Here is a 114934-nt window from a genome sequence, read left to right on the forward strand (position 1 = left end):
CAAAATTCTCTGGATTCTGGGGCGTTCCCAGCGGATTGGAAATCTGCAAATGTAACGCCACTACTTAAAAAAGGAGGAAGACAAAAAGCAGAAAATTATAGACCAATTAGCCTAACATCCGCCGTTGGGAAAATGCTGGAGTCCATTATTAAGGAAGCAGTAGCGGGACATTTGGAAAAGCATAATTCAATCAAGCAGAGTCAGCATGGTTTTATGAAAGGGAAATCATGTTTGACAAATTTGCTAGAGTTCTTTGAGGATGTAATGAGCAGGATGGATAAGGGGGAACCAGTGGACGTGGTGTATTTGGATTTCCAGAAGGCATTCAATAAGGTGCCATATAAAAAGTTTCTGCATAAGATAAAAGTTCACGGGATTAGCATGGATAGAGGATTGGCTAACTAACAGAAAACAGAGAGTCGAGATAAATGGGCCATTTTCCAGTTGGCAAACAGTGACTAGTGGGGTGCCACAGGGATCAGTGCTGGGTCCTCAACTATTTACAATCTATATCAATGACTTGGATGAAGGGACTGAGTATAACGTAGCTAAGTTTGCTGATGATACAAAGATGGGTGGGAAAGCAAATTGTGAGGAGGACACAAAAAATCTGCAAAGGGATATAGACAAGCTAAGTGATTGGGCAAAAATTTGGCAGATGGAGTATAATGTGGGAAAATGTGAGTTTATCCACTTTGGCAGAAATAATAGAAAAACAAATTATAATTGAAATGGAGAAAAATTGCAAAGTGCTGCAGTACAGAGGGATCTGGGGGCCCTTGTGCATGAAACACAAAAAGTTAGTATGCAGGTACAGCAAGTAATCAGGAAGGCAAATGGAATGTTGGCCTTTATTGCAAGGGGGATAGAGTATAAAAGCAGCGAAGTCCTGCTACAACTGTATAAGATATTGGTGAGGCCACATCTAGAATACTGCGGACAGTTTTAGTCTCCATATTTAAGGAAGGACATACTTGCATTGGAGGCTGTTCAAAGAAGGTTCACTAGGTTGATTCTAGAGATGAAGGGGGTTTTCTTATGAAGAAAGGTTGAGCAGGTTGGGCTTATATTCATTGGAGTTTAGAAGAATGAGAGGTGATCTTATCGAAACATATGATAATGAGGGGGCTCGACAAGGTGGATGCAGAAAGGATATCTCCACTCATAGGGGAAACTAAAACTAGGGGACATAGAGCTCGATTTTCACCATGACTTGTTCCAATTTTTTTGGAGTAAGTTGTTTTTTCTGGCGTAAGCTAAAAAATTTCATTTTCCTCAACAAAATTTGCTCCAGAGTAAGTCACTTAGGTTAGAGTTTTTTTTACTTCAGTTTATTTTTCAAAGGGGGATGTTCCCAGACACTTTTGCCAGTTTTGGCCATTTATGCCATTTTGGCAAGCTAAAAGTTACTCCAAATCCACTTTGGTCAGCATATGTGGCCAGTTCTGAAAAACCTTGCGGGCAATTAACAAATCGGCACAGGTAGGACCTGCACCAAGCACCAAGCAGCAAACTTTCAATATAAAAGTTCAAATAACTACATAAAATAGGTAAACAATTGAACAATTAAAAAATGGTATTAAATCCTACCTTTAGTTGAAATCGGCCAGGGAAGGCAGTGGGCCAGGTTGGGAGGGGGGGGTGGGGGGGAGGGAGAGGCAAGGCTGGTCTCGGTGGCATCGGGAGGGGGGAGGGAGAGGAAAGGCTACAAAGTGCTTCACAATGCGCTGCTCGAAATCAAAGTCCTCCAGGTTGAGCGGGAAGATGATCTCACACACTGGACACTTTTGGCTGTCAATGCTCTCCTCTCCGGTGCCCTGTGAATTCTCCTTGCCATCCTGGCTCTGCACCAAGTCAATGCTCCGTCGAGCCCGTGCCTGCTCTCTGCAAGAGCACTTCAGCTAGTCCCGCTCCCCCGCCCTTGTCAAAAGGGCCACAGCCCATTTGCCACTAAAACTCACATGTCCCTTCATCACCTCCGGACTCCATTACTCCAATGCGATCCTTCGCTATCGGAGTGTGCGGCAGGCCACTCGGCCTGAAATAGGGAGGCATGCTTCGATCCCTCCCACACAACGTCGGGCTGCAATGAGCTATTGCACATGCGCGCACACTCTAGCGCGCATGTGCATAGGTGCCGGCAGTGGTTGCTGTGCAGGACTGTAGCTCTGCCCCCCACTCCACGAGAAATGCCACACCAGGACCCAGGACACACAGCAGAGCAGACAGAATAGGGGCACATTTTTTCAGAGCCGTTTCCAGTGCACGAAGTCGCCGCATTTATGGTAAGTGCGCCGTAAAAACTGCTTGGGGAAAATCTAGCCCATAGTCTCAGAATAAGGGGCCGCCCATTTAAAACTGAGATGAGGAGGAATTTCTTCTCTCAGAGGGTTATAAATCTGTGGAATTCTCTGCCCCAGAGAGCTGTGGAGGCTGGGTCATTGAATATATTTAAGGCGGAGGGAGTAAAGGCTTAAGGGGAGCGGGCAGGGAGGTGGAACTGAGTCCATGATCAGATCAGCCATGATCTTATTAAATGACGGAGCAGGCTCGAGGGGCCCTATTTTTTATGTTCTTATGTTCTTAGATCATAGAAAGGAGCCTGATTAAAAGTATGAAAAATAGCAAGATTATTAGGAGGCAGCTGTCATGGTCTTAAGTAGCCTGATGTACTCGCGAACAGATGTACAGAGTATACCTGATGCACAAGTGACGTTTGAGGGAGAATTGAAGGCAACCAAAGTAATATATTAGGGTTTCAAATGATGTCAGATGGCCTGAAGGTGACTAGATTGTGCACAACTTATTGAACAAGTTATTTACGAAATTGATTGAATCACTTCTGGCCCAATGCGGCAAACTCGTCATTGTAATTACTGAAGGTCATGCTGTGGCCCAGGGAAAATAACTTACTGTGATTTATTGAAGTCTATAAGAAGATTGCAGAAATTCATTACAAATGCAATTTTTTTTTTATTGGACTGTAATGTCCAAAGAATGCTGCATTAGGAAGGGAAATAAGGTTAGTTGTCCTACTAGGAGGCCCCCGAGGATCTAGACTGGGTAAAATCAGTTTGCTAACCAAAAACATTAGCAAAAGGTCTCTGAAACTGTGTTGAAGTTTGCATTGAGGAAAATAACTGCATGTTTGATGAGCAGCTGCTTTTTTACTGATGAGCCCTGAAATTCTAAGGGATTCTCCCGATCTTCCGGCAGAAGTCGGAGACAAATGGCCATTTTGTGCCTTCTCTCTGGCTGTTCTGCTGGACTCCCACCAGAGTTGTGGCAGGAGCCTGGCTGAAAGCCTGCAGAATTTCACATCCCTTTTATCCAGACTACGTTAGAGTGCTAGGCCCAGGTTAGACATTTAAATCAAGTATTGCTGAGTCCCAAGGTGTGACAGGATGTCAGGTGGTTATCACCACCCCAGAGGTAAGTTAGCAGGCCCAGGTAGGGAAGGGAGGGTGACGAGGGGCATTGCACCAAGGTGGATGGTACAAAGTCAACTCTAGGAGCCAAGGCTTGATAAGCGCTAGAATTCAGTCAGGAATTAAGGCAGTTGGAAGCATTGGCTGTAACCGAATCATGAGCGCACAAGAAGTGATTAGGTAAACAGGCAACAAACAGAGGAGGCTCTGGGCCACAATCGGCTGATAAGCAGTAAATGACAAGGCAGATAAATCCATTCAGGTCCTGATCTGAAGAGCGACCAAGAGTTAAGGAAAATGCAGCTAATACACCGGATGATTGTAAATGAAACTTCTCTGGTGCATTACCTTCCAATTGTGGCATGTTTAATTGCTGTGATAAATACGCACTGTGATGAAGGACCAATGTGAGATAAAAGAATGAAATTAAGTGTTCCTTTGTGTGTGCAATTCAAAGTCAAATAGACCCAGAGATGAAGGAGAATTATCTTGGAGCTCTACCAAGAAAGTCAAAGACTCCAGAATAAATTTTTGCAAAGCAAAGGAAGTGTGAGTCATAAATCGACTTGTTGTGGTAAATGTACTGCAACTTGTAAAAATCAAATAATCATCAATGTTTTAAAAATAATTATTAACCAATGATCAAAACTCACTTTCTTAGACCCGGTTGCTGAGTAAGAAGGTCTGTTAATAATGTAACCTGACCAAACCTGCCTTCCCTTAAGACCCATGTAGGTGAAGTGGTGGGTTTATCAGCACCTGTAAGTCACTAATCTGCCCTGTCTTTAGACTCCAGTAGATGGGGTGGAGAGTTTGTTATCTTCATCAGCTTTCAATGTCTGGAGGATGTTGCAGGCAAATCTCTGAATTTATAATCTTTATATTTGCTTCACTGATTTAAAATTAGAAATGTAACTAGGAACTCACTCTTAGGGCTGGATTTTTCGGTTCTTTGCGCTCCAGATTTTGCCCCGGAGCAGTGTGAAAGGTGGCGGTGAGGACTGCAGCGCCCGTCGCGATCCTCTGGTCAGGTTTTGCGGTGACGCTGAGCAGCACTGCCGGGAAGAGCTGCCCCTGATTGCGACACCGGCGAGAGTTTTGAGCTTTGCCCATCCCGTCCGCCTGGAAGTGCATCCGTAATGACCACCTGGGAAATCAGAGCGATCCAGCGATCCCGACGGCAGAGAGGGAGGTAAAGTATTCCAAAATAAGTGCGAGTATTTTTTGTTTAAATTTTTATGCGATTTGTGTTGCTGTGGCGTGAACAATGTTTTGGGAATGTTTTTATGAGGTTTTCTTTAGGTCCCCTCCTCTCCACCACCCGTCCCCACCTCCTCTCCACCGGTCCCCCCCTCCTCTCCACCGCCACCACCACCACCCCCGCCACCCCCCCCCAAAGGCCTCTCTCTGAGCGCTCCCTCACGAGCTGGCTCTTTAGCTTGGAAGTTTCCCATCCCAGTGCCCAGACAGATGTACAACGCCTCCCTTAACGCTGCACCCCCTGACACAGGGCCCAGATGCTCAAACTTAACAACTAAGACGCAAACTATTCCCGGTCGCTAACTTTCCTGCCCCACCGCCATTATCGCCCCAAAAACATGAAAGCCTAAAATCCAGCCCTTTGTTCCTTGTTCAAAAGGAGTGGAAATACAGTAGCAGATATTTCCTGGGCAATGTGAACTGGCATGTCTCCAGTCAAGCTGTTCAGTCCTCCCTTCCCCCTTCAAGTGCTAAAGATTGGTAATACATTCAGGAAGTCGAGACACTTCCCGATCCAGCCCCTCTCCATATAAGTAGTCTCCTTGTCCCCGGCTCAACGAGCCTATGTTCAGTCTGATTGCTTTCCCATCATGTGTTAGAAAGCCATTGATTTGTGTATTGCTCTGATTCAATAAAATTACATTATGCTCTTCAGAATCACCCCTTATACACGCACACACCATCTACAGCAAAGTCTAAATAGAATTTAAGGAGTAAGAAATAAAAACAGAATATACTGGAGATACAGTAACTCCATCAGCAGCTGTAAAAAGAAAAGACAGATTATCTTTTTATAGATGCCAACAAAGCTGCTGTATATTTCTAACATTTTCTGTTTTCATTTCAGATGCCCAGCATTTGTTTACTTGATTTATTTTAAGGGGTGAGATCGTTTAGTTGTACAATAAGATAGAGAACACTTATTCTGCCCGCCTCCATCCTTGTCTGGCAGTGCCAGTCCCTCTCCTGGTAGAATCACATCAGGTGACCAAAAGCTTGGTCAAAGAGGTAGGTTTTAAGGAGCATCTTAAAGGAGGAAAGAGAGGTAGAGAGGTGGAGAGGTTTAGGCGGGGAGTTCCAGAGCTTGGGGCCCAGGCAACAGAAGGCACGGCCACCAATGGTTGAGCGACTATAATCAGGGATGCTCAAGAGGGCAGAATTAGAGGAGCACAGACATCTCGGGGAGATTACAGAGAATGAGAGGGTTGAGGCATGGAGGGATTTGAAAATAAGGATGAGAATTTTGAAATTGACGCGTTGCTTAACCGGAAGCCAATGTAGGGCAGCGAGCACAGGGGTGATGTGTGAGCGGGACTTGGTGCGAGTTAGGACACAGGCAGAGGAGTTTTGGATTACCTCTAGTTAACATAGGGTAGAATGTGGGAGGCCAGCCAGGAGTGTGTTGGAAAAGTTAAGTCGAGAGGTAACAAAGGCATGGATGATGGCTTCAGCAGCAGATGAGCTGAGGCAAGGGCGGAGATAGGCGATGTTACAGAGATGGAAATAGACGGTGTTAATAATGCTGCAGATATATCGAAAGCTCATTTCATGGTCAAATATGATGCCAAGGTTGCAAACAGTCTGGTTCAGCCTCAGACAGAGGTTGGGGAGAGGGATGAAGTCAGTGGCGAAGGAACGGAGTTTGTGGCCGGGACCGAAAACAACTGCTTTGGTCTTCCCAATATTCAATTGGAGAAAATTTTTGCTCATCCAGAACTGGATGTCGGACGAGCAGTCTGACAACTTAGAGACCATGGAGGGGTTGAGAGAAGTCATGGTGAGGTAGAGCTGGGTGTCATCAATGTACATTTGGAAACTGGCGCTGTGTTTTCGGATAATGTCGCCAAAAGGCAAGATGTAAATGCGAAATAGGAGGGAGCCAAGGATAGATCCTTGGGAGACATCAGAGGTAACGATGCAAGGGTGAGACGAGAAGCTGTTGCAGGTAATTTTCTGGCTACAATTAGATGGATAAGAATGGAACCAGGCAAGTGCAGTCCCATCTAGCTGGACGATGGTGGAGAAGCGTTGGAGGAAAATGGAGTGGTCAACTGTGCCAAAGGCTGCAGACAGGTTAAGAAGGACGAGGAGGGATAGATTGCCTTTGTCACAGTCACAAAGGATGTCATTTGTGACTTTGATGAGAGCTGTTTCGGTACTGTGGCAGGCAACAAAACTGGATTGGAGGGGTTCAAACATGGAATTGCAGGTAAGATGGTCACGGATTTGGGAGTCAACAACATGTTCATGGACTTTGGAGAGGAAAGGGAGGTTGGAGTTGGGGCAGTAATTTGCAAGGATGGAGGGTTGTTTTTTTGAGCAGAGGGATGGTGACGGCAGATTTGTGGGAGAGAAGTGGGACAAAAATCCTTCATGTCTTTGAAATATTAAATTCAAACAAAACTTGCAAACACTTGTCAGATACCCAGGGGTTGCTCCTGAAGTCAAGCTACAACTGATATGCTAGCCAGGTGCCAAATGCAATGGAACCCCACCTAATTGTTTTGGTTCAGGTCATCGAGCTGAAACATTAACTCTGTTTCTCTCCACAGGTGCTGCCTGACCTGCTGAGTGTTATCAGCATTTTCTGGTTTTTAGCTTTTCTAGCATCCACTGTATTTTGCTTTTGTCATTGTTTGGGTTATGGGCTGTCCACACTCTATCTATCTGAAATTCATTAACATGATTGCCTGCCTAATGTACCTCTTTGATCTTGTATGCTGACTTGGAATACCAGAAGAATGGTACGGATGGTCTGGGCCTCCCTGTGCCTTCAGTGCCCTAATTTCCATAATACTGTTGTGGGAGGGTGGCCATGGAGCTGAAGTACGCATACGACATTTATCAAAAACTCAATTGAAAGATTCTGGGAAAAAAAGTGATTTTGAACAGTGGAGGCAATTCTAACCCCCAAAAAACAGGCTTCGGATAATCTCAGCAGCTGCAGCGAGGTGAAGATAGCCTCAGGAGCAATCCTTGTTTGGCAGAACAAGAGTGCTTCTTCCAGGTCTCCAAGTTCCCCACCATCAGCACATCCCCCACTCCGGGGATCGTGGATTGGACCCCCCGGGATTGGACTGTTAATTGTACTTAAGTGGTGTATAGCAATTCAGTGTTAATTGTATGCCGGTGCTAGTAATTAATTAGGGACTCTCTTGGGCCGGAATTTTCCATTACAGATTTGGGGAAGATAAAAATTCTGGAAATTACGAGAGAGTCGGGAACCGGCCTTCATCCTGCTGCCTCCTGCAACTGTGCAGGGGCAGACTTGGCCATTGGGATCCGAGGAAGCCTGTGGGGCTCTGACTGAGGGGGAGGCAACGGAGAAGTGGGAGCACTTTGAGAAGAGCCCCCACTGCCACGTCCCCGCTCATCCTTATCCCTCTCATGGGCTACCTGCAAACAAGGAAGTGGGGAGCACCTTGCTGCACAGCAGTGGGGCGATGAATGCCCAAGTCTACGTTTATATCCCTCCTGGAGATTAAATCTATGAGCGTCTTCCATCTGTTGTCCACAACTAGCAGGTGCTCATGTGAGTGGTGCATTAGCTGCTCCATGCAGGTGGCCATCCTTTCCATGGAACAGCACATCGACACCATTGCCTGCGACACAGCGGTGCTCATGTAGGAGGTGGACGCCTCCATTCACTGCACATTTTGCAGACATCACAGCTGCAAAAGCTGCCAGAGTCTCCCAGAATTGTTGCTGCCCCTCCAGGATCGTTCGCTTTCTGGATGGCCCGAGGCTCAGTGTCTGCATACAGCTGAGCAGAGCTGGGAGCATCCTGTGCCCTCCAGCGAGGAGTCTCCACTGCTGTCCCTGTCAACACCATCTCTTCTTGCTCACTTGTGAAGTGTGAGACACCAGGTGACAACACTACCCTATCTCGCTCAGAAACCACCGAGGTGTGTGTCTCTACGCTGTGCTGGGTGCGCTTGGGTCTGCTGACGGTGCACCCTCAGAGGCTGGAGGCTCCTCTGGGGTTGTCTTCCTCCTCCAGCTGGACCATGGGGTGGAGTTGCGGGGGGCACTTAATGAACCTGTGGGAGAATAAAGAGATGAATTAGAACTGTTATGATAAGAATGGGTAACGATACCATTATGCACATGAAGAATATTCACTGGCTGCTGACATCACTCCTATTATGAGTGACTGCTGTATGCTGTGTGACTGTATAATATGTAATTCTGTCACCAGGTTTCTGGGATGCCCCCCCCTCTCCATCTCCTACCTCCAGCTGCTCGGTGACTCCCGAATCTCCAGGGCCCCCTCCTCTGCTGGAATCATTTCATGAATACTGGAGGGCCACTTCCAGTTCTCTGCCTCTACCATGTGTTCTGGGTTCTTTTCTCCTGCAACAAGAGAAAGAAGAGAAGTTTTGAGTGAGAATGATGGCATGAGTGTAAGGAATGTATGGGTTACATCAGTCGAGGGTAACTATGAGGGAGTATGGTGCCAATGCCAAATGGCCTCCTTGGATGGTGTTACTTATTGCGACTGCATTAGGGTGAGTATGAGGGGTGGTTAGTCAGAGGGGGATGTGGGGATGTACATAGAGAGGGATGGGTTGAGGTGCAAGGTTTGTTGCTGTGAGGAATGATGTGCAGGAGTGGGCTTGGGAAGGTAGAGTGATGGGGATGTGGTGACAGGCACAGCAGGAGTGTGGCTTTGCACTCACCTTTCCTGATCTCATGAGATCATTGAATCGTTTCCTGCACTGGATCCAACTCCTACTCACCACATCCCTGATGCTGACCTCCTCTGCTATCTCCAACCAGGCCCTTTTGGTGTCTTTGAGAGCCCTCTTACACACAGCTGCAGGGAACAGGACCTGCTTGTGTGCTTTCACTGCCTCCGTCAGAATATACAGGGATACACCAGAAAATCAGGGTGCAGCCCTCTGCCTTTGAGTATCTGTCATTTAAAGTTTGGAACAGTACTCAGACCTTTCTATTTCACCTTCCACACTCCTCGAGCAACCGTCAATGAGATGTCTGCAAGGTTCTTTAAATATTGGCACTGGAAAAATCATCAGACCCACTCCATTTCATTGGGTCGGGAAACGGGCTTTAAATGGCACCATTAAGTTAAAGTCGCTCCCGACCCGCACGCGCCCGACCCAACCCCAAGGTAAAACCTCTGGTCTTGCTCTCATATACATGGGGGTAGGCTGGGGAATGGTTGCAAGCTTATCTTAGGGGTGCACAGTATGTATTGTGTGTCTCTGTGAATAAAGGCTTGTGAGCAGCTAAAGATTCGGCTCTAGCCTTTTATCCTTCACCAACTGGCTATCTGACTTTTACCTGGGCCCCCTACCCTCCCAGGTTACGGCCTCATTTCCAGCATTTCCCGTCTGACTGGAAGCCATGCTATCAATCAGGCTGAATTCCGACCCGTGAAGTCACACACACACCATGGACTTAAAACTGCACACTGTGCGGAGAAATCTGGGTTTCCCACACTCTCCCACCCAACCCCCCGCCCTTCCGCTCCCAATTAAAAATTCTGCTCATCGTTTTTGGGACAGTTTAACATAATGTGCAAGCTAAGCATTGTGTTGCTATTTATTTACGGTGTTGTTTTGCTTCCGTTGTTATATTTCTTGTACTGGTTTTAACCTGAACAATACAGTGTGAGTAAGGTATCTTCTGTCTTTCAGAGTAGGCAGAATGTATGACAGGCAACTCAAGTGAATGCCAGGGCTGGATTTTCGGCTTTTGAGATTTGTGGCGGCTGGGCAGTCCTGATACCGCCTGGAAAAAGTTTGCGCCCTCATCTGCAAAACTCAGCAAAAAATGAGATTCCATGATCGGTGGTGCAAAATCAGATGTTGCACAAGGAAGTTTTTGCAGCCCAGCCGAAAATCACGGCGTTAAAAAAGTTTTGCTGATTTTAGGAGACTCCATTGCTGCTCAGTGCCCTGCACCATAACGTTGTTTATTGTATGGGTTTATTTTGGTGGGGAGAGTTTTTGTGAATTTGTTGCAGTAAAATTTATGATTATCCTTTGCCATTGGTGTCTTGTGTATCATTCCAACGTTCACCAGAGATGTGCCTTTATGGGGGCATATAGCGTGTCCAGTATTAGCTTCATCCCTCAGTTTCCTCCATTTAGGAGAGCCGATCCATTACGAGCTGGCGGCGTGCGACTCTTAGTCCAGCAGCTGCCCCGTGGATAGGGTGACAATCCAATGGGGTCATCACCAGGCTCCTCTTCGTCGTCCTCCTCCTCCTGATGTGGGCCTGCAATCCCCACTGGCAATGCCTGGCCCCTCATGATGGCCAAACTTTGCAACATGCCGCACACCACAATGAATTCGGAAACCTGTTGAGGGGAGTGTTGAAGGCTGCCTCCAGAGCTGTCCAGGCATCGGTCTGCCTGTAGGAGATGGCATATCTCTGACAGCACTTCCTTTCAGAAGCGCAGCCTTCTCACACACTGCTCCTCAGAGAGCTGGAGGTATGAGCGTTGGTGCCTTTAAACCCGTGGGGGGGTGGTAAGCCCTCCTCCCCAGAAGTCTTTAGCCTCTCATCATCCGTGGGCCAACATGGCCAAAAGTCCTTCCTCTAGCTTGATGCCGCCTGGTAATAGAGTGGAGCATGATACGCTGGTGAACTCGTACTGCTCCCATTAAATTCACTCGCTGATGTTGTAAGGACACTGTAATGGCAGATAACACTGCCGCTTTCAAGTCGGAGTTTCATGCAGCGTGATGTGCGCAACCGTTGCAGTCAATGAGATCTGCGAGGTAGGATCCTCATCACTCCATTTAAAAATGCTGCCAATACCACCTGCTGCACCTTGGGAACGCCTGATTTATCAGACATTTCCTGGGGTGGGAGTTTAATGAGGCACTAGGGCCGAATTTTGGATCCGGGGCTCTAGCGGAGCGTTGCACTAGGATTGACGACATGATCTCAATGAAATTAGAGGGCGGGACGTTAAGTGTTTGCGCCGCCACAAATCATGAGCCGAATTTGCCAGCCGGGCAATAAATGCCGGATGCCTGTCGTAACGCCTACAAACATCCTTTACCACCTCTCCGGGCGCTAATTGAGGTGCAAGTGAGCCGAAAATCCAGCCCTAAGTGTTTAGCACCTTGGTAAAATGGTAATAGTTTGTCCTACAACATGCATGAGAATTTAAGGAGACATGGCCCTGCTTACGAATAGTGTATTTTGCTGTGAACCACAATTGCAATATATTGTTCATCCCACATTGCATTATAGATAAGAATGGTTGCTCATGTTGGTGTCGCGAATGTGCGGACATGTTGTGTCAATGTGCATCCTCACATTGCATGAAAGAAACCACTGACTAGTCACTGCAGAAGCAGGCAGTTTCATTTGTGGTATTTAATTGTAACACACGCCCAGCATGAACCAATTTAAAAAAGAACATCAGAAAATCTAAATACACAAAAAAGTTATTTGAAAAACAAAACCATACTTCTAACATTTGTTTCCAAATTGCATGATTTCTAGGAACGTTGAGTGACAGTGATTAACGCAGCGTAGCAATATTTGGATACCATTAATGTGGTGGGTGAACTAGACACGAGGTGCAGGAACCGGTATCAGACAGCAAAAGAGCTCAGAGGTAATGCTCCCAGATTTAGTTATTTGAATTTGTTTTGTAAATACCCGCAACACAAATCTAACATGTGTGATCTCCTGGCTGTGCAATGTACAATACAGACCATTAGCTGCGCAAATCACATTGTAATACCCTGGTGAAGTCACAGTTGGATACCTTCCTCAATACAAGTTAGCACCAAATTGAAAAGGTACCTTGAAATCACCACATCATCATGAACTGATGACAGGGCTATGCTACAGTGAAATAATTCTAATTGAGCATCACAGAATTGCGATTCTGAAAGTTTTGAATTTTGGGGCAGCTTTTGCACCCTGTAACAGTTAGGTTAGAATGAAGAGCACGACTAAGAAAGATTGTTAGATGCTCCCAGTTTTGATAAATGCTTAATATAAAGACAAATGCTGTGTGAGATGTAGACCCAGTGTCTTGTCTGAGAGACTAGTGGGGATTCCTGATCAGAATTGCCACCCATTTTGTCTTGGATCAGACAATCCAGTTTTTGAGTGGACTGTCTGGGCAATTCTAAAATGTTATCTGGATACGAAAAGGCTGCTACTTCAATTTAACCCTGCCTTTTAATCTTCTTTTGTGGAACTGTGGTATCTGTAATCCTGGGACTATCGTGGCATCTGGTTGTCATTCAGGAGATAGTGAAGTTCCTTTTGATCTCCCTACACCCTATGGTGGTGCTACATGTGACTGGCTGCCCCAGAATTGAAATGTGTGAGCTTTTATGAGATTACAAATGCATTACAGATAAGGAAGGCCATTTGCTACATCAAGCTCATCCATCCAGAAAAACCTACAGCCCCCAATCACAGCTTCCAACTATCTCCCAATGATTCCAACATTTTGCCTGCCATGCCTGGAAGTCCATTCCAAGTATCGATTATTCTAAAGAAGAACTTCCAGACATTAGTCCTAAATTTACCTTTCGCCAGATTGAACCTGTGTTCCCTTTTCGTATTGTCAGTTTAACTTGAAGTGAGGTTTTAAAGTTTACCTTTTTATTCTGTTTATCATTTTATACTCTCCACGAAGCTCACTTCTGAGTCATCTCCTGACAAGGCTGAAGAAGTCAAGTTTCTTGAGGCTTCCCTTATAACTCTGTTCTCTGGCATTAGAGATCAAGCTCGTGGCTCTTCTCTGCACTGCCCGTGGGGTTTGAATGTCTCCTTGACATTGGGGTAAAGTACAGGTTTAAACATTACTTTTTCTGACTTATACGCTGACTTTGGGATTTATAGCTCAGCATTCTATTTGCTTTGCAATGACTGGACTTGTTATGTTCTGTATCTACGAACAACCCGAGGTCTCTTTCAAATTTACCCGGGTATTTCAACACATTCTAGTACATCAGTGTATAGTGTATCACCCATTTTTCCATCCAATGTGCAATACTTTACTACACTTATCTGCTTAGAGTTTTAGCCAAGACTGTCCTGGCCACTTACAAATTGTATCTAGCTCATTTTGTAGTTCCTTAGCTGCCTCACCACACTTGATTGCATTGCCCGATTTAACATATTTTGCAAATTTGACAAATTAGCTTTTAGATTTTGAATCAAGATGCTGTGGTGTATTAGAGACAGAAGGGATTCCAATACTGATCCTATGTGGCCATACCACACAGTAATTCTTCTCCCAACCCTAAACCCAACACCAATCCCCTAACAGTGCCCACTGCTTCTTACCCATCAACACATTTCTTAACTATTTCCAGGTTTTACATTGAACTTACACCAGTTTGGAGTAGTTTTTTGTGCAGCACTTTGTCAAAGGCTTTCTGGAAATCTTGGTACACAACAACTATCATTTACATTTCTATAACACTCCTAAAGAACAGGAAGATGTCCCAAAGTAATATTGGATATAAAAATAATGAATAGTGAGAAGAAGGAAAAACAACAAGTTTTGGGGGGAAATCACATGTTCAAAGAGAAGAATGTTCGAAGCTTTTGAAAGGCAAGAAGGGATGTGGCAAGAAAGCAAGAAGGGAGTTTAGCAGCTGAAAGTGTAGCCACCAATGATGTACTAGAATGCCCAGGGAACTAGGAATAGCCCAGTGTCAGGGAAGTGAATAATGTGCTTGTGGATGAATGAATCAAGGACATTTGGGATGAGGGTATGAATTTGAATGCAAGGATTAGAATCTTGATGTAAATTTTCTTAGGGAATGGCAAGCCACTGGGGCTTGGAAAAGACTGGGGTGATGGGAATGCAGAACACTTGTATGGGGGAGAATGTAAGCCATAAAGTTCTGAATGAGTTGTACTTTGTAGAAGGTGGAAACAAGGATGCTGGCTAGAAGAGTACCACAGAGGATACAGTCATGGACTAGGGCTTCAGGAGAGGTCCGGAGAGGTAGGACAGAGGTGGGCAATGTTGCAGATGTGGACGTGGTCTGGCCTTAGTAATGAAACAGAAGTGGGAGAAGTTGTTCAATTGGGCAATGAGGAATATACTAAAGTTCTACCTGGCCTAACTTAGCCTGAAGTGCAACCAGAGAGGCTGATGGAGGTACTTATAGCCACTGAAGAGGAAGTTTTCAGTTTTGTTGAAAAAAAAAGTGGAGGAAATTTTGGGTTATCCAGATCTTAATGTTGCTCAGGTAGTTGGGAAGTGTATCAACAGCTTTTGGAGAGATGAAGAGGTGGAGTTCAATGTTGTTGGTGTACATGTGGAACCTGACCCCTATGCTTTTGCATAATATCATTGAGGGATTGTGTATAAATGATGAAGATACAACACATCATAAGACTTTCTACAGTTCCTAAAAAAATCAAGATGGAGGTTGATCATTGCTGAATTTTATGGCAGCCTTGATGACCTCTTTGAAGCATGTGTTGAAAGAAAGGCTGCAAATGCGAATTCTGTCAAAGTCGAGTTTTGAACTTGGCAAAAAGTGACAACCCTATTCTTGCTGCATCCACTGTACTTTTTTTTATATCAAAGTCAAAACCATCAGACTACAGAATATCCCCATGAGAAATCCATTAACCAATTAATTGATTATCTCCATTCAGTTAGATTTTTGCTTCCAATATGGAGGCAGGTCTATGATGTTAACAGCGTCACTGTGCTAACAAGGACATCTCCACTATTTATATACAATATATTCTTCTGAGGAAAAAGCAATCAGTATGTAAACTATCCACAAAGGGAATCCCTCCTTTAACAATGACCTCTATCCAGTTAGGACTCTGCCTCTAGCTTGATGAGAGGGACCGGCAGTCAGCAGGCTTCAGCTTCCAGCATGCAGCCCAGAGTTAGGCTACAGTCAGGGAGGCCCCTCTTTTAGCTTGTGGAGGTCTGCCAGAACTCCTGTTAACCTATTGCTGTGATGCTTTATGGCAGCAACAACCCAATCTGTAGGAAAGGCACGAATGCAAAGCTTTAAGAAAGAAATCAACAATCAATGAACAAAGTTCTTTGGTCCTGTACTAAAATCTGGTGAAACGGAATGATTTCCTTTCAGTAGAACAGGTCTAACCACAACAGAATCATAGTGTTGATAAGGACATCTCAGAGTCAGCTAGCTCCCAGAGTTACAGGAGAGCAAATGACAATCTCCTAGTGCCTTCAGTAAGTTACAGTAATTATATCTCAATGATACAATGGAATAGCAGCTATCTCCCAATGATACAGTGATTTTATTAAAGCTCCCTGGGTGTAATTGGTGTAACTGCAATAATTCTAAGGTATAGAGAAACAAGGCTATCTTTTGTGGCTGCTCCAATGAATGTCCAATTCTTCTATGACTTATTGTGGCTGTGAGCAGTTGTTCTGATTCCATTACATGCTGGTCCTAATGAATATTCAGAAAATCTTCAGCTCGGGAGTGGAAATCTTTCAGTGGACTAAAGGCAGTGCAGTTGGATAGAAATTATTTATGAATTATTCCCAATGAATGATGTGCTCAAACAACATTAATGATTTCAAGTGTTTTTTCATTGTGGTTCATCAGCTCTAGCCAATGAAACACCTTTTGGAAACCCAGAAAGTGGGAATCATTCCTCAGGCCTGGCTTCACTTGGTACCACCCCATTCAGTACAGTGAAGGGGAGGGAGGTACAGAGACACGGAAGCATTCCTTGGAACCACATCACAAATTCTTTCAGCCCGATTACACTGGGACCAACTCAAAATACCCCAAACTCTCTATGTTTCTTACGGTCAATGCCTCACTTAACATTATTGAGCAGGACCGTATAAAGCAAAACAAACAAAATTGAGAAGCACTGTCACCTGGACTCAATGTCTGTGGCCCAATGGTGAGTCACCTAGTAACAGCACCAACGTGAATGTCAAACCCATTCCTGCATGGAGCGTTTACAGTATAGCAGGAGTCTCGGCGTTCCTTTCTTCTGCAGTTGGAGGATGGCATAGATCAATCCCAGAATGCAGAGCAGCAGAATTAGTGGGACTATGACAATTACTATATTCATGGCTCTAGTATAGTCATCCACGGGGATGTTAATATGGATGTCCACCTCTTCTTCCCTTTCTTTATCCTTCTTTTCCTTTGTCCCACCTTCTTCATCGTCATCATCAATATCATTAGTATCATCAAAATCGTCAATATCCAAGTTAGGGTCCTTCTCAGTAAGATCAGGTTCAACATCCAGACGACATCCCATCCAGTCGCCGAGGATGGATTTTGGATAACCAGGCTCTGTCCTCAGCAGCTGGTTGTTAAACTTCCAGTATTTGGTACCTTTGTAAAAATGTGTGTAAGCTGCCAATCAAAATAGAATTAGTTTAGAGATGGCTTCTCGACAGATTTGAATATTAGACAACAGTAGTCAGAAATGCTGTACAATTAATTCCTTCAGCATTTTTATTGGACAGAATGAATTTTTCCATTGACCTAAATGTGAAACTGGGAATCAGCTGGTCCCTGAAACATAGTGTGTTCACTGCAGAAGAGGAGCTCTGTGTGTATTGGGCATGGATTTGAAACATAACTGTTATTGTAATGCAGTAATTATGTGACAATTTTTATTGTAGTGACACTGTAGTAGCATGTCATGCTATTGTTGCAACATCATCACACTCTCGTCTTTAAAATATGACGCCTTCATGCTTACATCATACAATGACATCTCAATTACTTGAAGTTAAATTAAGCTTATTTTCATTTAACAAACAGAAGCAGGTTCCCGCATTCAACATGCTCATCAGTTTCCGCCAAACCTGGATCGCTATTTTGTCTTAATATCCTATATGAACCCTTACTTACCTCCATCATCAGTGAGGAAGGCCCCCTTTGGTGAGGGTGGGATTCCTTTCCAAACGCTGATAGGCTTTGGATAGCCACTATCTACTGCTCGCCTCTCCTCACTGAAGCGCCAATAGCTGAAATCATCAGAAAGTCTGTTCAGTACTCAGTGTTATTGCAGCATCTTAGGAAGTGCTTTGAAACCAGCACACCCAACCTCACACTATTCTCTATACAGGGGGAATCAAGTCAGGGTAGGCAAATCAATATCAAACACCACTCAAGGGGAATGGAGGCAGGTCAGATAAATCAATACAAACCAGCATCAAACAAGCCAAATGAAATATGAGTAGATAGATCTATACAAAGCACTACTTGAAGTTCAGTGGGCAGGGGCAGGTAACTGAATACCTCTCGGTACATAAGATGCATAGGGCAGACTCTCTATCTGTGTTCTGTGAGCTTACCCTCAGTTTCAGGTCACAGTTACAGCTTAAGCATGGTTTCAGCGAGAACTGAAGATTGTTGTAGTCATGTATTTCTGATTCTGAGGCCACGTCTCGCCTCCACGATCCCAGCTGAATTATCAGAGGATCGCGACAGAGAATAAGGGAAGGTTCAGGTGGTGAGTCATACTGCCACACTCACCACTCTTACCAGGCGTCCCTTGCCCCACCCCCACCCGACCCCCTGCTGGCACCGCTGCTGGCTGCTTCTTCATTGCCCGTCGCATGCAAGGGAGGGGGGAGGAGGGCGGATCCCAGGTCCCCACAAGATTCCCCTCTGTCCACCACACTTATCATCCCTTCCCAGGCTGCTACACACAAGGTGACTCCGGCTCCAGGAAGCAGTGGTAAAGGCCCCAGGTTCCTCCAATGGTCCCTCGCCATCTCTTCTAGTGCTGAACCGGCATCTCCACTGTCGGACCATTGGAATTTTCCACCCTCAGGCTCTCCCTTGTTTTTATTGCATGATACCATGGATCTTTCTGTAGTATCTAACTTGAATAAGTACCATCTGTTGAGAACTCCATCTAGCGATGTCCATCAAACACAGAGATCCATTTTACACTGGCTGCAGATTTTCAAGGGACATGGGTAAAGATGCCCTCTGGTCCAGTACCGAGCCATACAGATCAGGAAGGGTACAGGTTTTACCTCTGGTACACAGATTCCAAATCGGTAAGAAACTAAAACCTAAGCTGTCCCACAATACTTAAAGATGGCAACATAACTCAAAGCAGACCTGTCCCCTCTGAAGAAGTATGTCTGACCAGTGATTTCCCACCAGATGGCTGCATCAATCCTGTCATGAGGCATTCCAGCACCAAGCGCCATCAGGTGACGAGGGTACCCTGGCTCCAACATCGCTTCATGGAACAGCCAGAATTTATCACCTGGAAATAAAGAAAGAATTCGATTCACCTTTGAACCTAAATCAAATTCTAGTGACCTTTGAAACCTGAAGATATTGCTCTTTGTTTCTTTCGGTACAAAGAATTTATTCTTAAGTTCAGAAAATCAATTCCACTGTGGGGAGATTTTGTGTCCTGAATATTCTGTGTGCCAGATTTTCACCCTGTTTGTGCAAGATGCACACCTGTGGCAAGATAGGCAGAGTGTGCTCCAGACCAAAACCCCAGCACGGGGAATTGCCTTTGGGCTTTTCCTGCTCCACAATCATAACATTGACGGCAATTCTGACTGAGCAGGAGAAACCCTGAGGAAATTCCCTGCACAAGTCTTCCCCGCTTCCAGAAGGATGTTCATGTAACTGGGTTTCTCGGCACTGAGGAGCGTGTAAGGGGCAAAAATGCAACAATTGCAAAGCAACCTGTGGCCCATTTGTTTCTTCTAGCACTTCGGTTTTCATGAACTTTTGTGCAAATTGTTTATTGTTTCCCCAACGCTATTACTGAAACTGACTGGTTTCCCAAAGGGACTCGCGTTTCTGGAGTGTTTGGGAGAAAATGAGGAGCGTGTCAGGCAAGTCATACTGCATGAAAGGTGCTCCATGTTCATCTGGTGACACCTGCACACTTGTAACTGTAGACAGAGGTGAAAGCGCCTTGCATAGCGGATTAACAGAGCCCGGGAAGATTCGAATTTTCCAGTTAGGTTGTGACATCATCATCATAGGCAGTCCCTCAGAATCAAGAAAGACTTGCTTCCACTCCTGAAGTGAGTTCTTTGGTGGCTGAACAGTCCAATACGAGAGCCACAGACTCTGTCACAGGTGGGGCAGACAGTCGGCGAGCGAATTTGCACAGAAGTTCATGGTTTGCCGCACACTCCTTCCGCTGCCTGCATTTGACCTCTTCACGCTCTTGGCGTTGAGACTCGAAGCGCTCAACGCCCTCCCGGATGCACTTTCTCCACTTCGGGCGGTCTTTGGCCAGGGATTCCCAGGTGTCAGTGGTGATGTCACACTTTATCAGGGAGGCTTTGAGAGTGTCCTTGTAACGTTTCCGCTGCCCACCTTTGGCTCGTTTGCCATGAAGGAGCTCCTCATAGAGCACTTGCTTTGGGAGTCTGGTGTCTGGCATGCAAACACTGCGAACAGCAGGCCTGATGGCAGAGATAGACCGAATAACCATTCTGCTGTATGGTTCTTGAGAAGCATGCCATGTTTTCAGGATACTACATGAAGGCATGCCAAGGTGATTATCAGCCAGAAATACCTGACTGGCTGCACTTGCCAAAATGGCAACAACCATATCTACAGTCAGTTCTGCACCAACCTGGTAACAATTCTGGGGATCTGTTTTAGTACAACATACAATCAGAAGTATTACATTCCTGCATCTTAAAGTTTATGGGTAAAACAATTGTTACAGTTTACCCCAGTGTGACTGCTCAGCCAATCAGGTACAGTATTCCACATTTTTCTCATTAATAGCAATGAGAACTCCGTATCTACAAGTTCTCATTGCTATTAGTGAGAATAAAAATCAAACACATTAAACACATATAATAAAAAAAAAACGCACCTCACTTAATTAAAATTAAAGTTAATAAATATCTTTGAGAAAAAAAAATTCACGAGTTTTTAAATTATGGTTAAAAATAAATGTAACGTTTTTAAAAATAATGTAATTTTTAAATTTAATTTTATTATATTTTTGTATGTTTTTAAACTCTTGCGCCTGTAAAAGTAGGCTACGCTCCTGCTTTTATCAGGCGCAATAGTTTTGAGGACATTTGCTGGGCAAGATAAGGGTAAATACCGCAATCTTGCCCTTGCAAATGTCCTCGCTCCCACGATATGGAAGATCTGTCAAGCTCTGGCTTGACAGATTGGAAAAGCCGGTTTTCAGCGCATGTGCATTGTGTGCTGAAAACCGGCTTTTGCGATGCCTTCCTGGGCCCGTAGACACTCAGTACGGACCCGGGAGGCCGGAATTTCCAGGCCATTAACCTGCCGGGTTCTGCAGGCAAATACCTAAAGCAGGCAGCCTTGTGAATTTATGCAAATCAGGGTCCTATTTCATCAGTGGGAACCCAAATACCCAAATGGCTGTTTAAACGGGGCCAGAGTAGGGATTTCCCCACCAGGCTGAAGTACATCGACAGATTGTGGGTAGAATGAAAAAGTCAAAAAATGTCCTTTGTGGGGCCAGGAAAGGCAGGCATACCCTCCCGAAACCCCCTCCCTGCCCGTTACCAGAAAGCTGGCAGGCGGCCAAGGACTAACCCCGCCGGCAGCCGCTCTGCACCTTCTTTCTGCCCATTCCAGACGGGAAGTGGACTGGCAGGATTTAAATAAGACCCGCCGCTTAAAATCGCTGTGGTCACCTGTTGCCTCTGACAGTTTCTTGCCGGAACATTGCTCTGTGTTAAAATCCACCCATGTTGATGCTACTGCTCAAACTTCACGTAAGTAAACCAATTCACATATAGAATGAGTCATCCACGTACGTCAAACAAGGTAACTATTTTCTGCTGAAAAATAATTGACCCCTGCCGAAAACGCGGCGCACCTAATGTGCTTCAACTGTTTTACCGCCGCGATAGAGGTGGTGGCCTCTTGCACAAAATTCCGCTCTTTGGCATTTTTTTGGAGCAGCTCGGAAGTCAGCCATAATGGGGGTGGAAGTGGGTAGTGGGCGGAAGTTCGCACACTAGAGGGGCGGAAGTGGGGGGTGGGCGGAGTTTCCAGCACTGTCAATGTAGCGCTGATGACGTCATCATGCTGGCGCGTCATCACTTAAAGGGAGGAGCCACTGCGATTCTTTAAGTTCAGTCCACTGGGCCACCAGGGAGGGTTTCGGCTGGGCCAGTGGCCTGGCACCCAAGACGGGGTGCCAGGTAGCCTGTTGGCAGCCCGGCCAAACCTGGGGGCATAATTGTCGGGCCGACCTGGCAGTTGGACGACAAAAAAAAAGGATTGCAACCGTGGCAGTGCGCCCTCCCCTTTAATAGCAGCCGCGGCAGTGCGCCCTCCCCTTTAATAGCAGCCGCACCGCCATTTTGCAAACACTGCAAAAAGCTGCCGGTGGCATCGAGCAGCGGGAGGAAGATTTTTATGGCAGAATTTTGCATTCGATGGGGGCGGGGGCACATTGGCGGCGTGCGCTCTGATGACACACTTAGGATGGATTGCCAGCAGCGGACCGGTAAAGGGGGTAAGCGGGTCACGCTGGGATACTGCAGTAGTAGAATTTTCAAAATGGCAGCCAATCCACAAAAAATTGGCAGCCATTCCACTCCGCTGCGTGGCCGCTGATTTCCGGCGGTAACAGGCCTTAAGGGAAGGGGCAATTTCGGCCCCTTACTGTTATGATTCTCTCTATAGTGAATACCATTCCAAACAATGATACTACAACTCCTGTCAGTTGTGAGTGTGTGAGCCTATTCCTTTCTAAGCACTTTGTACCCACACAAACCATATCAGACCGATATATTGGGGATGAAGTGTACCTGTCATGGCTAAATGTCCATTTTGTTTTTAGAGTACAGGATGAGCTAGCACAAAGATCGAATGAAGGTTACAGTATAACTGCTGTCCACTGCCAGATGGGTGACACAAAATGGCTAAATGATTTGAGATAGGTTCAGGACCAGGGCAGATGGAAGCTGGAAGTTCTGCTCTGCAGAACCTCTGTCACTAGAGCAGGACACCGGTAATTTCAGGTCGAAAATATTAATTTTAACATTGAATATTAAAAATGTGGTTGTGGAGAATGGGAACAGATATACAGGCAAAATACTTTGCTGCACAGGCACAGTCTTCCACATGAGCAGTGGGAACTCTTTAAATGACGTGAAAATAAATTGAATCCCATCCAGTCAGTATGTTACTTAAGACTTTCCCAAGCTAAGACGCAATGTACTGTTTGCTGAGCTTATATACAATTTCAAAGTAATATCTCATTATTGCTATTCTTTCAATGAAAACATTTACTATTGATCATTTTCAGTCATAGAGACTTTGCTAAAAGATTACTTCTGGAACTCTGAGACCGACCGCTAAGCCCTGCTCCCTTTCCACAGCTTGCCTCTGTCCAATTTTGGATTTGGCAAAGGGCGACAACCTTATCCACATGCTGTGTGGTTTCACTCACAGTATGTGTGCTTGTAAGGAAATGGAATCTGTAAACAGCCTTCTGGGAGTGCACATGTGATGCAGCCTGCATCACCCACAGCTGCTTTGTGCTTATGTCTGGGCAGTCTGTATGTTTAGTCCTGGCCATCTATGCAAAATGATGGCGTCTCATCCTGCCAGGAAACAATGGTAAATTATTCAACAAACACATATTTTCCTGCATTTTACACCTAAACCTTCTGAAATAGCAGATAAGGACACCTGCCAACCGCCCCCCCCACCCCCCACCAACCTAAGGAACAATCTGTTGTTGGACAAATATAGAAAACAGAAAAAGATTGAAGGTCAAAGGTTACGGTTAGGGCTTTTTAAAAGATTTTTTTATAGTTTGCATTGTCGGGTACTTCCATCACTGTCCTCTCAGCTGCCCTGCAGGGTGCAAGGAGGCAAGGGGATATAAGCATACAGAGGGGAAGTTTAATTCCCTCCTCCAGGCAGTTCAAATGGAGCGGATGAAATACCAACAACAACTTGTAGTTATATAGGAGTGATATCAAGCAAAATTTGAGACCGAGCCACATAAGGAGAAAATAGCCCTGAAATTCCGGCCTCTCCGGGAGGCCCCACAAGTTCCAGGTTTAGACGCATGAAGCGCATGAACCCGACACTTGCGATCTATCACAATGCCTTTTGACAGATCGCACGTATCCCCGGGAGAAGGGCATTCGTGGACGGAGATTTGGGCTATTTGCCCTATTCTTACCCAACAAATGTCCTTCAAACTCTTACGTCCTGCTTTTACCAGTGTAAGAGTTTTAATAGATAGAAAAAATGAATGTTATTACTTACTTTTATAAAGCCTTCGACTGCAATTTTTGGCCCATTAAGATAGGTGACCAAAATTTGGTCAAAGGTTTTAAGGAGCATCTCAAAGGAGGGCAGGGAGCTAGAGAGGCCATTTGGCCCATCGAGTCCGCGCCGGCTCTTTCGAAGAGCAATCCAGTTAGTCCCACTACCCTGCACTTTCCGCATATCCCTGCATTTTTTTCTCCTTCAAGTATTTATCCAATTCCCTTTTGAAAGCCACTATTGAATCTGTGTCCAGCACCCTATCAGGTAGTGAATCCCAAATCCTAACCACTCGTTGCTTCAAAAAGTTTTTCCTCATGTCGCCTCTGGTTCTTTTGCTAATCACCTTAAATCTGTCGCCTTAGAACGTGTCTGATCTTCACCAATCTGGCCCGCAGCAGAACGGTAGGAGTGATGTGGCACTGGCTCAGGAGAAGGATAATGGCGAAAGGGGACATAGAAGTGGGACCTCCACTCAATGCCCTCCCACTTCTCAGCTGTTGCCCATTCCACCCCTCCCCCCAGTTAGTACACGACATGTTATCTCATCTCTCGATGGCTGCTTCTGCTGCTGCACAGGTGAAGGTGGAGCAATTGTTGGCGGGGCTGTCGGAGGCTCCAAAACCCAAAGGTCGTTGGCCAAAAGCATTTCAGCAGTCAGGGCAGGGATCTGAGCAGCCTGACTCTACCTCTGCTGAAGCCACATGTGATGCACCATGTAGAAGCGGTAGGAAGCTTAAGTTGAAGAAATTGTAATTCACCAAGGGTATACACATGGGTGTTTAACAAAATGTTATGTTGTTAAGTTTCCTTTTTTTTTCTAATGTCACATAAAATGTAGTGATGTGCACCACTTTCACATCTTGCCCTTGTTGCTTCCCGAGGGCCAACTCTCCCTCTCACTTGTTTCATGATGACTGTCAGTACATGACGGCTTATGTGCAATGGGTGAAAAGACTGGTTAATGCAAAGGGAGGGATGGGGTGGTTGGTCCTGGTGCTGGGAGCAGATTGCGGGATTTACTTTTTATGTTTGACATTCTGTGAACCTTTGCGATATTAGGGCATCCCTGACTGGAAGCAGCTGGTCTGGTGACAGGTGTCCATCTTCTTCCTCCTGCTCCTCCTCCTCCTCCATGTTCTCCTCATCTGAAGATGCATGATGTGCCCTTTTGTCCTCCTCCACTCCACCCTCCTGCGCCCCTCTCTCCTGTTCACGTGCTGATCCCACCATAGCACATGTCGCTGCCGTGGATAGAGATGGTCTTCCACTTCTGATGTGCCGTCAAGCACATCCAAGGCACCTCCCATCCTGATCTTGTCAATTTGAAATCCTCCAAGGTTGAAAAAAGCTGTACCCACACCAGCACTCCCTGTCAGACAGTTGCCAGAGGGAACTGAAACAGCAGCTGCATTAAGTTAGGTTTTATTCAGCTGGGACGATGACAAGTTTAAATACCATCTGAACTGCTGCTCAACTCGCCTGTTTTCCTTGTCTGTTTCCAGAGCCCTGGGAAACCCATCCTGCTCAAGTAAAATTTGGAACCAAGTTAAAAACAATTTAAAAATATGTCATTAACATCTCCTAAGGACGTTAATTGCACCAATAAGTACCTGCCTGCTTCCAATTAGGAAATCCCCGACTTCAGCGAGTAGGTTTCTCACTGGCATTCAATTCTAATTTTTACCCCACCACCCATTCCGAACCCACTCATTCTTGAGGGTTAACATCCCCCCATCAGGACAAATGGAGGGCCAAAGACAAGGGAGCTGGAAGTTTGAAACTGCATTTGTAAGTAACAAGGGGGATAGGGAATGTGGGTAGTGAGGGATACAAGAAAGTGGTGGGATATAGAGTTATCAGTGATCAAGACCACCCTGCTACATCTCCAGCATAACAAACCTACTCTGTCACACCTCCACAGTAATAAACCTCCAATGCTGCATTTCCAGAGTAATACGCTTGTCTGAAACTCCTTCAGAGTAATAAACCAACCATGTTATACTTCCAAAGTATCACACTCACTCTGTCATTAATCCAGAGTAATAAAGCTACTTTAATTCACCTCCAGAATAATAAACCATTTCTCACCTCTAGTCTAAGAAGCGCAACCAGCCACACTTCCATATATAAACACATCCTGTTTGAATCGTGTTGACCAACTGGATCGAGTTTTTTGATGAGGTAACAGAGAGGGTTGATGAGGGTAATGCAGTTGACGTGGTGAACATGGATTTCTAAAAGGCGTTCGACCAAGTGCCACATAATAGGCTTGCTAGCAAAGTTGAAGCCCATGGAATAAAAGGGACAGTTGCAGCATGGATACGGAATTGGCTCAGTGACAGAAAACAGAGAGTAGTGGTGAACGGTTGTTTTTCGGACTGGAGGAAGATATACAGTGATGTTCCACGGGGTCGGTTCTAGGACCACTGCTTTTCTTGATATATATTAATGATTTGGATGTGGATGTACAGGGCACAATTTCAAAATTTGCAGAAAACACAAAACATGGAAGTATAGTGAACAGTGAGGAGATAGTGATAGACTTCAAGAGGACATAGACAGCCTGGTGGAATGGGCAGACATGTGACAGATGAAATTTAGCACAGAAAAGGGCAAAGTGATACATTTTGGTAGAAAGAATGAGGCTAGGAAATATACCAAACCACCACAGAAGTAAACCCAGCCTGTCAGAACTGCAGAGTAATAAACCCTTCCTGCCACACTCTATTTAGAATAATGCACATACCGGGGCCGATTTTAAAAACGTGTTGCAAAATGGGGGTCGGTGGGCAGAGTGCCCTTCAGTGCCAGTACCTCCTTCATTGGCAGGTGGAAGTCAGTACAGACAGTTGTAGCTAAATCATTGTCAATACAGAGACGGGCACTCAGCCCATAGCTGGTAAAAATTTTTGGCCAGTTCTGTGGCTGATGTTCCATCACATGTTTACACTAGAGACTAGAGGTAGTACCGCCATTGGAGGTGCTACAGAACCACCTGCTTTTATAGGGTGCCCCACCTCCAACAATAGCAGCACCTTGTACTGGTTCAATACTGATGGCTGCAAAACTAGAAGCAGTAACCTCCTAATATATACAGGATATTAGTCTGTACATCAAGCAATGGTGGTCCCACAAAGAATTATACACCTAATGTGTCGGCCAGAAGACTCCCCCTTCCCCAGCAGAAATAGTCAGTCTGAATTGATAAGCGGATCCTGCCCTTACCTTTAAAAAACACAAACTTCCCATCATGCCGTTCATATGCTGCATCAATATTGGCTGGCAGTCCTCTCCAGAAATGGCTGATAGGCATTGGGTAGTTGTCCAGTACTCGGTTATTGCGAACTCTCCAGAACCAGTTTCCCTATTTGGGCAGGAGATCAAGCTCAGGTCACACAGACAGAGAGAATTTTTGGATCTCACAAGCTCAAAATTCCTCATTAATATATAATTTCTAGATTGTTCTTTTTGATCTAGTCTGATTATCAAAACCATCCCTGATTGTAAGGAACAAATGAGCCTAAATGTTATCGTGCCGTTTATGTACAATAGGTCAGTGTGCGATGGTATGACTGTAATCCTGAGGGTCAGTACACTTTGGGTTAGTAATATCATCCTTACTGCTGGATCACTGTTAGTGTTGCAAGACGCTGTGGGCACAGAGCTGGCAATGCCCGTATTGCTGCTCCAGTTGCTGGCACTATTACAGGGCACTGTGGGTTTGGGTAGAAAAACACAACCCCCATCTCCTCTGCTGTAGTTACCGCCTCTCTGGTGCATTGTTAAGGAAAAAAGTTTTGTAAACAATTACTCCGCTCTGTCTTCGCATCACTTATAGGAAACAGTGACAGACAGATCCTGTGGAACACGATTATTGATTTTGCTGCTACCTCCTGCAATAAGGGTAGTGCCAAACTCTCCACTGATAAGACAACGTCAAGTTACTTAACATTCTCAACCTCACGGTCGATCTTAGGTTCTTTACAATATTGCTACACAGGCCGACTGAGGAATACTTGATTGATAATTAAATAGCAGAACCCAGTAACTCAACTTGCAATCCAGCTGTACCTTAAATACAAACATTTCTCCCCGCAACATAGCCATACAATCGAAATTGCCATCACATATATTTGGCCCATATTGAGTGGGTCCATCTGTGGTCCTGGGATTGTCTGGATCAGGGGCCCTGGGAGCTGGTTTTCTCTCGGTCGGTGTTTTGGGGGGCACACGCTCTGGTTTCTTTGGTCTCCGTGGTGTCAAAGTTGGCAGTGAATTTGTGGGTTTGGGTTTGCTGTCTGGTGGACCTAGAGACAAAGCCAGGAACAATCAGAAAAAAGCAGCAGTGAGCACAATACGCACTCCGAGAGAAGAACGGAGGGACGGTATGGACACTTACCCTGAGGGAGAGGTACAAGTACTCAGACTCACACACTTGGGGCGAGGCACACATCTATTATCTGTATGAAATGTAATTGACCTGAAACGTTAACTCTGTTTTTCTCTCCAGACGTTGCCGGGTCTGCTGGGTGTTTCCAGCATTTTCTGTTTTTATGTCAGATTTCCAGCATCGGCAATACTTTGAGTTTGATCGATTATTTGTACCGTATCTCATGGGGGTCACTTTATGACTCAATAAATGCTATGTTGTGGCACTCAGCCATGAAGACCAGCAAAGTCCTAGGTTTAATCACTGCTCTCTACTGAGCTGGCTAATTTCACCTAAGGTGTCTCTGAGAGCACTACATTTGGCCTCCGTGCTTCCAAGCTGGAAGAGGGAAAAACAGAAAATAACCAAGATTCCTGTTTCTGATTGCTAGCTATAGATTCCTGGTGGGAAATTCCATGGTATAAATGTCATGGAGATCAGCCATTTGGAAGAGTCCAGGAGGCTGTTAGTGACCATGTAACCACACCCCAGCATGATCCAAGCTTTCAGGAAAGTAAGTGACACCTCTGACTGAATCAAACATCATCCAATGTCATACCTCAATGAAAGTATAAACCAAGCACAAACTAGAACTGTTTCTATATTATGCCCTGTATTCACCCTTGCTGTCTGCTGCATTAGGAATGTGTCCCATGTCTACAACAACTTTTGTGTAGCTGTCAACACTTCTGTTGGCCTATAATACATTACAACTGGACGTTAGGGTTATCTGTATCTCCCATGGAAACCCTTCAGTACATGAACACAGCTTGGAATTACAAATGAACATCCCTTCAAAATAGAAATATACAGAATCAATAAAGTGATAGCCCTCAAGCTGGCTCACCATAAATCTGCTGGATCCCCTTTAGGTCATCTTCTGGAAGCTCAAACTTCTCTGTATCCATCCACTGGTAAAAGGGGGCCATGATGGCGTTTGGATTGTTGGAATGTTCCAGGCCCAGGGCGTGGCCCAGCTCGTGTACTGCCACCAGGAACAGGTCATTCCCTTTGGACACAAACAACAGATCATAACCAAAGCTAGTTAAACGGTAACCTACTATAGTAATCCCTAAAACCAGAGTAAAATAAGCCTTTCACTTGTCAGATAGATGCACATGGTTGAAGAACAGAAGACACTGGGGGAACCAAAGAGTAATATGGTGTTCGACCAAGCCATGATCATATTGAATGGTGGTGCAGGCTCGAAGGGCCGAATGGCCTACTCCTGCACCTATTTTCTATATTTCTATATTTCTATAGTACAGTACCAATGGTGGCATTGGGATCAGCACAATTTGTACTTCAAAAGCACAGTTAGAGCAATGCACTAATATTACTGGCCTATAAATGCACAACAAAATAAACATAGGACTGATGATTCAGAAAATTGCCAGTCTGCAGCAAGAGAATTGGAGCAACAGTAAATACACTCCAGAAGTCGCTATTTGTCAAAGATAATTAATTTATCTCGCACTCACGAACTTCTTAAAATGAATCTGATCAATGTTGCACATACTGTACAATGCTCTTTGACAAAATCACTCTCCTTTGAAGGGATGAGATCAAAGCAGACGGTGACTGTCATCTGAATGAAAGTGGTTACATATTAAATTAATGTCTGGCAACACAAGATTTCATTTCCTCTGTGCATTAGAGGTAGCGCAGGGACTGATTTTGTGTTAAGGTAATTTATCTTCTATATATAGATATATATTTCTAATGCAGAAATGGATGTTAATGCTTCATCAATTAATGTGGAACATGCAAATTTACTTATGATTTAGTTGTATTTACTCTCAAAGATGAACATGCCACCTCAGCAAGCCATGGCCAAAAGAAAGCTAAAGATATAAAAATAAAATATCACGGATTTTTCGGTCTTTTGTGTTCCGTTTTTCACCCCGGAGCGGCAGGAATGGCGGCGGTGAGGTGTTCTGGGCGGGCGGTCAGCCTCCAGCGGCCCACAGTGATCCCCGGGTCCGGTTTCGCAGCGGTGCGGAGTAGCACCACCCGGAAGAGATGCGCCCAGTGTGCAAAGCCCCTGGTTGCGATACCGACGCGCTTTTTGACTCCGACCTGATCTGTACGCCCTGCAGCATGCCCCGCAATAACCACTTGGGAAAACAGGCGGTCCAACCTATACCGACTGCAGAGAGGTAAGTAATGCCATCCTAAAGTAAGTGTGATTGTTTTTTCTCTTAATTTTTTTTGCGATTTATGTTGTGGTGGCATTGGCAATGTATTGGAAATGGTTTTGTGGGGTTTTATTCAGTTTTTTTTTCTCCCCAGGCGTCTCTCGGAGCGCTCCCGGGTTGGCTTTTTAGCTCGGGATTTTCCCATGCTAACGCCCCAAGAGAGGTGTACAATGCCTTCTTAGCGCTGTGCCCCAAATTCAGGGCACAGCTGCCCAATTTTGATAACCGAGGCACAAACTGTTCCCGGGCGCAAACCTTACTGCCCTGCCGCCATTACCGCCCCGAAATCATCAAAGCCAAAAATCCAGCACACAACTTTCTGCCACAGCTTCAGTATTTTAAAATTAGGTGTCTCCAATCCTGTCACAAGCAATGGAGGTGGTTCGCATTTTGGGAGTCAAGCTTGCTCTGTGATGGAGAGATGAGATGTGGGTTTGCAGCCACGATCCTCCACACGGTGAATTCCTATTCTCAGCTGCACAGATACTCCCAAACTATCTGCCAAACCTGTACATTGTCAGGCATGGGCTGTTCACTAGGATAATGAAAGTGTCTTTAGGTCGGACATCAAGGCCCTTAATGTGCATGAGCAATGCCCCAGCAATGATCCTAGGACTGCAGCCACCAGTGGGCTCCAGCACTGACACGGCCAGTGTACGTGGACCCGGTCTTCCTCGAATGGGGGCTGATTTTTTTTAATTCACCAGCTCCTTGGAGTCCCAAGTGGACCCATCCACCTTGTTGCAATATGTCAAACCAGAGTTGGCAACCCCAGTTAGAGGGTGGTAAGGGATACAAGGAAGTGGTTGGAGATGGCCATGTCCGTGATCAAAACCATGGGAGGAGTGCGGCTACGGGAGATTGCAATGTTGATGGGCTGGCCATGAACACGGATAGGAGAGTTTATACAGAAAGGAAGATTTTGGGAGGGCAGTTAATTCAGACGAGAGCGGGCCAGGGGAGCTGAAATAGAGATTGCAATCACCAAGGGCAATGAGTCGCTCGGTGCAGAGGCTGAGGGAAGAAAGGATGATATAAACCCGAGCAGATACCTGCTCATTCTTTTCATTCACGTCCCAGAGAGAAACAAAACAAATATAATTTCTTACCCTGAAGGTCCATGTTTTCCAGTGTCCATGGCTCATCTAAATCAAAATGCGTGTCGCCACCCATTCCAGGGCCAGGGAAGTAGGCATGAGCCAGGAAGCCACCCTCGCCATCAAATGGGGAACTGTCTCCATGGAAACCCGAAGCAAAGAAGACCATGATGTCTGCGTTCTTCCTGCGGCCATATCGAATATCGTAATAAGGAATCTCCTCAAAGTTTAACGGGGTAGCTTTCTGCCAGACTCCAAAAGCCTTACGAATGGCCTGGAGTGACCTGTATTCCCCCACTTTGGGTGTATAGTTCTGGATGCTGCAAGAAGATATAGTAATGGCACACCTCAGATCTTATCATAAATTTTGGAGATGGTTATTGTACTCATGTCAAACTTTATACTGCGATGCTTCCTATTCAGAGGAAGCACACAAGATTTTAGACAGGGAAAGGGTGAGCATACACACTAGACACACACACACACAGGCACACACACACACATATACACAGACACACACACTTACACAGACACACACAGACATATACACATACACACACAGGCACAGACACATACACACATACACACATACACAGACACATACACACAGACACACAGAATTATAACATTTGATTGAGGTTTGAAGGTTTGGTATGAGTTCCTTACCTGAATGTGATACGATCTCGATTCCACTTTTGTCCTGTGAGGGCATACCGCTTGCGACGCAGATTTGTCTTGATTTCTGTACCAAAATTATCAGGAACGCCACAGCGGGGTTTCTTCATCCACCTGGCAGAGGTTAACAAGCAAAAATCTGAAGTGAACCCTTCATCCTGCTCTCATTATCTACCATGCTGCTTGTTTGCTCAGATCACCCTGACTGCAGAGCCTGGTCTGGTTTTACTCACACTGAAAAGATTAAAGCTTTCTAGAAAAACTGACAGCAACTGGATTTTCTGCCAGTTGGTGCTTAAACATATTGGATTAGATTTCCTACTGGGCTAGATTCACCGCTGAAACCTCCGATGGGCTGAATTCACTACTGGAAAGGGTAGGGACGCGACCTCCTGCCGATGGCCTGACCCATTTGCCTGGGTTGGGGCTCATAAAGCACGCAGAGCAGTGTTCTGTCAAGGTACCTCCCACAAAGAGGTAGCCTGTAGCTGAGTGGGTGCAAAAGTCGGTGATACTGTCCGGGAGACCTGCTGCAGTACGAGGCGGAGGAGCGACCTTAAAGGGATGCAAGACAGATTGTCCATGCGCCAAGGGACCTTTGACAAAAGTGAAGGGGGCCTGAATTGAAGACAATAATTGCAATACTAAGTCCTCTCCCTCCAATATTCTCCAAATCAGGCTGGCTGCTGGTTATATATGTAAACCTGTAAATACCTTGTTTAACCACCAGATGGCTCATCCCCTGGAGTCCCAAGGGACCCCACAATCCCTTGGGAGCACCGATACTTAAGGAGGCCTCACAGGCTGGAGAGGCACTCTGGAGACCTGTAATAAAAGACTAATGTCACACTTTACTTTGAGCTTACAGTATTTGGTCAGGCTCTTTATTCATACATAACGACTGGCGATGAGATACAGATGACGAACTCCACCGCAACAATGCAGAGAACAGTGGGCATCCGAGAGAAATTTTCGGAGGGAAATGGTTGGGAAACCTTCATGGAGCGACTCGAGCAATACTTCGTGGCCAACAAGCTGGAAGGAGAAGCAAACGCTGCCAAATGAAGGGAGATCCTCCTCACCGTTTGCGGGGCACCAACTTATGGCCTCATGAAAAATCTGCTTGCTCCAGCAAAACCCACAGAGAAATTGTATAATGATTTGTGCACACTGGTCCGGTAGCATCTAAACCCAAAGGAAAGCGTTCTGATGGCAAGGTACCGGTTCTACACGTACAAAAGGTCTGAAGGCCAGGAAGTGGCGAGCTATGTCACCGAACTAAGACATAGAAACATAGAAAATAGGTGCAGGAGTAGGCCATTCGGCCCTTCTAGCCTTCACCGCCATTCAATGAGTTCATGGCTGAACATGCAACTTCAGTACCCCATTCCTGCTTTCTCGCCATACCCCTCGATCCCCCTAGTAGTAAGGACTTCATCTAACTCCTTTTTGAATATATTTAGTGAATTGGCCTCAACAACATTCTGTGGTAGAGAATTCCACAGGTTCACCACTCTCTGGGTGAAGAAGTTTCTCCTCATCTCGGTCCTAAATGGCTTACCCCTTATCCTTAGACTGTGATCCCTGGTTCTGGACTTCCCCAACATTGGGAACATTCTTCCTGCATCTAACCTGTCTAAACCCATCAGAATTTTAAATGTTTCTATGAGGTCCCCTCTCATTCTTCTGAACTCCAATGAATACAAGCCCAGTTGATCCAGTCTTTCTTGATAGGTCAGTCCCGCCATCCCGGGAATCAGTCTGGTGAACCTTCGCTGCACTCCCTCAATAGCAAGAATGTCCTTCCTCAGGTTAGGAGACCAAAACTGTACACAATACTCCAGGTGTGGCCTCACCAAGGCCCTGTACAACTGTAGCAACACCTCCCTGCCCCTGTACTCAAATCCCCTCGCTATGAAGGCCAACATGCCATTTGCTTTCTTAACCGCCTGCTGTACCTGCATGCCAACCTTCAATGACTGATGTACCATGACACCCAGGTCTCGTTGCACCTCCCCTTTTCCTAATCTGTCACCATTCAGATAATAGTCTGTCTCTCTGTTTTTACCACCAAAGTGGATAACCTCACATTTATTCACATTATACTTCATCTGCCATGCATTTGCCCACTCATCTAACCTATCCAAGTCGCTCTGCAGCCTCATAGCATCCTCCTCGCAGCTCACACTGCCATCCAACTTAGTGTCATCCGCAAATTTGGAGATACTACATTTAATCCCCTCGTCTAAATCATTAATGTACATTGTAAACAGCTGGGGCCCCAGCACAGAACCTTGCGTTACCCCACTAGTCACTGACTGCCATTTTGAAAAGTCCCCATTTACTCCTACTCTTTGCTTCCTGTCTGACAACCAGTTCTCAATCCATGTAGCACACTACCCCCAATCCCATGTGCTTTAACTTTGCACATTAATCTCTCGTGTGGGACCTTGTCGAAAGCCTTCGGAAAGTCCAAATGTACCACATCAACTGGTTCTCCCTTGTCCACTCTACTGGAAACATCCTCAAAAAATTCCAGAAGATTTGTCAAGCATGATTTCCCTTTCACAAATCCATGCTGACTTGGACCTATCATGTCACCTCTTTCCAAATGTGCTGCTATGATATCCTTAATAATTGATTCCATCATTTTACCCACTACCGATGTCAGGCTGACCGGTCTATAATTCCCTGTTTTCTCTCTCCCTCCTTTTTTTAAAAGTGGGTTACATTGGCAACCCTCCAGTCAATAGGAACTGATCCAGAGTCAATGGGATGTTGGAAAATGACTGTCAATGCATCCACTATTTCCAAGGCCACCTCCTTAAGTACTCTGGGATGCAGTCCATCAGGCCCTGGGGATTTATCGGCCTTCAATCCCATCAATTTCCCCAACACAATTTCCCGACTAATAAGGATTTCCCTCAGTTCCTCCTCCTTACTAGACCCTCTGACCTCTTTTATATCCGGAAGGTTGTTTGTGTCCTCCTCAGTGAATACCGAACCAAAGTACTTGTTCAATTGGTCCGCCATTTCTTTGTTCCCCGTTATGACTTCCCCTGATTCTGACTGCAGGGGACCTACGTTTGTCTTTACTAACCTTTTTCTCTTTACATATCTATAGAAACTTTTGCAATCCGTCTTAATGTTCCCTGCAAGCTTCTTCTCGTACTCCATTTTCCCTGCCCTAATCAAACCCTTTGTCCTCCTCTGCTGAGTTCTAAATTTCTCCCAGTCCCCGGGTTCGCTGCTATTTCTGGCCAATTTGTATGCCACTTCCTTGGCTTTAATGCTATCCCTGATTTCCCTTGATAGCCACGGTTGAGCCACCTTCCCTTTTTTATTTTTATGCCAGACAGGAATGTACAATTGTTGTAGTTCATCCATGCGGTCTCTAAATTGCCCATCCACTGTCAACCCCTTAAGTATCATTCGCCAATCTATCCTAGCCAATTCATGCCTCATACCTTCAAAGTTACCCTTCTTTAAGTTCTGGACCATGGTCTCTGAATTAACTGTTTCATTCTCCATCCTAATGCAGAATTCCACCTTATTATGGTCACTCTTCCCCAAGGGGCCTCGCACAACGAGATTGCTAATTAATCCTCTCTCATTACACAACACCCAGTCTAAGATGGCCTCCCCCCTAGTTGGTTCCTCGACATATTGGTCTAAAAAACCATCCCTTATGCACTCCAGGAAATCCTCCTCCACCGTATTGCTTCCAGTTTGGTTAGCCCAATCTATGTTCATATTAAAGTCACCCATTATAACTGCTGCACCTTTATTGCATGCACCCCTAATTTCCTGTTTGATGCCCTCCCCAACATCACTACTACTGTTTGGAGGTCTGTACACAACTCCCACTAACGTTTTTTGCCCTTTGGTGTTCTGCAGCTCTACCCATATAGATTCCACATCATCCAAGCTAATGTCCTTCCTAACTATTGCATTAATTTCCTCCTTAACCAGCAATGCTACCCCACCTCCTTTTCCTTTTATTTTATCCTTCCTGAATGTTGAATACCCCTGGATGTTGAGTTCCCAGCCCTGATCATCCTGGACATTGTAAATTTGAAGGACATTTGAAGCACATGCTCAGGGACTTCTTTATACTTGGCATTGGCCATGAAGTGATACTTCACAAACTTTTGACTGTAGAGACCCCAACCTTGAGTAAAGCCATAGCGATAGCCCAGGCGTTCATTGCCACCAGTGACAATAACAAGCAAATCTCTCAGCACACGAGTGCTGCTACAAGTACTGTGAACAAAGTAATGTTGTTTTTGAATTGCAACATACAGGGCAGGCCTCACATGCCTGCAGCTGCACGTCGCAGATGTCTCAGAGATCACCATCAAGGGTGATGAATGCTAGGCCATTAACACCTTGTTGGCGCTGCGAGGGTGATCATCATTTCCATTCATGCCGCTTCAAAGGATACGTTTGCAAGGGCTGTGGAACAATGGGACATCTCCAACGTGAGCTGCAAACCTTGCTAATCCTGCAAACCACCATGTTGCAGAGGAGAACAGATCCACGGTGGATCACGATGAACCAGAGCCTCAGACCGAGGAGGCAGAGATATATGGGGTGCACACATTTACCACAAAATGTCCCCCCAATAATATTGAAGGTTGAATTAAATGGATTCCCGGTGTCAATGGAGCTGGACACGGGCGCGAGCCAATCCATTGTGATAAATTGTGGTTCAGCAAGGCCTCAAGGCCAGTCCTGACTCCCATTCGCACTAAACTGAGAACTTACACAAAGCAACTGATTCCTGTAATCGCAGTGCTACTGTAAAGGTCTCCTACGATGGAGCGGTGCACAACTTACCACTCTGGGTGGTACCGGGCGATGGCCCCCACGCTGCTTGGCAGGAGCTGGCTGGGGAAGATACGCTGGAACTGGGATGACGTCCAAGCACTCTCGTCCGTCGATGACACTTCGTGTGCCCAGGTCTTAAACAAGTTCCTCTCGCTGTTCGAACCAGGCATCGGGAAGTTCCAAGGAGCAAAAGTGCAGATCCACCTAATTCCCGGGGCACGACCCATCCATCACAAGGCGAGAGCAGTACCGTACATGATGAGAGGGTGGAGATCAATCTGGACCGGCTGCAACGAGAGGGCATCATTTCGCCGATCGAATTCAACGAGTGGGCCAGTCTGATTGTTCCAGTCCACAAGTTAGACGGCACCGTCAGAATCATTTCTCCCTGCAGGATCAATACCCACTACCAAATGCAGACGACCTTTTTGCGACGCTGGTGGGTGGAAAGATGTTCACGAAGCTGGACGTGACCTCGGCCTACATGACGCAGGAGCTGGAGGAATCATCGAAGGGCCTCACCTGCATCAACACACACAAAGGTCTCTTCATTTACAACAGATGCCCATTTGGGATTCGATCAGCCGCTGCGATATTCCAAAGAAACATGGAAAGCTTATTGAAGTCGGTCCCGTGCACCGTGGTCTTCCAGGATTACAGGTCGGGACACAGGTCGAGCATCTGCAGAACCTGGAGGGGGTTCTTAGTCGGCTTAACCGCATGGGGCTCAGGTTAAAACGCTCGAAGTGCATTTTCATGGTGCGTGAAGTGGAGTTCCTGGGGAGAAGAATCGCGGCGGACGGCATCAGGCCCACCGATTCGAAGATGGAGGCAATGAAGAACGCACCGAAGCCACAGAACGTGACGGAGCTGCGGTCGTTTCTAGGACTCCTGAACTACTTTGGTAACTTCTTACAGGGTCTCAGCACAATGTTAGAACCACTGCACGCCTTACTGTGTAAAGGAGACGAATGGGTATGGGGTAAAAGCAAAGAAAATGCCTTTGTAAAAGCTAGAAAACTGTTATGCTCAAACAAATTGCTTGTGTTGTATGATCGATGTAAGTGTTTGGTACTAGCATGTGATGCGTCATCATACGGTGTCGGGTGTATATTGCAACAAGCTAATGAATCTGGGAAATTGCAACTGGTTGCTTATGTATCCAGAAGTCTGTCCAAGGTTGCAAGGCCTATAGCATGATTGAAAAAGAAGCGTTAGTGTGTGTTTATGGGTTAAAGAAAATGCATCATTATCTGTTTGGGCTCAAATTTGAATTGGAAACTGACCATAAGCCACTGATATCCCTCTTTTCTGAAAGTAAGAGGATAAATTCGAATGCATCGGCCGGCATCCAGAGATTGTCCACATGCAACTACGCTGTCCGCCACAGGCCAGGCACAGAAAACTGCCAATGCTCTCCGTAGGCTACCATTGCCCACCACGAGGGTGGAAATGGCACAGCCCGCAGATTTAGTTATGGTAATGGAAGCATTCGAGAGTGAGCAATCACCCGTTACCGCCCGATAGATTAGAACCTGGACGAGCCAGGACCCCTTACTGTCCTTAGTAAAAAAAACTGTGTGCTTCACGCCAGCTGGTCCCACCCACGTCCCATTCGAAATGCAGGAAAAGATAAAGTCATACCAGTGGCGCAAAGATGGAATGTCTATATAGGCAGACTGCCTTCTGTGGGGTAATCAGGTTGTGGTACCCAAAAAGGGCAGGGACACGTTCATTAGTGACCTCCACAGTACCCACCCAGACATTGTAATGATGAAAGCGATAGCCAGATCCCACGTGTGGTGGCCTGGTATCGATGCGGACTTAGAGTCCTGCATGCACAAATGTAATACATGTTCACAGTTAAGAAATGCACCCAGGGAGGCGCCACTAACTTTATGGTCTTGGCCCTCCAAACCGTGGTCTCGGGTCAATGTCGACTATGCATGCCCGTTCTTGGGTAAAATGTTCCTAGTGGTTGTAGATGTGTACTCCAAATGGATTGAATGTGAGATAATGTCGGCAAGCACGTCCGCTGCCAGCACTGAAAGCCTGCGGGCCATGTTTGCCACGCACGGCCTGCCTGATGCCCTTGTGAGCGACAACGGGTCATGTTTCACCAGTGCCGAGTTCAAAGAGTTCATGACCCGCAATGGGATCCAACATGTTACATCTGCCCCGTTCAAACCAGCAACCAATGGTCAGGCAGAGAGAGTAGTGCAAACAATCAAGCAGAGCTTGAAGAGGGTAACTGAAGGCTCACTGCAGACTCGCCTATCCCGAGTCCTGCTTATTAACCGCATGAGACCCCATTCACTCACTGGAATTCCACCCGCTGAACTGCTCATGAAAAGGGTACTTAAGACAAGGCTCTCGTTAGTCCACCCTGATCTACACGAGCAGGCAGCTTCAACAAAGTGCATATCATGATAGCGCAAATGTGTCACGCGAAATTAAAATGAATGATCCTGAATTTGTGTTGAACTATGGACAAGGTCCCAAATGGCTTCCCGACACTGTCGTGGCCAAAGAGGGGAGTAGGGTGTTTTTGGTGAAACTTTCGAATGGACTCATCGACAGGAAACATTTGGACCAAACCAAACTCAGATTCACGGACTATCCAGAGCAACCCATATTAGACCCTACCTTTTTTGACCCCCCAACACACACACCAGTGGCAACCGACACAGCGGTTGACCACGAAGCAGAACCCATCACCCGCAGCAGTCCAGCAGGACTCACCGTATCAGGCAACCCAGCAAGGCCAGTTGAACAGCAGCCCAGCGAGGGCCCAACAAACGACTCACCAAAACCAGCATTTGCACCAAGACGATCAAGCAGAGAAAGAAAGGGCCTAGATCGACTCACCTTGTAAATAGTTACACTATTGATTGTGAGGGGGGGTGTTGTTATATATGTAAAGCTGTAAATACCTTATTTAACCACCAGAGGACTCATCCCCTGGAGTCCCAAGGGATCCCACAATCCCTTGGGAGCATCTGTACTTAAGGAGGCCTCATGGCTGGAGAGGCACTCTGGAGACCTGTAATAAAAGACCAAGGTCACACTTTACTTTGAGCTCACAGTATCTGGTCAGACTCTTTATTCATACATAACACTGCTGATGCCCCAGGGCCCATTCTCCCACTGGCATTTAAATATCGTGAAACAGGCAAGAATTGGACAGCCAAGATTCTTGTGACGGGGGGGGGGAAGTGGAAGAAAATCCATGGCAACACTAACAGAGGTGGAGATGCAGTGATAAGCGTTCCTGCCTGACGTACCTATTTTTTTGCCATGGTCGTGCATGATTTTGTTGGGAAATTTATCTCACAACCTGCACAGAGTAGGCTGGCTACTCTCAAAAGAAATGTTCAGATTATTGACTGAGGGAACAGGGTGATATCGTAGTTAGCACACTATCTTTGCATCTCAAGGGGCTGGTTTTGTACGTCACTGGACTGGTAAGATGAAAGGATCCTCTGTCTGCGAATTGAATCCCGGCAGTACCAGTGCGTGTGAGTGTTGCTGACACAGCTGAAAACTTCCTCAAATTGAACATGAATCGACAATCACACACAAGAGGATTAATTAGCAATCTCGTTGTGTGAGGCCCCTTGGGGAAGAGTGACCATAATATGGTGGAATTCTGCATTAGGATGGAGAATGAAACAGTTAATTCAGAGACCATGGTCCAGAACTTAAAGAAGGGTAACTTTGAAGGTATGAGGCGTGAATTGGCTAGGATAGATTGGCGAATGATACTGAAGGGGTTGACTGTGGATGGGCAGTGGCAGACATTTAGAGACCGCATGGATGAACTACAACAATTGTACATTCCTGTCTGGCGTAAAAATAAAAAAGGGAAGGTGGCTCAACCGTGGCTATCAAGGAAAATCAGGGATAGCATTAAAGCCAAGGAAGTGGCATACAAATTGGCCAGAAATAGCAGCGAACCCGGGGACTGGGAGAAATTTAGAACTCAGCAGAGGAGGACAAAGGGTTTGATTAGGGCAGGGAAAATGGAGTACGAGAAGAAGCTTGCAGGGAACATTAAGACGGATTGCAAAAGTTTCTATAGATATGTAAAGAGAAAAAGGTTAGTAAAGACAAACGTAGGTCCCCTGCAGTCAGAATCAGGGGAAGTCATAACGGGGAACAAAGAAATGGCAGACCAATTGAACAAGTACTTTGGTTCGGTATTTACTGAGGAGGACACAAACAACCTTCCGGATATAAAAGGGGTCGGAGGGTCTAGTAAGGAGGAGGAACTGAGGGAAATCCTTATTAGTCGGGAAATTGTGTTGGGGAAATTGATGGGATTGAAGGCCGATAAATCCCCAGGGCCTGATGGACTGCATCCCAGAGTACTTAAGGAGGTGGCCTTGGAAATAGTGGATGCATTGACAGTCATTTTCCAACATCCCATTGACTCTGGATCAGTTCCTATTGACTGGAGGGTTGCCAATGTAACCCACTTTTTAAAAAAGGAGGGAGAGAGAAAACAGGGAATTATAGACCGGTCAGCCTGACATCGGTAGTGGGTAAAATGATGGAATCAATTATTAAGGATGTCATAGCAGTGCATTTGGAAAGAGGTAATATGATAGGTCCAAGTCAGCATGGATTTGTGAAAGGGAAATCATGCTTGACAAATCTTCTGGAATTTTTTGAGGATGTTTCCAGTCGAGTGGACAAGGAAGAACCAGTTGATGTGGTATATTTGGACTTTCAGAAGGCTTTCGACAAGGTCCCACACAAGAGATTAATGTGCAAAGTTAAAGCACATGGGATTGGGGGTAGTGTGCTGACATGGATTGAGAACTGGTTGTCAGACAGGAAGTAAAGAGTAGGAGTAAATGGGGACTTTTCAGAATGGCAGGCAGTGACTAGTGGGGTACCGCAAGGTTCTGTGCTGGGGCCCCAGCTGTTTACACTGTACATTAATGATTTAGACGAGGGGATTAAATGTAGTATCTCCAAATTTGCGGATGACATTAAGTTGGGTGGCAGTGTGAGCTGCGAGGAGGATGCTATGAGGCTGCAGAGCGACTTGGATAGATTAGGTGAGTGGGCAAATGCATGGCAGATGAAGTATAATGTGGATAAATGTGAGGTTATCCACTTTGGTGGTAAAAACAGAGAGACAGACTATTATCTGAATGGTGACAGATTAGGAAAATGGGAGATGCAAAGAGACCTGGGTGTCATGGTACATCAGTCATTGAAGGTTGGCATGCAGGTACAGCAGGCGGTTAAGAAAGCAAATGGCATGTTGGCCTTCATAGCGAGGGGATTTGAGTACAGGGGCAGGGAGGTGTTGTTACAATTGTACAGGGCCTTGGTGAGGCCACACCTGGAGTATTGTGTACAGTTTTGGTCTCCTAACCTGAGGAAGGACATTCTTGCTATTGAGGGAGTGCAGCGAAGGTTCACCAGACTGATTCCCGGGATGGCGGGACTGACCTATCAAGAAAGACTGGATCAACTGGGCTTGTATTCACTGGAGTTCAGAAGAATGAGAGGGGACCTCATAAAAACATTTAAAATTCTGACGGGGTTAGATAGGTTAGATGCAGGAAGAATGTTCCCAATGTTGGGGAAGTCCAGAACCAGGGGACACAGTCTAAGGATAAGGGGGAAGCCATTTCGGACTGAGATGAGGAGGAATTTCTTCACCCAGAGAGTGGTGAACCTGTGGAATTCTCTACCACAGAAAGTTGTTGAGGCCAATTCACTAAATATATTCAAAAAGGAGTTAGATGAAGTCCTTACTACTAGGGGAATCAAGGGGTATGGTGAGAAAGCAGGAATGGGGTACTGAAGTTGCATGTTCAGCCATGAACTCATTGAATGGCGGTGCAGGCTCGAAGGGCCGAATGGCCTACTCCTGCACCTATTTTCTATGTTTCTATGTTTCTATAACGACCATTTATCAGAGGAAAAGAAAAAGCCCACACTGGTTCAGCGGGGGTGATCTTGTGACGTCGGGAACAGAAATCACTTTACACTGTATCCAAGCTGTGTTACGCTTTGACCTGGGAGTGCTTGATGCTAATGTTGGGTAATATTGGATCGTGTTTCATTCCTAAGTGTTGACATTTCTAGTCTTGGTTAGCTCATAGCGCTCAAGTTTTGGACACCCGCTAGAACAGCGCACATTGGAGAGACCCGGCTAATTTATAGAACAAAAATTGCACCAAATACTTACCTCGCAATTCTCCGATAGCTGTAGGCCCATTTCCACCTCGGCGCGGCACAGCAAGAGCAGCTGGGGGCGGAGCTACAGCCCATGCCAAAAATACTGATGGCAGCTGCGCGCATGCACAGTGCAGGCTGCGCGCGGGTACAGTAGCTCCCGGCCCTCCCAGCACGTCCTGTCTCAGGGGCGATGACCCTATCCCAGGCCAAGGGGGACGTCGTCCCTATCCCGGGCCGAGTGGCCTGATGCATCTTACCTCGGCAGCGACCCCGCCCGAAGTTCTCCTGGGAGCCCAGCGGCGGAATTCTCGGCGGCGGGGCCCGCCAGCCCGGCCTCTCGCTAGGGTCAGGCCCTGCCCTAAGTCCCCCGAAGTCCCTGTTGAAGCCAGCGCGTCATCGGCGGGGTCCGTGGCCTCTCACTGGGGGCGGGCCCCGCCCGAAGAGTCGGCAGCGGCCGACTTCGGCGGTGGCGGCGGGGCCCGCCCGTCCCGTATCTCGCTGGGGGCGCACACCGCCCAAAGAGTCGTCTGCGTCGCCGACCCGGCATTGGCTGCATGTGGACCCCGCTCGAAGTCCTTGGCGGGGCCCAGCTTCGTCATCTTCTTCTTCCCCCCCCATCTTCTTCTCCCCCCCCTCTCTTCTCCCCCCCCATCTTCTTCTCTCCCCCCGTTCATCTTCTTCCCCCCCCCCATCTTATTCTCCTCCCCCCCTCTTCTCCCCCGCCCCCCACCTCTCTTCTCCCCGGTGCTGCAGTAGGTGAGTAGAAATAATTTTTTATTTATTGAGTGATTTTTTAAATTTATTTTTAATTGTTTTATTTTTTTTGATTGATTTATTGGTTTATTTATTGATTTATTTATCATTTTTATTGATGATAGCTCTTTATTTGTAAAAGTGAAGTGTTTAATGTTTGTAAACCCCCCTTCCCCGCCCCCCCCCCATATCTCTCGTTCCCTACGCCTGATTTCTAAGTGTAGGCAAGGTTTTTCTGAGCGTACAAAAACTACACTTACTCCATTCTAAGTTAGTTTGGAGTAAGTTTTCGCTGCCTAAACTTGCAAAACAGGCGTAAGTGGCTGGACATGCCCCCTTTTGAAAAAAAAATCTGTTCTAAAATGGAACTATTCTAACTCACTAGAACTGGAGCAAAATAAATGCCGAGAATTAAATTTCTAAGATGCTCCATTCTAAACTAGTTGCTCCAAAAAAAAGGAGCAACTCAGTCCGAAACTTGAGCCAATAAATTCACCTAAAATGTAAAGTTTAAAATAAAAACTAACTAGATATAGACCGAACCACTGATATGAACAGAATAAGGATCACTCACAATATTTCAGCAAATAATTGCACTGTCTGTAGTCTTTCATGCTAAATATACAAGGCCAAAGCAGACACTTTTCAACACTAAATTGTTCTGGCAAAACACTTGTGACATGTCGATGCACAGCAAGTAAAGATTAGCAAATCAAATTAATTCAGAGCATGCGTGGAGAATAGGACTACTAGAAGACGTCAAGAATTCTACCAAAGTTATTTTGTGTTTCAATCACCAAAACAATATCCAGAAGCATCTCCCGATCAGTCTTTTCCCGTGTAGAAATTAGGTCTTTGTGATGACATTTCAGACAAGAGCTCTGTGTTACCACAGAAACACACTGTATCATGGCAACAGCCACCATCCACCGTGATCTGTCTACATACAATCTGAGTAAAATAACTATACGGCCATTCAGCATTCCCATCCCACTTCATCTCATTTAGTCACTGTTGGATCAGGGAATATCTTCAATAAGAGAACTGCAGCACCCGATTCGATAATAACAGCAACAATATCCTACAGAAAGGTAGCAAGGGCAGAGGACATTGGCTTTGTCATAAACTAGTGTACAGAAGGGACAGGAAATGCTGAATACAGCGAGGATGGAATACAGCAGTGAATCCTGCTTCAAAAGGGCATTGATGCATTGGAGAGGGCCCAAAGAGTGGCAAAGACGATTCCAGGACATAAGGCTCTAATTTATGAGTGACGTACAGAATTTTAACATATTTACTAGAGAAAAGATTGAGCAGGGTACAATCTAAGTTGTTAAACTGCTGAGAGGCAGGAATAATGTAGGTGTAAGCAGGCTATTTGACTTGAGCTGTAAAGACAGAACTCGAGGACACAGGTTTAAAATGACCAAAGTTTAAGTAAGATGGGAAGAAACTTTTTCCCCACAGAATAGTGGATATGTGCAATGGGAAATTGAGGCTGTGACAATTAATTAATTTAAAACAAAGCTGGAAAAATATCTGCTGGATAATGTGATTGGAAGTTATAGGGAAAGCTATAGATTGAGATGATCAAATACCTAATGGGATTCAATGGTTCCTGTAATGATGGGGCAAGGGGCTGCAATGTTATCCGTAAAACAGAAGGCTGGGTTTGAATAGTGGAAAGGTGAAAGTAGATGAACATTTGGGCCTGGAAAATTCCTTGGGTTCAGCTCACTCACCGTCAGTGCAGTGTTGCAGCACCCTCGCCCAAAGCTCCCGTTCTAAGTTCCAGGATGTATAGCAATGGTCGCCCAGACACAAGCTGATCTGTCCTTACAAGTCAAAATTCACTGCATTTTTTGTTTTTTTAAAACTCCTCAGCTCCCAATAGAGCAACTCCAACTAGAGAAAGTAATTGATCATTTCTGGGATCAATTAACTTACACTAGTGAGGGTTTGAAGCTTTTAGAAGTCCCCAAATAGTCTCATGCAAGGTTTCAACTGGGTACAGTTCCACTGAGACACTTCAAGGGTGTAAAGGGAGGAATTTCCTCGGAAGCCCTCTATACTACCTACACTCTTGCTGTAGGGGAACATGTGTAAGCTCTGCCCACAGCCTGATTCCAGAGTGGGATTTAAAGGTCTGGTCCAAAAGAGGCAGAACCCAGGCAGCTCCGGGATCAGGCCCACATTCTGCCCTCCCGTCCCCTCTTGTGTAACTGTGACATACCCTCTCCAGCTCCAGGAATTTTGTGCCCTGAAATTTTGCTTGATTGGCTTTGAGGATTCGGAAGTATTTATCCAGAATTTTCTTTGAGGAGACTGAATGGGTAGCGCAGTGTCCATGTAAGGGCAAAATGGATACAGCCCGTTGACGGAGTTGGCTTGATAGGTCAAATGGCATTTTCTTATGTCATTCTTTCTTATGTTCTTATCTTACTGATGTCATGTGATGCTGGAGAATGTCAAGTGTGCCACACAGTAAGGGGAGGGTGCTGTACTGAGATACTCGTCAAATCTTTAGCACTGTTCAAATCTCTTGTCTGTAATGTTTTGTTGAGGCTATGTGCATCTGAGTGTTGTGCGGAGTCTGCTCTGAGACTGAGGGGGAGAAATTGGCCTGGTTTGCACCTGCTGGGGGCGATAATGGGGCGCTGAGGGGTTACCGACCGGACGTGACGAATTCACTGATGCTCACGAACTCCCCTGGCAGTTTTGCGCTGGTTCCAACACTTACCGCCTCGCTCTCTTGTGTCCAGTTGATCTTGATGTCATCCGGTGTGGAGCACCCCATTAGCTCCTGCCTCGGATGTGATATTCGCTCCCGTTCCCTGCAGCATCGCCGGGCGTCAACAACGGCAGCTACAGGAGGCGTTGTCACCTCGGCTGGCCCCTTGGAGAACGCGACTAAAAGGCAGTGGTGGTCAGGTAGGGCAAAATGTATTTCTCTCTCCAGTCTGGTGCCTCCTGATTTGGTTTGACTCCACGATTCCTCAGCCCTGCACTCTCTTAAGAGTGCTTTGGGCTGTTATGCACGTAGCGCAGTTCCCATGGCCCCACAGAGATAGGATGAATATTGAATCACACCAACACTGGCCCTTCCCTTTAAGCGAGGGCAGGGGCCTCCTGTAATGTCCTTACTCAATGGCACAAAACCCACACGAGGCACATTCTATGGACAAGGTCACTCTACCTGAACCTTTATTCACAGGACCATGACGTGATGACCCTGTGTGGGACCTCCCTTTATATACCTCGATGACCAGGTAAGGAGTGTCTCCCACAAGTTCACCACCTGTGGTCAAGGTGTGCATTGCTTAAGTATATACAGTATTGTAGTGGTGTTACATAGAGGTTGCATACATGACATCACCTCCCCCCAAAATCTTATTGGGATCATAGGTTAAGTCTTTCAGGTGGTCTACACTCCCTCGTGGAGCGCCGCAGTTGGGGCTCTGGTTGTTGAGCCTTGGCGTGAGTGCCTGTCACCTGTGGTGATTCCGGCCTGTCCGGGCTGACCGCAGGGACTGTGCATGCTGCTGAATGTTCTTGTTGCTCGTTCACTGGCGATAGTGTGAGCACCAGCTCATGATCTTCCTCGGGTTCCTCAGTGTCTATGCTGAACCTTTTTTTTACTTGGTCCAGATGCTTACGGCATATCTGCCCATTGTTAAGTTTAACCACGATGACCCTGTTCCCCTCTTTGTCTATTACAGTACCCTCAAGCCATTTGGTCCCCACGGCATGATTGAGGACAAATACGGGGTCATTTATTTCTATACATCTCCCCCTTGAATTTCGGTCATGGAACTCGTTTTGGAACTGGCGCTTGCCCTCAACTATGTCGGTCAAGACTGGGTGAATGAGGGACAACTGAGTTTTGAGTGTTCATTTCATAAGTAGCTCAGTGGGCGGGACCCCTGTGAGCGAGTGCGGTCAGGACCTATAGGCCAGCAGGAGGCGCGATAGGCGGCATTAAAGGGAGGGTACTTGAATCCTGAGCATGCCTTGTTTAATGATTTGGACCGCACGTTCCGCCTGGCCATTGGAGGCCGGCTTGAACGGTGCTGTCCTGACATGGTTGATGCCATTGCCCAACATGAACTCCCGGAATTCGTAGCTTGTGAAACATAGGCCATTATCGCTAACAAGGATGTCCGGCAAGCCGCGGGTTGCAAAGACCGCACATAGACTCTCCACAGTGATGGATGTCATGCACAAATTCAAAATGATGCACTTGATCCATTTCAAGCACGCATTTACCACAATGAGAAACATTTTTCACATGAACGGGCCCGCGTAGTCTTCATGGCCAGGGCCACGGGCTGAGCGAGGCCTCCCTGGGGCCTTACCCAGCTGGGCACACTTCGTGCACCTGCGAACACAGTGTTCCAGGTCTGAATCAATTCCCAGCCACCAAACATGTGACCGGGCAGTGGCCTTCATCAGAACGATGCCTGGATGCTCGCTGTGGAGTTCCCTGATGAATGCCTCCCTGCCCCTCTGGGGCATGACTACCCGGCTGCCCCATAGTAGGCAGTCAGCTTGGATGGAGAGCTCATCCATCCGCCTGTGAAACAGTCTGACCTCCTCAGGGCATGCTCCGTGTGCGGGCGCCCAATCCCCAGTCAGGACACATTTCTTAATCAGAAATAGGAGGGGATCTCTGTTTAAACTGATTTTGATCTGGCGGGCTGTGATGGGGGAGCCTGCGCTGTCAAAGGCATCAACAGCCATGACCATCTCAGCGCTTTGTTCCGCTGCCCCCTCGGTGGTGGCCAGTGGAAGCCTGCTGAGTGCGTCAGCGCAATTTTCGGTGCCAGGCCGGTGCCGGATGGAGTAGTCATAAGCAGCCAGCGTGAGAGCCCATCGCTGTATGCGGGCTGACGAATTGGCATTGACAGCCTTGCTGTCTGATAACAGGGATGTTAATGACTTATGGGACCGTTTCTAATTCGAACCTTCTGCCAAAAAGGTACTGATGCATTTTTTTTACACCATAGACACATGCGAGTGCCTCCTTCTCAACCATCCCATATCCCCGTTCTGCTTGAGAGAGCGACCTGGAAGCATAAGGCACAGCTTGTAGTTGGCCCTCAGCATTACTCTGCTGCAACACGCACCCAACCCCATAGGACGATGCATCACATGTCAGAACCAATTTCTTACAGGGGTCGTTCAGGGTCAATAACTTATTTGAACAAAGTAGGTTCCGCGCCCGATTGAAAGCCCATTCTTGACAGTACCCCCAAAACTAATCACAATCCTTACGCAGGAGTACGTGAAGCGGCTCCAACAATGTGCTTAAGTTCGGCAGAAAGTTCCCGAAATAGTTCAAGAGTCCCAGAAATGAACGCAACTCCGATGTGTTGCCAGGCCTGGGTGCTCGTCGAATCGCCTCTGATTTGGATTTGGTGGGCCGAATCCCATCTGCAGTAACCCTCCTGCCCAGGAACTCAACCTCAGGAGCCAAAAACACATACTTGGACTTCTTTAGTCGCAGGTCTACCCGGTCCAGTCGGTGTAGCACCTCCTCCAGGTTGTGGAGGCATTCCTCGGTTTCTCAACCCGTGATGAGGATGTCATCCTGCAATACGATCGTTCCAGGAATGGATTTAAGCAGGCTTTCCATGTTTCTTTGAAAAATCGCGGCCGCTGATCAAATGCCAAACGGGCACCTGTTGTAAACGAACAACGTAGTGATGGTGGTCAGTAGTTTAGACTCGTCGGCCAGTTCTTCGGTCATGTAGGCTGAAGTGAGATCCAACTTGGTAAACAGCTTGCCGCCTGCCAGCGTGGCGAAAAGATCCTCCGCTCTCGGGAGCGGGTATTGGTCTTGTAGGGACACCCGATTGATCGTGGCCTTGTAGTCGCCACAGATCCTGACAGAACCATCCGCTTTTAGGATGGGAACGATGGGGCTCGCCCAGTCGCTGAATTCAATGGGCAAGATGATACCCTCTCTCAGCAAACGGTTCAATTCGCTATCAATTTTCTCCCGCATCACATACGGCACCACTCTGGCTTTGTGGTGCACTGGTCTGGCATCCGGGGTAATGCGTATCACTACTTTGGTACCTTTGAATAGTGAATCAAATTGTTGTCGGACTTGTGAGCACGAACTTCGCTCCACAGACGACATTGCGTGCACATCCCCCCATTTCCAGTTCATCTCAGCTAACCAGCTCCATCCCAACAGTGCGGGACCATTGCCCGGGACAATCCAGAGCGGCAGCCGGTTCAATGATCCATTGTGTGTGACCGCCAACATAGCACTGCCTAGTACTGGAATGATTTCTTTGGTATACATCCGTAGTTGTGTCTCAATGCGTTCTAGTTTGGGTCTACTGGCTTTGAGTGGCCATAGCTTTTCGAACTGTTGAACGCTCATGAGTGACTGCCTGGCCCCCGTGTCCAGCTCCATGCGTACAGGGATGCCGTTTAATAAAACCTTCATCATCATTGGTGGCGTTTTGGTATATGAGCTGTGAATGTTTGCCACATGAACCCGCTGAACTTCAGCTTCCATTGATTTGCCCCAAGAGTCATCCTGCCTCACAGACCCCTTTTCTGGTCCATCCGCCTTGTAAATTAACCTGGTTACAGGCTTCCTGCACATTCGAGCTAAATGGCCACCGAGGTTGCAATTTCTGCAGACAAATTGTTGAAACCTGCAAGTCCTGGCAGAGTGTTTGCCCCCACACCTCCAGTATGAGCTGAGATTCCCATTGTTGTGAACAAAGGAGCTATGACCCGGCATTCCTCGCTGATTGTCCCTTTGCCTGCCCTTGAGTACCCTGTTAGTGGATGTCAATGGCCCCGTCCCGGACCGCATTGTCCACTGTGATGGGGTAATGTATGTTCAGCCTGCCATTGTCTCTGTTGGAAACCTACTCTGGGGTCTATTGCTGCCTGGGGTGTGTCGAACTGCCCTTGCTTGCCTGTGGCGCTCTGAGTCACGTTTATGATATTGACTCCCTGATCCCCCGCCGCGTTGGAGGCAGAATTGCACGCGTATATTATTTTGGTTTCCTCCTCCCCTGCCATGAAAGTCTGAGCCATCAACGCCGCCGCTTCCAAAGTCAAGTCCTTGGTCTCAATTAACTTTCGGGAAATCCCCGCATGACCGATGCCCTCAATAAAGAAGTCCCTTAACATCTCCCCCCTGCAGGCATCTGTGAACTCAAAGAGGCTGATCAAACGCCAGAGGTCCGCAACAAAGTCCGGTGTGCTCTGTCCTTCATGACATCGGTGGGTATAGAATCTGTGTCGGGCCATGTGTATGCTGCTTGCCAGTTTGAGGTGCTCACCGATTAGTTTGCTCAGCTCTTCAAAGGTTTTGTTCGCCAGCTTTCGGGTGCTAGTAGGTCCTTCATGAGCACGTAAGTCTTAGGTCCGCAGCTGGTCAGCAGATGGGCCCTACGCTTGTCGGCCGCTGCATCTCACAGCCATTCATTCATGACAAAGCTTTGCTGGAGCCTCTCAATGAAATCGTCCCAGTCCTCACCAACACAGTACCGTTCCTCTGTGCTACCGGTGGCCATTCTCGTGGGTCGTTGATTCCCGTTTCTCGTCGCCAATGTAATATCCTTACTCAATGGCACAAAACCCACACGAGGCACATTCTATGGAAAAGGTCACTCTATAACTTGAACATTTATTCACAGGACCAAGAAGTGATGACCCTGCATGGGACCTCCCTTTATATACCTGGATGACCAGGTAAGGAATGTCTCCCACAAGTTCACCCCCTGTGGTCAAGGTGTGCATTGCTTAAGTATATACAGTATTACAGTGGTGTTACATAGAGGTTACATACATGACACCTCCAAAGACGGCTGCGCGGCACGGAACATTGCTCAGTGCTCAGCCACGACTGCCCCTCTCACTGACGTTAGCCTCTAGGGGAAGTGATAGCACTTGATTTAGCGCTCCACTTCCTCTTGGAGTGTTAAAGCAAAAGTTCCCAGGGGTAAACATTCTTGTTTGCCTGCCGATACTTTCATACTCTCTGAAAAGTTATCAGCCCAAACAGGATGCTCCGCAATTTTTAGCCCTGAATAATTTTCAAACAAGCTCTTACACTTTTGTGTTTTCATCAAGTTCCCCAGTTACTTGGATTCCATAGAACCTCTGCATGTTGGCGATGGCATTGGAAAGTGTCTGCGCTGATCTCATCGTGGACATTCGTAAACCACCTTGAGGGATGTATCCATACGACTGAAGCCAGGACTGAAACATAAACAAAGACCAAGAGAGTGCAATCAAATTATTCACTCATGTATGTATCTGTAACACAACTAGCAATAAAAATCAGTTTGCCAAGTTAGACTGGTGGATTGATCATATTTGAATCCTACTATCATCTCTAAAGACGCTCATAATGATCAACACAATAGCAGTGCCGACCATGAGCCTTACAGCAGTGTGCCCACCAATATCGTCATGATCAGTGTCAATCATGTCTCACAAAAATATGTCCAGCTGCTGATGCTGTAGTTCAGGTCTGCCTGTGTCTCTCATGCTCACTATTCATTCACAGACCACAGATATCTGCAAATCACCACAAAAAAACATTTCAGAGTAAAATCATAATATCCTGGAAAGGGAAAAAATAACATTACAGCAACAGTGCAGAAAAAACAAATATGATCTCAACTGAGAACCACCAGGTGTGTGGGAGGGAGAGAGAGGAGGAAATGGGATGTTATGAGACAAAACAGATAAATTTGACACCAAGCCAGATAAAAAGAAATTACGGCAGATGACCAAAAGCTTGGTTAAAGAGGTAGGTTTTAAGGAGAGTCTTAAAGAAGGAAAGTGTTGTGTATGTAATAGCTCGAACGACTGAATACTGTAAACTCCGAACAGGTGCAAACCTGGCTCTACTTTATTCGGGCCCGAAGTGATCACATTACAAGATGGCTGGCCTTTTATACCTGGGCCGCTCACACGTGCGCACAGCCCAATGACCTCTGACAGTGGCGCCACTTGGTGGCTAGTAAAGCCAAGCATACACACATGACAATATCCCCCTTTAAGATATTAGTAACGGTCTTTTTACAAATTGAGACGGTCCGGGGCTTTCCGTTCCCAAGTTGAACGTCTCAGTTCAACTCCAGCTTTACGCGAGCGATCTGAGTCTGTTATGACTGGGGGCTGGGTAGCCGATCTGATGGGAGTTGCAATGACCATGTCAGGGATTGAAAGTCTAGATTCATTGACCATATCAGTGATTGAAAGCCCAGATTCATTGATAAGAGCGGAGTCATCTGATGACTGAGGGTAGAAACATAGAAACATAGAAAATAGGTGCAGGAATAGGCCATTCGGCCCTTCGAGCCTGCACCACCATTCAATGAGTTCATGGCTGAACATGCAACTTCAGTACCCCATTCCTGCTTTCTCGCCATACCCCTTGATCCCCCTAGTAGTAAGGACTACATCTAACTCCTTTTGAATATATTTAGTGAATTGGCCTCAACAACTTTCTGTGGTAGAGAATTCCACAGGTTCACCACTCTCTGGGTGAAGAAGTTTCTCCTCATCTCGGTCCTAAATGGCTTACCCCTTATCCTTAGACTGTGACCCCTGGTTCTGGACTTCCCCAACATTGGGAACATTCTTCCTGCATCTAACCTGTCTAAACCCGTCAGAATTTTAAACGTTTCTATGAGATCCCCTCTCATTCTTCTGAACTCCAGTGAATACAAGCCCAGTTGATCCAGTCTTTCTTGATATGTCAGTCCCGCCATTCCGGGAATCCATCTGGTGAACCTTCGCTGCACTCCCTCAATAGAAAGAATGTCCTTCCTCAAGTTAGGAGACCAAAACTGTACACAATACTCCAGGTGTGGCCTCACCAAGGCCCTGTACAACTGTACACCTCCCTGCCCCTGTACTCAAATCCCCTCGCTATGAAGGCCAACATGCCATTTGCTTTCTTAACCGCCTGCTGTATCTGTAACACAACTAGCAATAAAAATCAGTTTGCCAAGTTAGACTGGTGGATTGATCATATTTGAATCCTACTATCATCTCTAAAGACGCTCATAATGATCAACACAATAGCAGTGCCGACCATGAGCCTTACAGCAGTGTGCCCACCAATATCGTCATGATCAGTGTCAATCATGTCTCACAAAAATATGTCCAACTGCTGATGCTGTAGTTCAGGTCCGCCTGTGTCTCTCATGCTCACTATTCATTCACAGACCACAGATATCTGCAAATCGCCACAAAAAAACCATTTCAGAGTAAAATCATAATATCCTGGAAAGGGAAAAAACAACCTTCAATGACTGATGTACCATGACACCCAGGTCTCGTTGCACCTCCCCTTTTCCTAATCTGTCACCATTCAGATAATAGTCTGTCTCTCTGTTTTTACCACCAAAGTGGATAACCTCACATTTATCCACAATGTACTTCATCTGCCATGCATTTTCCCACTCATCTAACCTATCTAAGTCACTCTGCAGCCTCATAGCATCCTCCTCGCAGCTCACACTGCCACCCAACTTAGTGTCATCCGCGAATTTGGAGATACTACATTTAATCCCCTCGTCTAAATCATTAATGTACAATGTAAACAGCTGGGGCCCCAGCACAGAACCTTGCGGTACCCCACTAATCACTGCCTGCCATTCTGAAAAGTACCCATTTACTCCTACTCTTTGCTTCCTGTCTGACAACCAGTTCTCAATCCACGTCAGCACACTACCCCCAATCCCATGTGCTTTAACTTTGCACATTAATCTCTTGTGTGGGACCTTGTCAAAAGCCTTCTGAAAGTCCAAATAAACCACATCAACTGGTTCCCCCTTGTCCACTCTACTGGAAATATCCTCAAAAAATTCCAGAAGATTTGTCAAGCCTGATTTCCCTTTTACAAATCCATGCTGACTTGGACCTATCATGTCACCTCTTTCCAAATGCGCTGCTATGACATCCTTAATAATTGCTTGCATCATTTTACCACTACCGATGTCATGCTGACCGGTCTATAATTCCCTGTTTTGTCTCTCCCTCCTGTTTTAAAAAGTGGGGTTACATTGGCTACCCTCCACTCCATAGGAACTGATCCAGAGTCTATGGGATGTTGGAAAATGACTGTCAATGCATCCGCTATTTCCAAGGCCACCTCCTTAAGTACTCTGGGATGCAGACTATCAGGCCCTGGGGATTTATCGGCCTTCAATCCCATCAATTTCCCCAACACAATTTCCCGACTAATAAGGATTTCCCTCAGTTCCTCCTTCTTACTAGACCCTCTGACCCCTTTTATATCCGATTGGGTGGTCACTGATTGTGTCTTCTTCAGAGTGTTCCGGTTCATCCATGTGCCGCAGCTTTATCTGATCGATATGTTTCCTGCATGTCTGCCCATTCTTGAGCTTAACGATAAACACTCTGTTACCCTCCTTGGCCGTAACAGTAGCGGTGAACCTTGACCATAATTCAGTACACACACAGGATCATTGATAGAAATGTCGCGTGACACAGTAGTGCGATCATGATACCCTTGCTGACTTTGATGTCTGTGTTCGACATGATTATTCAAGTCGGGGTGGACAAGACAGAGCCTGGTCTTGAGACCACTCTTCATCAATAGTTCAGCAGGGGAGACCCCGGTATGCATATGGGGTCTTGTCCTGTAACTAAGCAATATGCGTGACAAGCAAGTTTGCAGTGAACCTTGAGTTACATGTTTCATACTCTGCTTGATGGTTTGAACCACACGATATGCTTGTCCATTAGATGTGGGTTTGAATGGTGCTGACCTCACATGTTTGATACCATTGAGTTTCATGAACTCTTGAAACTCCATACTGGTGAAGCAAGATCCGTTGTCGCTTACAATGGTGTCAGGCAGACCATGCGTAGCAAACATGACACAAGGCTCTCAATGGTAGCTGTGGATGTACTGGATGACATGATTGTACACTCTATCCACTTGGAATAAGCATCCACCACAACTAAGAATATCATTCCCAGGAAGGGACCTGCAAAGTCGATGTGGATCCTGGACCATGGTTTAGATGGCCATGACCACAGACTCAGCAACAATTCCGCTGGTGCTTTACTATGCTGCATGCAAGTGTTGCACTGATACACACGTGATTCCAAATCAGAGTCAATTCCAGGCCATCATACATGAGACCTGGCAATGGCTTTCATCATGACAATACCGGGATGCGTGCTGTGTAGATCATGCACAAATTTCTCTCTGGCTTTCTTGAGCATAACAACACGATTACCCCACAGTATAAAATCTGATTGAATGAATAGTTCGTCTTTGCGATCGATGTAAGGTTTGGTCTCCTCACAGATTTGCTTGGATATGGCAGACTAATAACCACAAAGGATACAGCGTTTCACAATTGATAATATCGGGTCTTAGCTGATCCAGGTCTTAACTTGTTGGGCCGTGACAGAGGTTCCTTCACTTTCAAAAGCATCCATGACTAACAGTAAGTCTGCAGGTTATGGCGTTTCCACCTCCGGTGTGGGCAATGGCAGATGGCTCAATGAATCGGCACAATTCTCAGTGCCAGGTCGATGGCGAATGACATAATCATAGGCAGATAATGTCAGCGCCCACTCTGGATACAGGAAGATGCATTGGTATTGATACCTTTGTTTTCCGAAAACAACGAAATGAGTGGCTTGTGATCTGTTTCCAGTTCAAACCGAAGACCAAACAGGTACTGATGCATCTTTTTAACCCCATACACACTGGCTAATGCTTCTTTCTCTTCCATGCTGTAGGCTCTTTCCGCCTTTGACAAACTTTTTGAAGCATATGCAACAGGTTGTAATTTGCCCGAATCATTAGCTTGTTGAAGCACGCAACCAACTCCATATGACGAAGCATCACAGGCCAATACTAGATGCTTACATGGATCATAATGTACCAGCAGCTTGTTAGAGCAAAGCAGATTAGTAGCTTTCTCAAAAGCTCTATCTTGAGACGCACCCCAAACCCAGTTGTCGCCTTTGCTTAGCAACATGTCCAGTGGCTCTAATAAGGTGCTCAATCTAGGTAAGAAATTACCGAAGTAGTTGAGTAGACCAAGGAATAAATGCAACTCCGTCACATTTTGAGGCTTGAGTGCATTTTTGATGGCCTTGGTTTTCGAGTCCATAGGCCTGAGACCATCAGCAGCAATTTTCCTGCCCAGGAATTTGACTTTCAGTGCCATGAAGACGCACTTCACGTGTTTCAGTCTGAGTCCCACTTTGTCCAGACGATGTAGAACCTCTTCCAGTTTGTTCAGATGTTCAGCAGAATCATGACCTGTGACCAGTATGTCATCTTGGAACACTGGGGACGGACTTCAGTAGACTCTCCATGTTCCTCTGAAATATGGCTGTAGCGAATTCCAAAAGGGCATCTGTTGTAGATAAACAGTCCTTTATGAGTGTTGATGCACGTAAGTTTCTTCAACATGTCGACCAGCTCCTGTGTCATGTACGCTGACGTCAGATCCAGTTTTGTGAATGACTTCCCCCCGGCTAGCGTTGCAAACAGGTCATCAGCCTTCAGTAATGGATATTGATCCTGTTTCGAAACTCAGTTGATTCTCCACAAATCCTGACAGTGCCATCACTTTTCAACACGGGAACAATGGGGTTGGCCCAATCGTTAAATTCGACCAGTCATGTGATCCCTTCACACTGGAGTCTGTCCAGTTCGATTTCGACCTTCTCCCTAATCATGTACGGAACTGCCCGAGCTATATGATGGACGGGTCTTGCATCCGAGTCCACGTGGGTCTGCACGTTAGTTCCCATGAAATTGCCAATGCCTGGTTCAAATAGCAAGGCAAACTTGCCCAGCACTTGAGCACATAGAATATCCTCCTCCGATGAAAATGCTTTGATCTCGTTCCAGTTCCATTTGATTTTTTCTAACCAGTTCCTGCCAAACAGCGTTGGACCATTGCCTGGAACAATCCATAACGGTAAATCGTAAACCGCACTATCATACGACACCTTGATTACTGCACTGCCAATTACCGTTATGAGTTCTTTAATGTACGTACACAATTTGGCATTGACTGGACTCAGCTTAGGCCTCACAGCCTTAGTATCCCACAGCCTGTCGAATGTCCTCTGGCTCATTATTGATTGACTCACACCCATGTCCAATTCCATCGATACCGGCACACCATTAAGTTTTATATTAATCATTATCGGTTGGCTCTTTGTTAGGAACGAATACAGTCCATGCGCTGGAGTTGCCCCACTCTCGAACAGCCTTTACAAATATACTGTTTAAACCGACACTGATGATGCCGATGATTTCCCCCACAACGCCAACACGGTGATATCGAATTAATTTCCGTTGGCGGACTTTGAGCAGCCACAGGTTTCGCGTACGCAGTCAGGTAGGCATATGCAGCTCTGTCAAACGACGATAGTATCTTGTTTACAGTAGTTGCCGAGTTCCGAATTTTCAATGATATCTGCTTTAAGCTTTTGCCCTTCGTCATGCATGATTGGGCAATCATGACGGCCTTGCTCAAATCCAGCATCTCTGCCACCAGTAGCTCATGCAGGATCACCTCGTGGGAGATGCTGATTACAAAGAAGTCCCGCAGCAAGTCTGCCAACGCAGTTTAGAACTTACATGGTCCAGCTAGATGTCTTAGGTCAGCAACAAATTCTGATACATCCTGGTCCTCAGAACGATATCTTGAGATGATAATGTCTTCATCTGGTTTGAGATGGTCACATACCAGAGCATACAATGTTTCATAGTCCTTGTCCGTTGGACTTAAGGACGAGAGGAGATTCTTTATGAGTCCATAGATTTTCGGACCGCAAACCGTGAGGAGGATCGCCCGGTGCCGAACTACGTCTGCTTCTTCCACCATTTTGTTGGCCATGAAGTACTGGTTCAAGCGGGCTACAAAGTCTGCCCAATCTTCTCCCTCCATGAATCACTCCAGAATTCCAATTATTCTCATTTTTGCATGCGAAGGTTCTTGTTACCTCATCGCCAAATGTTGTATATGCAATAACTCAAACGACTGAACACTGTAAACTCCGAACAGGTACAAACCTGGCTCTACTTTATTAGGGCCCGAAGTGATCACATTACAAGATGGCTGGCCTTTTATATCTGGGCCGCACACTCGTGCGCACAGCCCAATGACCTCCGACAGTGGCGCCACCTGGTGGCTAGTAAACCCAAACATACATACATGACAGAAAGAGGTAGAAAGACAGAGAGGTTTAGGGAGGGAGTTCCAGAGCTTAGGGCCCAGGCTGCTGAAGGCACTAATACCGATGATTGAGCAGTTATAATCAGGGATGTTCAAGAGGGTAGATTTTGAGGAGCGCAGATATCTCGGGGGGTTGTGAGGCTGAAATAGATTAGAGATAGGGAGGGGTGAGGCCATGGAGGGATTTGTAAACAAGGACAGTAGTTGCTGTGGTTATCTAACAAGGACATACTTTGAGAGGGAGAAGATCCTTCAGCAAGGGTGGCAACTTTGACATGTAGGTCTGATCATCTCTTTGAGCTGAAAACTCTCAATTTCATTATCTGCCATTATAGCAACGATTGCTCCTGACAGGGTCTTTGCCCATACTTCACAGCCTGTTTCCTATTTTGATTGAGCCCACATTTTGGTGCAAGTGGCTCTTAAAGGAGACAGCAATCCTGGGGTCAGAGCTGCAAATGTGAGCTGCTTCCCTGTGGATCACCTACAAGTGAGGGAAAAGTTAAAATGACAGGAAAACACAAGGGCATGTACTTACATGTCTGTAAATACTACTGCAAATTGAAGCCTTGGTAATCACATCCTCAAAACATCCAGCTACCCTCTCTGCCACTCTACTGGGATGAACCGCACCATTTTATATAGTCAGGCGTCAGAATTTATTTTTTATCACATGTCTCTACCTGTATCACTAATAGTTCCCCCAGAAAATGTTGGTCCAGAAGGAGCATTAAAATCTCTTCATTAAAATGTCAAACTCGCTGGTATTTGAGGGAGTGATATAACGGATTTGCTTGGTAAAAAATACTTTAACAAATTCAATTAAAAGTGGTAAATGTAACACAAGAGCTTTGTGGATGAATTTAAATCTGGAGAGATAAGTATTGGGCACCAACAAATCTATTCTGGTCTTCAGAAGAGAAACATTTTCTAACCTCTGGGATGCTCCCAGATACGATTTATTGGTAGTATCTGAAGTCTGGACTTGTTCAAATAAGTATATATTTGTTTCCTTTTTATGTTATTTAGCATAAATAATACTTTATTCCTTTCACAAAATGTCTGAGATCCATTACATTGACTGCGCCATCAAGTCAGCCAGCTGTGCTCCTTGTGGAGGGGTTGGTGCCTGTGGGATTACTTTTTCCCCCCTTATGGTCGGCAACTAGCTCAGCATTTATTATTGTTGCAGATTATAATTGTAGTCCACAGGAATTTCAGCCAAATTCTGAGATCATTCGCAACCTTCAACAACCCCACCCCCACCCCACCCCACCCAACTCCAAATACAGCCCATCAAAGAGATCAAATCCTTCTCATACTAACTTATTGGAAGACTGGCTCTTGGCCATTATTCCTTGCCAAAATAATGAAGCACATAACTGTCTGCAACCATGAAATTGAGAAGTCGGAGAATGCTGCAGCGAAAAAAGCTAATAAAATCAACTTGCTCGCTTTCCCCCATAAATCTGAGAACTTGTAACAACTGAACTGAGATTTTTCTTTGTTAAAAAAAAATGTATGTATCAGAAAAATTCATACTTTTTATTTTTACAGCTATTCCAGCTGATTAGAATTGTGAATTCTCAAACGTTTTGTATCAGCTGGGGACAGATGTAATGGATGTCAACCTCTCCATTATTTACTTCCATTTCCCATTTTGCAACAAAAAGAAATTGCAGCATCAGGGGAACAGAGCAGAGGAGGGTGGTCAGTAATCACAAGGAGAGTGCAGAGATGGGTCAGCAGTCACCATGAATGATGCATTCAGCAGTTATTATTAAGAAGGGAGAGAAGAGAGATCGCTAATTACTGCAAGAGAAGAGCCCATTAAAGTGTTTAATTATGAATGCTAAAGGCATTTGCAACAAGATGACCGAATACAACGCTGGTGTGACAGTTAGGAACTGTGGTGTATAGGAATCTCAGCAAGATGGGTTAAACCCCTAGTGAAGGGAGGAGTATAACAAACATGGTCTACAGGGCAGTAGTGATAACCGCCCTCCTGTACGGCTCAGAGACGTGGACTATATACAGCAGACACCTCAAAGCGCTGGAGAAGTACCACCAGCACTGCCTCCACAAGATCCTGCAAATCTACTGGGAGGATAGACGCACCAACGTCAGTGTTCTTGCTCAAGCCAACATCCCCAGCATCGAACCATTGACTACACTCGATCAGCTCCATTGGGCGAGCCACATCGTCCCCATGCCCGAAACGAGACTCCCAAAGCAAGCGCTCTACGTGGAGCTTTGACACGGCAAGCAAGCTCCAGGTGGGCAGAAAAAATGCTTCAAGGATACCCTCAAAGCCTCCTTGACAAAGTGCAACATCCGCATCGACCCCTGGGAATCCCTGGCCCAAGACCACCCAAAGTGGAGGAAGAGCATCCGGGACGGCGCTGAGCACCTTGAGTCCCACCGCCGAAAACAAGCAGAAACCAAGCATAGACAGCATGCAGCAAACCAGACTCCCCACCCACCCTTTTCTTTAACCACTGTCTGCCCCACGGTGACAGAAACTGTAATTCCCGTATTGGACTGTTCAGTCACCTGAGAACTCACTTTTAGAGCGGAAGCAAGTGTTCCTCGACTCCAAGGGACTGCCTATGATGATGATGATATAACAAACAGTATCATCAGAAAGGGCAGACTAGACAGGAAAGGAGGTGGAGTAGGTCAAAATGTCAGGTACACCTGGGAAGTAAAGTATACCCATCTTGTAAGATAGGTTTTCCAATGAGATAGTGTGTATCTGTACTGCAAAGGATGCAGAGGTAATTTTGGAGTTTTCTATAGACCATCAGGTCTACATAAAAATGGGCAGAATATTCTATAAAAAGATAAGCAAAGTATGTGCAAACAGAAAAGGTCATACTAATGAGGAATTTTAACCAGCCTAATATAATTTGGGAATGCTCAAGCTATCTAGCATCTGAATGTAATGGGCCTCAAGTCCTCGAAATACCTTCTATAACAGTTCATGTTCAATATGTTAGCCATTAGCCACATGTGGTTAATTGGGAATCCAGATGTGGCTAAATGCATTTCTAATTAGCAAATAAAAAAGGATTAACAGACGCTGCCATCGGGCATGTGATCTCACCACTCATATTCACATGGTGTATGCATGTGTGCTTTAATCTTTTTGTGAGTTTGATGGTAAAATTGTAAGATGCAAAGCAGAGTGTGCAAATGTTTTATGATCGTTGCGAGTCCTGTACTTCCTGGGTTGCTGAATAGTGGTAGATGTTTGTTAAGTAAATATACATAAATTAAATATACTTATCTGGAGGTGTTTTCTACAAATATTAGTGCATATGGCTCAAACAATGTTGTTGTAGCCACACCTGTGACTAGTTGGCAATTTCTATTGATGAACACTTCTAGAATATTCTACGACAGAAATAAACAGCTAAAAGCAGACTTTACCAAAATAGTATTTACCAGTTCTATAATGAGAGTAAATGAAAGATATAGGAGAGGAGCTGTAAGATATGGGTTAGATCCTGTGAATGGGTTCATCTGATAACTCAAATAAAATCATAAATGAGTTATGGTCAGCACTACAAGTGAGCTACGAGTTATAACCCACAGATCTTCATTCAACACCCCCTGTTTGTATCAGAAGTTAAAACACTAATGAAGTAAAGTGGTAATGGGGAAGGTTTAATGGTTTGCTCTGTTCCTTTGTGGTTCAGTTTGAGTACACCATGGACTGGTGACTGCATGGTTTTGGGATGTGGGTTTAGCCTGAAGAGAATGTTTCAAGCATGGACAAGGAAAAAGTAATTCAAATGACATAATCCTGATTGGTATAAGACCTGGTAACACACAGTTCAATTCCATACAAAACTCACATGTGGGAATGAAAGTTTTAGGGTCTTGTCACTTTGGACAAATACTCCAATGACCTTTTTCTGAATGTTTATGGGAAATATATCAGACAGCGGGTATTTAATTTAAGTACTAAAAGGAATTAAACACTCTCTTGCTGACCTCCTGAGCAGGTCATCATCTTCATGGCATTTCCAAGGCTGGAGCCTGAAACGTGACAGGGGGTAGTCTGCACCCACAGCCTGAAGTGTGGGTCTGAGATCGGGCTACAACATTGCAATGACAATTTTCCAAATCACCATCCTTGGTATAGATCTTCACTTTGTACAATTGTGTGAAATGGGGGATAGCGAATTAGCAGCTCGTTTTACATCTCTCCCAATTTTTATTTTAGATTGCAGTGCTGCCGACTTTTTATCATCGATTGTATACTATCGCACAGAGTCAAGATCTAGCCCCTTGTGTGTAGAGCTATTCACTGGGAGTGCGGGATTATAGAATCAGCCTTGATCTGTCTATGCTCAGCCTAAAAGCGTAAGGAGCATTGAAGACAATGATTGGTGGAGGGCCCTGGGAACGAAGGCCAATCTGTCTCTAAATCTTACTGCGTACGTAGTTGTTTTGCTGCTATTTCTGTAACGTTTCCTTAATCATAAAATAAGAAACAAAGGCTTGAGCACTGCATTGCCATGTCTCACTTGCCATGACCTGAAAAGACTCTGGTGAAATGGTGATCCGTCTTGACACATTTATATTGAGAAAGCTAAGATAGGGACTAAGACCTACAATACAGAACCACTAAGCTTGAAAAGAGAAACAAAGGTGTGATAAATCAGGAAGTAGTAATTAGATGATGTCAAGCTTGACTTTTAAAAGCTTGTACAGCGTAGAAAGGAAAGAATGAGGCCATTCTGTACCCAAGTCCGATGACAGTCATCATTATGATGAAATTTCATGCAGTGGTATATCTGGTTGTAAACATTTAAGAATTCAGACAATTGAATGTCAAACTATTTTGGGCTGGATTCTTTCATCTTCTTCTTAGGCGGACCCTCGAATCGAGGATGACTTGCTTCCACGCCAAAAAGGGATGTGTTCAATGAGTTCATAGGTGTTTCAATGAAGTACCTAATATCCCAGGTCCCGAACTGCATGTTGAAGGGTGGAAGATGCCTGTGCGTGGATTTTTTTAACGTGTGGTGGCCGCTGCACACCAGCCACCACACGGGCTTGACAGAGCTAGGTCTTGTCCAGTGGCAAGGATTAGCCAAGACATATCGCAGTGTGTTAAAAGGTGAGCAGCCCCTGGGCATTCTGTCATCAGATACAACAGCTTGCAGATTCAAAATGGGAATCTACATATGCAAAAGGTCTTGTCCAGTCTCTCCACAGATACTGGCTGACCTATTGAGTGCTTCCAGCATTCTCTGTTTTTGTTTCTCTTTATGACATAACCTGATTAGTTAACTTGAATCCTTCACTTGGACATGAGCAGCTAACTCATACAGTGGCTCTGTGTATAGCTGATTAAATATAACCTCTCTGACTGAATTTCCTCTGTACTATTGTTTCACTCACTTTTTGCTTTTCCTGTCAAAGCAGTCTGTGCAGTGTCTCAATTGCTCTCAGGGTTACACGGAAGCATAAAGAAATCTTTAAACAACAGCAGCTTTTCTAATCAGCAGCACTTTACGCAGAGGGTGTTCGCCATCGCCATCACAAAGCTGACGCTGTATACATACAGAGCCCTTTGTCATCCACATCCTCACCAAAGCCTGCAATCAGGGTTTATAACTGCCCACCTCCAGCATCAGAGCAGCCAACTCAAGAGAAAAAAGTTGCATTCAATAGGCACATATTGATCATCACTAAAAGCTTCTCGGCCTTTTGGCTAAGATCAATTGTTCTTATGCTAATTGACCTGAATTGCGACACTTGCTTTTCCAGTTTGTCTGGCTCCGGCCTTATGCACTCTGAAAAGCACTCTCTCTGCTATTGGTGGATCACAATGCTGGCTGCGGCCTAATGCCAATCAGATAAGAGAGATTTGCATACAGGATGGCAGCTAACCGAGGAGAACATAAGAACTTAAGAAATAGGAGCAAGAGTAGGCCACCTGTCCCCTTGAGCCTGCTCCGCCATTTAATAAGATCATGGCTGATCTGATCATGGATTCAGCTTCACTTCCCTGCCCGGTCTCCATACCCTTTACTCCCTTATCACTCAAAAATCTGTCTATCTCCACCTTAAATATATTCAATGACCCAGCCTCCACAGCTCTCTGGGACAGAGAATTCCACAGATTTACCACAGAGAAGAAATTCCTCCTCATTTCAGTTCTAAATGGGAGACTCCTTATTCTGAAACTATGGTCCCTAGTTCTAGATTCCCCCACAAGTGGAAACATCCTCTCTGCATCTACCTTGTCGAGCCCCCTCAGTATCTTTCATGTTTCAATAAGATCACCTCTCATTCTTCTAAACGCCAATGAGTATAGGTCCAACCTGCTCAACCTTTCTTCATAAGTCAACCCCTTCATCTCAGGAATCAACCTAGTGAACATTCTCTGAACTGCCTCCAATGCAAGTATATCCCTCTTTAAATAAGGAGACCAAAACTGTATGCAGTACTCTAGCTGTGGTCTCACCAATATCCTATACAGTTGTAGCAGGACTTCTCTGCTTTTATACTCTATTCCCCTTGCAATAAAGGCCAACATTCCATTTGCCTTCCTGATCACTTGCTGTACCTGCATACTAACTTTTTGTGTTTCATGCACAAGAACCCCCAGGTCCCTCTGCACTGCCATCAGTAGCGCAGTTCTAATAAACTTCCCGATCAAATCTGGAGTCAGGCAAGGCTGTCCTCTCTCCTCTGTCTTGTTCGTGTGTTGTATCGAACCTTTTGCTGAGTCCATCAGAAAGGATGTGGGCATTAGAGGAGTGACGAGCCCAGGCAGCGGAGGCGCTCAGGCCAAGGCCTCCCTGTATGTCGCCATATTTGCTCGGATCTGCCATTGGTTCTCAGATTGCTGAGCATCTGCGACCAGTTTAAACTGACCTCGGGAGCGAAAGCCAGTTCTCTTTGGGAGCTGGTCCGACCGATCTTTTGTCTTCTCCACGGTCAGTCAGATTACGTGAAGGTGCTGGGAATATGGTTCGGAATGGCCGGGGCGTGCACCAACAACTGGGAGGAGCGTGTCGCAAAGGTGAAGCAGAAACTGGGATTGTGGGAGCAGCACTCGCTATCGATTGCGGGCAAGAAACTGGTCATCAGGTGCGATGCGCTCTCGGTATTGCTGTACGTGGCGCAATTCTGGCCCATACGCCGCCCTGCACTGCCACAGCCACCCGAGCTGTCACCCACTTTATGTGGAGATTGAAAATGGACAGTGTCCGCAGGAATACGATGTACAAATCTCCGGATAAAGGGGGAAAGGACGTACCCAACGTCACCCTCAGCCTGATGGCCACCTTTGTGTGCGGCTGCATCAAGCTGTGCATAGAACCTCAATATGCAAACACCAAGTGTCACGACGTGCTGAGGTTCAATCTGTCCCCGGTGTTGCGAAGGATGGGTCTGGCCACGCTGGCATGGAACACTCCATTCAGTTTGACCGTGCCGGACAACCTGTCCTTCGTAGAAAAGTTTGTGCAGAAAAATACCTTTGACCACAAGGCCATAAAGGAGTGGTCGGCACATAAGGTCCTTGAGACCCTACGGAAAAAGGAGATGGTGGATCCTGTCGGGTGGTTTCACCAGCAGACTGTCAAAGTCATTTGACAGAATGCCTCATCGCCAGAGCCTTCAAACAAGCACCAACACGTAGCTTGGCTGGTGGTGAAAAGGCCCCTCCCCATCAGATCCTTCCTGCATAGCAGGCGTCTCAGCACCACCGCACACTGTCCTCGAGTCGGCTACGCTGGGGACGAGACCCTCATCCATCTCCTTCTGGAATGCGCTTTTGCAAAAAAGGTCTGGAAAGAGATGCAGTGGTTGCTGTCGAGGTTCATCCCGAGCAGTTCGGTAACACAGGACTCTGTGCTCTATGGACTGTTCCCAGGGACACACACCGAGACAGACATCAACTGCTGCTGGAGGACCATCAACTCTGGGAAAGATAGAAACATAGAAAATAGGTGCAGGAGTAGGCCATTCGGCCCTTCTAGCTTGCACCGCCATTCAATAAGTTCATGGCTGAACATGCAACTTCAGTATCCCATTCCTGCTTTCTCGCCATACCCCTTGATCCCCCTAGTAGTAAGGACTTCATCTAACTCTTTTTTGAATATATTTAGTGAATTGGCCTCAACAACTTTCTGTGGTAGAGAATTCCACAGGTTCACCACTCTCTGAGTGAAGAAGTTTCTCCTCATCTCGGTCCTAAATGGCTTACCCCTTATCCTTAGACTGTGACCCCTGGTTCTGGACTTCCCCAACATTAGGAACATTCTTCCTGCATCTAACCTGTCTGAACCCATCAGAATTTTAAACGTTTCTATGAGGTCCCCTCTCATTCTTCTGAACTCCAGTGAATACAAGCCCAGTTGATCCAGTCTTTCTTGATAGGTCAGTCCCGCCATCCCGGGAATCAGTCTGGTGAACCTTCGCTGCACTCCCCCAATAGCAAGAATGTCCTTCCTCAAGTCAGGAGACCAAAACTGTACACAATACTCCAGGTGTGGCCTCACCAAGGCCCTGTACAACTGTAGCAACACCTCCCTGCCCCTGTACTCAAATCCCCTCGCTATGAAGGCCAACATGCCATTTGCTTTCTTAACCGCCTGCTGTACCTGCATGCCAACTTTCAATGACTGATGTACCATGACACCCAGGTCTCGTTGCACCTCCCCTTTTCCTAATCTGTCACCATTCAGATAATAGTCTATCTCTCTGTTTTTACCACCAAAGTGAATAACCTCACATTTATCCACATTATACTTCATCTGCCATGCATTTGCCCACTCATCTAACCTATCCAAGTCGCTCTGCAGCCTCATAGCATCCTCCACGCAGCTCACACTGCCACCCAACTTAGTGTCATCCGCAAATTTGGAGATACTACATTTAATCCCCTCGTCTAAATCATTAATGTACAATGTAAACAGCTGGGGCCCCAGCACAGAACCTTGCGGTACCCCACGAGTCACTGCCTGCCATTCTGAAAAGTACCCATTTACTCCTACTCTTTGCTTCCTGTCTGACAACCAGTTCTCAATCCATGTCAGCACACTACCCCCAATCCCAAGTGCTTTAACTTTGCACAAGATGCCTTTGGTCTGCCCGAAACTTGCTGGTCTTCCAGAGCAAAGAGCTGTCCACGACCGAGTGTTGCAGACTGGTACATTCCAAGGTCCAGGACTACGTGCTGAGGGACGCACTGAAGCTTGGTGCAGCTGGCGCAAAGGCACAATGGCGAAGGCCACAGTCTCAGACCCTCCCGCCAGTGTACACTGAGGGGGGGGGGCTGGAACCAGTGTAAAAATCCCCCTTCTATGATGTAGAAAATGCTTTTAATGTAAATGTACTTGCAATCTATTTCTGTAAATAGAGTACCATGTACTGCATTCATCTGTATAGTGCTATATGTAACATGATTTGTGGATTGTATTGTAATGTACCTTGAAAAGTAATGTAATGTATTTTGACAACATTCTATGAATAACGTATATTATTGAAGTAAAATTTAAAAATCACTAAAAGCTACCCTATTGCTGAGGTCACTTGCTAATCAAGGATATGGTGCTGTCACCATTTCTGCCTGTTCCCCAGAATATCTTTCCAGATTGGAAATGTATTCCCCATTGTGGATGTCAAATGTCTTGTGTAAAATTTAGAATTCTATTATTTTGCAAGGACTCACAATGCTAAGGTCTTTCAACAGACACCTCTTGTGCAGAAACTGGCTGAGGACCTGGAATAGCAGCCAGCTTGCTGGGTGGCAGCTTGCCATTGGATTTCCACTTCAAAGATGTTCCCTGTACAGGACCTTCACAAAGAGCTGCTAAGACTAGCAACGATAAGCTCTTTGACAGGAAGTGAAACCATTAGCTTCAGTAAACTCTCACTCACAATGCATCACTGCAAATTCATCTGAACAATGGAGACCATAGTTTGCTTTAAAAGCGGTGCAACGAAGGTTCACTCGATTGATGCCAGGGATGAGAGATCGAGTAGAATGGGCCTATAATCTCTGGTGTTAGAAGCATGAGAGGTGATCTCATTGAAACATATAAGATTCTGAGAGGGCTTGACAAGGTAGATGCTGAGAGGTTGTTTCCCCTGACTGGAGAGTCTAGAACTAGAGTGCATAGACTCAGGATAAGGGGTCGGCCATTTAAGACTGAGATAAGGAAAAATTTCTTAACTCAGTTGTGAATCTTTGGAATTCACTGCCCCAGAAGACTGTGGATGCTCAGTCATTGAGTATATTCAAGGCTGTGATCAATTGATTTTTGGGCTCTAAGGAAATCAAGGGATATGGAGATCGGGTGGGTAAGTGGAATTGAGGTCAACGATCAGCCATGATCTCATTGAATGGCAGAGCAGGCTCGAGGGGCCGTATGGTCTACTCCTGCTCCTATTACTTGTGTTCTTATGTTCAACTGTTCTAATTTAATATTCTCCTTGCGTCTTCTCTTGCAAATATACAGGACAGAGCTAGACTGCATCCACCACTGCCCAGGCACATTAAGAGATAGAAACACAGACACCTCACTTCTGCAATGCAATATATTGATAAATACAAATACAGGTTAGTAATCTGCTAAATATTCACACTATTAACCCTAGATTTTCTGATCAGTGTTATTTGCTCATCAACATTAACCCATTTATTTTAAGCGGATAAATGCTGGCATTGAAATAATACCCGTCACAAAATCTGGACTTCAGTGTCCAGACTATTCTCTCCGTACTTTAAGTGTTGAGACCAGATCAATCAGCCTGCTGTGTCCAGAGGACCAGCCTTGCGAAACCAGAGGTACTGCTGATACTTTGGTGCATTTTTGTGCTCATCAAGCTGAGGATGTCAGGCTTAAAGGAAGGAATATTAAAAGAAAGGAATATTTTTCCACTTCAATGGTCTGGTGTCAGCATGGGTTAGATGCTGAGTAAAGCTCCCTCTATTCTGTCCACCACTGTTCCTGAATCCCAATGGCAGAAGAGAATCTCCTACTTGCACAGTCACTGAAGAGGAAAATCTCAGCCAAAGTATTCAAAATTGAATATGGAATAGTGACATGGATTCTGACTCAATAAAGTTTGTATACACCACTGCAAAATATGGGAGCAGCATGGTGGCCTGGCCCAGCAGGCTGAGCAGCTCCCGGCCTACGAGCACCATCGGAGCAGGCCAGGGAGCGGGAGGAACAGCGTGTCAGTATACCACTCCAGGGAGCAGCACGTTCTGGAGCAGGAGAGCAATGGCAGTGAAAAGGGACGTCATCAAGGTCCAGGTCGGTGATTGGAGCGTGGGCAGGAACTGCAGGAGCGGCGAGGTCGGGCGAAGGAGCGGCGAAAGATTGTAGAGAGACGTGATCGGGGCCCAGGAGAGGCATGAGTTTGGGGCCCAGAAGTGGCGAGGGCCAGGGGCAGCACGGGCCAGCCCACACTGCTATATGTGCGCGCACTAGGTCCGTGCAGCAGAGCTGGTCTCCAGTTGTCTTGGTTAATCCTTGACACTGGACCAAGACCTAGCTCTGTCAAGCCCGTGTGGTGGCTGGTGTGCAACGGCCACCACACGTTAAAAAAAATCCAAGCACAGGCATCTTCCACCCTTCAAGGTTTAGTTCGTACCTGGAATTTTAGGTCCTTCATTGAAACACCTGTGAACTTTTTGACATGGAAGCAAGTCATCCTCGATTCGAGGGACTGTCTAAGATCATAATACTAGACTTGTACCAGGAGCCCTTCATCAGTTTCCGGACTATTGCACAACCCTTAGTGTACATCCTAATTTGGGACCCTCGTCTTATTGTTAGCCTTTCTGCTATCTCTTTCCATCTAGAAGGCTTTCATGTCAGATGACTGGATATGTTCCAGACACATTCCACTGGGTCATGAGGCTCACTGAGTTAGTGAAACCAAAGATTATATTAGGTCATCAGGTTCACCTAGTGAGTGAGTAACTGCAGCATAAGGTCTGCCAGTCCAACATCACAGCTATTGTGTACCTTGACTACCAAATGGCCTTTGATAATGTACAACATGATAGAGATATTTAAAAACTAAAGTCAGTATATATCAAGCGAAGTCCCAGACATGGATGAATAACTATCTAGAGGGAAGGAAGCAGAGGGTAATAATAAGTGAAACTAGGTTGAGAGATATTGGGGCCGATATTCATCAACTCACTGCCCACTACCGCTGACATTCCTCTGGAAGATCCGCCCAGTGCCACTTTCGAGGTGGCCTGGAGCGGGCGGGAGGGGAGAGCCACCGGGGAACCGCTCGCTGACGTCAGTGGACGGCCGAGTGGCGCAACTGACCTCCCGCCCGCCGAGCTCCCATATTGATGTGGGCGGGAGTCGGCGGGAGAACGGGTGTGGACCGCTGGCTGGAGGCTGGTCTCTCCCCGACGATAAATATGAAGAACCTGAAAAAAAGGTTAGTGAATATTTTATAGACTTTTTTCCACGGCGACTTACCTGGATGGGATCCCCTGAAGGTCTTCCGATAGTTGTTTTATTTTTTACTGATGAATTTTTTTCAGCTGCTTGACTCTCCGTGGGCCCAACTCCATCCTCGACGGCACTTGGGCAGCAAGAGCCTCTGCTGCCGAGAATGAGACCTCCTGCTCGCTGCTGCCTAGATTGGCGGCGTACATCATCCATTTGTCGCCCGCCGACCTTTGAGGGACCTCGGCGATAAATATCCCGCCCAAAGTATCATCCGGTACCTCGGCGGCCATCTGGGTGGCACTTGGGTGGGTGGAGGCCTTGATCAAAATTGGCCCCATAAAGTGGTATGCCACAGTGACCATGCCGGGGCATCTTCTGTTCCTAGTATACATAAATGACCTGGATTCATATAGTCTTAGTGAAAGGTACTTAAATTTGGAGCCAGAGAGGGGTGCGGAATCAAAGGAGGCTGCCAAGATCTTATAAAAAAGACTTCAACAGGATATTGATATGAGCTGACCAGTGGCAAATTAAGTTCAATTATAAAAATGCAAGGTACTGCATACTAGAAGTAAAAACAGAGGCACGCCGATTTCATGCGTGGGATAGAACCTGCCAAAGAGGAAGCTGAATGGGACCGGGGGTGTTAGTCAACTCGTCATTCATTGTGTCCAGACACTGTGAGAAACCAATAAACAAAGCGAACAGGATACTGAGTTGTATTGCCAAACTAGCTGAGTTCAAATCTCCAGAAATCACATTAAAGCTGTACAGTATTCTGGTCAGGCCACGCCTGAACTATGTAAAAGGGTATGGGGAAAGGGAGGGAGATTGGGAGTAAGCCAATATATCTTTCATAGACCTGGCACAGGCAAATATGCTGAATGGCCTTGTTCTGTGCTAAGCAATTCTATAATTCTATGTACAAATCTGATCATCTCAACATAAGAGAACCATGCAGGCCCTAAAGGCAATGCGGAGAACTGCAACAAGTTGATCACCGGTGCCAGAGCAAAGATCCAGGAGAAATGACTTGCAAAGCGAGGGTTCTTCAGTTTCCCAGAAAGGCCTTTATAGAGGTATATCAGATACTTAATGAAATAGAAAGGACAAACCTGGAACAATACTTTCAGATGTGCCAAGCTAGCAGTACAAGACAGCATGTTAAGAGCACACAGCACAAAGTATTTATTTTTATAGAGGATGATTAACAGCTTGAATGGGTTGCCAGGAAAAATGGTTGAGGCCAGGACACCAGACTTATTTAAGAAACACCTAATTGCTGTCATGAGAAAAAGAGAGTTGGTTTTATGCAAGGATGAGATCAAATGGGCTGAAAGTCCAAACCTTCTTTCTGATCTTGTTCACAGCCCAAAATAGAAACCTGGATTTCAGCTTCTACACTGACATTCTGCAGAAACTCTGAGGGCTGGATGTTGCCAGCGTTCAGAGGGTGGGTTCAGAGGTGGTATCCAGCTCTGAACCCGCCTCCATGTCAGTTTCCCAAGTGCCGGTCTGCCTGCGCTTTACAGACCCGGCACTAAGCAACGGGTGAGCCAATTGAAATAGTTAAGAGGGTGCTTAAAGGTAGTTGAACAGCATTTTAGAAACATAGAAACATAGAAACACAGAAAATAGGTGCAGGAGTAGGCCATTCGGCCCTTCTAGCCTGCACCGCCATTCAATGAGTTCATGGCTGAACATGCAACTTCAGTACCCCATTCCTGCTTTCTCACCATACCCCTTGATTCCCCTAGTAGTAAGGACTTCATCTAACCCCTTTTTGAATATATTTAGTGAATTGGCCTCAACAACTTTCTGTGGTAGAGAATTCCACAGGTTCACCACTCTCTGGGTGAAGAAATTCCTCCTCATCTCGGTCCTAAATGGCTTCTCCCTTATCCTTAGACTGTGTGCCCTGGTTCTGGACTTCCCCAACATTGGGAACATTCTTCCTGCATCTAACCTGTCTAACCCCGTCAGAATTTTAAACGTTTCTATGAGGTCCCCTCTCATTCTTCTGAACTCCAGTGAATACAAGCCCAGTTGATCCAGTCTTTCTTGATAGGTCAGTCCCGCCATCCCGGGAATCAGTCTGGTGAACCTTCGCTGCACTCTCTCAATAGCAAGAATGTCCTTCCTCAGGTTCGGAGACCAAAACTGTACACAATACTCCAGGTGTGGCCTCACCAAGGTCCTGTACAATTGTAGCAACACCTCCCTGCCCCTGTACTCAAATCCCCTCGCTATGAAGGCCAACATGCCATTTGCTTTCTTAACCGCCTGCTGTACCTGCATGCCAACCTTCAATGACTGATGTACCATGACACCCAGGTCTCTTTGCACCTCCCCTTTTCCTAATCTGTCACCATTCAGATAATAGTCTGTCTCTCTGTTTTTACCACCAAAGTGGATAACCTCACATTTATCCACATTATACTTCATCTGCCATGCATTTGCCCACTCACCTAATCTATCCAAGTCGCTCTACAGCCTCATAGCATCCTCCTCGCAGCTCACACTGCCACCCAACTTAGTGTCATCCGCAAATTTGGAGATTCTACATTTAATCCCCTCGTCTAAATCATTAATGTACAGTGTAAACAGCTGGGGCCCCAGCACAGAACCTTGCGGTACCTCACTAGTCACTGACTGCCATTCTGAAAAGTCCCCATTTACTCCTACTCTTTGCTTCCTGTCTGACAACCAGTTCTCAATCCATGTCAGCACACTACCCCCAATCCCATGTGCTTTAACTTTGCACATTAATCTCTTGTGTGGGACCTTGTCGAAAGCCTTCTGAAAGTCCAAATATACCACATCAACTGGTTCTCCCTTGTCCACTCTACTGGAAACATCCTCAAAAAATTCCAGAAGATTTTACCACCTACTTACCATTTCTTCAACTTTTTCACAAAGTTCACGTCGCTCGGGGATCACATCAGGTAAGTAGATCGCGTTTTCAACAACTCTCCATTGCTTTGAATAGGTGACAGCTGCAAAAGTGGTATAAAAGCTGCCATTTCACAGCTTTTCACTTTCCAATGTTAGAAGCTGGAGCCTTCAGGATTTGGAATACACTTTTCAGCTTTAGGGAGGTTGGAAGTGTTTGGAGTAAACTCTCTATCCAGTGTCACTTCCTTGGAGCAACCTCTCTCACCATTGACAGATCACTTCTGTCCTCTCAACTTCAGCTACCATCTATTTCAGCAGCATCGGTGCCCTTGAAAAAATCTCACCTTGGTCCTCAGAATCCCACCATGATCATCCCTAACACCAACATCACTAAACACACCATCATCACCAACAACAACACCAACCTTCTCCGCAATCACCTGATGCTGCACAGGACACAGGGCATCAGCACTCGATCACATTGCTGCCGGGATGCCAGGAATGGCCTCACCATGGCCAGATTTACTTCATTTGATGCTGTACACTGTACCATATGACATGTCAGGTTGGCACCACCCCACTCAAACACTATAAAGCATCTCTACAATGCCCAAGCCATTCCTTTCACACTCATCGCCATTGAGGGGGATACCGTTATGTCTCACCATTCACTACAACTCACTAAGCCACTTCCAAAAGAGCACACGGATCTGTCCAAGAAGGCAAAGTATTGAAAATAAAGATTTCAATGTTTGACAACACATTAACAGAAACGTTATATGAACATTGGCTAAAAGATCCAAGTACCTACCCTTGTGTGTTGGTAGTTGGTATGATTGGATAAGGATGAGGGTGAGTGTGAGAGGTGGCTAGTGAGATAGGGAAGTGATAATATAGATAGAGAGGGAGGGATGGGTGGAGGCGCAAGGTAAGTTGGTGTGAGTAAGGATGTGCAGGAGTAGGGTAGGGAAGGTAGCGTGATGGGGATGTGATGAGTGGCACAGTAGGATGAGGTTGAGTTTGCCTTTGCAGTAAAGTTTCGTGATCTATTGAGATCATTGAAAGGTTTGCACCACTGCAGTCAGGTCCTCCTGATGACAATGTGCAACCAGGCTGCGTTGGTGTTAACAGAGTTAATGTTTTAGATAGAGAACCTTTTCATCAGTATGAATCATTAACTCTGTTTCTTGTTCCACAAATGCTACTCTGTTGAATATTTCCAGCATTTTCTGTTTTTATGTCAATGACTCCAATGGTCTCCTGACCTGCCTCTCATCCTCCATAAACATCAACGTACCCAGAGCTCTGCTGTCCGTATCTTCTCCTCCACCAAGTCATGCTTGCCCATCGCCCTGTCTTCACCAACCTAAACTGGCTTTCGTTCCCCCAACAATTCAAAATTTAAATTTCCATGCTGTGTTTAAATCTCTCCATCGCCTCCCCCCTCTCTGTAACTTCCTCCAGTCCTACAGGCACACTCGCCCCACCCCCACCCCGCAACTCTCGTTCAACTGACTCATCTGTAATGTATCTTCTGTGCCTTCACCCTGCCACTGGCAGCCATGCTGTTAGATACCTAGGTTTCAATCTCCAGAATTCTCTCTCAAAATCCCCTCCTTTGCTTTAAGACCTTCCTTAAAAACCCATTTCTTTGACCAAGCTATTGATCACTATTCCTAATCTCCTCTTTGGCTCGCAATCTGTTTATCCTCATATTTCTACTGCTTAGTCCCATGCTCTGTAATCCCCTCCCTATGTCCCTCCGAGTCTCAATCTTCCACTTCTCTTTTAAGATCCTTCTTAAAGTTCACCTCTTTAATTTCTTCTTCTTTGGCTCAGTGCCCAATTTCCTTACCCCTATGTGAAACGCTCTGCGTTAAGGGTACTATGGAAATGCAAGGTGTTGCATAAAACATCCGAGACAATTTTCAACTTTATCTGAAGTAACTTTCTTGAAACAACAATTTAGGTTACAATGTTTAAGGATTGTCTATAATATGTTACATATGTGACAAATAAAACTTAAAACAATACCACATTTTGAAGCTCAATTTTTACATTTTGTTATGTATTCTAAATGGTTACAGCAGCTGGACTTGAAAACAATGCATGTTCTTATAAACATAAACGACTGTATCACGAATTGACTTTGGGGAGAAATACTGAACCAAAGTTCTGAATTTCACATATTTTACCAAAATGCTCTGATTATGTATACTAAGAACTGTTGCAGAAGTAAAGATGACAGTAAAGTTTATTTCGTGGCAATCACTATCAAAGCCGCACCCTGAACAGTAACTATGGTATTTATTTATCTACCGACAATGTGCACAGAAAACATTATGGCACCAAAAATCAATGGGCTGCAATCCCGGTGTAATCGTTGGGATCATGTCTCCCGGTGCCCTGTAGCTCTGACCCTTCCATCTTTAAAGGGGCTGTACACTTAGACCGTAAATTAGAGGGAATGTTGGGGTGGTACCCAATCTCCCCCCTCTCCCAAGACACCATCCACCTCCCCATTGGTCCCCTAGGTAAAGGGCCAGCACAGATTTATTTGCAAAAGTTTATTTTTCTAGGGAGGTTCAGGCAACTCCCCTCACCTGAAACCCTATGCTGGGGTCCATCTGTGCCTCATCTCTCTCTGCGTATCGGCTCAATGAATATGCTGGGTTCCTTCTGAGCAAGGTAACTAGGAACTCCCAACCCCTTGGTGCCACTGTATAGTAGTGGGTGAGCAGAGGCTCTGCCTTTTACAAGGTCAACTGGGATCTCCCTCAGTCAGTGGGCACCTGGTATAACTTGTCCCTGTCATTTTCCAAAGGGTTGCGCTGGAACTATGGCAGGAGTCCAGCAGAGCTTTTGGATAAATTTGGGGCCATGGTTTATTTTCCAGGAACCATTTGAAAACACTTCACAGACCACCTTTTGTAAACTTGTTAAAATGTTCTCATTGGAGATGTGGATCACCCACTTCTCGACCCCAGTAATATACTCCTTCCTCCCACAATACCCTCTGAATTACAGTGAGAAACACTGCAGGTCATCTAAAAATATATATCCATATTTATCTTTTCTGCAAAAGGTGCTGCAGAAGAGGCCTGTTACAAAAACTAAGGCACAAGGACCGAACGGACAGAGAGATAGCTAGGGTCACAAAGCAAAGACTATGCGTAAATGGATGTTTTCGGATTGGTGTGATGTGCTCCGGCGATTCGCGCAAGGACCTCTTTTGCTTTTAATTTATACAAATGATTGGAACATAGGCACAAGATGAAAGATATCAAAGATTACTGAATTAGGGAACGTGGCAAACTGTGAAGAATGCAGAAGGCTGTAGGAAGGCATACAGAGGTTAGCTAACAGGGCAGATTGGTGGCAGATGCAGTTACACGTAGAGAAATATGAAGCAGTACATTTTGGAATAAGAACAGTGAAATAGTTAAGATTCTTAATCGAGGGAGGAACAGAGATCTAACGGTGAAGATATATAAATCTTTAAAGGCGGGAGTATAGCTGTAAAAGTACTACAGTATAAAAGAAGCAAATGGGTTTCTGAGTTTTACACAAAAGAGCATAGAACATTAAAGAAAGTTATGTTGAATTTGTACAAGACATTGTATGGCAACAGTTGAAGTACTGCGCACAGTTCTGTGCATCACATTATAAGAGATGATATTTGAATCATGGAAAGACTACAGCAAAGAGTCACAAAAATGCTATCAGGAATGAAAGGTTATGGGGGAGAAATTCGGTTGTATAGCACCCCTCGCAAGGGGCGCTAAAGGATTTGCAGCTGTGAGCGCCGACATTCGTGCCGCTCGGCAAATTCAGTGTGCCGGTACCAGTGACGCGGAGGAGTATCTCCCGAGAGCATAGCGCCGGTGTGCAACGCTCCTGGTATTGACACGGATGCAAAATGTGGTTTGTGCTGCACCCGTAGCATCCCGTAGTGACCCCGCCAGAGAAAGCTGGCGTGCAGAGCTGTCCCAGGGCACTAAGGGAAGGAATGACTGTGTGAGGTAAGCGCAATTAATATATTTTTTTTGTGATTCAACTTTATTTGGGGTGAGTAATGTATAGGGAATATTTTTTGTGTTTTTTGTTCCGATTCTTTTTTTTGCAGGGAGGCTTCTCTGAGGGTACTACAAAGCCGGCTCTTTAGCACGGGATATTCAGTTACTCACCCGGCCTAGCACCCTGAGCGAAGTGTGGAACGCTTCACTTAGCGCTCCACTCCATTGTCAGGCCACAACCATTGAATTTTGTGGCTCACGTCGCTAACCACTTTCCGGCGCTAAATTTAGTGACTGCGACATTAGCGGCTTAAGAACCCTCCAAACAAATTTCTAGCCCTATAGGTTTTACAAAAGGCTTTAAAATTGGAGCTTTTTGCATTAGAACAAAGAGTGATATAGAAGAATCTAACAGAGGCTTCCAAAATTATGACTCAGGATTATCACTAGAAGGATAAAACTGAAGTTAGAAGAATTTTTTTCCACATAGGGTCATTCGCACATGGAAATACTTTACTACAAGTGGCTATCAAGTCAGACACAACAATATAAAAGGATACGAGTAAAGGGTAAGGAAATAAGATTAGAGTAGATAGCCGCTGATGAAAACCTAACAACAGCACAGGCACGATGGGCTGAACGGCCTCCTTCTATGCTATAATTTCTATGATGCTAACCATAATATATTAAATGACTTGCATATGGCACACATTTCCTGTTCACGTGAAGCTTACTTCCTTTATCACAATTTTTGAGTCGTGCTTCCTCTGTCAATATTTATAATGACAAAACCTTATATCAACATTTTATACTGGCAAAATCGTATGTTTACATTTGCTGTCATGCTGCAGTTGCCAGCCTTTGGACACTAGGTGCCACTTATGCCGTGACGCTTTAGCCACAGGCCTCTGGACATGAAGTGGTACTGTGACACAAGGTGTCCAGGTCTGCCCAGTTTTGGAGTGTTTTTAAAACTGTTTTTGCGTGTTTTACATCGGATTTTCAGCTTTTACATCAGATTGTCTGGGTACCAGGACCCCCTCCACCCATCCAATCCATTTGTAGCTGCTCAAAAATAGGCCTTAGGTGGCAGCCTACCTGCTTTGCACTTGCTCCATGTAGTCTGGCTTCGAACCTAGCACTTGGACTGAGCCACCCAACCTGTTTGCATTGGGGTTACCACCACTCCCTGTTTCATATTCTTGTTACTAGTGGTCGGCTTTCAATCCTACCATCTCAAAACTCGCACCATCCCCATCATGACCCATGAAGTCATGACTCCTGACCCTCACATCTTGACCACTTCACCTGCCCCCAGATTTACTCATACTCACTCTTTCCCCTCAGAGTTTTCTTCCAAGTATCCATCTGACCTTTGTGTTGACTAACTGAAATTTTTATTAGTTGAATCCTTTACAAGAGCTTAAAATGATAACACTATACAAATATATAGCATTAATTCCGTAATTGTCTTAGCAACCTAATAGCTCCTCTTTTTACTTCAGTAACTTTAAAAATGCTTTTAGTTTTTTTTATCATTCCCCTCAAAAACAATGGCGATCATACATTCGCTGAAATAATGTCACTTCAATCACCACTGCCCCTTACGCCATTACAGAATGGTGCTGGTGGGCTCAGAATTCGATACCTCATTCATGGTTTATGGCATCTCCAGAATATTAGAGGGTGGTATCATTTGTTAGTACTATTTGGAAGGAAAAATAGAAAAGCAGAGTATTTTTTTAATGGTGAGAGATTGGGAAATATTAGTGTTCAGAAGGACCTGGATGTCCTTGTACACAAATCCCTGAAAGTTAACATGCAGGTACAGCAAGCAATTAAGAAAGCAAATGGTATGCTGGCCTTTATTACAAGAGGATTTGAGTATAAGAGTAAAGACATCTTATTGCAATTATATAGGACCCTGGTGAGACTGCACCTGGAGTGTTGTGTACAGTTTTGGGCTCCTTACCTAAGGAAGAATATACTTGCCATTGAGGGAATGCAATGAAGGTTCACCAGACTGATTCCTGGGATGGGGGGGGGGATTCTCCTATGAGGAGACATTGAGTAGACTAGGCCTATATTCTCTAGAATTTAGAAGAATGAAAGGTGATCTCATTGAAACATACAAAATTCTTACAGGGCTTGACAGGGTAGATGCAGGGAGGATGTTTCCTCTGGCTGGGGAGTCTAGAAGCAGGGATCACAGTCTCAGAATAAGGGGTCGGCCATTTAGGACTGAGATGAGGAGACACTTTTTCACTCAGAGGGTGGTGAATCTTTGGAATTCTCTACCCCAGAGGGCTGTGGAGGCTCAGTCTTCTGAGTATATTCAAGACAGAAATTGATAGATTTTTGGATATTAAGGGAATCAAGGGATATGGGGATAGTGCAGGAAAGTGGAGTTGAGCTAAATCAGCCATGATCTCATTGAATGGAGGATCTGGCTCGTCGGGCCGAATGGCCAACTCCTGCTCCTAATTCTTGTGTTCTTTTGTTCTGCAGGATTTACAACAACAACTTTTATTTATTATAGCACTTTTAACATAGTAAAACGTCCCAAGATGCTTCATAGTTGCATTATAAGACAATAAATTTGACACCTAGCCACATAAGGAGAAATTAGGTCAGATGATGAAAAGCTTGGTCAAAGAGGTAGGTTTTAATGATCGTCTTAAAGGAAGAAAGAGAGGTAGCGAGGTTTAGGCAGGGAATTTCGGAACTTAGGGCTAGGCAGCAGAAGGCACGGCCTCCAATGGTTGAGCAATTATAATCAGGGATGCTCAAGAGGGCAGAATTAGAGGAGCACAGATACCTCGGGGAGTTGAGGGGCTGCAGGAGATTACAGAGATAGGGCGGGGTGAGGCCATGGAGGGATTTGAAAACAAGGATGAGAATTTTGAAATCAAGGCGTTGCTTAACCGGGAGCCAATGTAGGTCAGCGAGCAGAGGGGTGATAGGTGAACGGGACTTGGTGTGAGTTAGGACATGGGCAGCCAAGGTTTGGATGACCTCAAGTTTACGTAAGGTAAAACGTGGGAGGCCAGACAGGAGTGCGTTGGAATAGTCAAGTCAAAAGGTAACAAAGACATGGATGAGGGTTTCAGCAGCAGATGAGCTGAGGCAAGGGCAGAGGTGAGCAATGTTACGGAGGTGGAAATAGGCGGTCATTTAGAAACAGATGAGAAATGAACACAGCCAGACAGCACAGCAAAATGCTCAAAAACCAGAATGATCAGATTATCGATCGATTATTTTGGGGTCAAAAGTCAGTCATTTCCGCTTTCTCCCCTTTCAAAAGTACCAATTTAGTTGCAGAGAATAAATTTTTCTCAATTACATGTAAAGGGTATTGTGTACTCGGTACAATGACAATCCTGTGCTGCACTGATCCACTCTTGATCAGTTTGATGTATCTTGCTTTTAAGAAACTTTTACTTGGCGGCAGTAGTTTTGAAACTAATGGGTGTAAAATTGCGGTCGGAGGCTTCTTGCAGGTCAACGCCTCCGGCTGAAACTTTTTTAACATAAATACCTGGTGGTCCCGGAGGAACGTAGGATTGAGCTCTGATTCGCAGTGCAGCATATGGGGACATGTCTTCCAGGATCGTATGTATATCCTGGGCTCACATGGGCCTGGACCACCAATCACAATGTAGTATTCTCATTCACAGAAATGGGAGTTCCGAGCTCCAAACTCCCATTACTATCAATGAGAATACCCCTAAAATCAAATAAAACACAAACTTAAATTAAAAAAAACACCACTTTTAAAAAAATTAATAGAAATTGCATTAAATTAAATGTTTTAGAGAAAAAATATTAAAAATGTTTTAATAGTATTAAAAATAAACTTACCTTCATAGACATGGTTTTTAATATAAAAATAAGTAGTAACATAAAATTTTTTTATGTTTTAAAAGTCTTACGCTGGTAAAAAGTAAACTATATGCCTACTTTTACCAGGCATAAGAGTTTGAAGGACATTCACTGGGCAAGAGTTGGGCAAATAGCCCAAATCTCCGCCCACGAAAGTCCTTCTCCCGGGGATGCATTGGAACTGTGGAAATAAATTTTGACAGATTGCTAAAGCCGGTTCTCGGAGCATGCGCATCGAGCGCTGAGAACCGGCACTTGCGCGGCTTCGCTGGGTGCGTGCCCACATCGTATGCACCCGGAGAGACCGCAATTTTCGGGCCAACGTTTTGTGTCAATTTCACAAAATCCAGGGTCAGGATGTATCCTCAGCATTTGATTCCGAGAGTAATTACATCACACTGTGCGACAATGACATTCATCTCATTACTTACTAACAAACTAAAGGCCAACAATAGTTATGGAAAGAAAGCCAAAGGAAAGCTGGTACTAGAAAAAGAAGACTGATGTCACTTTCACTGAACTAATTCAGTGGAACTGCAATTGCGCAGAATGGGTTCTGAACGTGGAAACTAGATTTGATCTCGACCAGGTTCACTTACTGACAAGACACCCAGTCAGAAGTGAAATTAACCACAGAACATCCTGAATTGGAAAGATATTGCCGCTCCTTCATTGTCGTTGGGTCAAAAGCCTGCAACTGCCCACCTAATAGCACTGTGGGAATGCCTTCACCTCACAGACTGCAGCGGTTCAAGAAGAAGGCCCTCCACCACCTTCTCAAGGGCAACTAGGGATGGGAAATAAATGCTGGTTTTGCCCATGAAGCCCACACCCTAAGAATTAAAAAAAAATGTGCAACAATAATGAACGGCTCTCGTTTTCGCACCGTGCAAATTATAAGCAACGAGAATTAATTACAAAATAAGAAAAGCCTAACTCTATTTATAATCAACTCAGGTAAAGGTAAAGAATTTGAACATATAAAAATGTGAAGCCTGATTGAATGGTTTTACTTTTAGGAAAGCGTTAAATAACCTGTTCAGTTCTGTGTCAGGACCTGGCAGCTTAGATGAGTATTGGACGTTGCCTTTCCAGGTGCAGGCTCTTCGCTATGCTCGCTGCGGCATATTCTGTTCAATCTCCAGCAAATTTTAGGGCAAATTTGCCACTGGAGGATCAGAAGCACAATGGTCTAACCTATGGCATTCGTCACTAATATCACTGTTGCAGTGAATTCCAGGCCACTGAAACCGCATTATCTGCACCTCTTAATTGACCTTCCCACAAACAAAGCCAGGTTTGTAATTTCCTGCTTGAACACCAATTGCCCTTTGAATGAACTGACCTACTGTTTGTTTAACATTTATTCGATTTTGTATCCTTAAAGGAACACACATCCACTTGAGCTGAAGTATAACACACTAGTCTAGATTTCCTACCCATCTCAATGATTTTTAGCTGATTCGAAGCGGTCATGGCAGAAAGATACATGAAGACGCACTCTGCCGCATCCCTACCACTTGCCACTTCCCAGTGGGCCGACCCCAAGATCTAAAATATGTCTGTTTATCATCATCATAGGCAGTCCCTTGGAATCGAGGAAGACTTGCTTCCACTCTTAGCATGAGTTCTTAGGTGGCTGTACAGTCCAATACGAGAACCACAGTCTCTGTCACAGGTGGGACAGACAGTGGTTGAAAGGAAGGGTAGGCAGGGAGCCTGGTTTGCCGTATGCTCCTTCCGCTGATTGTGTTTGATTTCTGCATGCTCTCGTCGACGATACTCACGGAGCTCAGTGCCCTACCGGATGCACTTCCTCCACTTAGGGCGGTCTTTGGCCAGGGACTCCCAGGTGTCTGTGGGGATGTCGCATTTTATCAGGGAGGCTTTGAAGGTGTCCTTGTAACATTTCATCTGCACACCTTTGGTTCGTTTGCCATGGACGAGTTCCGAGAAGTGTGCTTTCTTTGGGAGTCTCTGGCATGCGAACTATGTGGCATGCCCAGCGGAGCTGATCAAGTGTGGTCAGTGCTTCAATGCTGGGGATATTGGCCTGGACGAAAACGCTAATCCCTGACAGACGCAAAAGGGGATTTGCAGGATCTTGTGGAGACATCGTTGGTGGTATTTCTCCAGCGACTTGAGGTGTCTACTGTACATGGTCCACGTCTCTGAGCCATACAGGAGGGTGGGTATTACTATGGCCCTGTAGACCATGAGCTTGGTGACAGTTTTGAGGGCCTGGTCTTCAAACACTCTTTTTCTCAGGCGGCCGAAGGCTGCACTGGCGCACTGGAGGCGGTGTTGGATCTCGTAGTCAATGCCTGCTCTTGTTGATAGGAGGCTCCAGAGATAAGGGAAGTGGTCCATGTTGTCTAGGGCTGCATCGTAGATCTTGATATCTGGGGGTCAGTGCTGTGCGGCGAGGACAAGCTGGTGGAGGACCTTTATCTTACTGATGTTTAGCGTATTGCCCATGCTTTCATACGCCTTGATAAATATGTTGACTATGTCCTGGAGCTCAGCCTCTGTGTGTGCACAGACGCAGGTGTCGTCCGCACACTGTAGCTCGACAACAGAGGTTGGGGTGGTCTTGGACCTGGCCTGGAGACTTAGGTTAAACAGCTTCACACTGGTTCTGTAGTTTAGTTCCACTCCAGCGGGGAGCTTGTCAACTGTGAGGTGGAGCATGGCAGCGAGGAAGATTGAAAAGAGGGTTGGGGCGATGACACAGCCCTGCTTGACCCCAGTCCAGATGTTAATTGGGTCTGTGATGGATCTGTTGGTAAGGATCACGGCCTGCATGTCGTCGTGGAGCAGGCGGAGGATGGTGACGTAATTTTGGTGGCATCTGAAATGGAAGCGGACGCTCCAAAGACCTCGCGGTTGACAGTATCAAAGGCCTTTGTAAGGTCGAAGAAGGCCATGTATAAGGCTGGCGCTGTTCCCTGCATTTTTCCTGCAGCTGTCACGCTGCAAAAATCATGTCTGTTGTGCCCCCGAGAGAACGAAATCCGCACTGTGACTCCGGGAGGAACTCCTCGGCCACGGGAGAAGACGGTCGAGGAGGACTCTAGCGACGACTTTCCCAGTGGCTGATAGCTGGGAGATTCCTCTGTAGTTGCCTCAGTCGGACTTATCCCCTTTTTTAAAGATGGTCATGATCACTGCACCTCTAGGATCTCCCGGCATGCTCTCCTCCCTCCAGATGAGAGAGATGAGGTCGTGTATTCGCGCCAGCAGTGCTTCTCCGCCATACTTCAGTGCCTCAGCAGGGATTCCATCCGCTCCCGTAGCCTTGTTGTTTTTTAGCTGTCTTATGGTTTTTTCTACCTCGTGCAGTGTTGGGGTCTCACTGAGGTGGTAGCGTGTAGCATGCTGCGGAATGGAGTCAAGAACACTATATATGCGCAGGCACATGCAAATTAAATAAAAATGGGGGAAATATGGCCACTGGCATTTGGCCCGATTAAACTGGGGCCATCTCTCAGTCCCTGGCGTTCAGAGCTGGAAGTCAATGGAGGAGGAGATGAGAGTTCTTTGGAACAAGCCTGTGCAAACACTCATATTATGGGCATGCACAGGCCTCCTCAGTGGAGTTTGGAGGCTGCCTCTTGCTCACACTGCAGTAGGACCAACATGGCCTTCCACAGCATGTCTCTGAGCCAATCTTGCAAAACTCTCTTCAGAAATAGGCCTCCCACACGCAAATATGGACTGGCAATATGACTTGGATCATAGGGCTTCTGTGGGCAGGCAAAAACCCCCACTGGCGATGTGACCCTCATTAGTAAGTCTAGTCAACTGTCCCCATAAAGCAGCACATCCTATGACATACCATGAGCAGTGCCTTGGAGATCCATGTTTATAATAAACTGTACATATGTTCACGTTTCCTGGCCACCGGACTTTGCAAATAACAATCAACATTCAGAATGAAAATAACCAATTAGGAATGTCGAAGTATTTCACGCAATAACAGTTGAATAATCACCAACCTACATCCTGCCGATTAAAGAAAGGAGAAACACAACCATGCAAATCACTCCAAATACGTCTTTCAAAATCCTTTCAGCCGCCATTTCTTCACTGTACCTAAAATTCATTGGCGCTGAACTTGCGATGGGAGGCTTCCCGTGGGGAAATGCCTCCGATCCGCAAAGAAGATCCCGCCCACCTGGGGTCTTGGGATCCATGGCAGATTGCGGTCCTGGGCCTCTCCATATATGTGCGTGTAGAGGCCCAAATATTTAAAACAAAAATTACATTTTTTGAAAAATAAATCTAATTGTTTTAAAGGGCCTAAAAATAACCGTACCTTATGTTACAGGTGTTTTAATGTTTAAATAATTGAAAGAGTTATTTTTATATTCATTTAACCTCTTATGCTGGTAAAAGCAGGCCGTACGCTTTTTGTGATCTTGACAGGTTACAAGTTCCGGGTTTTCGCGTAGCACATTGCGCTCGAAAATGCAGAACTTGTGTGGCCCTTACACGTACACACCTGGTACGCATCCTTAGAGGCTGTAAATACAGACCATAATCTTCAAAATCAACTTTGTAACATAATAAACATACAAAACATATACATCAGAAAACTATCACTAATTAAACCTTTGGAATTCTATTTTCTACCTTTGAATCGCTTAATGCACATTTTTTCCTGAGAGGCCTCCACATTTCCAATAAACCTGGAGCTATAATATAAGACTCAATCTGCTCTCACTTTTCTTAGTGGTGGATATTTTTGCTCATTTTCCCATTGTGGACATTGCACAAATTTGAAATTACTGTTAGCACAAGCAATGAGATCCACAGCAGGAATTTTCTGTGGTCTACGCGGGCGCGATTGGAGGCGGATCAGATGGGAAATTTGAAGAATTTTGCAGTGGGACAGAAACCCACCATCATCCTGCCCCCACGCACCTTTCCCTCAGGGGCATTTGCTGGCACAGCAGCGACCCGAACGTCAGAGGCAGGCGAACTAATTTAAATCATTATTAGATACTTGTCTAAGAGTCTTTTTAACCCTACCATTCAAATTTCATTGATGACCACGGGAATCACGCAGCTCAGGAACCACGTCTGTCAACCTGAGGTAGGAGGTAAGTGGCCATTGCTCCAGCTGATTGGTGGACAGCATTGAAAGTACAATTTAAACTCCCACCTCACAGCTGATCATTTTCCTCAGGCAAAAGCTGTTACTGATTCCATTTCCAGCACAGATTTAGCTTTCTATAGACGACAAGCGTTTCCAGCAAAGTCGGCATCCAGTGTCACCTCATTGTTGGAACCTATCGCCTCATTGACAGATTGCTTCTGTCATCTCTACTTGACCTGCCATCTATTCCATCAGCATGGGTGCCATCTATACTGTCTCACCTTGGTCCTCAGAATCGGACCACGATGAGCCCCAACACCAGCAGCACCAGGCACACCAGCAGCACCAACACCACCACTAACTTTCTCCTCAACCACCAGATGCTGCACAGGACAGAGGATATCAGCGTAGGGCTGCACCACGCTGGAGGCGATACCCCCAACACAGGGTAGGCAGGCAGAGGATGAGCTTCTTCAACATGACTGAGCAGCAGTGCCAAAGGAGGCTCAGGCTATCGCGCCAAGTCATCACAGATATTTGCACATTGCTGGAGCAAGACCTGCAGCCCAGGGGACCGGGTGGACAAGCCTTACCAGTGGCTGTCAAGGTCACTAACGCTTTCAACTTCTTCACCTCAGGCTCCTTCCAGGGATCTGCAGCCATCATTTGCGGCATCTCGCAGTCGGTTGTCCACAGACGCATCACACAGGTCACCAATGCTCCCTTTGACAAGTCAGCTAATTATATCAACTTGCCCACTGATGACGCCAGTGTTAGTAAGCGTGCACTAGGCTTTGCCGCTCTGGCTGGGCGTCATCGACTGCACATCGTGTCCATCGGGGCACCTCATCATCATCAAGAGGCTTGTATTCAATGGAATTTAGAAGAATGAGAGGGGATCTTATAGAAACATATAAAATTCTGACGGGATTGGGCAGATTAGATGCAGGAAGAATGTTCCCGATGTTGGGGAAGTCCAGAACCAGGGGTCACAGTCTAAGGATAAAGGGTAAGCCATTTAGGACCGAGATGAGGAGAAACTTCTTCACTCAGAGAGTTGTGGGCATGTGGAATTCAAGTTGTTGGGGCCAGTTCATTAGATATATACAAAGTGAGTTAGATGTGGCCCTCACGGCTAAAGGGATCAAGGGGTATGGAGAGAAAGCAGGAATGGGGTACTGAAATGCATGATCAGCCATGATCATATTGAATGGTGGTGCAGGCTCGAAGGGCCGAATGGCCTACTCCTGCATCTATTTTCTATGTTTCTAAGTTTCTATGTAAGAGTGTTTGTCAACTGCAAGGGCTTCCACTCCCTCAATGTGCAGCTTGTCTGCAAACAATAGAAGATCATCATGCATGTGTGAACCAAATTCACTGGCAGCTGCCATGAATCTTTCGTCCTGCGCCAGTCCACCCTCCCTCAGCTCTTCACACCTTCAAACAGACTTTCCGATTGGCTGCTTGGAGAAAAGGGCTATTCACTGAAGACGTGGCTCATGACACCCTTGAGGGGGCCAAGTACTGAGGCCCAGGAGCGATATAATGAAAGCCACATTTCCACCGGATGTGGCAAAGAGCAGACAATAAGCATGATAAAAATGCGCTTCAGGTGCCTTGACAGATCTGGAGGAGCCTTTCAGTACGCACCAGCCAGGGTCTCCAAAATTGCTGCGGTCTGCTGCACCCTGCACAACTTAGGGCAGCAACGAGGATTTGCGCTACATGAGGAGCAAGGCTCTGAGCGCACAGCCTTTTCAGAGGAGGGGTTGGAGGAGGAGGAGGAGGAACAGGAGGACCCTACAGTCCAGATCCCAGCTGCAGCCGAGCAGATTGCTGCCCGGGAGGCCAAGGAAGGGCTCATTATGGCCAGATTTACTTAACTTCAGGCATTAGCCGCATATGGCTGCCATATGCTGCACCTGGTTCCCACCACCCCACGGCAACACCATAAAGCATCCCGACAATGACCAAGCCATTCCTTCCACACTGATCACCATTGCTGGAAGTAACGTTATATCTCACCATACACTCCAACTCACTAAGCCACTTCCAAAGGTGCACACAAATTTGTCCATGACCGGAAAGTGGTGAAAATAAAGATTTTTATATGTGACTTTACATTAACAGAAACTTTACACAATCATTTAACAAAACACCCAAGTGGCTACCCTCACGAATCTACCCTGTGGCTTCAGCAGAGGTAGAGGCAGCCTGCTCACTTCCTTGCTCCGACTACTTAGACGTTTACTGGGTATTGGAGCCTCTGATGGCCCCGCCAAAGGCTGCTCCTCCTGCGACTGTGCAGGGGCAGACTTGGCCATCGCGATCCAAGGAGGCATCTGGGGATCTGATTGAAGGGGTGGCAATGGGGAAGATGTGTGAGCGCTTTGAAAGGAGTCCACACTGCCATATCCCCTCTCACCATCATCTCTCTCATAAGCCACCTGCACTTCCCTGCTAGCAAGGAGCTGGACAGTACCTTGCTGTACATCAGTGGGGCCATGAGGAACCAAGTCTATGTTTACATCTCTCCTGGACAGGAGGTCTATGAGCGTCTGCCATCTATTCTCCATAGAGACCATGTGCTCCTTTGACTGGGCACATTAGCTGCTCCATGCAGGTTACCATCCTTTCCATGGAAGAGCATACAGTCGGCATCGCCTGCGACGTAGTGGTGCTCATGTTGGAGATGGACTCCTCCATTCTCGGCACATTTGGAGACATCGCGCTCAGAAAACCTGCACTTCTTCCTGCATCTCCAGGATCGCCCTCTTTCTGGATGGCCCCCGAGGCTCAGCGTCTGCATGCAGCCGAGCAGAGCTGGGAGTGTCCCGCACCCTCCGGCGAGGAGTCTCCACTGCTGTCCCTGTCAACACCATCTGCTCTTGCTCACTTGTGAATTTTGAGACACCAGGTGACAACATTACCCTATGTCGCGTGGGATCCACCGAGGTGTGCGTATCTACGCTGGTGCTGGATGCGCTTATATCAGCTGACGGTGCACCTTCAGAGGCTGGAGGCTCCTCTGAGAAATCGTCTTTCTTTTCTTCCTGGACAGTGGGGTGGGGGGGCTCTTAATGGATCTCAGGGAGAGTAAAGAGATGAGTTAGATATGTCATATGAAGAATGGGTACAGATACTACTATGCACATGGTGGCCATTCACTGGCTGTTGACATCAAGACATATGAGTGACTGCTGTATGCCACGTGGCAGTATGATATGTAATTCTGTCACCAGGTTACAGAGAGCCCCCCTCTCTCCATCTCCCACCTCCAGCTGCTCGGTGACTCCAGAGACTTCCAAGGCAGCCTCCTCTGCTGATGTTAGGGTGGTAATAATGGAGTGCCACCTCTGGTTCTCTCCCTCTCCCTCATTGTGGGCTCTCCTTTCCTGCAAGGAGGGAAAGAAGAGAAGGTTGTGTGAGAGTGATGGAATGAGTATACAGAATGGATGGGTAACATCTTTAAAAGGTGAGTATGATGGAGTAGGGTGCCAAAGCCAAGTGGCGTGCTTATGTGTTGTTAGTTAGTATGATTGCATTAGGATGAAGGTGAGTGTGGTGGGTGGCAAGTCAGATGGGGATGTGATAATGTAGATAGAGGGAGAGGGATGAGTGGACGTGCAAGGTATGTTGGTGTAATGATGTGCAGGAGCAGGCTTGGGAAGGCAGTGTGATGGGGATGTGATGAGAGGCACAGCAGGATGAAGCTGAGTGTGGCTTTGCACTCACCTTTCCTGATCTAATGAGATCATTGAGCGTTTCTGGCACTGCACCTAGGTCCTCCTGACCACATCCCTGCTGTTCACCTCCTCTACTATTTGGAGCCAGGCTCTTTTGGTCTCCTGGGAAGGTCTCTCTGCACATTAGAAGGGAAAAGGACCTCCCTGCGTGCTCTCGGAGAACCAGGGTGCAGTCTTCTGTCTCAGTGCAGTCATATTTGTGACTCCTTCCAGCAGTCCAATGATGTAGTGTGCTGGCTGCACACTCCAAGATGAACCTTCAACTGCAATGTGGCCATGGCTCCTTTAAATACCCCCGGCAAAAATGCGGCATTGCTGATGTCATCAGACCTGCACCGTTTAATTGGGCCATGTAACGCACGGGGGGGCCTTAATAGATCCCATTAATGCAAAGTTGCTGTGAGGAGTGGCATGGAATCAGGAATGGGGTCACGACCAGCCACAGCAACCGCCATGGCACCCGACCCGCCCAGGGATAGAAAATTATGGCCCACATCTCTGTGGCCTCTACACATCAACAATGCATGCACATTATTTCTACCTTATGCTCAGACAGTGCAACCTCTAACAGCCTGTTCACTTCCAAATTGCATGTGTGACTTGCACCCTAATGATCTACACCATCAGTTTGGATTCCGCCAGGACCACCCAGTGCAAGACCTTATTGCAGTCTTGGTCCAAACATGGATTAAAAGAGTTGAATTTCAGAGGTGAGGTGAGAGTGACTGTCCTTGACATCAAGGCATCATTTGACCGAGTGTGACAAACTGAAGTAAATGGGCAACAGGGGGGAAATTTTCCAGTGGCTGGAGTCATACCTAGCACAAAGGAAGATGGTTGTGGTTGTTGAGGCCAATCACCACAGCCCCAGGACATCGCTGCAGAAGTTTCTCAGGGCAGTGTCCTAGGCCCAACCATCTTCAGCTGCTTCATCAATTATCTTTCCTCTATCATAAAGTCAGATGTGGGGATGTTTGCTGATAATTGCACAGTGTTCAGTTCCATTCGCAACTCCTCAGACAATGAAGCAGTCCATGCCTGCATGCAGCAAGACCTGGATGACATTCAGGCTTGGGCTGATAAGTGACAAGTAATATTCGTGCCACACAAGTGCCAGACAATGACAATCTCTAACAAGCGAGAGTCTAACCACTGCTTCTTAACATTCAACAACGTTACCATCACCAAATACCCCACCATCAACATCCTGGGGGTCACCATTGACCAGCCACATAAATACTATGGCAACAAGAGCGGGTCAGAGGCTCGGTATTCTGCAGCAAGCGTCTCACCTCCTGACTCCCCAAACCTTTCCACCATCTACAAAGCACAAGTCAGGAATGTGATGGAATACTCTCCACTTGCCTGGATGAGTGTAGCTCCAACAATACTCAAGAAGCTCAACACCATCCAGGACAAAGCAGCCCGCTTGATTGGCACCCCATTCACCATCTTCAACATTCACTCCCTCCATCACCGGCACACCGTATCTGCAGTGTGTACCATCTACAAGGTGCACTGTAGCAACTTGCCAAGGCTTCTTCGACAGCACCTCCCAAACCCGTGACCTCTATCTCCTAGACGGACAAGGGCAGCAGGCACATGGTAACACCATCATTTCCAAGTTTCCCTACAAGTCACACACCATCCTGACTTGGAAATATATCGCCGTTCCTTCATCGTCGCTGCGTCAAAAATCCTGGAACTCTCTCCCTAACAGCACTGTGTGAGTACCTTCACCAGAAGAACTGCAGCAGTTCAAGAAGGCAGCTCACCACCATCTTTTCAAGGGCAGTTTGGGATGGACACTAAATGTTGGCCTTGCCTGAAACGCCCACGTCCCACGCACAAGTAAACAAAAACATGCATGATTGAACCTACCTTCATTGTTTTCCTTCTAGTCTCAATTGCTCTGTGATGTGCACATGGACTGTAGGGATATAGGTCACATATCTTTGAATGCTCCCATATCTCAGGACCACTCCTCATTGCTATCAGACCATAGGAATCACCCCACAGGCATTTCTGTAACCCTCCCATCCCCAATACTGCTAAAGCACGATACCTATCTATAATTTCCTACACAGTTCCGACTGCCTTCATGTGTATCCTGGGCTTTAAAAAAGGTTGATAATAATCAAATAAATTAAAATAGATAAAGGAACATATTAAATAATCAAGGCCATTCATTTACAGTTTCCAATAATAGCAACTTGGACTTTTATAGCACCTTTAACATAGAAAACATCCCAAGGCACTTTACAAGGCAGAAAGAAAAATAAAGGGAATGGATCCTGATCCATGTGGCGAGTTAAGATAGGTGACTGAAAGGTTAGTCAAAATATGGGTATTAAGAAGAGTTGAGAGGCAGTGGGTTTAGGAATATGACAGGGGCAACTGAAGGCTCTTCCCCCAATAGTGAGGTGATGAGGGCGATGGATCCATAGTAGGCCAGAGTAGAAGAAGCAAAGGGTGCAAGAGGGGATGCATGGCTGGAAGAGATTGCAGAGGCCAAAGATGTGGCGGAATTTGAAGATGGGGATGGGAATTTGAAATTCGATGCACTGTGCAACAGGGAACCGGTGTAAGACACGTGTGTTGGGCGAGTGGGACTTAACACGGGATATGGTGGCTGAGTTTAGGATATGTTGGAGTATTTGGAGGGAGATTGGTAAGGAGGATGTTGAAGAAACAGACAAAGTTGCTAAATTTGATCCAAAACACTGGTAAAATTTCCAGAATATAATTTAATAAAAACCAAATTGAATTTATTCAGTCATTGTAAATCAGTGGCCTTGATAATATGTGTGAATAACATGGCATAACATACCTACTGTTATAAAACAACACCTCCTCCAATTTACTATGACCAACACCATGATTTAATAAAACAGTATGGGGAGAAATTCGGTAGCGCCCCGTTTGGGGTGTTAACTTTGGAAATTTTAAAAATTTAGCTCCTGGCACTAATGATTCTGAACTTCTACTAAATTGGGCTTTGCGCCCCAAGAAGGCAGTGGGGCACTAAATCAAGTGCTAATGACCACAGTGGGGCATTACAGGGATGCTACTACCAGAGCACTGTTGAATTTCAGGTGCAATGCATTCAGCAATGATCCTTCCATCCTTCACACTGGCTCATTCCAGCTCTTAAAGGGGAGGTTATATCATTGCACAGCTGCGCATTTTCAGCATTGCTGGCTCTGAAGGCTACCTGCCAGGAAGTGAATGCTCTGATGGCAATGGCTGATCCCAATCCCAAGGAGAGAGATCGTCATTTCACAGACGTGGAATTGGAGACATTGCTGGCTAGAGTAGAGCAAAGGAGGGAAGCGCTGTTCCCGGCCAGTGGAAGGAGGCCATTGCCCCAGGTCTTCAGGGCAATGTGGGGGGAAGTGGAACAGGAGGTCTCGGCCACTAGTGTGGTGCAACGCAGTCTGACACAGTGTAGGAAAAAATTCAATGACCTCAGTCGAGTGGTCAAGGTGAGTACATGCTTCAACAGGTCCTACATACCAGCATCTGAACCTCTGTCTGTGTACACTGTGCAAACCACCACACTCCTACCAAATGTCTGCACCTACTCAAACTCACATCCACACCTCACACCTTGTCTACAATCACAGCTATTCAAAGGTGGCAGGCATATTTCCAAGATATATAGCTGGACTCACACACATTTGTTTCTTTTGCAGGACAAGATTGCCTAGAATAGGAGGGAGCAGCAAAGGACAGGTGGGGGTGATACTCAGCTCCAGCAGCTGTCCGACCTGGTGGAGGGAGTGATGCAATTCATTGGGCAGCAGGTGGTGGGCGCCATGGTCTTCAGCAACATCGACCCCGCTGGGGGCAACCACGGTAACTTTATCCCCTCTCCTTTTCTCATCCTGCTTCCCCCTCAAACCACAAGCCTTTATCATTTTCCAGCTCTTGATACTGTCTGCATTATTTGCTCCATTCCTGCCCCCGCCCCCCCAACCCTCATCTTAATGCGAGTCTTGTGACTTTATGTTTTCAGATAATCAGCAACCAGATGAGCAGCCTGTCTCTGAGCCTCCCACTAACAGAAGAGGAGGAGGAACAAAGCACTGCGTCACTGCTTCTCTCACCCGCAGGCACCACCTCAGATACTGGCACTATGCGATCATTAGAGACAAGCTAAGTAGAGTAGTCTGTAGCAAGGCCAAGGGGAAAGGGTACTTCGGGAGCCAGCTCCCCGGAGGGAGAGATCGCGCGCAAGTTCTGCTGCACAAAACTCAGATGAGGACCTTGACGGGGAGATGTTCACAAGAAGGGCGATGGCCATGCATTCCGAGATGATAGTTGCAATGGCAAAGGTGCCCGAGAGAGTCTCGGCAATGGTAAGGGGAATGGAGGAGTCTGCCTCCAACATTACACAGAGCTCTGCACACTCCATGGAGCCCATTATTTCCAGTCTGCAGATGTTGCTGAACTCACGGAGCGACCGTGCAGATCCAGACCTCATAACACGTGACATGGGTGATGTGGCAGCTTCCATTGCAGCACACGTGGAAGTAACACAACATCTTGGTGCTGTAATGCAGACAATGGCTGCTGGCATCGAGTCTCAGACTGCTCTCATGCAGTCTCAGATGGATGTCACACAAGTTCTGACTGCTGCCATCGCCGCTGGGTCCACTACAGTCCACCGGTGTCGCAGCAGACCACCAATGTGTGCTCCAGCAGATTTGGAGGGTTGGCTGAGGTGCTGCCCTGGGGAAGTGGCAGTGGGTCAGTGGAACAAGGACCTGCTATCCTCTCTCAGGATAACAGCATTCTTGATCCCACCATTGCACTTGTCGCTGCCTGTCATCCAGCCAGCCCAGACTGCTGCTGCCCAGCCTGATGAGGTGCAGTCTACAGCCGGGCCTTCCAGGCCCAGAGCTGGTTGAGGGCGCCCTGCAAGGCCATCTCTAGTCTCTGGCCCTAAAACTCAGAAGCTTTCCACCAGCCATGCTGCAGCCACAGGGGAAACACTACATATCAGTAGAATAGGAAATGGCAGAGTTAAGAGGGGAAGTAAGAGTTTGCACAAGGGTGATTAGTAAATTTTGTAGTTGTGTATATACGTGGTTAATGTTTTTGGATAAATTTATTTTTGGAATATTGCACATTTAGTGGTCTCTCACATTTCAGTTTTGGGGCATGATATGGAATGAGAAATTGATGTAATGATGGGACGTGCTGAGCAACCAGGAAGTGGGCTGGTGTTCACTGAAGTTTGATGAGGCGGACATGGACCGCCCTTCCAGAAGGTTGATTGAGTGGCTGCCTCCTCCATCGCTGATGTTCCTGCTCCTCATCCTCCTCCTGCTCCTCCTCATCCTCCTCCTCCTCCTGAGGTGGTGGAGCTATGCCGGTGGCAATGACTGCACCCCCATGATGACCAAGTTGTGCAGCATGCAGCAGACGATGATGAATAGGGACATCCGCTCAGCTGAGTACTGGAGAACTCCTCCCGAGCGGTGAAGGCAGCAGAACCGTTACTTGAGCACTCCGATGGTCTGCTCAATGATGTTCCTGGTGGCAGCATGGCTTTCATTGTATGAGAGCTGGGCAGGTGTGTCATGGTGTGGAGGAGAGTCATGAGCCAAGTGGAGAGCGGATAGCCCTTGTCTCCGACCAGCCAGCCCCGAGCTTCATGTGGTGGCTGGAACAGAGCTGGCACACCGGTCTGGTGCAGGATGAATGCATCGTGGCTGCTGCCAGCAGAGCGGGCATTGACGGTGAGGATTTGGCGTGTGTGGTCGCACATCAACAACACAGTCAGTGAGTGGTAGCCTATGTGGTTATGGAATACCTCAGGATTGTTATGCGGTGCCTGCAAAGCGACATGGGTGCAGTCAATGGTGCCCTGCACATGGTGAAGCCCGCAATCCTGGCAAAGCCACATGCATGCTCGTGATGCTTCTCTCTGGTCATGGGGAAGGATATGTATTCCCTCCTCCTTCTGTACAGAGTATCTCTGACCTCGCAGATGGAGCAATGGATGGCAAACTGGGAGATTTTGAGGATGTCTCTTGTTGCACACTGGAAGGATCTGTTGGCGTAGAAATTGGGCACGATGGTGACCTTGACTGCCACTGAGAGAGTCATCCTCACCCTGGTCTGAGGCTCGAGGTCTGGATGCAGGAGGTGGCAGAGCTCTGTGACCATGTCCTTGCTGAAGTGCAGTCTTCAAACGCACTGTTCCTCAGTGAAATTGAAGTCGGAGAACTGCTGCCAGAATACCTTGGGAGGGTAACACCTCCTGTTGAGAGCCCTGTTGGCCCTCCTACCTTTGGCCACATTTTGCAGTGTTTCTCTGTGCCTCAGTTGCCTCTGATGTTGACGCTGGAGGACGAGATCCTGTTCCGGCACAGCCCCTATGAAAGGATCCAAATGTTGAACTTTCAAATCTGTCCCTAATGAAACTCAGGAATGAGCCAGAACACTCCTTCAACTGCGAATCACTCAAGTTGGTCAAAAGGCTTGCTTGCCGATGTGAAACTAATAAGGAAACATTATTGGCCGCATAAAAATAAACTGGATGCTCCTGCCTTTAATAATGCTCCTGCAGCCGACTGAAAGCCGCCTCCTCTACATGTTGTTTTTAACAGCCGGCGCACAACCAGGATGCGAGAGCCAATTTTGCTTCCGGGGCACTACCGAGTCGCTGCGCACAGCAATGATGTCACAATCTCTGGGCGCAGGAGATTGGGGTGCAACGCCATACTGCCGTCACTAAACTCCTGCCAAATTTAGGGGGAGGCACTGATCTCTCCCCGCCCGGTTGCAACCCCATTTGCGCCCCGTTAGCGCCCCCTGGAGAGACCAACGGCAGGCACAAAGGAGCCCGATTTCGCGCCCTATGTGTCCATGTAGTTCCTGTTCATCACACACATCCTGTACCACAATAAGAGAAAGGCAAATTTCAGCAAATTTATTGCAGCTCATTTCTGCGAACAAATGTTACAAAAAAGAGGAATAAAGTTAGTTATTTGTGATGCATATGGATAAATTTCCCCCAAACACAAAATAATCAATAACAAGAGTCAAATTGTCTGTACCTTTATTACTTCAGATATAATCTTATCAATAACACTTAAAACAAAACAAAGAAACCCAGACAATGGATCTTGGTTTCTGACCTACAGTCTCAAGAACAAACAATCTTAAAATGCTAGGTCCTTCTGAGCTGAAAATGTCTAGCACATGTCAAAGCACATTCCCAATTCAAAATTCTCTGACCAAACAACAACTAAACTCTGCATACCGCTGAGCTTGTTTTATTAAACAACGATTAGACTTTGTGGACTTAAAGAATCATGGCTCTGCTTTAGCAGAATAATGCATTCTCTATTACATGCTTTAAGACTCCCCTCCTCATAAAACAATGCATTATCAGAAATCTTTTGGTGTCCTGGCCAACATTTACCCCTAAACCAACATCACTACAACAATTATCTGGTCATTTATCTCTTTGCTTTTTGTGGGACCTTGCCGTGCACAAATTGGCTGCTGCATTTTCCTATGTTATAACAGTGTCTACACTTCAAAAGTAATTCATTGGCTGTAAAGAACTTTGGGATGTCCTGAGATCGCGAACTGCTCTATATATATATATGCGAGTCTTTATGTTTAACATAGACAAACTCAATTTTTCAAGTCATTCGGGGACCCTAAAATTATGCGGCACCCAAGCCCAATTTCAGAAGCAAGCTCATCAAAATTCTGTAGGCAACAGAATGGAGATTTTGCATCAGGTCTAACCAGTTTCTGTTGCAATTACTAAGTGGTTTACACATATTTATGCCTTAAGTAAAATATAACGGCATCATTTTTTAGAATATAAACAGCACAAGTTTAAGGGGAGGTACTTCAAGTATAAATTTGTTGATACCTGATGGGAAGGAGAGGGCAGTAAATCAGAGCAGCAGACCAGAGCAAAGACCTGGGACAACCAGTAACAAAACAAGGAATAGAGACTTGAAGCATTCAGCCATCAGCAGAAAGAGGAGAGGTTGTGACTCCCAGGCTATGGGGAGCTAGAACAGTAGGAAAATTATCCAAGCCAGAATCATCAGTGAGATCAGCAGCAGCAAAATGTGATAGCTGGAGAGGTGTGAGAATCAGGAGAGGGGTGAGATTCAATCAATATTTACAGTAAACTTAGTTAATACAATAGTTTCATGTTGTTGCAGCTGCCCAAAGAAATTTCTGTATTAACAAAGACATTTATTTTTGAAGCTGTTGTATTTCTCCTACTTTTGCTGGCTCTCCCGCTGCAGTGTAGGGGGGGTCGGGGGGGGGGGGGGTCGGATAAACTCCACACCGGCAGTAAATTCAAAGATGCATGGGACTGGGTGGCAAGTTCACTTTCCATCTCTGAGATCTGAGTTTAAATGATGCCCAGTCTGATCGGATGAACAGCTGCTATGTCTGCTAGCTGTAAGTGTATTATGTGAAATGTTTGGGGCAGAAAACTGCCCCCAACTTGCTACTAAATTGGCAATTTCATTCAGAGGCGCTACAGGACGACTGATATCAGAAATGGAAAAAACATTACATTGATGTAGTAGAGTGGCCTTCTGAAGTTGATGCTAAACTAGAATTAACATCTTAACCATGACCAAGAACGTCACCCTAATACTGGGTGCCTGAAAGCTCATGTGTCCCAGCATTAATATTCAGCACAAAATTCACTAAAATATCTACACTGTACGGTGGTGCTGTTTAGCAAGTCATTCAATTAAATAAAAAAGTACTCTACGGCAATAGCCTCAGTATTCTACACAACACATTTCTGTGTATATTCACAGCATGATAGCATTGCGAAGATTTGGAATGTATCATCCAGCAATATGGTCTCCGTATTTAAAGAAGGATATACTTGCATTAGAGGCTGTTCAGAGAAGGTTACTAGGTTGATTCCGGAGGGGGTTGACTTATGAAGATAGATTGAGTAGGTTGAGCCTCTACTCATTGAAGTTCAGAAGAATGAGAGGTGATCTTATTGAAACTTATAAGATAATGAGGGGGCTCGACAAGGTGGATGCAGAGAAAATATTTCCACTCGTAGGGGAAACTAAAACTAGGGGACATAGTTTCAGAATAAGGGGTCGCCCATTTAAAACTGAGATGAGGAGAAATTTCTTCTCTCAGAGGGTTGTAAATCCATGGAATTATCTGCCCCAGAAAGCTGAGAAGGCTGGGTCATTGAATATATTTAAGTTGGAGATAGACAGATTTTTGAGCGATAAAGGGTTATGGGGAGTGGGCAGGGAAGTGGAGCTGAGTCCATGATCAGATCAGCCATGATCTTATTGAATGGCGGAGCAGGCTCGAGGGGCAAAATGGCCTATTCCTGCTCCTATTTCTTAAGTTCTTATGTTCTTATCCCTGTATTTTATTATGCATATTCTTTACCACTTGGAGTTCCTCATAATTAAACATTGCTGGAATGATAAAACCCCTTGATGGAAGAATTACTGACATTATAAATATGTTCGGTTTGACTGTAAGTATGGTGGCACAACATGTCAAGCAAGGCAATACTTGCCCATAATTAGCTTGAACGGATATGTAAAAATACATATAATGTACAGGGCAGAAACAAACCATTTGGCTCAACTGGTTCATGCTGGTGTTTATGCTCCACATGAACCTCCACCCACCCCTCTTCATCTCACCCTATCAGCATAACCTTCCATTCCATTCCTCCCTCATGTGTTTATTTGGCTTCCCCTTAAATGCATTTATGCTATTCGCCTCAACTGCTCCTTGTGGTAGCGACTTTCACATTCTTTGAATAAAATAGTTTCTCCTGAATTCCCTATTGGAGTTATTAGTGACTACCTTATATTTGTAGTCCTTAGTTTTCGTCTCCCCCATTAGTGGAAACATCTTCTCTGCATCTACCCTTTTAAACCCATTCATAATCTTAAAGACCTCTATCAGGTCATCCCTCAGCCTTCTCTTCTCTAGAGAAATAAGCCCCAGCCTGCTCAGTCTTTCCTAATAGGTATTACCTCTCAGTTCTGATATCATCCTTGTAAATATTTTTTGCACCTTCTCCAGTGCCTCGATATCCATTTTTTTATAATATGGAGACCAGAATATGGTCTAACCAAGGTTGTTTACAAGTTTAACATAACTTCTCTGCTCTTCAATTCTATCCCTCTAGAAATAAACCCCAGTGCTTTGTTCACTTTTTTTTAATAGCTTTATGAACCTGCGTGACTACTTTTAGTGATTTGTATATCTGTAGCCCTAGGCCCCTCTGCTCCTGTACTCTATTTACATCTTATTATCCAAGGAGTGAGTGGCCTCCTTATTCTTTCTGCCAAAATGCTCTTAAACGTCCTCTAAGTTTCCCCCCTGCCCTTGCCCTGAACTCACATCTTTCTCTAGTTTCTGTCCTCTCTCCCCTCATGACCTCTCCGCGCTCACTTGTCCATGAGACCCACTTCATACTCCCTTGACCCTATTCCCATTAAACTGCTGACCACCCAACTTCCCTCTTAGGTCCTCAGGTACTGTCTCCTTCAAATCTGACATCACCACCCCACTCCTCATCTTGACCCCGCCATCCTTGCAAACGACAACCCATTCTCCAATCTCCATTTTCTCTCCGAAGTCCTTGAATGTGTTGTCCTCTCTCAAATCTGTACCCATCTTTCCCGGAACTCCATGTCTGAATGCCTCCTAATAGGCCCCCTCCTATTTCTCATCTACATGTTGCCCCTCGGTGATATTGTCCAAAAACACAGCATCAGTTTCCACATGTACGCTGACGACACCCACCATCTTCACCACCACCTCTCTCGATCCCTCCACTGTCTCTAAATTGTCAGACTGTTTGTCCGACATCCAGTACTGGATGAGCAGAAATTTCATCCTACTAAATATTCTGAAGACCGAAGCCACTGTCTTCAGTCCTCTCCATGAACTCCATTCCCTAGCTACCAGCCTATCCCTCTCGCTCCCTGCCAACTGCCTGAGGCTGAACAAGACTGTTTGCAACCTTCGTGTCATATTTGACCCCGAGATGAGCTTCCGACCACATGTTCACACCATCACGAAGACCGCCCATTTCCACCTCCAAAACATTGCCTGACTCCACCCCTGCCTCAGCTCGTTTGCTGCTTAAACGCTCATCTATGCCTTTGTTACCTCTAGACTTGACTACTCCAATGCACTCCTAGCCAGCCTCCCACATTCAACCCTCCGTAAACTTGAGGTCAACCAAAACTCTGCTGGCCGTGTCCTAACTCGCACCAAGTCCTGTTCACCCATCGCCCCTGTGCTTGCTGACCTACATTGGTTCCCGGTTAAGCAACACCTCAATTTTAAAATTCTCATCCTTGTTTTCAAATCCCCCCATGGCATCACTCCTCCCTATCCCTGCAATCTGCTCCAGCCCCACAACCCTCCGAGATATCTGCACTTCTCCAATCCCGGCCTCTTGAACATCCCCGATTTTAATCGCTCCATCATTGGCGGCCGTGTCTTCAGCTGCCAACGCCCAAAACTCTTGAATTCCCTCCCTAAACCTCTCCGCCTCTCTACCTCCCCTTCCTCCTTTGAGATACTCCTGAAAACCTGCCTCTTTGATGCCCTAATATCTCCTTATGTGGCTCGGTGTCAAATTTTGTTTTATAACACTTCTGTGAAGAACCTTGGGACATTTTACTACATTAAAGGGGCTAAATAAATACAAGTTGTTGTTGTTGTTAACTGAACACCACTTCCCACCTTTTGCCAACCTGAGTGACTACCCTTAACCCTTACTCTCTATTTCCTGTACCACAAGCTTCATGCACAGAATTAAAGTCCAATGCCAGCAATATTTCTCAAACCATATCAGACACAGGAAGTAATCTGATGACAATAACTGTGTTACCTGGGATTATAACCATAGCATTCAATAGCACCAGTAAAATCCTTAATGCACATACATTCTTGGAGTTCATTACTCCCTGAATATTTATACTGAATAATGAGACTTCCTGCAGATAACTACTGACCGGACTCGATCAGTGTTTATTAATGTTGTATAGTGGTTCTCTGCATATCAATAGTGTAGAGAGAGTCTATCAGCTAATGATAATATTGTATAAAGACTAACAGTGTATAATACTTTACAGAGCGTATCACTGCACAATAATCAAACCCTACAGTCAGTCTCAGTGCATTAAACAGTGCAATGTCAATGGCTGTCAGTACTACTGTTCATTTAAAACCAGTGTATAAGTAGCATACAGTGAACCTCAGTGCATAATAAAGTGTAGTCTAATTATGCTTGATAACACTTGTGCATATTAATAATGTAGAGTATTAGTGACTATAAATGAATGGATTCAATAAGTTAAATAGCCTTTTCTCTTCCAAAGCTTTATATTCTCATGCTCGGGTCCATCCATGCATATTGATATGAAGTCAATCCATGCATATTAATACAGGACGAGTATATCCATGCATCTTAACACTGTAAGCAAACTTTATTACTGGGCAGTGAGTACACACTGCAAATTAATCAGTGCATTTTAAAACTGGACAATGAGTCTATGCATGCATCTTAATGTTATAAATCTATTTTCTCACTTTATTACCATACAGTACATCCACGCAACTTAATACTATACATTTATTAATATTGAATAATGAGACTATGCATGTATATTAATGAAGTACAGTGAGAATATCATTCATATTAGTACCGGTCAATGAATCTATTCTTACATACGTAGATTGAGCAAATGCATGCATATTAATATATTAGAATTTATTAGCATATCTTAATACTGAACAGTTAGTCTAGGTATGTATATTAATTCTGTACAATGAGTCAAACCATTCATATTAACACTGGACAGTGAGTAAACCATGCATATTAATACTGTACAGAGTTACTTCCCACACTTATACTGGACAATAAGCCTTAGCAGGATATTAATGCTGTAAAATTAGTCAATATTAACATCGGTTAATATTAACATTGAACAACGTCTCAAGCATGCATATTAATACTGTACAAATTATTAGCACGTTTTAATATTGGCCAATTAAGTCCTGTCATGCATATTAATACGCTAGAAATATCAGTGTGTATCAATCTTTCTCGGTGCCTGTTAACACCGTACAGTGAGATCAGCAACAGCTCATAAGAAGATGCATCTGTCTGTATGAGTACTGTAGCAGCTGTACATGCATCGACGCGACTTGCAGATTGACTCCAACCGGAGTCTGGATGTCTTCTTTACCTCTGCGCTAAAGCTGTCCTGCTCAGCCCGGCTAAAAATGGCGCAAAGCCCGAGAATGAGAATGGGCACTGTCCAGCCCCGGGTCCAGCACACCTTGCTGGCCATTTCCTAGCGATATGCTTTGGCTCTGCCGCCCCGAGCCCGGGTGATCCCTTCTTCTCCCCTCTCTCTCTCTCCCTCCCGTTCTATGATCAAACTGAACTGACCGAGAAAATCAGCGCCCTCTGCAGTCTAACGGCATCGAGACCATAATTGCTTACAGCCGAGGGACTGTCTCAAAGTTGTCTCTCTTGCCCTTGGTCTAATTATCAGTCTTCAACGCCCCACTTCCTCTCCCATTTGCAATTAAAGTATGCCATGCTAAGTCTATACTCTGCCCCCACCTGCAAACACTTCATTCCCACACATTCCCAAAGAACAACTCCTAGCCTCTTTGCTTTCCTTAATTGTTTTTTTCTTCGTGTCTTGAATACTCGGAAATCACGATCAATATGTTCCCGTAATATTTCCCTGTATGTTACAATTTTCGGAAGAAAACATACATAAAATGTAATTGATACCTATACACAGTCATACACAAACACACACACATATACACAAATAGATATATAAACATATTGCAGCATGTTGTACAGTATTCATATGCATTATTACAGTATTACATACACACAGATATACACATGGTGACATGTACTCAGAACTGTCAACATGGAAAGAATCCTGGGTGTGATTTGTAAACCAACCATATATCAGAAAGCATCACCTCACGCCAAAAAATAAACACGGTTAAAGTGGAAATCTGCATTTGTCACATGGGACGCATGGCATGGCCAAACGGCATTAATGTATTCTTGTCATCTCTCTCTTAGTTCATAGAACCATAGACATTTACAGCACGGAAAGAGGCCATTTTGGCCCATCGTGTCCGCGCCAGCCAAACAAGAGCTATCCAGCCTAATCCCATTTTCCAGCTCTTGGTCCGTAGCCATGTAGGTTAAGGCAATTTAAGTGCACATCCAAGTATCTTTTAAATGTGGTGAGGGTTCCTGCTTCTATCACCCTTTCAAGTAGTGAGTTCCAGACCCCCACCACCCTCTGGGCAAAGAAAATTCCCCTTATATCTCTTCTAACCCTCCCCCCAATTACTTTAAATTTATGCTCCCTGGTTGTTGACTCCTCTGCCAAGGGAAACAGGTCTATCCAGGCCCCTCATAATTTTATATACGTCAATCAGTCTCCCCTTAGCCTCCTCTGTTCCAAAGAAAACAGACCCAACATTTCCAATCTTTCCTCATAGCCAAAATTCTCCAGTCCAGGCAACATTATTGTAAATCTCCTCTGCAACCTTTCCAGTGCAATCACAGTTTTCTTGTAATGTGGTGACCAGAACTGTATGCAGTACTCCAGCTGCAGCCTAACCAGTGTTTTATACAGTTCAAGCATAGCTTCCTTGCTCTTGTATTCCATGCCTCGACTAATAAAGGCAAGTATTCCATATGCCTTCTTAACCACCTTATCCACCTGGCCTGCTACCTCCAGGGATCTGTGGACGGGCACTCCAAAGTCCAAGGTCCCTTTGTTCCTCTACACTTCTCAGTGTCATACCACTTAATGTGTATTTCCTTGCCTTGTTTGACCTCCCCAAATGCATTACCTCACACTTATCCGGATTGAATTCCATTTGCCACTGTTCTGCCCACCTGACCAGTACACTGATATCTTTCTGCAGTCCGCAGCTTTCTTCTTCATTATCAACCACACAGCCTATTTTAGTGTCATCTGCAAACTTCTTAATCATTTCCTCAATATTTAAGTTTAAGTCATTGATATACACCACAAAAAGCAAGGGACCCAGCACTGAGCCCCGCGGAACCCCACTGGATACAGTCTTCTAGTCACAGAAACACCCATCAACCATTACCCTTTGCTTTCTGCTCTGAGCCAATTTTGGATCTAACTTTCCACTTTGCCTTGGATCCCATGGGTTCTTACTTTCGTGACCAGTCTGTCATGTGGGACTTTATCAAAAGCTTTGCTAAAATCCACATACACTACATCATACGCACTGCCCTCATCAACCCTCCTCGTTACCTCCTCAAAAAATTCAATAAAGTTAGTCAGACAAATCCATGCTGACTGTCCTTGATTAATCCATGTCTTTCCAAATGAAGATTTATCCTGTCCCTCAGGATTTTTTCTAATAATTTTCCCATCACCGAGGTTAGGCTGACTGGCCTGAAATTACTCAGTCTATCCCTTTCTCCCTTTTTTAAAAAAGGTACCACATTAGCAGTCCTCCATTCCTGTAGCCAGAGAGGATTGGAAAATGATGGTCAGAGCCTCTGCTATTTCCTCTTTTGCTTCTCTTAACATCCTGGGATACATTTCATCCGGACCTGGGGATTTATCCACTTTCAAAGCTGCTAAGCCCTTAATACTTCCTCTCTCACTATGTTTATCTCTTCTAATATTTCACACTCCTCCTTCTTCATTGCAACATCTGTATGACCCCTCTCTTTTGTGAAAACGTATGCAAAATATTCATTAAAAATCCTACCACGTCTTCCGCCTCCACACACAGATTTTCTTTATAGTCTTTAATAGGCCCCATTCTTTCTCTAGTTATCCTCTTGCTTTTAATGTATTTTTCAAACATCTTTGGTTTTCCCTGATTTTACTTGCCAACATTCTTTCAAACTCTCTCTTTGCTTTCCTGATATCTTTTGTAATTGCACTCCTGCACTTCTTATACTTCTCTAGAGTTCCAGCAGTGTTGTGTTCTTAGTATCTGTCATAAGCTTCCCTTTTTTTCTTTATCTTACCCTGTATGTCCCTTGACATCCAGGGGGCTCTAGATTTGTTAGCCCCACCTTTTTTTTAAGGGAACATACTTGCTCTGTACCCTCAGGATCTCTGACACTGATTTACCATCAAGCAGCCGTTAAAAGTCCACTTTGGCCAAATCCCATCTCAGCTTAGCAAAATTGGCTTTACCCCAATTGAGAACCTTTATTCCTGGTTCCCCTTTGTCCTTTTCCATAACTACCCTAAATCTTACTGAATTATGATCACGAGCACCAAAATACTCTCTCACTGATACCCCTTCCACCTGCCCCTCTCCATTCCCCAAAACCAAGTTCTGAACTGCCCCCTCCCTTGTTGGGCTTGTTACATACTGGCTAAAGAAGTTCTCCTGATTGCATTTTAGGAATTCCGCACCCTCTGTACCATTCACACTACCTTTTTCCCAATTAATACTAGGGTAGCTGAAACCCTTTATTCTCCATTGTCTTTCTTTTCCTTTTTTTAATCTCTTTACTATTCAGCTTGTCTGGCTGTGGGCGTTTGGAGTGTTTCCCCTTGCAGCAATGATAACAACAACAACTTGTATTTATATAGAGCCTTTAACATAGTGCAACGTCCCAAGGCGCTTCACAGGAAATTTGACACCGAGCCATATAAGTAGAAATTAGTGAAAGAGGTAAGTTTTAAGGAGTGACTTGAAGGAAGAAAGAGAGGTAGTGAGGCGGAGAGGTTTAGGCAGGGAGTTCCAGAGCTTGGGACCTAGGCATCAGAAGGCACGGCCACCAATGGTGGAACGATTATAATTAGGGATGCTCAAGAGATTAGAATTAGAGGAGCGCAGACATCTCGGGGGGTTGTGAGGCTGGAGGAGATTACAGAGATAGGGAGGAGCGAGGCCACAAAGGGATTTGAAAATAAGGATGAGTAGTTCTAAAATTTTAATAGAAGACTTTCACTACAACTATGAATGCTGGGATAACCCATGTCCATGGCATCCTCTTACTTTTTCTTCTTTCTGAAAGAAAAATAAAAGCACCAGGAATTCCTGGCACAGTCCATGCACACACAAGATTAATCCTGAGTTGGGAGTGGGGAGAGATCACAATTTCACCCTCAAGTGTCCCACCAAATGTGGAGAAGTTGGTCAGCCTGAGCATCCTGAGCATATATACACAAATGAAGACAGAATTACTAACAATGATGTTAAAGAATGTGCAGCTGCCGTGCTGGAGCCAGCAGTGTGAAGTTCCCAGGAGCCTGCAGATGTTCAAGATTACTAATGGTTAAAAAATAAGAAGGGCACTTGGCAGAGCAAACAGGGCTGCAGCTTCCAACTACTCCCTATTAGGATATCCTACAGCGCCACTTGCAGGAGAACTAGTGACTCACAGCAGCTCACAGTATCTGTGATCCACACAACGTACAATGAGCAGAGCAGTCAACATTGGACAAATCCTAGCTGTCCAATTTGCAGTTGCAAGCCTGAGGTATCCTCTCATCTAAAATATAAATATGGTTGAAAGCACCACTAAATGACTTCTCTTTTTACAGCCAACCTCACTGTGGTATTTGTACTGTTTCCTCGCTTTCTCTCATTACAGATCAAGATCAAGCAAAAGCTATGGAGACAGGGCTATCTAACTCTTCACAGCAATAGTGAACGCTCCAGGAACAGGAGTAGGCTATTCAGCCCCCTGAGCCTGTTCCGCCATTCAATTAGATCGTGGCTCTCTACTAAAACTATGAACGCTGCTGCTCCCATGGATGTTCATCAAGTGTAGCCAGTGCATAGCAGAACTATACAAACTAGGAAGATTCCCATTTCAATTTCTAGTCTGCACGGATCTCAGCTAACACGGTAGAAAGGACACTACAATTGGCCTCAGTGTCTCCTGGGTTAGGGAGGAGCAAATTAGCCAGGGTTCCAGATCCAATCAACCCTACTGGAACTGCACATCTATGAATACAAGGTGAAGAAGGACAAAGCTTTGACTGTGGCCGAAAAGCCTGCCAAGGCTCACACATGAATATTAGCCACTGGGGCGGCACTGCAGCGGCGGTTATACCCTGTATAGAAAAATGTGGCAGCCATTTAGTGCCCAACAAGATCCTACAAACAGCAATGAGATGAATGATTAATTAATCAATCAATTTTTGGTAGTTTTGTTTGAGGGATCAATGTTGCCTGGGACACCAGGAGAATTCCCTGCTCTTGGTCAAATAGTATCAAAGGATCTTTCACCTCCACAGATGTAAACAATTGGTATTAACTTTTTCTAATTGTCAACAATAACAGTGGCCTAGAAATTTCATTTGCAGGCTGGCACAAACTGGGGACTGGCAGTGATCCCTGTACCTGTACCTGGATGGGTAGGCATGAGGCACACCTCATTAAATTAGGCCAGAGAAGAGGCAGTGGCCTCAGGTAAGTGCTTAAAGGGGAAGGGAAGGCAATCAGGAGAGTGGACGATCGAGAGGGGATTGATTGGGTGAGGAAAGAAAGACTTGCATTGGTGGGGGGTGACTGGGAGAGGGGTCAAAGCAACAAGCAATGGCCGACAGTGGCCCATGGGTCTGGTTTCCGCTGAAGTTACGGTGGTGGAAAAGTTGAAGCCAAACCCCAAAGAAATTTTTTGTATAGATTTTGAATATCATAGAAAAATTACGACACCCGACAGTCGAAAACGAGCTACCCAGCTTAATTCCACCTTCCACTAGGTCCAGCCCCATAGATTAGCGCTTTTTAAGTGCATATCCAAGTACTTTTTAAATGTGACGAGGGTTTCTGTCTCTCCCACCCTTTCAGGCAGTGAGTTCCAACCCCCCACCACCCTCTGGGTGGAAATTTTTATTTATCTCTCCTCTAATCCTTCTACAATTACTTTAAATCTATGCTGTCTGGTTATTGACCCCTCCACTAAGGGAAATAGGTCCTTCTTATCCACTCTATTTAGGCTCCTCATAACTTTATACAACTCAATTAAATCTCTCCTCCGACTCCTCTGTTTTAAGGAAAACAACCCCAGCCTATCCAATCTTTCCTCATAGCTAATGTTTTCCAGTCCTGGCAATATCCTCGTAAATCTCCTCTGGACCCTTTCTAGTACAATCACATCCTTCCTGTGATGTGGAGATCAGAACTGCATGCAGTACTCAAGCTGTAGCCTAACTAGTGTTGTTTACAGTTTTAGCATAACTTCCCTGCTCTTGCATTCTATGCCTTGGCTAATAAAGGAAAGTATGTCTTTTTAACTACCTTATCGACATGTCCTGCTACCTTTAAGGATCCAAGGTCTCTCTGTTCCTCCACACATCCCCATATCCTCTCATTTATTGAGGCTAAAATTCCTGCCTGGCCAGCCCGTATGGAGTGCGCACGGCGAGGCCCCATAAAAGCTGTTTTTTGGGATGCGATGCACATGCGCCGAAAACTGGCTTTTCCACTCTGTCAAGATTTCTCTTGACAGATTCCCCGCATCCCTGGAAGAAGGACATTCGCGTGGGTGAGATTGAGCTATTTGCCCAACTCATGCCCAGCGAATGTCCTTCAAACTCTTTTGCTTGGTAAAAGCAGGCGCATAGCCTACTTTTACCTGTGAAAGAATTTTAAAACATATAAAAATTAAATTTAAATACACATTTTTATAGTTAAAAACCCTATCCATTAAGGTAAGTTTATTTTAAACCCTATTAAACTACATTAAAAAAAATTCAAAGAAGATTTCTTTTTTCTAAAACATTTAATTAACTTTAATTTCAATTAATTTTAAATATGTGAGGTGTTTTTAAAATTTATTATGCTGTGTTTCTTGTTTTAGAGGTTTATTCTCATTGATAATAATGGGAACTCGTAAAAACGGAGTTCCCATTACTATCAATGAAAATATTGAAGAGTGATTGGTGGTCCAGACCCACGTGACTCCAGCATTTTCGTACGTACGGGGAAGTCCTCTCCCTGTACACTGCACATCAAATGAAGGCCTCCGACCGTAATCGAAGGCCCCTCCGGGACGACCAGGTATTTTTGTAAAAACATTTAGAGTCGGAAGCGTTCATCCGAAGGAAGCCGCCGACTGGAATTTTGCCCCTAATTCCAATCCCTTGCCTTGTTGCTCCTACCCAAATGCATTCCCTCACACTTTTCCTGATTGAATTCCATTTGCCACTTTTCTGCCCAACTGACCAGTTCATCGATATCTTCCTGCAGCCTAGAGCTTTCCTCCTCACTGTCCACCACACGGCCAATTTTTGTATCATCTGCAAATTTCTTTATCATGCGCCCTGCATTTAAGTCTAAATCATTAATATATACTACAAAAAGCAAGGGACCGAGTACTGAGCCCTGTGGAACCCCACTGGAAACAGCCTTCCAGTCACAAAACCTCCCATGAACCATTACCCTTTGCTTCCTGCCACTGAGCCAATTTTGAATCCAATTTACCACTCTCCTTTGGGTCCCGTGGGCTTTTACTTTTTTGATCAGCCCCTAAAATCCATGCTAAAATCCATGTAAACAACATCAAACACACTGCCCTCATCGACCTTCCTTGTTACCGCCTCAAAAAATTCAATTAAGTTAGTCAGACATGACATTCCCTTAACAAATCCATGCTGACTGTCCTTGATTAATCTGTGACTTTCTAAATGAAGGTTTATACTGTCCCTCAGAATTGATTCCAGTAATTTGCCCACTACCGAGGTGAAACTAACTGACCTATAATTGCTCTGTATATCCCTTCCTCCGTTTTGAACAATGGTACAACGTTAGCAGTTCTCTAATCCTCTGGCACAACTCCTATAGCCAGGGAGGATTGAAAAATGATGGTCAGAGCTGCCGCAATTTTTATTATATATAATTATTGCATATATTGTATATATAAAACAATAATATATTATAATTATTGTTATATATAATGTTTCCCATCACTAACATATGTAATTTTGCATTGATGTAGTATCTGCATCTAGCTATCTGCACGACCTCAGGCAAGGCCTCTGGATTGTAAACCTGATACTAGCATTAATGCCATTTTGATCATTTCCTAGTTGAATCAGAGAGCGAGTGTTTCTTTAAAGCAGTTCCAAAACAAATGCTGCCGATCACTTTAGCAAGCTGTGAGCAAGATAGCAGGTGTGCTACAAACACACACGCTTTGCCTGGCACCAAGCCCAATTTTGTGTCTTGTCTTTACGTTGCACCATGAACATTGGTGCATGTTTACATTTTTGGAATAGCAGTGTCAAAGGCCAGTACAAAATTGCTAGGGTGGACCAATACTGATTCCATTTTGCTTCGCGCTGTCTATCAGATGAGATATTAAACCCTCTCAGGTGGGCATGAAAGAATCCATGGCATTATTTCGAAGAAGAGCAGGGAAATTCTCCCCGGTATCTTGGCCAATATTTTTCACTCAACCAACATCACTAAAACAAATTATCTGGTCATTACCTAATTACTGTTTGCGGGAGCTTGCTGTATGCAAATTGGCTACCGCGTTTCCCACATTACAACAGTGACAACACTTCAAAAGTAGTTAATTGGCAGTAACTGCTTTGGCAGTCCTGAGGTTGTGAAAGACGCTATATAAAGTTAAGTTCTTTCTTTCTTTTCACATTAGTGGCAGCTTAATTGCCACGTGCAATTACCACTTTTAAACTTTCCTTTTTGAAACAGTTTTTAAAATCTCATGGTGAAGCATTATTTTCTGACTCAAAAGAAACTGAGTCCTGAAGCCATCACACTGTGCTCCATCCAAGTATTTGTGTGCACACAGAGCTCTGCCCTGTCCCACTCCATAATGATGTAAGCAGGAAGTGTAAAGTGCTGTTGCTTGTGTATTACAAGGTCAGCACTATATATAGAAATGGTGCAGAAAGGGGGAAGTCCAGGGCATCAGTCTCAAGTCAGTCTTGCATCAGCCTAGTTTCACACAGTGCCAAGCTATCACACGACTCACAGCCACACATCCCTATAAGAATGAGATCAACAAAAACGTGGACAGGACTGCAATTCATTCAGGATTCATTCTTACAAAGTCAAACACCAGAGGTTTGTGAATCATTGACATCATCATCATCATAGGCAGTCCCTCGGAATGGAGGAAGACTTGCTTCCACTCTTAAAATGAATCCTTAGGTGGCTGAACAGTCCAATACGAGAACCACAGTCCCTATCACAGATGGGACAGATAGTCGTTGAGGGAAAGGGTGGGTGGGACTGGTTTACCACACGCTCTTTCCGTTGCCTGCGCTTGATTTCTGCATTGACAATCATCATGAGGGAGTCATTGGCCACTAGGAAGGTACGAAAGTTTAGAAATAGGTTGGAGTTTAGAAATGTGGGTGGAGCAAAAGAGACTCGGGCAACTACAGACTCATCGATCCTATTTCCATTCTGTGTAAAATAATGGAATCAATTATCAAAAGTAACCTTGAGAATCATTTCTACAATAGCAACCCAATAAAGATCAATCAACATGGAATCAGAAAGGGAAAATCCTGCCTGACCAATTCCTTGAATTCTTTGAGGAAGTGACAACCCAAATGGATGGTGGAAAGCCCTGTGATGTGGTGTACCTCAGCTTCCAAAAGGCTTTTGACAACATTCCACACAAAAGGCTATTAGTCAAATTCAAAACTGTCGGGATCCAGGGTGAACCCCGAGAACAGAAAATAAATTGGCTGAAGGGTAGAAAACAATGAGTATTTTAGCGGAGTGATGCTGGGGTGGGGGAGGTACTGACTGTTCACAACCTTAGTGTCATACTTGACCCCGAGATAAGCTTCCGACTATATATTCACCCCATCACTAAGACCGCCTATTTCCATCTCCAAAACATCGCTCGAATTCACACCTGACCCAGCTCATCTGCTGCTAAAACCTTCATCCATGCCTTTGTTACCTCTAACCTTGACTATTCCAATGCACTCCTGACCGGCCTCCAACGTTCAACCTTACATAAACTTGAGGTCATCCAAAACTCTGCTACCCTTGTCCTAACTCACACCAAGCCCCGTTTCACCCATCACCCCTGTGCTCGCTGAGCTACATTGGCTCCCAGTTAAGCAACACCTCGATTTAAAAATTCTCATCCTTGTTTTCAAATCCTTCCATGGCCTCGCCCCTCCCTATCTTTATAATCTCCTCCAGCCCCACAGCCCTCGTAGATATCTGCGCTCCTCTAACTCCTATTGAGCATCCCCAATTTTAATCCCTCCACCATTGGTGGCCGTGGAACTCTACATCCAGGGGTATTCAACATTCATGAAGGATAGACAGAAAGGAAACAGAGGTAGGGTGGCGTTGCTGTTTAAAGAGGAAATTAATGCAATAGTAAGGAAGGACATTTGCTTGGATGATGTGGAATCGGTATGGGTAGAGCTACGGAATACCAAAGGGCAGCAAAACTCTAGTGGGAGTTGTATACAGACCACCAAACAG

At 45.6% G+C, this 114934-nt stretch overlaps 1 protein-coding gene across 1 annotated transcript; it reads right to left on the reverse strand.

The window, feature by feature from the left end:
• Positions 1-12035: 12035 nt before the first annotated feature.
• On the reverse strand, positions 12036-104860 carry LOC139278740 (matrix metalloproteinase-15-like). Its single transcript, XM_070897832.1, has 10 exons — positions 104689-104860; positions 52176-52324; positions 32297-32419; positions 31643-31950; positions 29183-29344; positions 27978-28213; positions 27132-27270; positions 18756-18906; positions 17532-17647; positions 12036-17027 (listed from the first exon to the last, which is right to left on the reverse strand). The coding sequence occupies exons 1-10, from the start codon at positions 104791-104793 to the stop codon at positions 16597-16599; spliced, it is 1920 nt and encodes a 639-aa protein (XP_070753933.1). The 5' UTR covers positions 104794-104860; the 3' UTR covers positions 12036-16596.
• Positions 104861-114934: the final 10074 nt, after the last annotated feature.

This window comes from Pristiophorus japonicus, chromosome 13, assembly GCF_044704955.1.
Source record: "Pristiophorus japonicus isolate sPriJap1 chromosome 13, sPriJap1.hap1, whole genome shotgun sequence".
Lineage (NCBI taxonomy): Eukaryota > Metazoa > Chordata > Chondrichthyes > Pristiophoridae > Pristiophorus > Pristiophorus japonicus.

Coding starts and splice junctions, on each gene's coding strand:
- LOC139278740 (XM_070897832.1), bottom strand. CDS start 104,793: ATGGCCAGCAAGGTGTGCTGGACCCGGGGCTGGACAGTGCCCATTCTC. Junction 27,271..27,977: donor GAGAAATGTTTGTATTTAAG/GTACAGCTGGAT, acceptor CTGCCCAAATAG/GGAAACTGGTTCTGGAGAGT. Junction 18,907..27,131: donor GAAGTTTGTGTTTTTTAAAG/GTAAGGGCAGGA, acceptor CTTTATTTCCAG/GTGATAAATTCTGGCTGTTC.